Below are 135,287 nucleotides of genomic sequence, written 5' to 3' on the forward strand. Positions count from 1 at the left end.
TCCCACCTTCCCTCCGCTGTTCCCGCCCTCCCGGGAATGCTCCCACCTTTCGGGGCTGCTCCCACCCCCCTCCCGACACTCCTCCCTCTCTCCCGGGTTCCCCCCCCTTCCCTCCCGGCCTCCTCCCACCTTCCCGGGCTGCTCCCACTTTCCTGGGCTGCTCCCGCCCTCTGTTTGGACCCCGCACAGTTACGGGACGAAAGTACTCTGTAAGTTAATCTCTTTATTTTGGAAGCTTATTAGGAAGGAAAACCATCGAACGAGGACTCGGCCCCCTCTGCCGGGCGAGAGGAGGATTTACCGGAGCCAGTGGCGGGACAGGCGGGTGTCCCTTTGGATTCGCTGTGTCCGGGACAGCAAATCCCAGAGCTGGTGAGAGCCGGGGCTGCGGGAACGCTGAGGAAATCCTGCCCCGGGAGTCGAGCTTTGGTCCCTACACTCCCCCCGCGTCCGACAGAGAACGGAGGTTTCCCTTCCCCACCTTTTGCTATTGATGTATTTATTAAAAACACTTTTTATTACCCTTTATGGAAGTGGCCAGATTAAGTTCTAATTGAGCTTCTGCATTTCTGATTTCCTTTCTGCGTGACCTAAGGACATCCTCAAACACTTCCTGAGGAGCAAACCAGCGGGCAGGGTCACAGAGGGGCAGCAGGAATAAAGAGGAATCTGTCACATCTGTCCCTTACCTCAGCTGAGCCTCCAGGTCGGGGCTGGGCAGCAGCTGGTGGGTGCAAGAAACTGTTTCTGTCATAAAAAGGATTCAGGGGACCTTTAAAAGTCCCTTCCAGCCCAAACCAGTGTGTGATTCCATGATTTTGAAGAGCAAACACCTGGTGGCAGTTCCACCACAAACGCCACAGGAACAATCCCCAAGGCATTTCAGGGGAGGGGAGGGAAAGAAAACAGCCATTCCGTGTGTCTTGTCCTGATTTATTGTGGTTGTTACATCGGTGACATTCATTTGTCAGATGCAATTTGCTCATTCCAACAGCCTTCGGACGTCGTGCAGCAAAACTGCCCCCTCAGAGCCCAGCTCAGCCCCTGGGACTGACCCCCCTGCCCCAAAGAGCTGCTCCTGCCCACGGCATTCACCCCCCTCAGCCCACCCACCGCCAGTGCTTCACGTTCTCTCCGTCTCCAAACTTAGTTCTCTGCACAGAGCTTTGCAATCATTTTTGTTCCCCACTGGGAGAAGTCCTGAGGAGTTCCCAGAGGGAGCAGACAGGTTATGAGGAGCCTGCGGAGACTCCGAGCCACGTCGGCTGTTCCTCTGCTGGAAGCGGAATAGAGCGTGTTCATCAGATACAAATCGCTGGCTGAGGAGCTAAAAGGGATTGATAAAGGCCACAAAGGCCCCCTCGGAGGAGGAGGGGGTGTAGGATTTGTTAGTGCACTGAGGTGGCATCGCCGGGCACGGGACGGACGGGCACCGCTTTACTGGGGGTAAAGCTCCACGATCATCGCGTGGCCCTGCAAGGGGAGAGAGGGAGAGAACGTCACAGGAGTGACTGATGATGGGAGAAAAGGCTCATCATTCCAGACACGGCCCAGGACTCCCAGCCACGGCACTGGGAAGGTGAGTCGCAGGCTGGACATGATCCCAGCTGTGCCCAGGGGGGCAGGAGGCCAATGGCCCCGGGGCTGTGCCAGCACTGCTGGGGCAGCAGGGCCAGGGCAGTGCCCTCCCTGTGCTGGCAGTGCTGGGGCACCTCCAGTGCTGGGGCAGCTCTGTGACCTCAGACAGGAGACACAGGGAGGGGCTGGAGCGTGGGCAGGGAAGGGAAGGGAGCTGGGAAGGGGCTGGAGCAGCAGGAGGGGCTGAGGGAGCTGGGGGGGCTCAGCCTGGAGCAAAGGAGGCTCAGGGGGGACCTTCTGGCTCTGCAACCCCCTGACAGAAGGGAGGAGCCGGGGGGGGTCGGGCTCTGCTGCCAGGGAACAAGGGACAGCCCTGAGTGGTGACAGGGGGCACCCAGACATACCCAGGGAGTTGTGACCACCCCGTGCCCACCGCTGGTGTCACCGGAGAGGATTCCACAGCCCCGGATTCCACAGCCCCGGATTCCACAGCCCCGGCAGGACCAGCCCCGCAATCCCACCCCTCTCCCGCGGGATCAGTGCCCCAGCACAGCACCATTACCTGTCCCCCCACCATTACCTGTCCCCCCACCATTACCTGTCCCCCCCACCATTACCTGTCCCCCCACCATTACCTGTCCCCCCGCAGCACAGGCGGCCACCAGGCCGAACTGTCCCCCCTCCTTCTTCAGCCTGTGGGCAGCAGTGATGACCAGGCGGCAGCCGGTGGCCCCGAAGGGGTGTCCCAGCGACAGGGACCCCCCCCAGGTATTGAACTTGTCCAGGGGAGGGGCTCCCACCTGCGGGGACACAGAGGGACACTCGTCACCGGGCTGGGAGGGGATCCCTCGACCTCGTCCCAGAGAAACTGCTCACGTTGGGATTTGCTAACCCAGAGCTCAGGGAATGTCACTGCTCCTCGCAGGACAGGGCAGTGGGAGGGATTCCAGTCATCCCACAGTTAAACTGGAGAGAAAAGTGGGTCCTCAGGAGGCCGCGGAGATGCTGCCAGGGCTGGAGCCCCTCTGCTCTGGAGCCAGGCTGGGAGAGCTGGGGGGGCTCCCATGGGGAACAGAAGGATCCAGGGAGACCTTGGAGCCCCTTCCAGAGCCTAAAGGGGCTCCAGGAGAGCTGGAGAGGGACTGGGGACAAGGCCTGGAGGGACAGGACCCAGGGAATGGCTTCCCAGTGCCAGAGGGCAGGGAGAAGTGGGATATTGGGAAGGAATTCCTGGCTGTGAGGGTGGGGAGGCCCTGGCACAGGTTGCTCAGAGAAGCTGTGTCTGCCCCTGGATCCCTGGAAGTGTCCAAGGCCAGGCTGGACAGGCCTTGGCCCAAACCATTCTGGGACTGTGACAATGTCCTGACTGAGCCTTACCTTCGACTTCCTGCCCATGTAGTTCTGTGCAAACCAGTCTGAATCCATGGCCTTCAGGTTAGCCAGGATCTGGCCCTGCAAGGGAAGGGAGAGTGATGTTAACAAGGACAATGTCAGACTTTGGGGGCAGCCTACAGCCAGTGGCAGCACAGCCAGCTAAAAATACTTTACAGGATCAGCCCTGCTAATAAATATCAGCTCAAGAGTCACTGGGAACAGAGCCTGGCCAATTAACAAGCCAATTAACAAATATGGCAACACAATGGCCAGAGGGGGCCACCAAGGTGGTCAGGGGGATGGAGCCCCTCTGCAGTGAGGAAAGGTGAGAGAACTGGGACTGTCTGGCCTGGAGAAGAGAAGGCTCTTGGGAGACTTAACTGTGGCCTTCCAGTGCCTGAAGGAGCCGACAGGAAAGATGGAGAGGGACTGTTCACCAGAGCCTGGAGTGACAGAACACAAGGGAAGGGCTTCACACTGACAGAGAGCAGGGACAGAGGGGATATTGGGAAGGAATTCTTCCCTGGGAGGGCAAGGAGGCCCTGGCACAGGCTGCCCAGAGAAGCTGTGGCTGCCCCTGGATCCCTGGAAGTGTCCAAGGCCAGGTTGGACAGGGCTTGGAGCAACCTGGGATAGTGAGAGATGTCCCTGCCCATGGCAGGGGGTGGGAACTGTGTGAGCTTTAAGGTCCCTCCCCACTCAAACCTTTCCATGATTCTGTATCCCAGCCCAGTCAGTAGATGATGTGCAGAAGTGGGTTTTTTTCCCCCAAAGGTCTTGGGAAAGTAAAATGACTTTTTTTACAGGTTGTTTTAGAAGGATCTGCATTCCTTTGGTGGCTTCAAGCAACACAAGCCACTCTTAACACGGGCTGTGTCCATATAAAAATGTTCCAGAGTTAAAACACACACAATGCTTCTGTTAGACAGACATGTGGGATCGCTCCTGGTGACATTTGAGTGAGGTCTCAACCAGAGCTTTCCCCCCCTGCCAGCAGGTGTCCACAGGATGGAACTGCAGACTCAGAGCACTTACAGCAAAGGCCTCGTGGAACTCGAACACGTCGATGTCGCTCAGGGTGAGCCCGGCCTTCTCCAGCACTTTGGGGGTGGCATATGTTGGGCTGCAGGACAGGGAGCACACACAAGCCTTGCCTGAATGTCTCCTCATGGCACTGCCCCCCTGTCACAGCCACAGTGACATCCCCTCTCTGCAGGGTCCAGCTCTGCCCCCCCATCACAGCCACAGTGACATCCCTTCTCTGCAGGGTCCATGGCACAGCTCTGCCCATCCCATCACAGCCACAGTGACATCCCCTCTCTGCAGGGTCCATGGCACAGCTCTGCCCATCCCACTCCCACTGGGACACAACCCCTGTCACTCCCGGGGTGCCGAGGTGCCCCCTCCAACCCTGGGTGGGGGTTCCTGCCCCAGCTGCTCCCCCTCCTCCCCTCCTGCTCACACCCCAGCAGGGTGGGAAGGCCTGAGGGGATGCAGTGTCTGATGGGACACTTCCCAATGGTCCCCAGCACCACCTACCCCAGCAGCAGCTGGTCCTTGGGATCCTGGGACACGTACACGAAGTCCCTGCGTGGGAAAAAGGCTGTCAGGGACAGGGAGAGGGGCAGGGAGCCAGGGCAGGGAGCCAGGGCAGGCTGCAGAGGCCACGTGGAGCAGCCCCTCTTACCTCAGGTAGGCCTTGGGTTTGTACCCCATGGCCAGGGCCTTCTCCTCGGACATGAGCAGGATCGCCGACGCGCCGTCCGTCTGGAACAGGGGGAGAAGCCGGGTCAGGGCTGAGGGAGCAGCACCCCCTGCACACAGTGGGCCCAGCAGGACACAGGGAATGGCTTCCCATTCATGAGAGAGGTGGGAGATTGGGAAGGAATCCTTCCCTGGGAGGGTGGGCCCAGGCTGCCCAGAGAAGCTGTGGCTGCCCCTGGATCCCTGGAAGTGTCCCAGGCCAGGTTGGACGGGGCTTGGAGCAACCTGGGATAGTGGGAGGGGACGGGACTGGATGATCTCTCATGCCCCTCCCAACCCAAACCATTCTGGGCTCCCATGAAGTTCAGACTGAAGCTGCTGCCCTCTAGAATTATCACATCATCAATCCCATCCCGGGACAGAATTCCTGCGTGTGCCTGAGAAGGACAAACCCTCACGAGGCAGCTACAGGAGAGCAAACAGGTTGAGAGAACCCCAAGCTTCAGGGGTTCAGTTACTGATTTCAGAACGAAACAATCCAGTCCCCAGGCCCACCAGATTATAACCGAGCTCCGAGTCGTGCTTGGCAAATCTGGAAGCAGGGACATTAAAAGGGGAATGCTCCTTCCCAGGTTTTACCAGCTTGAGCTACCTGCCTATGGGAGGATGGAGTGCACAGTGTTGCCCTCTGGCTGGCAGTGGTGGGAACAGGAATTATTACCAGGAAGGAGGAGTTGGCTGCTGTCACAGTTCCATAGGGCTTGACAAACGCCGGCTTCAGCTTCCCCATCTGCTCCATGGAGGAGGGCCGGATCCCGTTGTCCTTGGTGACCGTGTCTTTGCCTGCCGAGGGCAAAAAGCACTTTAAAATATCAGAATCTTGAAATATACATGAATTTTCACATCAGGATTCCCAAGGAGGGGAAAAAAAAATAATCAGAAAATCGTGATTTTTATGACAAGCAGGAAGAGGAAAAAAGGGAAAACCCGTTTGTGGCATCAGGATATTTAACATGGCCAAAACCAGCACTGTAAAGTTGAAGGTAGCTCACTTTTTCTCTGAAGACAGCAAAAACAAAGTGCTGAAATTATTTACTGCAAGGAAGAACTACCACAGTTGATAAAAGAACTTAAATTTAGGTTAAAAAAGCCTAAATGGAGAACTGGGCCTAAATCAGTTCACATTTACGTGCTGAGTTTTGAGGAGTTAAGAGCTCTGGGAAGAACCAAACATATCCATCTTTGACTATGCCAACTGCTAAATAAACCTGTTAACAAAAAGGACCAATTTTACAATGAAGAGCACACGGAACTGTGGATCTACATGGAAAATCTTCCAGGATATTAACTGTACTGCACCACAGTGTGCCCACATGGGCTGGGGATGAGGGAGACACCAGGAAAGGCCATGGAAAGGACAGTTTAAATACTCTCTCCAGACTGTTTCACCTCCCAGCAGTGAGTGTGAGGCCTGGTGAGCTGGAGCCTGCCACACTCCAGCCCTTCCTACCCAGCCCCTGAGTTACCAGACCAGGATTTTCTAAGGCTTTCTGCCTGTTGTTAATATTCAATATTAACACATTAATTCTCTGGGGAGTGAAGGTGGGCTCTCTTGCCTGGCTGGAGGAGCAGGGGGGATTCCTGGCCCAACCAACCTGCCTTTCCTTGCTCTGTCACAACGTCAGCTCGGGTATGGGGTGGGCAAGACAAAAGTTAGGTATGTAAAAATATGACAGGGGGCAGGGTTGGATGGGATGTTGGGAAGAAATTCCTCCCTGGGAGGGTGGGGAGGCCCTGGCACAGGTTGCCCAGAGAAGCTGTGGCTGCCCCTGGATCCCTGGAAGTGTCCAAGGCCAGGTTGGACGGGGCTTGGAGCAACCTGGGCTGGTGGGAGGTGTCCCTGCCCATGGCAGGGGGTGGCACTGGATGGGCTTTAAGGTCCCTTCCCACCCAAACCAGCCTGGGATCCTGTGCTTCCATACCCAGACACTCCTGTTCCCAAACCCGCCGCTCCGCCCGCGGCTTTCCGGGGACAGTCATAAATAAAATAAATCCACCCCAGAGCTCCGTGGGTGTGCCCCCCTGGCACTGGAACACGTGCACTCTTACCTGGCACTTTGAAGGGCACCACGTCCAGCAGCAGCCCCTCGTCCTGGGCCTTCTTGGCCAGCGTGTGGGAGCGCAGGGCGTACTCGTCCTGCTCCAGGCGGGACACGCCGAAGGCGGCGGCCAGGCGGTCGGCAGAGTGCCCCATGGTCTCACTGGTGGAGAACTCGGCCACAGCCGGGAGCTGCAGCCGGGGGGGCAAGGTCAGCACGGCCAAAACCAGCCCTGGGCAGCACCCAGAGCTCAGGAGTGGCTTGACTTTTTCCCTGTTGGTTCAGAGCTACACAAGGAACGCACGACAACCAGACCGGGTCAGACGCGTCAGAGGAACCAGCACTTTCCAAGGTTTTAGGGGAAAAAATGAGGTCCAGGCTGCTGCTCACTGCTCACTGTGCAGCAGCTGGACAAGCAGAGGGCACGGCTCAACAGGGAATCCACGACAAAAGGGGAGCAGACCTGCTGAAACAACACACCCTGGGACCTTAAAACTCCTCGTGAGGCACCTCCTCATCCCAAACCAGAGCCAAGAGGGTTTAGTTTTTTAGTTTCAGCTCTTCCAGCAGCACACAGGAAATCCCTACGTGCCTTTAAGAATGTGATTTTCCTATCTTGGGTGGATTTGGGATCTCGCATTCATACACTGAGGATATTCCCCTCCAATATTAAGGCAGTTACTTCCGTTGTCTAGGAAAATTCTTCTGACCCCAAAATTCTTCTGATGCTTTAGGACCCTTAAATAAGCTTTATGGAAAAAAACCTTCTCTTTCTGTCATCTTCAGCACAGTTTGTCCAGGAGTTGCAGAAGGAGAGGGAGGTTTTTACACTAAGTTGGGTTTTCTGAAGCTGAACGTGTGAGAAGAAAAAGCAGAGTCCCAAATGCTGTGAGATGCATTAATCAATTTAACCCAAAGCAGGGGACAGAGAAGGATCACAGTGACCCCCAGACACCTCACCCTTCTTAAATCCTCTCCACTGAGGCTAAAAAAACTGCCTGAGCCACACCTTGGTTCACACCTTCCCCTAAAACAGCTCAGCTAAATATCTAAACGCCCGAAAAAAAGACAAAAACAAAAAAAAAAAAAAAGAAGAAATAAAAAATACCTCGGGAGCGAAGTAGTCAGGGCGAATTTTGGAAATCAGGGAGAGCTTCTGGCCCAAGGTCTTGGCCCTGTTCAGGGTCAGCATGGTCTTCCTCATCTTCCTGCTGTGCCGGATGGGAACGTCGGACATGAGCTCCACCCCTCCGGCCACCACCACGTCGCACTGCCCGGCCGCGATCAGCCCCACGCCTGTGGGGTGAGAGGGGTTCCTGGGGGAGCTGCAGGGAGCAGGGACCCTCACCCCCAGAGCCTCGGGCACCACTGCACCCCAGTCCCTCCCCCGGCCCCGGCTCTGGCCGGGGTGTGCAGCACGTGCTGAGCAGAGACTTTGTGATCCCACCAGCCCTGCAGCTCGGCCTGCCCTGCTCCCTGTCACACCCAGCAGTGGGGGAGAACAATTCACACTGTACTTTAACAGAATCCCAGGATCACTGGGATTGGAAAAGGTCCCCAAGGCCAGGGAGTTCCCCCCTGTGCCCCATGCCCACCTTGTCCCCCAGCCCAGAGCACTGAGTGCCACGGCCAGGCCTTCCTGGGACACCTCCAGGGCTGGGCACTCCAAACCTCCCTGGGCAGCCCCTGCCAGTGCCTGACCACCTTTTCCAGGTAGAAATTCCTCCTCATGTCCAACCTGCCCCTCCTCTGGCACAGCTGGAGGCCGTTTCCCCTCATCCTGTCCCTTGTTCCCTGGGAGCAGAGCCCGACCCCCCCCCAGCTCCCCCCTCCTGTCAGGGACTTGCAGAAGGTCCCTCTGAGCCTCCTTTGCTCCAAGCTAAACAGCCCCATCTTTCCCTCCCTTCCAGCAGTTTTTATATTCAAAAGCAGTGCAAGTCAGAGCTTGGGAAAGAAATTCCTCTGCAGCCTCTTTCTCCACCCCACAGCTCGTTCCCCCAGCCCACGTACCCGTGGTCATCGCCTGGTTGGAGGAAATGCAGGCCATGGTGACGGTGTGGGCCGGAGTTTTGTCGGAGAAACCCGCTCCCAAGGCAGCCTGAGACAGCAAAGGGTGTCTGTTAAATCCACAGCTTCTGCTCCACGGGCCAGAGCTGCCTCCTGCCCAGCAGCACACCTTGCCAGGGGAAGCTGAAAACAGCCCCATCGAGTTTTCATTCATTACTGCAGCAGCTCATCCCTTCCCCAGGCTGGAACAGGAGCAGAGGCAGTGCCAGGGCTCAGCTGCACTGTGAGAACAGCCACTGCCCCTCCACATTTTTTTAATAAAGGGACAAGCTAACCACACGCCTCACATTTAAAAAAAAAACCCAAACACATTAAAAGAGCCTCCAACTACTGGACATCACCTCTGCTTCACCTCACTGGCAAAGGCAACACGTGGAAGGGCTGATTTAGACGGCTCAGCACGAGGTGCTGTGGCTTCACAGGGAGCAGAAAACCACAGTGCACAGAGCAGTGACTCATCTGACCAGCCCACAGCTGCTCCCAGACACCTTCCCTACTTGGGGCACGGCCAACTGGTTGAAAGTTCAGCGGTTGTTCAGCTAAAATTACCCTCCAGCCCCATCTGACTGGCGGGCGACCAAAGCCGGGATTTGCATTCACGAGGCCGAAGCTGCCTCGGCACCTCCCGAGCCCTTCCAGCCCAGGCTCCATCCTGGGCTCATCCAGGAGCACAGAACAGCAGCAGAGGCTCCAGGTGAGCACAGACCACTGTGCTGCCTCTGGCACAGGCCCTCGGGGATCAGCTGCTCCGTGGGTAACACGGGAACAAAGGGCAGCGAGGCCGCTCCAGTTCCACTCACCCCAACCCTGTGTCTGATCTGCCAACTGAAAGAACAAACACCACAACAAAGCAAACTCTCACAGCACACTCTGAGGACTTTGGGCAAGGCAGCATTCGAGTCACGCTGGTGCTTAAGAGCTGAGTGATCAGCAGTTCTTAACAAATGCTTCCCTTGCCGGGGAGAATCGAGCAGAGGCCTCACAGCGTTAAAATGAACTATGGAAAATATGATAAAAAAACTACAATAAAGGAAAACTATGGCAGATTTGGGCAGGAGGCAGAGTCAGAGAATCACAGAATAATTTTCCTTATAATCCCATGCAGTTGTTTAACAGACAATACTGCACAACTACTTCAGACTGAAATCACCTTTAAATGAACCGTAATGCAAAGAATTTAATTTTTAGCAAGTATTTGTCATCTTCAGACTAGTTGCAGAATCGGACTGGCAGGGAAATGCTGCACATAACCCACCTCTCTGGCAACATTACTGGTTTTCACCTCCTGGATAACTGTGCCATAAACAATGTAATCCACAACATCCTTTGGGACGCTGGTGCGGGTCAGCAGGCCCCTGAGGAGAGCATCAAAACAAAGGGAATTTGCATCACATCACTTAGTAACCTCTCAAACATCCTCTTCCTGCCAGCTTGGCTGGAGAACGAGGCAAGGACAGAGCCACATCTTCTGCCCCCAGCTCAGAACAAACCCCCTTTTGAGAGTGTGACTGAGTGTGGGCTGCAAACAATCTCAGTGACAATATCACTACAAATCATGACATAAGATCATGAAGGCAACTACTTTACAGCCCAAACACCCTCCTCCTTCCCCGAAATGGTTCATGGAATCATCAAATCCCAGACTGGTCTGGGTGGGAAGGGACCTTAAACTCATCCAGTCCCACCCCCTTCCGTGGGCAGGGACACCTCCCACCAGCCCAGGTTGCTCCAAGCCCTGTCCAACCTGGCCTTGGACACTTCCAGGGATCCAGGGGCAGCCACAGCACTTTGCTCTGACTCTCAACAAAACAAACCCAGTGCTAATGACCTTCAGCTTTTGTCAAACCCCTGCAGAACGAGAGGGACAGGCAGGGTGACAGAATCAGCTCAGTGTCCTTGTTGCTACTGAGTTTCCTCTCCGTAGCCCAGACTGTTTCTCCCAGCACTTGTAAGCACACCCCAAGAGCAGCTCTGATCTCTGTGTTTGGAAAACTGCAGTTAGGAACCAAATTCACTAAAATTTCTCAACACCACCACCTCTTTGCACCAAGACAAGCCCGTTGCAAAACCCTGTGCTTAAGCCATCTGCTACTGTGGGGGTGGCACAGGAAAGGTGAAGTCATTCAGACAAGACCAGAGCCTTGGCTTTCCAGCACTGCAACCCCAGCAGTGGAACAAGTTTTCTGAGCCCTTCCAGTGTTCACAATTCACTTACTGCAGTGCTGCCCTTGCCAGGTCGTGGGGCATCAGATCCGCATACCTGGGAGGGGAAGGAGAGGCACAAACTTAGAGGTGTCAGAGACCAACCCAGAGTCCTGCTGTGAGCCCAGCCCAGCAGCAGAGAGCTGGGCAGGCACCAGAAATGCTCCCCTGCCTTTCTGATCAAACATTTCACAGACTCATTTAGGTGGGAAGGGACCTTAAAGCTCATCCTGTTCCACCCCTGCCATGGGCAGGGACACCTCCCACCAGCCCAGGTTGCTCCAAGCCCCGTCCAACCTGGCCTTGGACACTCCCAGGGATCCAGGGGCAGCCACAGCTTCTCTGCCCAACCTGGGCCAGGGCCTCCCCACCCTCCTAGCCAGGAATTCCTTCCCAATATCCCATCTCTCCCTGCCCTCTGGCACTGGGAAGCCATTCCCCCTTGTCCTGTCCCTCCATCCCTTGTCCCCAGTCCCTCTCCAGCTCTCCTGGAGCCCCTTTAGGCTCTGGAAGGGGCTCCAAGGTCTCCCTGGATCCTTCCCTTCCCCATGGGAGCCCCCCCAGCTCTCCCAGCCTGGCTCCAGAGCAGAGGGGCTCCAGCCCTGGCAGCATCTCCGCGGCCTCCTCTGGACTCTCTGCAGCAGCTCCACGTCCTTGTGCTGCTGTTGCCCAGGGCTGGAGGCAGCTCTGCAGGGGGGTCTCAGCTGAGAGGGCAGAGGGGCAGGATCCCCCCCTCCACGCTGTGGGATCAGCCCAGGGCACGGGGGGTTCTGGGGCCAGAGCACACGGATGGGTCCTGTCCAACCTCTCGTCCACCAACACCCCCAAGTCCTTCTCCCCAGCACTGCTCCCAATCCATTCTCTGCCCAGGCTGTGTTTGTGCTGGGATTGTCCTGACTCACCCCCCAGGCTGTGCAGACTCTCTGTGTCCAGCTCAGCACACAATCCCTGCACTAAACCCACTAAAAAAGGAGCAGTGACCGGATAAATCCCTTCTCCATCCTGACCAAGGGTCAGGCCCAGTCTTGGTTCAGCTGCGAATTTGGTGGTGTAACAACCCAGTGAGAAGAGTCTACAGCACATTCTTGGCACCTGCCCTGCTAGTCTGGTGAAACTTGTTGCTTTATCTGCTACAGATTCACCACCAGGTTCCTCTGGACACTCTGCCTAAATCCTTGTTCTTCCCAGAATTCATATACAAGGACAACCCTCTCCAAGCCCCGTTTTTGCATCAGAGGAGCTGCAGTAACTGCAGCAGCCTCAGCCACCACCACTTCAGAGCCTTTAGGCCTAAGAATAACCACACTAAAAAGAACAGGCAGCCCGATTTTCCACAGAAAGGGGGTGTTTTACGTCCTCTCCTCCCATTTGCTACTCACGAGGTGCCGGACTGCAGGAACGGGATGCGGACGCCCTCCACCACCACCACATTCTTCACTCCACTCTTGCCCAAGGTCTTCTTAGTCTTGGGCTGGGCTGCAAGGAGAGGAGGGATGTTGACAAGTAGATCAGCAGGTTTAATGAAGAGCCTGTAAAAACTACTAGAAAACTCGGGAACTTGTCCCCTTCTGGTGCGTAAGTGAAAGGCAGGGAAGGAAGGACACCTGAGCTGGGATCTTAAAATCATGGAAGGGTTTGTGTGGGGAGGGACCTTAAAGCCCATCCAGTCCCACCCCTGCCATGGGCAGGGACACCTCCCACTAGCCCAGGTTGCTCTAAGCCCCGTCCAGCCTGGCCTGGGACACTTCCAGGGATCCAGGGGCAGCCACAGCTTCACTGGGGCAACCTGTGCCAGGGCCTCCCCACCCTCACAGGGAGGAATTCCTTCCTAATGGGAAGAAAATCTCTCCCTAACAGGAGAGGTTCAAGACAAGGTATGCCATGATCCAGCATCATTCAGTGCAGACTGGGAATGGCTGCTGGGAGCCAGAGGCAGGCCAGGAAAGGCTGCTGTGAGCCAGGAGCACTCAGAGGATGAGAGGGCTGTAAACAGGGATGTGCCTCAAGTTTTCCTTGTTCGTAGCTTTTTAGGAGCAGTTGTACTAAGGCACTCTGCACCATTTCCAAGATTTAAGTGAAAACAAGACTCTGGAAAAGGGAGGCAGCTTCCAAAACAGCCCTGTCTAGCACAGACCCTCTGGGATTCCTGGTGTTTTCCCTTTACCTGTGGCTTGGAGCTGTGAGGAGCAGCTGAGCGACCGAGCAACTGGAAAACAAGGAAGGAGAAAACGGCAAAAAAAAAAAAGTGTCAGAAACGTTTCTGGTTCCCACAGGAAGGGTTAAAAAAACCAAATCAACCAAACCCTGTCACTGTAAGACAGTGGGGTGTCCTACACATTGTAACCAACTACAACCAATACCTGTGGGGTACTGGCTGGTTTACACTGGTCAGAAACTGGACACGGTTCATTGGATCTGTTAACAGGAGATTTCTCCCGCAGGTGGTGTGGAAGGGACAGACACAGCAACAATATAATCGGGTATTTAGGAAAAAAAACCCCACTGTCGGCTTTTTTAAGGTGAGAACAGAACAGAGGTTCAGGCCCAAGCCTCTGTTCCAAAGCCAACACTAAACCTGGAGCTTTGGGACCCCCCAGCCCCAGGATACTCACAGGCCCCGGCAGCCCAGGCTGAGGACACGGGTAGGCTCCGGATGGCCGAGGTCAGCATGGAACTCATCCTGGGCTCTGCAGAAAGGCTGCTCTCAGTCCAACCTGGCCTGCCTGGAGCAGTTCCAAGGGAAGCGACCTGCCTGCCTCACAACGAGCCAGAAAAGTGGGGAGAAGACACTCCAAGGGCAGCAGCAGCAGCAGCAGCAGAGGAATCGCTTCCCACCGCGCTCCGCGAGCGGAATCCGAGCAGGAGGAGCCTGGCTTGTGACTGGGGCTGCAAATGTGCCTGTGAATAAATACTGCCCAGTGAATAAATACTGCCCAGTGAATAAATACTGCCCAGTGAGCTTCTCAGTTCCCCTCCCAGCCGGAAAATTGTCTCGGTGCCCAGCCGGCCCCGCCGCCAGCACGGCCCTCCTGACGCACTGCCCTTGGCACCACGTCACACCCCTGCCCCTCATGGCACTGCCCTTGGCACCACGTCACACCCCTGCCCCTCGTGGCACTGCCCTTGGCACCAGGTCACCCTCGTGGCAGCCCCCGATGCCAACCTCAGAGTATCTGCTGCGTATCCCCACGGAGAACAAAACAAGCCAACACCCTCCACCCCCAAAATTCCACCACGGCCTTCCCAAAGTTCATTCCAAACTCAGGTTTCCCCCTAAACGAACCCTCCTCTGTGTATTTCATTGCCCAGGGCACAAAATGCTCATCGCAGCTCCAGTTCTTTGCCTTCTCCATGGCAACGTTCACCTCCCTCAGTCCCGTTTTTGGGGTTCAAATCCCAGCACTCCCTCCCACAAACACACAGGTTTTCCACGGGGGGGGGGCACAGGAACACCTGTATTCCCAAACTCAGCCCACTGCAGGTCTCCACAGCTCCTCAGAACTCAGCACAAGCTGACAGTCCACACCTGGAATGTGCCACGCAGCATTCCTCACTTCCCAGCCCACAAACCAAACCCAGGCTCCTCCTGTCAATAAAGGTCCTGCAAATTGACCTTTTTGTGGCAGCCTGCTCTTCCTCCATCTGTGCAGAGCTCCCTCACCTCATTGAGGTTTTTCCCTAAATCTGCCCTGCCCAGCTGACACAAGTTCCTGCCCATTACCCAAACCTGCCCACGCTGCACAGCTGCCTCTTCCCAACGTACCCACTGTCTCTGCCCCCCAAAATGTGCCCACCCTCCCACTTTTGGCAGCCAGTGTTCCTCTGGCACCCCCGGCTGAGCCCTGCACACAAATCCCTCCAGGCAAAGCTCCTTCCAGAGCCTGCAGGATCTGCCCCACTCCCGCAGCAGGAGCTGGACTCCATGATCCTGTGGGTCCCTTCCAGCTCGGGATATTCCACAATTCTGTGAACAGCCCGTCCTCCCTTCCCTCTCTCCACGCAAGCCTGACCCTGCACACGCCGCAGCACCTTCACACCCCACCACCACACCCCCACCACCCCGGGACTCACAGCACACCCCTACAGCCCCCAAAACACACCCCCTGCTACAGCCCCCCAAAATACACACCTATTTCTCTCACCCCCCTGTCCATTCGGGACGAACTCCCCGACCACCCCGTCCATCCCGGACTGACCTCCCCAAACCCTCTCACCCTTCTTCTATCCATTCGGGACCGACCCCTCGATCCCTTCGTCCACCCTGGACCGACCCCAGACCATCCCGTCCATCCAGGATCGACCCCTCGACCCCTTCGTCCACCCGGGACCGAAGCCCCGACCCCCCTGTCCATCCACGACCGACCGACCCCTCGACTCCTTCGTCCATCCGGAACGGACCCCCCGACTCCCCAGCCCATCCCGGACCGACCCCCTTCACCCTTATCCTGCCACCGCATCCACCCGGCACCGATCCCCCGACTCCACCCTTGTCCCGCATCCCCCGACCCTCCCGTCCAACGGGGACCGATTCCCCGACTTTTCTCTCCCTTCCCCGGCCATCTGGGACCGATTCCCCGACTTTTCTCTCCCTTCCCCGGCCATCTGGGACCGACTCCCAGACGCTCCTCACCTTTTCCCCGACCCTCTCGTCCACCCGGGACCGACCCCCTGACTCCCCCCTTCACTCCTGTCCCGCATCCCCCGCCCCTTCCGTCCATCCGGGACGGATCCTCCGACTTCTCTCTCCCTTCCCCGGTCATCTGGGACCGACCACCCATCTGATCCTCTCCTACATCCGGGATGAACCCCTGACACTCCTCAACTTCCCCCGAACCCCCCCTGGTCCGTGCGGGACCGACCTCCTTCCCCCTTCCCCCGACCCCTTCGTCCACCCAGGACCGACCTCCTTCCGCCTTCCCCTGATCCCCCGGTCCATCCCGCCCGGCCGGGACCGCCCCCCTGGCTCTCCCTCGCCCTTCCCGCGTCCCCCTTCACCCACCCCGGGCCGCCCCTCCGTCCCCCGCTCCCCCCAGGACGGACCCCACTTTCTCTCCCCGCTCACCTCCGCCCTGCGCCCGCACCGCCCGCCCGCTCCTCCCGCGCCGCCGCTCAGGGCGGGGTCCTCGCGAAGCCCCGCCCCCCGGGGCTGCCCGCTGCGCTGCCTGTCCCGCGCCCCCCGCCACCCGCGCTCCCGCGTCCCACTCGCGCCCGCCGCCGCCGCCCCTCGCCCCCCGCGCCGTTCCCGGCGGGATCCCGCCGGGAACGGCGCGGGGGGCGAGGGGCGGCGGCGGCGGGCGCGGGGCGGCGGAGCAGGCAGCGCGAAGGGCACCCGCAGGGCGGGGCGGGGCGCGGGGGCGGGGCGTGCGAGGACCCCTTCCCTCCCGGCGGCCTCTCCCTCATTCGACCTCGGCGAAGATGGCGGCGGCGGTGAGAGCTATCGGCAGCCTCGGCCGCCTCCCGGCACACGCCAGGGCCGGCCCGGCCCGCCGGACGCCGCCCCGCGGTGAGCGCAGGGAGAGAGGGAGGCTCCCGGGGAGTGCGGTGTGGCCGCGGGAGAGGGAAGCGAGTGAGGGATGCGGGGGGCGCTGGGGCGGGAGGGACGGGGGGCGCTGGGGGGCGAGGGGTACAGAGGGGCTGGAGGAGCACTGAGGGGCGGGGGACGAAGGGTAAGGGGCGCTGAGGGGGACAGGGGTGGGGGGCGAGGGGTGGGGGGCAGTGGAAGGATTGAAAGGGCGAGCGGGGCACTGAGGAGCGAGGAGTGGGGGGCACTGAGCGGCGGGGGCTGTGGGGCACGAGGGGACAGCGAGGGGGAGAGGGGACAGTGAGAGGAGAGGGGACAGCGAGGGGCGAGGGGACGGTGAGAGGAGAGGGGACAGCGAGAGGAGAGGGGACAGTGAAAGGAGAGGGGACAGTGAGAGGAGAGGGGACGGTGAGAGGAGAGGGGACAGCGAGGGGACAGCGAGGGGCGAGGGGACAGCGAGGGGCGAGGGGACAGGGAGGGGCGAGGGGACAATGAGAGGAGAGGGGACAATGAGAGGAGAGGGGACAGCGAGGGGCGGGGGGACAGTGAGAGGAGAGGGCACAGTGAGGGGGCGAGGGGATAGTGAGTGGCAGGGGGGCACTGACAGGGCACTGAGGGGTCGGGGGACCGGTGAGGAGTGAGAGGAGCAGGGGGACACTGAGGGGGCGAGGACCAGGGGGGCGCAGAGGGGCAAGGAGGGCACTGGGAGGCAGGGGCAGCACTGAGGGATGGGGGTACCCTGAGGGGGCAAGAGGGGGGCGGTTGGGGGGCCACTGAGGGATGAGGGGCAGGGGGGCACTGAGGGGGCGAGGACCAGGGGGACGCAGAGGGGCAGGGAGGGCACTGGGAGGCAGGGGCAGCACTGAGGGACGAGGGATGGGGGTACCCTGAGGGGGCGAGAGGGGGGCGGTTGGGGGGGCAGTGAAGGGGAAGGGGGGCCACTGAGGGATGAGGGGCAGGGGGGCACTGAGGGGCTGTCTTGGTGCTCTGGCAGGGGGTGTTGAGGGGGTCTCAGAGCGTCAGGAGTGGGACGTGTGGTGGAGGGGGTTTCTGGGCACTGTGGCCGCGGGGGCAGGGGACTGTTGGGGTGTCACCGGGGGGGTCTGCTGGCGGTGTGACCACGGGGGCTGTGAGGAACGGATGTCCCAGGGGAGCGGGGAGCTCTGGGGTGGGAGGGGGCCCCTCGGGGGTGTCCCCGCGTGTGTCTGTGCTCTGTGCAAGGGGTTTGTCTCCACAGCCTGTGAGTCACACAGGGGGATCCCTGGCATGTCCCCAAACCCCCCCCAAGGTTTTCCCAGGGCAGGTCTGTCCCTCTGTGTCCTGGGGTCCCTGAGGGGGGCTGTGCCCCCACAAGGGACATGCTGCTGTGCCAGTCCCCAGAGCAGGCTGGCCCCCTTGTGCCCAGCCACCTTCCCTGTGTCCTGGCACATGGACTCACTTTGGGAATCCGTGTGCAGCTCAGGACAGTCCCTGTGTCCCTGCATTGAGGGAGGGCAGGATTGTCCTGGCACGTGAGCTGATGCAGGGGGAGAGTGTCCCTGTGCCCTCCATGTGTGCCTGTCCCAGTGCCCCCTGTGCCTGCCTGGAAGGGAGAGAGTGTCCCCATGTCCTTGGGTGTCTGTGGCTGCCCTCCAGGCACGCAGGTGTATCCCTGGGAAGGGAGCATCCCTGTGTCCCTGCAGGATGGGCAGGGTGTGCCCAGGCCTGTCAGTGCATCCAGGTGCTCCACAGTCTCTCGGCTGAGAAAACTGGGATTGTTCAGCCTGGAGAAGAGAAGGCTCCAGGGAGACCTAATTGTGGCCCTCCAGTGCCTGAAGGGAGCTGGAAACAAGGCTGGAGAGGGACTATTTAGAAGGGCCTGGAGTGACAGGACAAGGAGGAATGGCTTCCCATTGCCAGAGGGCAGGGATAGATGGGATATTGGGAAGGAATTCCTGGCTGTGAGGGTGGTGAGGCCCTGGCACAGGTTTCCCAGAGAAGCTGTGGCTGCCCCTGGATCCCTGGGAGTGTCCAAGGCCAGGTTGGACAGGGCTTGGAGCAACCTGGGCTGGTGGGAGGTGTCCCTGCCCATGGCAGGAGTGGGACTGGACGGGCTCTAAAGTTCCTCCCACCCAAACCAGTCTGGGATTCCATGATTTTGCCATCAGGCAGCTCCCTTGTGATCTGCTGGCCTGGGCAGGGCTTTGGGACCCTCCTGCCTGTTCACAGTGCTGGGTTGGTGCTTCCTGGCATTGCTACCAAGGCAGGGAGCCCCCAGGAGCCCTGGGAAAGCTGAAGGACCTGCCTGGGAGGCACTGGAAACCAGCTGTGTGTGTGCTTTGAGGGGCCCAGGGTTTGCCATCCGTGGTGACCCAAAATCCAGCAGCTTTTCATTTAACCCCAGGCCTGGACTCAGCAGTGCTGGGTTAAGGGCTGGGCTCAGTGCTCTGAAAGGTCTTTTCCAGCCTAAACAATCCCAAGGTTCTGTGACCATCCCTGTGTTACGTGCAGGGTAGGAGCAAGTTCCTACGTGACAGGGCACTGCTGTCCCTAATGAGGAGACCTGTGGCAACTCCAGGGAGTTCCCAGGCTCTTGCTGGTTGGAATTCTTGTTCCTGGTGAAACTCTTCATCACAAACAGCCCCGGGGCTGCTCTGAGCCCTCGTTCTGCCTAACAAAGTGTTCGGGGAGGGCTGCAAAGCAGGCAGGGAGCAGGCAGGAGCCGGGGGGAGCTCCGGGGCTGGCTGTACCTGCTGAGCCACATCCGTGTGCCGGCGGGTTCCCGGAGCGGGGGAAGCTCAGTCCGTCGGGAGCTCCCCAGCTCACGGGTCTCAGCTCCGTGCTCAGCTCGCAGGGACAGCCTGGCCGGGTGTCCTGAGCTCCATCCCACTCGTCCTGCTGGGCCTGGGGTGCTCCAGGGCTGGAAAAAGGCTTTTCCCCTGAGCCATCGCCCATGGATGCCGTTCCCAGTTCCAGTGGTGTGCCACGGCCGGGTGAGTGGAAGGGCAGGAAGGGGAAGTGCTGGGCAGGGAGCTGCTTGAGGAAGTAACAGGGAAGAGGGAAAGTGGGAAGGAGCAGGTCCTGGCTGGGCCCTGGGACGGGGTGTTGGCTGTTCTCTGCTGCATCCAAGCCCTTGGGAAAGTCCTGAGAGGAGTGGAAGTGTTGGTGTCCCGGGGTTTGGATGGTCTCTGGGTTGGGGTGAGTGCAGGAGAGAGACTGGAATCGACCTGCAAGGCTTTAATTCTGGAGTGAGTGGTGGGACATGGTGGCAGCACTCCTCTGGGCTGCTGCCTCCTGAAGCCTTTTGGAGGAGGGTTTTTCTGGCTCCGGTCTTGGCACGTTCCCGTCGTGGTGCTGAACGGATCAGCTCCTAAAGCAGATGTGCAGTGACTGGGACCGAGAGCTGCTTTAGTTTCAGAGGTGAAGGATGTCTCCCACAAATATTCTGGGCTTTCAAATAAACCACTGTCAGGCTAAAGAAACCTCACTCAAATTCAGGAGCTGTTCCTCTGCTGACAGACCATTTCCCAAAAGAGTTTAGGTTCAAATGGAGTGAGATTTGTCCGGTTGTTCCCTTGAATTGATTTTTTTTCCTACTTCATATCTTCTGTTTTGCTAGAACTGGGAGGCAAACGGGAATTCAGGGTTGAAGGTTTTCATGGGTGGAATCTGTTTGGAAACTGATACGAAAAAGGAAAGCCCTAGGAAGAGGAAAAAACTTAGAGAATCCCAGCCTGGTTTGAGTTGGGAGGGACCTTAAAGCTCATCTCATTCCGCCCCCCTGCCATGGGCAGGGACAGGTTCCACTGGACCAGGTTGCTCCAGGGATTGAGTGAATGGCTTCAGGGAGGTAGTTCAGCCCTTCCTTTCCTTTTAAAGAGGCCGTGTGGCTGTTACTGGGTTAAAATACTGCTGTTGAAAGCACATCATGTCCTGCTGAGCAGCAGCTCTCAGCTGAGAAAGTGTCAGGCCACGCTTGGTTTTGTGGGAATTAAATGTTGGTGCTTGTTTTCCAGAGTACCTGACTCCAGCCTGCAGAAGGTTTAGGGAAATTAGTGTTGGAGGCAGCAGTCACAGGGTGGGTATCAAATACTCCCCAGTGGCTTTGGAGTGGAAATCAGCTCCCTCTTTGTTTATAAAGTGCTCTGTGGGCACATGACACTCACACACGCACCCCAGACCTGTCTGCCGGGCCAGCCTGACGCTGAATTTCCATCCCCACGGCATCACAGCGCGTATCCCGGGCTCTGGAATGAGAGCAAAGGTCAGTCCCTGCTGCCAGCACCCCGGACAAGGTGGAAAGGAGGCCAAAGTGCAGCAGGGCCCCGGCCCTGAGCCCGTGTCACGGGGCTGTGGAGGGGGCAGCACCTGTTGGGATGAGGTTTGCAGCTCATTCCCCCTGCACCGGATTTTCCTCCCTTCCTGCTGCCGGGAATGGGAATGTTCCATCCCTAAGGGTTTTGTCAGAACCCTCCCCTGGCTGTCTGGCTGTGTGCCAGCCTCTGGATGTGTGGGGGGGGCTTTGGAATATCCCTTTTACTGGACTGCAGGCTGAAAGCAGCTTTGGCAGGGGCTCAGCCTGGATCTGCATTCAGGGATCCTCGGGGTGAAGTGCAAGGCTGCTGGGGTGGGACTGGGGTTCATTCATGTGCTGAGAGATCATGGGACTGGGGTTCATTCATGTGCTGAGAGATCATCAGGCCAAACACAATTCCTGAGCAGAGAGAGGAGATTTATGAGCCAGCAGCCTGTGGGCAGAACTTGTCCATCCCGTGCTCCGAGTGTTCCAAGGGCTCTGGAACAGGACACCTTTGGGTGCCCCTGGGTGTGGATCAGCTACAGGCCCTATGAGTGTCACACCACTGCCTGACAAGTTCGTGGAGCAAATCCTCCTGGAAACTGTGCTGAGGCACATGGAAACAGGGAGGTGATTGGTGACACTTCACTGAGGGAAAATCATGCCTGACACATTTAGTGTCCTGCGACGGGGTGACGGTGTTGGTGGGTGAGGGAGGAGGGACTGAGCCAGGCACCAGGGCTTGGGCAAAGCATTCCCACTGTCCCACACAACATCCTTGTCTCTGAGCTGGGGAGGCAGGGGTTTGAAGGGTGGATGACTCGATGGGTGAGGAACAGGCTGGATGGTCACACTCAGAGCTGAGATCAACGCCTTGGTGTCCAAGTGGACATCAGTGACAGGGAGCATTCCCTGGGTTGGGATCAGGACCAACATCTTTGTCAGGGACATGGACAGTGGGATCCAGTGCAGCCTCAGGGAGGTGCTGCCCCTGGGTCAGGGCAATCCCAGGCACAAACACAGGCTGGGCAGAGAATGGATTTAGGGCAGCCCTGGAGAGAAGGACTTGGGGATGCTGATGGGTGAGAGGCTGGGGAAGAAATTCCTGGCTGTGAGGGTGGGGAGGCCCTGGCACAGGTTACCCAGAGAAGCTGTGGCTGCCCCTGGATCCCTGGAAGTGTCCAAGGCCAGGCTGGACGGGGCTTGGAGCAACCTGGGCTGGTGGGAGGTGTCCCTGCCCATGGCAGGGGGTGGGACTGGATTCATTTAAGGTCCCTTCCCACCCAACCCAACCTGGGATTCTGATTATTTTGGTGATAGGTGGAGGCAGGAATAAATATTTTGTTGGCTTTTTGTGACCTGCCAGTTGTACCCCCTGAGATCTGTGAGGTAATTCTTGGCCTGGCCCCGTGTGCTGGCACCAGAGTGTGTTTTTACAGAAATACCCCAGAAGAGCTGTCTGTGTGTGCTCTGCAGGGAATTTAACGTGCCTGAAACTCCCCAAAGTGCAGGAAGGGCCCTGGTTTGGCACGTGAAGAAGTGCTGGAATGAGCATCCTAAAGGCAAAGCTCCCCTGTGCCACCTGCTCCTTCTCCTGTCAGTTCTTCAGGAAGAAGCCTTTGATTTTTTCCTACTCTTGTCCCGGCATTGCTGGGAGCTGCAGGGTGGGATCTGTGCTGGGAAGGTCACTGCAGTGCTGTGGGATCTGCTGGGCTGGCTCTGGCACAGGTCAGGCCCTAAGGGAAGGGACTGGCCCACGCTCAGGGTTTTCCAGATGCTGCCCTTGGCAGGCAAGGGGAGCTGGGAGAGAGTTGAGCTCAGAGTGCCGAGGATTCCTTTAACATCTGCGGCATCTCTCCCTCAGGTTATGCCTGCCGGAACATCTCCGCCTCCGCCGCCCTGCAGGGTGAGTGTGCAGCTTTTCAGTTTGTCCCTGATGAAATTTAATTCCTAAAAAAAAACGTTCATTTTGGTTCCTAAAGCCCCCCCGAGCCCGAGCTGACGGCAGGTGTGTGTTTGTCTGCAGCCAGGACCCACGTGAGCTGTGACATCAAAGGGGACGTGGCCGTCGTGCGCTTCAACACACCCAATTCCAAGGTACTGAGAATTCCCACTGTGGGCTGAGAACTTCCCTGACCTGCAGCCTGGCAAAGCTGGGAGCGAAGGAGAAACAGGAAAAGGAGGTTTTGGGTGCTTGAAACATCTGCAGATGCCTCGTGGAATTCTCTGTGTGTGCCAAGCTGACTTATCTCCGTCCCAGGCACAAGGTCTTAGGAAGTCCTAAATCATAAAGAAATCTTAAAAAAATTCTAAATCTTACTAAGCTCTGGGATTCAAGGCAGTTAAAAAGCGTGTCCATACTTCAGTATTTTGGAATCCATAAAGGCTTTTGATTCTTTTATCATCAGCACAATACAAATAGAACTAATTTTCTTTTTTTGGATCAATACAGCTGCAGTTGGTGTTGGAGGGCAGGAACCTCTGTAAATGACATTTAAGGAGTCCGTCTAAAAATGCACGTTGGAGTCCTGTGAACCAGTAATGAGTTTCAGATGTCATCTCACAGATGGAAATGCTCTGTTATGAAGCAGCTGCAGAGCTTTTGATAAGAAAGTGGTTTTTAAAGCTAAACAGCTGAGCTACTCTGGTACTACACAAGAGATAAAGATTTAACTGCTCCTGCTATGAAAGATCTTGTATTAATTGTAGCAGGCTTGAACTTTTTTTTTTTTTTAATATACACTTTCCTTCTGAGGAGCAACAACAATCCCAGCTTTGAAACATCCTGTTTTATGAGAGGATTTTGGTGGGGTGTGAAGAACCCAGGCTGGGTTTGTTCTGCTGGTTGCAGCCTTTCAGTGAGGCTGGGGAGATGCTCAGCCTGGTCTGCTGGGAGGTGTCTCTGCTCACTGCAGGGGCTTGGATGAGATGACCCTTAAAGGTCCCACCCAACCCAACCCATTATACAGAAAAAAAACAAAACCAAAAAAAAAACAGTTTATGAGCTCATAAAATCAGTGTTTGAGGTCACAAACTCACTGTTGGGGAGGTTAAAAATGAGCTTCCTGATCAAAGATGACCTGCTGCAGGGCTGTGGGGGGGGTGGTTTTCCTCCCTGTGTTCCAGCATGGGCTGGACCAACCCACAGCAGAGCTGGGCTCTGTCTGAGCTCCCTGCTGAGGGTGCTTTGCTCCTCACCTGTCAGAGCTCTCCACTGAGGGTGCTTTGCTCCTCACCCGTCAGAGCTCCCTGCTCAGGGTGCTTTGCTCCTCACCCGTCTGAGCTCCGTGCTCAGGGTGCTTTGCTCCTCACCCGTCTGAGCTCCGTGCTCAGGGTGCTTTGCTCCTCACCCGTCTGAGCTCCCTGCTCAGGGTGCTTTGCTCCTCACCTGTCAGAGCTCCCTGCTCAGGGTGCTTTGCTCCTCACCTCTCTGAGCTCCCCACTGAGGGTGCTTTGCTCCTCACCTGTCTGAGCTCCCTGCTCAGGGTGCTTTGCTCCTCACCTGTCTGAGCTCCCTGCTCAGGGTGCTTTGCTCCTCACCTCTCTGAGCTCCCTGCTGAAGGTGCTTTGCTCCTCACCTGTCTGAGCTCCCTGCTCAGGGTGCTTTGCTCCTCATCCCTTTGAGCTCTCTGCTCAGGGTGCTTTGCTCCTCACCCGTCTGAGCTCCCCGCTCAGGGTGCTTTGCTCCTCACCTGTCTGAGCTCCCTGCTCAGGGTGCTTTGCTCCTCACCTGTCTGAGCTCCCTGCTCAGGGTGCTTTGCTCCTCACCCATTTGAGCTCCCTGCTCAGGGTGCTTTGCTCCTCACCTGTCTGAGCTCCCTGCTGAGGGTACTTTGCTCCTCACCTGTCTGAGCTCCCTGCTCAGGATGCTTTTCTCCCCCCAGGTGAACACCCTGTCCCAGCAGCTGAGTGCTGAGTTCACGGAGGTCATGAACGAGATCTGGGCCAACGAGGCCGTGAGGAGCGCCGTGCTCATCTCCTCCAAACCGGGCTGCTTCATTGCTGGGGCAGATCTCAAGTAAGCACAGGGGTGGAGGGGGCTGAGGGAGCTCTCCCTGAACCCCAGCAGCCAGGGCCTGGAGTGCAGGGCAGTTTGTCCCTGCAGTCCAGCAGTTTGTCCCTGACGTCCCCCCGGGGTGAGGCAGAGGCTGGGAGGGACATCCACGTGCCCGGGATGCCAGAGGTGCTCACGTGGAGTGAAACCTGGACAAGGAGGGACATGGGGAGTCGTTCAGCCCCCTCGGGATGTGACACTTGGTCACTCCTTCCTCGTGCTGGGGTGCAGCCAAGGAACCCCATCCTGGCTCTGGGGTGGGCACTGTCCTTCCCTGTGGGACACAGCGAGCAGATCATTTACATGCAGGACTCGTTCTGGCTGGGTTGGAGTGCCTGGCAGCCCTCCAGCCTGGCCCCTCTGCTGGGCAGGGTTTGGAGCTCTGCCCTGTGCTCAGCAGCCTCCCTGGGCAGCTTTTCCAGGGTGTGGGGTCATCCTGTGGGTGCCCACTGTGACCTGGAGCACTGTTGGCTCCTGGCACTGACCCTGGGCAGGGCAGAACAGTTGCTCAAAGACATTGGAAGCCAGAAAGCTCTGAGGAAAGAAGGTGAATTACCAATAGGCCCCCCAAAACCTCGTTCCCTTTTGGGCTGCCCTTGTCCCTGTGCAGGTGGGAAGGAGGGGGTAGGTAGAGCTGGTGAGCAAAGCAGAGGCCAGGCTGTGGTTAAGAGGTGCCTGCTGGCCCCAGCACCTCCAGCCTCCCAGATTGCTCCTGCCTGGCAAACGTTGCTGGTCTCCGGGAGGATAATTGGCACGGGGAGCCTCTAATTGATGGAGTGTGGCATCAGAGCACTGGCCATCTGCTGCTCTAAAAAGTGATCCTGGGCTGTCCCCTTCCTGGCAAGCACTTCAAGGCTTCCTCTGACCCTTCCTCCCCTCCCAAAGGCTTTCAGAGCCCTGGCAAAGGGATCCCATTCAGTACCACAGGCACAGCCCTTGTCAGTGAGCAGGGCCTTACCCTGCTGAGCTTAACTTCCCCGTGTTGTCTGATCCAAAACTGGGGCCTAAATAGCTCTTACCTGCCTGTCAGGCACTGGAGACTGTGGGAAAAGAGGCACAAAGTGGCTGAGCCCCCCCATTTTCCTGCTGTGGCCCAGTGCCTGTCCCGTTCTGACCCCTCTCTCCTCCCCCAGCATGCTCGAAGCCTGCAAGACCGCTCAGGAAGTGACTCAGCTCTCTCAGGACGGACAGAAGATGCTGGAAAAAATCGAGCATTCTCCAAAGCCTGTCGTTGCTGCCATCAGTGGCAGCTGCCTGGGAGGAGGCCTGGAGGTACTGGGCAGTCCTGGCCCTCCCAGCAGGAGTGGGAGCTGGCAGTGCAGTTCTGGGACTGTCCAAGGGATCCCGGCAGGAGTAGCGCTGGGAGAGGGGTGTGGGGCCCCAGGAGGGCTCGTTGCTTCATGCAAAGGAGTCTGTGGCAAGGGAATGGCTTGGCTGTGCCTCGGGGCTCTGCTGCTGCTGTGGAGAGAGAGCAGATCAAATAGGAACCTGGGCCAGGCTGGTGTTGGGATGAGAGTCCCAGGGAAAACCGGCTGTTTCCAGCAGGCGTTGGATCTGCATCAATGCTGCTGGCAGAGCCCAGGCTGGAAATTGCTGCTGTTCAGATGGAGTGAGTCCTGTATCCCAGCAACTCCCATTCTCCACAAGGCTGTTGTGAGAGGGATGAGTGTGGGGGCCCAGCCAGGCTCCTCCCTGCCTGCACACCCCATTCCTGCCTGCCCCTTCAGCTGGATCCAGTGTTTGCCTGGGAATCTCCACCTAGGATTTCTGTAAATTGAAGGACTGTGGTGATTCCTGGAGCAGAGTGGTTACTGAAGGAGAATAACCTTGGAATGGAGTCTCCCTGGTTTGTATGGATTTCTCAAGCAGTCGCAGCTTTCTGCACACACTGGGGTGACACACGTGGATTTATCCAGGGATAAACCAGGAATCATGGCTGATCAGTAGATGGGACCATGCTGTCAGTGTAGTGAATTAATGAAGCCCTTGATGGTCTAGGTGAGATTTAAAACCAGTGTGGCTCAGTTTGGTGGTTTTGTGCTCATCTCCTACCTGTGTGCTGTCGTATCCCAGAAGGAGCCATCAGTGAGCACAGGGGGAATTTGGGCAGTTGGATTAGGGAATTGGGGTCGGGAGGGAGGCTGAGGCAGAGTGCAGGAGAGAGCTGTGTGATGGATACCCAGTCCTCTGTGGTCTTTTCCAAGGAAACCTTTCCTTGTCTCTCCCTTTTTCAAGGTCGCCATCGCCTGTCACTACAGAGTGGCAACAAAGGACAAGAAAACAGTCTTGGCCACTCCTGAGGTGCTGCTGGGCCTGCTGCCCGGAGCAGGGGGCACTCAGAGGCTGCCAAAGATGGTGAGTGAGAGAAAAGCTTTGCTCCCCAGCCCCTGTATGTGGCCTGCTCCCACTCTGCCATCCCCTTCCTGCCCTTGCAGGTGGGACTCCCCGCTGCCTTCGACATGATGCTGACCGGCAGGAACATCCGCGCCGACAGAGCCAAGAAGATGGGGCTGGTGGACCAGGTGGTGGAACCCCTAGGTCAGACACGGGGATGCCTCTGGCTTTCGGGGTGTGCTGCCTGCCAGGGGAGCTCTGCCCTCACCAAAATGGGGGGGAAAAGCTGTCAGTGCAGCGGGTGGGGGCAGAGGGATCCCTGCTCCCCCCTCGGGAGCACGGGGACCTCGAGGACCTTGAGCTGCTGCTGCAGCCCAGCCAGCAGGGAGAGGAACAGGGAGAGGTCAGCAGGGAGGGCAGGCTGCTGGCTGTCTTGCTTAAGCTAATTGTACAGATAAGGGCCCACATTCCTCGTTTATCACGGCAGAGGACAGATTGCAGCCCCTAATGGAAGGACAATGGATGAGGGATGTCTGCCTTTCTGCAGCCTGCAGACGGTAATCTGGGAGGAGATCTGGAGAAGGCAGCCCCCAGTGGCTCAGGCCTCTGAACTGCCAGCTGGCTGTCAGCTGGGCAGAGGAATTCCTTGCAAACTGCAGGTGCTGAGCAGGCTAGGGAATAATTCTGCTGTTCCTTCACTAGGGCAGCTTTCTTGGCAGGTGACTAAATGGGGGAGTTTGTGAGGACTAAACCCTGCAGAGCCTCCTGTGAAAGGTGTGAGCAGCTCCCCCCAGGAGTTGGGATGAAAGCCACTGCTCCAGCTGGGGCTGCCCTGGAGCTGCAGGGTGCCTGAAGGGGGAGAAAGTAAATAGAAAGAAGAGGTGCTGTTGCCTTCCCTAAGCAATGCCAGGGAAGCCCTCAGGTGTGGTCTGTCCCATGTGCCAGAGCTCAGCTGGATCATGGAATCCAAAGTGACCTGGGTAAGGCTCGTCCTGTCCCACCCCTGCCGTGGGCAGGGACACCTTCCACCAGCCCAGGGTGCTCCAAGCCCTGTCCAACCTGGCCTTGAACACTCCCAGGGATCCAGGGGCAGCCACAGCTTCTCTGAGCAACCTGTGCCAGGGCCTCCCCACCCTCACAGGGAAGAATTCCTTCCCAGTCTCCCATCTCTCCCTGCCCTCCAGCACTGGGCAGCCATTCCCTGTGTCCTGTCCCTCCAGGCCTTGTCCCCAGTCCCTCTCCAGCTCTCCTGGAGCCCCTTTAGGCTCTGCAAGGGGCTCCAAGGTCTCCCTGGATCCTTCCCTTCCCCATGGGAGCCCCCCCAGCTCTCCCAGCCTGGCTCCAGAGCAGAGGGGCTCCAGCCCTGGCAGCATCTCTGGGGCCTCCTCTGGACTCTCTGCAGCAGCTCCACGTCCTTGTGCTGCTGTTGCCCAGGGCTGGAGGCAGCTCTGCAGGGGGGTCTCAGCTGAGGGGGCAGAGGGGCAGATCCCCCCTGCCCTGCTGCCCACCATCCCTGTGGGATCAGCCCAGGATACACAGATATCCTTTGCTGTATTCATGCTCATAAAACAGATTAATGGCTCTGAGGCTGGAGTTAAAATTGCCTGGATACACCTTCCCACTTTATACCTGCCTGGATGTGAATTGGCTTTTAAGAGCCAGCAGATGTGGCTTTTTATACCCACAATTACCCTGTCTTGCTGGAAGGGAAAGTGAGCTTTCTGAGGAGCTGTTGGGAATCCTGGCTCGGCCCACATTAAGCACACAGGAGGAACACAAAAATACAAATTACATGCAAACATTGGAGGCATTCCTTGTTCATCCAAAGAGCTGCCAGTGCCAGGAGGTTCCTGCCAGGGGCTCCTGTTCTCTCTGTGCCTGGGGAAAAGCAGCTTTACCTGGGGTGATGCTGTAGCTGATTATAGAAAGGTTTGAAGGAGACAGACAACATCAATCAGGAGGCAGTTCCACGGGGTGCAACCAGTTCTCCTTCAGCAGGGAACTCTGCAGCATTCCCTGGATCCCATTCTGGGTTGTGCCATTTACAAAGGAACCAGGTGGGAATGGAGAGCTTGGAGCTCCCGGGTTAGGGCACGACAGCACGCTGGGAGGTGATTGCAAGTAAAGTAAACCCCTGTGTGGGGGATCAGCTGCCTTCTCTGAGTGGTTCTCACAGCTTAGACTGAAAAATGAGCAGCCCTTTTCTTCAGCTGGGCTGTCAAAATGCAGCACTTGTTGGTGTGGAGCAGCCAGGGCGATGGAAAGGGGAAAACAGGCACTGGCACTGTGTGGCACATCAGGTCACCAAAGCTGGAGGTCCCAGCCTTGAACGGTGAGATGAGGGTTTGGGAGCTGGTGAGGTCTGAGCTCTGAACTCCCAAACGCTCTCAGATTTCCAGTAAATTCTCTGGAATCCCCTGGGCATTGCTGAAATGTGGATTATGCAGCAGCTCCGGGCTGTGTTTGCTGTGCCGCCCGTAAAATGAAATGTGTTGTTTTGTTTGGCCTGTTCTGCCCTGGGCTGGCTCTGACGTTCTGCCAGAGCAGGAGACTTCCCCTGGGAGCTTTCCTGAGCTACCACAGGGCTCCTGCTGCTTCATTTGCTTCTTGCTGAGAGACCCCCCAGCAGGAGCAGCTTCTGGGCTCTGCTGGGTGCACGTGCAGGTTGTTCTGCAAAGAGAGGGGACACCTGGAGGGAGAGGAGGCCCCTGGAGATGCTGCCAGGGCTGGAGCCCCTCTGCTCTGGAGCCAGGCTGGGAGAGCTGGGGATACTCACCTGGAGAAGAGAAGGATCCAGGGAGACCTTGGAGCCCCTTCCAGAGCCTCAAGGGGCTCCAGGAGAGCTGGAGAGGGACTGGGGACAAGGCATGGAGGGACAGGACAAGGGGGAATGGCTTCCCACTGCCAGAGGATGGGATATTAGGAAGGGATTCCTGGCTGTGAGGGTGGTGAGGGGCTGGGCTTGAATTCCCAGAGAAGCTGTGGCTGCCCCTGGATCCCTGGGAGTGTCCAAGGCCAGGCTGGACGGGGCTTGGAGCACCCTGGGCTAGTGGAGGGTGTCCCTGCCCATGGAACAAGACAACCATGAAGGTCCCTTCCCACCCAAACCATTCTGGGCTTCCATGATCAAAACCTTAAATTTGAAGACCTCGCCTTTTGTTGAGGGGAAGAGTAGTGGGACATAAAAGAGGAAGGGGGTTTGTTTTGCCTTTTTTTTCCCGTTTTGCTTTTGTTTTTCCCCACCTCCTGTGTCAGGAGGTGTCTGGGGGGGGTTTCCTTGGCTCTGAGGTCTCTCTGCAGCAGCTGAGCATGTTCAGAGCTGTTTGTGTGAGGGTGAATGAGGTTGCCCAGCACCAGGATACGGGGTTGTCACCTCACCAGGTTTGTTCAGCGAGTTCAGGGGCAGCCCAAGGCTGCACCTTTGCCTGCAGGGTCTTCTTGGTGGCCCTGTGCAGCCTCCCTGGGCACTGCCCTGTCATTCATGGCTCGGTGTTTGCCTCTGGCAGCTCCTCACAGCTGCCTGTTCAGCCCTGTGCTGGATCCTGCCCTGATGATACAGCTGTCTGGAAATGAGGGGGATTCCCATGGTTGGGAATTGTGCAACCCACCCTCAGAGGTTGCTAAAGCTGGTTTGGTGGTGACTTGCCTCGTTGTGGGAGAGCTTTAAGTTGGGCCAGGAGTTCCTGTGTGTTGCAGCAGCTAAAGCAGATGAGAGATTTCCTGCACCAGGGTTCAAAGGTTGGGGTTTGTTGGACATTGGCTCCCGTCCAGGGAATTTTCAGGGACACAGCACTTCCTAAATGCTGCCTGCCTGTTGGTGCAGTGTTTGTGCCCCAGAAGAAAGGAGAGGTGCCACAAGGGAGGGGAGGCAGAACCCCCCAGTTCCCCTGGGATACCGGGTGCCTGCAGTTATGCCAAGTGAAAGGTTTGAGGAGCAAAGGGCACAAGTGGCACAAAGATGCTCAGGAGCTGAAGCGGGTCCAAAGAGGTCATGGAACCTCCATCCTTGGAGGTGTTCAGAGACTGGCAGAAGGTGTTCCTGAGCAACCTGGTCTAATTCCAGAGCTGGATGTGCCTTTGAACAGCTGGGAGCTGACATTCCAGCATTATTCCAGCATTCCAGATTATTGCTGTGTATACAAACCCCCTGGGGCCTTCACATCGTCCCTGCTGGGCCTTCCCACCCTTGTTCATAACCAGGAAAGGTCCAACAGGAGGGGGGAGTGGGGTGGTAGCAGTTCAAAGGCCCGTGATGTTGCTGTCTGGTCCTGGCTGCTCCTCATCCCCATCCCTCAGGGGTAACTCCTGCTGTGTCCTCTGTGCTTCCCAGGGCCGGGTGTGAAGACTCCGGAGGTGCGGACGATGGAGTACCTGGAGGAGGTGGCCATTGGCTTTGCCAGGGGCCTGGCCAACAAGACTGTGTCTGCCAAAAGGTCCAGGGGGCTGATGCAGAGTAAGTGTGTGGGCAGCAGGGCCAAATCCCAGGGGACTGTGGTGAATCCAGCTTGGCTTCTCTGGGCTCTGCTCACGCTCCTACTTATTTCCGTTTCCAAGACAAGGTGGTTCCATGTTGGAATCACCTCTTGAACCGGGTGGGTTGGTAGGGAAAACATTGCTCTGCACATCTGGGCTCTGGCAGAGCTGGACTTGGTGGCTCCTGAGGTTGCTGGAAGGGAGCCAGGCCTCAGGGAGAGAGGGAGCAGCTGCCCCCAGGGGACTCTGCATCTTCAGAGCTTCGGTGGCAAGTTCTGTGCCAGGCTTGTGCAGTCAGGTGGGAAGAGGCCCGTGGGTCTGCTCCACGCTGCTCCCTGTTAGCAGAGCCCAGAAATGGGGCCATCCCCGGGGGAGTCCTGCTCCCCAGGGCTCAGCCTGTCACCACTGTGTGGGGAGGATGAGCCTTGCCCCTGGGACAGGCCGTGGAGAGCAGCCCCTGCTGCCCGTGGCTGCTTTCAGGGCCACGTTTCCACTGCGGGTTTGCAGCATTCCCCTTTGTAGTGCTTGGCTCTGCAGTGAGTCCTGAAGGGCTGACTGTGCACAGAGCCCTGTGCTGACTCTGCTCTGTCCCTCCTTGCAGAGCTCACAGACTATGCCATGGCCCTGCCCTTCGTCAGGCAGCAGGTTTACAAGACGGTGGAGAGCAAAGTTCAGAAGCAAACCAAAGGGCTCTACCCCGCTCCCCTGAAGATCATCGAGGTAACACAGTGAGGTGGGAGGACCCACGGGGCAGGGGGAGCTGGGGGATGATGTGGCACAGGCAGAGGGAAGGTGGTTCCCTCCCCTCAGTCCACCCAACACGCTGCTCCTCACACGGATCAGTCCTGAGGAGTGCTGGCTGGGTGCTGTGCTGAGCAAGGGTGGCAGAATTCAGAGGCACTGCCCAAAATATGATCACCAGTCTATGTGGGACTGGTCCCAGTGAGGGGCAGAGCAGGAATCCCAGTTAAGGGGAGTCTTAGCTGGAATGTTTTGTCCATGAAACTTTCAGCTGCAGTTTTTCCAGGTTTCCTGTGCAGTCTCTAAAGAATTCAGGGAGCCTGTTTGAAGCCAGAAAAATAGAAATTGTTGTAATGTTCATAACACTGACCACACAATACTTTAAAAGTTAATCCTCTGGGTTACACAAGCATTGTGGGACTTACAGGCACACTCCAGGGTTGAATCCTTATTTTAAGATGACTTTTCACTATTTAAGTTGTTGCCAAGACTTCTCTAAAACCCGTGAATGACTCTGAGAGCGGTGACATGACAGGAGCACAGCTCCTGAAACCACCAGGGATGGCTCCAGAGGAAAACTCCTGATGCAAAACTCCTCACCTGTCCTGTGCTGGAAGGACAGGGCGACTCCCAGCTCTGCCTTGAGCAGCAGGAGCAGGACCCAGGGAGTCTGAAACGGTGCCTGGAATATTGGGGAGGGGTCCCGGGGCCAGCAGGTAACCCTGCTCAGGTGCAGGTGTTTGCAGGCAGGACTGAGCTGTCTCTCTGTTGCTCCTGGCCCAGGTTGTGAAGACGGGTCTGGATCAGGGCCGTGACGCCGGATACCTCCTGGAATCCCAGGTGAGGAGATGGGTCCTGGCAGGAATCAGTTCACTCTGTGCCCTGGGATCTGTGTCTAACCACACACAGGGGGTTCCTCACAGCCTGCTCCAAGTGCTGCCTGGCTCCCTGCCCCCCCTGTGGCACTGGGGCTGGGACAGAGGCCTGTCTGCAGCCACAGGACTGTGTGTCAGGGGTCTGGGACACCACTTGGGGCCTTTTCTCCCTCCTCTCTCTGTTATCTTTGGGTGGGGAATAACCAGAACACCCCAGCTTTGGCACAGCAGCACGTGGGTTCTCTGTGTGTAACTAAAGGTCTGGAGAGTCTGGCACATGAGGAGAGGCTGGGAGAGCTGGGAAGGGAGAAGAGAAAGCTGGGAGAGGTGGGACTGGAGAAGGCTGTGTGTGTTTATTGCACACACACAGTTTTTGATCCCTCCCTTTCTCTGCCCTTGTCTCTGCCTTAAAAACCCACCTACCCCACATTAGTTTTTCCCTGCTGGTCCCAGTTTTGCTGCAATTGTGCTCAAATGTGTGATTCCTGGGGCCAAAGGGGTAACTCTGGCTGTGCCCAGTGTCACTGGTGGGTTACCTTGATGGTTCTGCAAGACCTGAGCCCCCCACAGAGCCACGTTTTCACCTGATTATCTCAGCATTTGGGTCGCCTCTCCTGTCCCTGCCCCTTAAATGCCAGTGAACTCCATCTCCCACTTCCCTGCCGTGCTTTGTAGCTCCTTTTGTTCCCTGTGGTGCCAAGGCCTGCTCTGAGCTGGAGCTGGAGCTCCCTCCCTACCTCACCAGTGCCCATCCGTGCTGGTTGTGCATTCCACCCACGTTTGGTCTGGTGCTGAACAAAAGCCTGGGGATACTCTGTTCCTTACAGCAGAGAATGGATGGTTCTTTCCCCACAACAGCAGCAGGATGGAGATCTTCCCAGAACCTCTGAAGAATAATAAGTGTCAGTGTCATGTCTTTTTTTTTTTTTTTTTTTTACTGCCTCCCTCTGTCCCCCAGGACAGGAGTTGCAGATTCTCTTCCAGGCTTTGTTTTGGATGTTTTCACGAGGCTCTGACTCTCAGGGCAGTGGTGAAGGAAGGTGCAGCCTGCTCCAGACTGCATTCTGTGCTTTTCCAGGGCTAACTTGGCTCGGGAAACATTCAGTTCTGTGTCTCCCTGTGCTTGTCTTTTGTCTTGCTGAGAAACTTCCATGCTGAGTGCTGGGAGGTTTTGCAGGATTAGATTTTGTTGCCTCTCTGTGATCGTGCAGAATCAGCAGATCAGCTGCTGCTGTCACAGAGGACTGACCTGTTTGTAAGGGTTTTTCCTGAAGCCTGAGGACGGGGCTCTTCCACCTGGATCCCTGGGGGCAGTGACCCCAACTAGTGCAGGATGCACGTGGGGAGGAAGGGTCCTGTGTCAGGGAAATCCAGTCCTGCCACTGAGGAAGCAGGATTGTGGAATTGCAGAATGGTTTGGGTGGGAAGGGACTTTAAATCTCATCCCATTCCACCCCCTGCCATGGGCAGGGACACCTCCCACTAGCCCAGGTTGCTCCAAGTCCCTCTCCAGCTCTCCTGGAGCCCCTTTAGGCTCTGGAAGGGGCTCCAAGGTCTCCCTGGATCCTTCCCTTCCCCAGCTGAGCCCCCCCAGCTCTCCCAGCCTGGCTCCAGAGCAGAGGGGCTCCAGCCCTGGCAGCATCTCCGCGGCCTCCTCTGGACTCTCTCCAGCAGCTCCACGTCCTTGTGCTGCTGAGGAGAAGGTGGTGGGTGGTTGGGCAGGGTGGACAGTGCTTGGACCAGAAGGTTCCTCTCCCCAGAGGTCACCTGTGCCCCTGTCCCATTGCTGAGCAGGTCACATGGGGTGCCTGTGTCTCCCCTTGCCATGGTTTTGACATGCTGGCAGTGAGACAGCTGTTAACTCCCAGCTTCCCCCTTTCCCTTTCTTCCAGCACTTTGGCCAACTTGCACTGACCAAGGAATCCAAGGCACTGATGGGGCTCTACCACGGGCAGGTGCACTGCAAGAAGAACAAGTTCGGGGCCCCTCAGCGAGAGGTCAAGTAAGTGCAAGTGTGGGGTGCCTGAAGGAGCAGTGCCAGGCTCTTGGAAGTGACTGGCCTGGAGTCCTGGAGAGCTGTGTGGCAGAGCAGAGAATTCCAGCCTCCAGGAGGCTGATCTGCTGCGGTTCAGAGCCTTCACTTGTGGGTGAAACTTCTCACGTGACCTCTGTGAAAGTGGTGCCTGGGTGGGTGGGATCTGTGTGAGTGTGACAGGAAGGATGGAAATTCAGCCATTTCCAGCTCTGAGTGTGTCCCCTTGGTCCTTCCCCGTGCAGGACCCTGGCTGTGCTGGGAGCAGGGCTCATGGGGGCCGGCATCGCCCAGGTCTCCGTGGATAAGGGCATGAAGACCATTCTGAAGGACACGACACAGAAGGGCCTGGACAGGGGCCAGCAGCAGGTCTACAAGGGGTATGTGAGTCCAGAGGGATTGGCTTGGGGTGGGATAGGGCTGCCTTTAGTCACAGCATTCCTCTGCTGTCAGGAGCTCCTCACACCTCTGTTCTGCTGGAAGGAGCCGTCTGATGTCACAGGAAGGCTTTATCTTAAGGTTGTCCTGTGCAGTGTGCTGGGATATGGCTGCAGAACAGGCCCAGTGCAGTCAGCCTGAGGGAGGTGGAGATCTAACAGGGGGTTGCTTTTGCTTTTAGATTTAGCAGTAACTTCTAGAGCCAAGGCCCATGTCAGGGGAGGCATCCCAGCTCAGAGCTCTGGAAAGCTGGTTTTCCTTCCCTGCCCTCCTGGCTCAGCAGCAGTAGTGCTGAGCTCTGGGGTGTCAGCTCTGACCCTCAACTGAGCTGTGTGAGCAGGGCTCTCCTGCTTCCACGTGGAAAGAGGGGCCAGGACACATGCAGGGTGCCAGTCCTGTGGGATTGGAGCTGGAGTTTCGGGTGCCAGCTCTGGGGGCAGGGCAGGAGGGGTGCCCGTGGTGCTGTGGTGCACCCCCAGCAGCCGTGACAGAGCTGTCCCTCCCCAGGCTCAACAGCAAGGTCAAGAAGAAGAGCCTGACATCGTTTGAGAGGGACTCCATCCTCAGCAACCTGCTGGGCCAGCTGGACTACAAGGGCTTTGAGAAGGCAGACATGGTCATCGAGGCCGTGTTCGAGGACATCAACGTCAAGCACAAAGTGCTGAAGGAGGTGGAGGCCGTGAGTATCGGTCCTGAGCTCCTGCTGCACGTGGGCCCTGGGGGCTGAGGGGTCCTGGGCTGTGCTGCTGGGTCTGTCCCACCCTCTTTGTGCTGCAGTTTGGTTCTTGGTCACAATTAGCTGTGTCAGGACGTGGGTGAGCATCAAGGGCGGCTGTTCTGTTCACTGAGGACAATTCCTGCTCAATAAGGAGTTTTTAGCTGAATGAATGGGGCAGTTCTGACGTTCCCTGACTCCTGGGAACTGCTTCCAAAAGAGCTGAGGACATTTGTCTGAGGACACTGATACAACAGTGATGTCCTTGGGCATGTCCACACCTCGCAGTCCTTCTCCTGCTGTCCCTGCCCTGCTGCCACTGCTCTGTTCTGTTCAAGGGGGGAAAGAAGCTGTATGGCAAAGGGGCTGGTGTGGGCCCCTCCTGCAGTGTCTTGTGGGGTTGCAGTGCTCTGGCAGAAACATGGGAGCTCTGGGACTGATTCTGCACCCCTGGGGAGGTTCAGGGGAGGTCAGGGCTGGCTGACTTAAGCTGCTGCTTTAGAACTAGTTTCTAATGAGAAAACCCAGTATGCCTTGTTTGCCAGGGCTCCCGGGGGCTGGTGCTGCTCTCCCAGGGCTCTGGATCCCCCTCTGGAGCCTGAGCTCTGACAGTGCCTCCCACCCCTCCACAGGTGATCCCTCCTCACTGCATCTTCGCCAGCAACACCTCTGCCCTGCCCATCAGCCAGATTGCTGCTGCCAGCAAGAGGCCTGAGAAGGTGAGTCCCCAGGGCCACGTGCCCTGCACAGAGCTGCCTGTCCCTGGGGAGGTGGCTTTGCTTTGGGGACCTCCTGCTGCCTCCTTGGGATGTGACACAGCTCGTCCTCTGCCCCCAGTGCCCCCAGAGCTCCTGGTCTTCGGGCAGGTGGGAGGGGGGTCAGGGTACACTCACCCCAGGGGTGATGTTGGTGAGGCAGGGCAGTGCATGTGGGGGCACAGAGGCTGTGGAAGGGGGGAGCTGGGGGGGGTCGGGCTCTGCTCCCAGGGAACAAGGGACAGGAGGAGAGGGAACGGCCTCCAGCTGTGCCAGGGGAGGCTCAGCTTGGACATCAGGAGGAATTTCCTGCTGGAAAGGGTGGTCAGGCACTGGCAGGGGCTGCCCAGGGAGGTTTGGAGTGCCCAGCCCTGGGGGTGTCCCAGGAAGGCCTGGCCGTGGCACTCAGTGCTCTGGGCTGGGGACAAGGTGGGGATGGGGCACAGGGGGATCCATGGGCTGGGAGGGCTTTTCCAGCCTCAGTGAGTCTGTGACTTGGGCTGAGAGAATTCCAGCCAAGAAGACTTCAGTCATTTTAATAAACTGAGTAGACGTAGGAGGGACTTGCCCTAATGGGGAAAGTGCTTTCTCCTTCCTGGAGCAAAAAGAAGTCAGTGGCTGGAAGCTGAACTCAGAGGTGCTGGGACTGAAGCCGTGGTCAGCCCTGGGATCAGCTCCTGAGGGGGTGGTGAGGGCTTCTCTCAAACTCCAAATGATTCATGTGAACAGGGTGCCAAGAGCAAGGTAGCAGAGGTTTGGAGCACAGGACAACTTCATCCCTTTGCTTGAAGTCCAAACAGCACATAAAGTATCTGCATCCTCCCCCCTTAGCCCAGGTGAGCACAGCTGAGCAGGAGCACTGTTCCTACATCCCTGAGGCAGGAGTGCAGGACCCTGCCAGGGGTACCCGGGGTACCTGTGAGCTGTCAGAGGTTCCTGCCACCCTCCTGAACCTCTTCCTAGTTTGCTGTCAAACCTTTGTTTCATCAGAAATGCCAACTGAGTCTCGTTTGTTCGTCCTTGCAGATAACATCCTCTTGCTGTAGAAATTGCCTGTGCAATGGCTCTTTATGTGGAAACTCATAGGAAGTCAGTTAATTAATTAGTGCATTTTCTTTAATTAGTGTTGCAGTTTGCAGCTCTGCAAGGTGCCTCTGGCTTACACAGCCCTTGGGGCCAAGGGCAGCTGCCAGGAGGCACGAAGGTGACACGCTGATGGCACAGTCACATTCCCAAAGTGAGGCACACAGCCAGATAATCTGCACCTACCTGCTGCTCCCAGGGGGAGGCTGCACTTCCCTCTCTAATTAGTGTCTGGACAGGTGCCATCTCATCCCTAAATTCACTCCACCACCAGAAGCATTCACAGGCAGGACACAGGGACTGTGCTCGATGTCCCTGAGTGCTGCTCCAGTCTGAGCCCAGCAGCAGCAGCAGGTGGGGCTGCCCTGCCAGCTCAGGATCCCTGTGCCCTGCCAGCTCAGGATCCCTGTGCCCTGCAGGTCACACTGTGCCTGTCCTTTGCATGGGGACAGGTCAGCTGGGACTCACAGACAGCATTTGCTGCCAGACTGTAAAGTACAGAGAGAGCTGGGCAGCTCTTGGTGCTGTGAAGATCACACCTTGATCCTGAGACAGGATTGTGGGGCGTGTGCTGTGTCCTTGGGAAAGCCGAGGAGAGAAGGGAGTTGGGGAGCATTCCTGCCACAGAGGGAGGGAGTGGGGTGTGGTGGGGGGCCCTGCAACCCCTGCTGGCCTTCCCTCTGCACTTGACTCGCCCAGTTCTTCAGGGGACCAAAATCCACATTAACCCCGAGCTCTTCCTCCTGCCCAGGTCATTGGGATGCACTACTTCTCCCCAGTGGATAAGATGCAGCTGCTGGAAATCATCACCACAGACAAAACCTCCCAGGACACGGCGGCTTCCGCCGTTGCTGTCGGCCTCAAACAGGGCAAGGTCGTCATCGTGGTGAAGGTGAGGGGACAGGGCACGAAACAGGAGCTGGGCCAATAAACTCAAGGGCCTGTGCACTGACAGGAGGGTGAAAAGTGGCTCTGGACACGCTGGGAACAGCTGCTCCTGCTGGGAAGTGAAAAGGGAGGTCAGAAGGGGGCAGGTGCCCACATGATCCTCACGTGTCCTCGGGAACAGCCGTGGAAGGGCTCGAAACAGGGCACGGGTGCAGGGCCAGCAGGAGGAGCTGCCAGTCCTGCCCCACACAGGGACAGGGGCTGCCCTGGCATCCCACACATCTGGGTGTGTCTGCACAGGGCTGCCAGCACCCCCGGGTCCTGGCAGGGTGTGAGGGCAGTGAGCAGCAACCCTGCTCTTCCTGGGCTAAATCTTGGGTGGGAGGGGTGGGAGTACAGGAACAGAGGATTTAGATGGGATACTGGGGAAGGAATTCTTCCCTGTGAGGGTGGGGAGGCCCTGGCAGCTGGCAGAGAAGCTGTGGCTGCCCCATCCCTGGAAGTGTCCCAGGCCAGGCTGGACAGGGCTTGGAGCAACCTGGACTAATGGAAGGTGTCCCTGTCTTTCCCTCATGCCTGAGGTTGCAGCAGTGCTGAGCAGGTTGTTCCTGTGCTGCCAGGAAAACTGGCTTGTCAAGAAGTGCTCTGGGCATCTCTGAAGGCCAGTGGGGATACAGTGCTGCTTCCCTGAGCCTCATCCCCACCCCAGCTGCCTCTCTGAAGGGCAGTTTGCAGCTCCTCTATTGCTTCCTGGCTTTGTGGGGAGTATCAGAGGTGAAACAACTGGTTTTTGCTGGTTTCCCTTGTGCTGAGCACCCTTTCCATCATCAGCCTGTTGGGCTTGCTGAAGCAGCAGCCTGCCTGGGACCTCCAGGCACTAGTTCAAATAAAAACACAGTGATGGGAACTTCCAGGGAGTAAGTTTGTGGAAGTGTTCAAACACTGCTGAACCCTACAGGGAAAAAATACCCTATTCTAGCAGTCGGAAACATAGTGTTAGAGATGGGGTTTGGGGTGTCTGAGCTGCAGCCTGGGCTGTGAAACACAGCTCTGGTGCTGCCAGGAGGCCATGCTCCTGCAGCTGGGACTCACCTGGCTCCCTGCTGTGCTCCTCTTGCCTAGGATGGGCCTGGATTCTACACCACCAGGTGCCTGGGGCCGATGCTGTCGGAGGTGGTCCGAGTCCTCCAGGTGAGTGTCCACCAAATAGTCGTGGAAACTCTGCTTCTTCCCTGGCCAGGGCTGGGCCCAGCCTGGCTGTGGGCAGGAGGGGAGGTGGGTGACCAGCCCTGGGGTCGTGGTTGTCCCCAGCCTGCCCCTGGCTCCTGTTGCAGTCCCACAGCCTGTGGGGCCGCTCGCAGCGCGTGGCCCCAGAGCGGTGAGAGCTCTCTGCCCCACGCTGGCTGTCCAGGACCTCACCCCTACATCCCATCGCTCCCCTTCTATCCTGCAGGAGGGCATTGACCCAAAGAAGGTAGATGCCATCTCCACAGCCTTCGGGTTCCCGGTGGGAGCTGCCACGCTGATCGACGAGGTGGGCGTGGACGTGGCCACGCACGTGGCCGAGGACCTGGGCAAGGCCTTCGGGGAGCGCTTCGGGGGAGGCAGCATCGACCTCTTCAAGCTCATGGTGCAGAAGGGCTTCTTAGGTGAGGGGCTGAGCTGTTTCCACCTGAAGGGTTCCCCCCTTTGCCCCAGAGAAAGCACCAGCATCCATCAGCCTCTCCTGCCTCGGGAGAGCAGCCCTGGGAATGGGTCGGGAGTCCCTCCCACAGAAATGGTGGTGTTTGTCTTCTGGACCTAGAGAAGGCATTTAGGGCCTGGCACAGTGGCAGCATCTTGCCAAGGGGTCAGGTGGAGGTGGGTCCCTTCCCTCTGGCCGCGCTCTGCAGTGCAGGGTGCTGGAGGATGTGCCGTGGGAGCACAGGAAGGGAGCTGCAGGGAGATCAGAGGCGAAGGTGTCAGGAGGGAACGGGACACATGGCAGGATGTGACTGGGCTCCTTTCATCCCCGGCAGGTCGAAAGGCAGGGAAAGGCTTTTATGTTTACCAGGAGGGAGTGAAGAACAGGAGTGTGAATTCCGGCATGGATGAGATCTTGGCACAGTTCAAGGTGCCGGCGAATCCTGATGTGTGAGTACTGGGAGAGACTGAGGGGGGGGTCAGAGCCTGCCCAGCTCAGAGCCTGCCCAGCTCCCGGAGCCCCTCTGCTCTGAAGCCAGGCTGGGAGAGCTGGGGGTACTCAGCTGGAGAAGAGAAGGATCCAGGGAGACCTTGAAGCCCCTTCCAGGGCCTAAAGGAGCTCCAGGAGAGCTGGAGAGGGACTTGGGACAAGGGCTGGAGGGACAGGACAAGGGGGAATGGCTTCCCACTGCCAGAGGGCAGGGAGAGATGGGAGATTGGGAAGGGATTCTTGGCTGTGAGGGTGGGGAGGCCCTGGCACAGGTGTGGCTGCCCCTGGATCCCTGGAAGTGTCCAAGGCCAGGTTGGAGGGGGCTTGGAGCACCCTGGGCTAGTGGAAGGTGTCCCTGCCCATGGCAGGGGGTAGCACTGGATGGGTTTTAAGGTCCCTTCCAATCCAAACCACTCTGGCATTCTGTGACATTGCCCAACATGGAGCCTGATCAAGCCTTTGCCTTAATTCCAAATCCATCTCCACACAGTCCTGAGTGGTGTGCTCCAGGGGGCCCTGCCTGATCAGGGGGCTTGAACCGGACAAGCTCCAGTGGCCCCTCCCACCTCGAACCATTCCATGGTTCTGACCTACCCGCTTCAGGACACGTCCCAGCAGTTACTCCTGCCCCTCCTGAGGACAGGGACACTCCCAGGGAGACCATTCCCCCCCCTGTGCCAACCTGGGGTGCTCTGCCCCCGCCGCTGCCCCCCTGGCCAGCCCTGACAGGCTCTGTCCCCGCAGCTGCTCGGACGAGGACATCCAGCTGCGCCTGGTGACGCGCTTCGTGAACGAGGCGGCCCTGTGCCTGCAGGAGGGCATCCTCAGCAACCCCATCGAGGGCGACATCGGCGCCGTCTTCGGCCTGGGCTTCCCGCCCTGCCTGGGAGGTGAGTGCCCTGCCCTTGGCTCCAGAGCTTCACCCTGGGCTGGGCCCTGCCCTTGGCTCCAGAGCTTCACCCTGGGCTGGGCCCTGCCCTTGGCTCCAGAGCTTTCACCCTGGGCTGTGGCCGCGTGGCAGGGCAGGAGTTAAGGCCGGGTTTGAGCTGCAGCCTTAAGGAAACGGCCTCAAGTTGTTCAGGTTGGATATTAGGGGAAATGTCTCCCTGGAAAGGGCTGTCCAGCCCTGGCACAGCTGCCCAGGGCAGGGGTGGAGTCCCCGTCCCTGGAGGGATTTAAAAGCCCTGTGGATGTGGCACCTGGGGACATGGGTCAGTGGTGGCCTTGGCAGTGCTGGGGGATGGTTGGACTCAATGCCTTGGAGGGTTTTTCCAACCTAAATAATTCTTTGACTCTGTCTCCTGCCACTGCCACTTGCCTGGGCGGGCAGGGGTTGTGTTGGAGCCCAAGGACCCACCTTTACCTGCTGCCCTCACTGATACAGCAGAGCTGGTATCCTCAACCGTGCTTTTCCAGCCAAGGGACTTGCTGGGCCCAGCCAGGGCCACGGACCAAGTTCCCTGGGCCCCAGCTGTGACCTGGCTGGGTGGCCATGGCTGTGGCCTGGGCCGTGGATGAGGCACGAGCTGGGGGTTGGGTCACAGCTGGAGGCCACCACGGGCTCTTGGGCACGAGGTGGTGCTTCTGCCACAGGCCTGGTGCTTTCCCTCCTTGAGCCAAGCTCAGGCTGTGGGAGCAGCCCCAAGGGACTTCCTACAAGAGCAGGGAGTGGCAGGACAAGGGGAAGTGGGTTCAGACTTTCAGAGGGCAGGGTTAGATGGGATATTGGGAAGGAATTGTTGGCTGGGAGGGTGGGGAGGCCCTGGCCCAGTTGCCCAGAGCTGTGGCTGCCCCTGGATCCCTGGAAGTGTCCAAGGCCAGGTTGGACAGGCTTAGTGGAAGGTGTCCCTGCCCATGGAATGAGAGGAGCTCTAAGGTCCCTTTCCAGAACCATCCCACGATTCTGTGATTATCCACGTCCCAGCTTGTGGGGTCAGTCAGCCTCTGCCCAGTGCCAGTGGGCAGCGAGCAGGGCCCTGGCTTACCCTGCCAAGAGACTTGGGGGTCTGTCACCCCCTTGGTGCCTGTCCCTCCCGTGCCAGCGCCGCGTCCCTGTGCCCGCAGGTCCCTTCAGGTTCGCCGACTCCTATGGAGCCCGGCAGCTGGTGGACAAGCTGCGCAAGTACGAGGCCGTCTACGGCAGCCAGTTCACGCCGTGCCAGCTGCTGCTGGACCACGCCAACAACCCCGGCAAGAAATTCCACCAGTGAGGGACCCGGTGACGCGCCCACAGCTCCCCGGGGCCGCCCCAGCGCTCCCGACACCCCGTTGTCCATAGGTTAATCTCCAAAGCCCCGGGGGAGGAAGGGGAGGAGGGAGGGGGGCACCAGGCTGCCTCATGGCTTGTAGTCATTTCAAGTGCCTTATCAGCCACTGTGTGTTGGGCACCTCCGTCCCGTGCCAGCCTGGGCCAGCCTCTCCGTGCTGGAGAGGGGATTTCTGCTGCCTTCGCCTCCATGCTGCGGCCTCCAGAGCTCCCAGTCTGGCCAGTAGCATCCAGCACGTGGCTGGAGCCGAGGCCTTGCCTTTCCATAGACATCTACCAAAATAAAGCCCCGTCTCCTGGGTTTGGACTCCATGCCTGCTTCTCCTCCCGTGTCCCTGGGCAGCACCGAGGGAGAAGAGTCGGGAATAAAAGCATCCAGGCACTGCCCTGGGATCCCCTCCCACGGAGGGGCTGCAGGGCTCACAGAGGGGCTGTCGGAGGGGCAGGTTGGCAGCAGAGCAGGGTGGCAGCTCTGTCACCTCTTCCATCACTCGGGGGCTGTGAGGAGCCTCTGGCTCTGTCTGGCCCTGAGTGCTGCCATGGGCGATCCCGGCGGGTGATCCCGGCAGATGGACCCGCCTGTAATTGCAGATCGAGCAGCCAAAGGCCAGAAGGGTCCCCCGTGGGGAGAGCTCAAGTTAAACTAAAAGGTTTTAAATCTCCGGGCACCTGTCACTGGCCCACCCCCCCCTTCCATCCCTGGCTTCCTTTCCAGCTTCCAGCCGTTCTCCTGCGCCATGGCAGGGCTTGGCTGGGAGGTGCTGCTCTGCCTGTTGCCTCTCTGCTTGTTTCTCAAAGCCCCAGAGCAAAACAGCTCCACCAGTAACATCTTCCCTTGAAGGGGCACGAGTCCCTTCACAGGTGGGAAGGGTCTGCAAGGATGGGAGAGACCCCCAGAGCCTCCCTCCCCACCTGTGCCCCCTTTCCCTCTTCCCCAAGCAAGGGCCTTCTCCAGCAGCTCGTTACTCCCGTACGTTTATTGTGCTAATCCACAAGGATTAAGTTAAACCAGTCAACGCAAAATCCAGTGTTTTCCAGCCCGTTGGGGCCAAAATTACTGTCCAGTGTTAAAATGGGAAGGGGGGAGGGCTGGGCAATGGGGCCGAGCTTCTGGGGGAGGAGAACCCCCCGCGCTGCCCCATCGGAGCAGGGACGGGAACGGGGTGAGGTCCAGGCGCCTCGGGGACCTCCCGGGGCAGGGGGTCCCCAGCGCGGGGTTAGATCTTGGGGCGCCAGCCCTTGATGAACTGCATGATCTTCTTCACCTGGAGCTTGGTGAGGCGGAAGTCGTCGGCCAGGATCTCCTCGCTGAGCTGCACGAAGATGCTGCCGTCGATGCGCTCGCGGGCGAAGAAGCTCACGACGTCCTCGGAGAGGCCGATGAAGCGCAGGCACTTGGACACCTCCTCCAGCGACAGGGCCGACAGGTCGGCGGGGGGCAGCCAGGCCGGGCCGTCCCCGCCGGGCCGGGGGGCGACCGCCGAGGCCCCCCCGTCCCCCCGCGCCGCCGGCGGCACCTCGATGACGCCCTGGGCCAGGTACAGGCGGGCCACGCCCTCGGCCCCGCGCAGGACGGCGGGGGACAGCGGGGACGCCCCCCGGATGACGATGCCGTCCCCGTCCAAACCCTTGGGGGGCCGGGGAGGGGCCGCCGGCTCCTCGAGGGGGGCGAAGGGCTCCGGCGAGGAGGAGGAGGGGGGGGCGGCCGGGGCCGAAGGTGCTTTGGACCACTCGGGGCTCTCCGGCCACTCGGCCGGGCCGGCGAAGGGGTTGAGGGCCCCGAAGGGGGCAAAGCGCTTTTGGGGGTGCGGGGGCTTGAGGCGGGGGCAGCTGCGGAAGGGCTTCAGGGGCGGGTCGGCCCCCGGCAGCGGCGTGGAGCAGGCGCTGCCCGCCCCGGCGCCCGGCTCGGCGTATGCCCAGGGCTCGGACCAGGAGCCGGGCGGCGGCTGGGCCGCGGCGGGGGGCAGCGGGCGCCCGGGGGGCTCCCCGGCCTTGCAGTCGCCCCAAGTGCAGGGGTAGCAGTACAGGGAGTAGGCGTCGGGAGAGGGCGAACCGCTGCCGCTCCGCGGGGCCGACCTGCCGGGGAAGGGGAGCGTCACCATCGCCCCGTCCCCACCGGGGACCCCCCGCCCCCGGCTGTCAACCCGCCAGCCCACCCCCGCCCCGGCACCGCCACGTCCCCGGAGCCACTCACCCATCGTGGAGCCCCGAAGAGTAGTAGGAGAGGCTGGGGCTGGGCGAGGGCGCGGGCGCTGCCAGCTTCGGGCAGCGCAGCGGGGCCGGGGGGCTGCAGGGGCCCGGGGCGCGGCTGCCCCGGGGCGGCACGGGGGGCGCGTTCAGCAGCCGGCACTCCTCCTTCACCTGCGAACGGGGGCGAGCGCCGTCAGACCCCCGGGCACCGCGACTGCAGGGTGATGGGGGGCTCGGGGGCAGCCGGCCCTGGGGGAGCCGTGAAGCTCTGGGTGCCAGCGGGCAGATCTGGGACCCGTGCGCTGCCCGGCGAGGGAAGCCCCCAAAAATGTGGGTGCTCCGTGGTGAAGGGGAGCCTGAAATTTTGGGTACTGTGTTTTCAGGGAAGACCAGAGGATTCGGGTGCCCGGCGGTGCTGGGAAGCCCAAGAGCTTCAGGTCCCCCCATGGTGCAGAGCCCTGGGGAGTGGGGACCCCGCGGCACAAGGGTGTCCCTGAGGATTCGGGTGCCCCGTGGCGATGGAGAGCCCTGGGGAACCGGGGACCGAAGAGGATTTGGGTGACCAAGCAGAGCTGGGGAGGGACCCCCCAGACCAGGGGACAGGGCTCGGAGCCCAGAGCCCGGGCGGGGGGTCGGGCTGGCCCTGCCGTGGGACTGGTTGTGCCATGGGGGTCCCCGAGCCGCGAGCTGGCCGAGGGACTCCCAGGGCTGTCATTCCCCACCCCTGGGGACAGGGCCGCGGCTCTTACCGCCTCCGATTTGGGTGGCACCGGGGGCGGGGTGTCCCCGCGGGGCTCGTCCCCGGGGCGGTGCGCGGAGCCCAGCGCGGGGACGGCCCCGAAGGACACCAGGTCCGGCCGGCCGCCGGTGCCGCCCAGCTCGCAGCAGCCCTCCGGGCCGGGATTGCTCCAGAGCTCCTCGTAGGGAATCTCCAGCGGCTCCTGAGTCCTGAACTCGGGCTCGGCCCAGTCGGGCGTCATGTACTCGCGGTCGGGGTCGGGGAAGTCGGGCAGCGGCGGGCGGGGGGCGGCCCCGCCGAGGCCCCGCGGTCCGTGGCAGCGGGCGAGGGGCTCCCGGGGGGGCTCCCGGGAGCCGCAGGCACAGAGGGAGAGGCGCTGGAGGGGCTGGCTGAGCTCGTCGCGGGCGCAGGCGGGCAGGCAGAGCCGCAGGCGCCGCGGGCTGGCACATTCCTCCAGCAAGTCCGGCTTGGCCTCCCGCACGGCCCGCGAGTACTCGTCGGGGTTGAAGCGGTCCTGGCAGTACGCGGCGCTGTCCCGCAGCAGCTTCTCCAGCTGCGGGTCCCCGGCCAGCAGCCCCTCGGGCAGCTGGAAGCGGGGCATGTCGGTCAGCAGCAGGAAGTGGAAGGGCACCAGCTCGTCGCGGCGCAGGATGCAGCACAGCACCACCGTCTTGGAGATGATGCTGACCAGCTTGTAGCAGTGCCCCTCGCGGATGGCGTGCAGGTCGTAGGGGTTGCGGGCGGGCCGGCTCGGCACGGCCACGTTCACGGGCAGCCGCACCTTCTCGATGATGCTGCGGATGGTGTGCTCGCCCTCCTGCAGCCGCAGCTCCAGCGGGCTGCGCGTGCTGAAGCGGCCCTTGCACTGGAAGGGCAGGCTCAGGCTCTCGTTGGTGCGGTGGTTCATGCAGATCAGACACGGCATCTTGCCCTTCACCTGCCGCGCCCCCGCCGCCGGCGCCGCCTTGCCCAGCTTGCGCAGGAGGGTGTTGAAGCGCGACTTCTCCTTCACGGTCTTGGCGCAGAGGATCTCCGCCTGCCCCATCAGCGTCAGCTCGTCCCCCGCGTTCAGCGTGAAGTTGTAAACCTCGCTGTCCTCGCTGAACTCCCCCGACACCACCTGCCCGGGGCAGCCCGACGTGAGAGACACTCCTGCTCTGCCAGGGCCCTCGGCATCCCACCACCACCCCCGACGTCCCACCACTGCCCTGTAATGTCCCACCACTGCCCTGTAATGTCCCACCACCACCCCCGATGTCCCACCACTGCCCTGTAATGTCCCACCACCACCCCCGATGTCCCACCACTACCCTGTAATGTCCCACCACCACCCCTGATGTCCCACCACTACCCTGTAATGTCCCACCACCACCCCTGATGTCCCACCACTGCCCTGTAATGTCCCACCACCACCCCTGATGTCCCACCACTACCCTGTAATGTCCCACCACCATCCCTGGCATCCCACCACTACCCTGTAATGTCCCACCACCACCCTGATGTCCCACCACTGCCCTGTAATGTCCCACCACTATCCTGTAATGTCCCACCACCACCCTGATGTCCCACCACTGCCCTGTAATGTCCCACCACCACCCTGATGTCCCACCACTATCCTGTAATGTCCCACCACCACCCTGATATGTCCCACCACTACGCTGTAATGTCCCACCACCATCCCTGTTGTCCTGCAACCTACCCCTGACATCCCACAATTACCCTGTAATGTACCCTGCTGTCCTATTGTTCTCTCCTGACACCCCATCAGTGACCCACAGAGTCCCACCACACCTCCTGACACCCCACCACCATCCCCTGATGTCCCACCACCATCCCCTGATGTTCCACCACCATCCCCTGCCGTCCCACCATCCTCTCTTGATGTTCCACCACTGAGCTCTTCTTTCTCCCACACTCCTCTTATTTCCACCACCCTGCCCTGATGTCCCACCACTGCCCCCACCGTCCCACAACCTACTCCTGATGTCCCACTGCCACCTCTTGATGTCCCACCACGAGCCCATCATGACCCACCACCACTCCCTGCCGTCCCACTGCTCTCTCCTGACAACCCACCAGTGACACACAAAGTCCCACCACGTGCCCTGACGTCCCACCACCATTCCCTGCTGTCCCACCGTCCTCTCCTGATGTCCCACTATCATCTCCTGATGTCCCACCACCGACCCCTGCTGCCTCACCCCCCTCCCAACACTCCCCTCCTGTCCCACCACTGTCCCCAGTGTCCCCTGAGTTCCCACCACCACTCCCTGCTGCCCCTGCAGTGTCCCCTGCTGCCCCAGCCCCGTGCCCCGCTGTCCCCACGGACCTTGACGCTGAAGGTGATGGCCTCCATGACGAAGATGCGGTCTGGGAAGGTGCTGGCCACCTCCTCCACGCTGTTGAAGTACTGCACGGGCTCACGGATGTCCCGGTCCTGGTCCAGCAGCTTGAACTTCCCTGCGGGGGATCCCCAATCCCACGGAGGTGAGAGGAGCCCGGCTCCAGCACTTGTCCCGGGGACCTGCAGTCACCCCCCTCGGGCCAGCACAGCCCCTCTCAGGGCAGCAGCCACCCCCGAGGACAGCCTGGGGTCCCCACCACACCTCTGGGGACATTTCCGTGGGCTTCACCAGTGTCCAGGTGCTGCAGGGGGACCCCAGAGCACCCCCAGTCCCTGCAACCCCCACAACAGCACCCGGGGGGGGGCACATGGAGTGTCTTGGCACTGCCACTCATCACCCCCCCGAGAGCTGCAGGGCCCCCCCGAAAGCGTCCCTGTGAATGGAGGGACTCACACGGAGCAGCCAAAAGTGAAAAGGGTGCCCATTACCCCCGAAAAACCCCCAAACCAGGCTCCAGCCGCGCCAGGGCACGGAGCCCCCTCTCTGCCCCACGCCTCGAGTGGGAGAGCCCCGGGGAGGGGACCCGGGGGGGGGCCCGGGGGCTCGGAGCGGGAGGGAGAGGCAGGAGCGGGCGCGGGGGGAGCTGCGGCCGCGGCGAAAGTGCCGCCGGCGGCATCGGCTGGCGGGGACGGACCTGAGGGGAATATTAATCCCCCCCTGCCCGCGCCAGGCGCGGCCGCAGCCCCTCGCCGGGGGGAGCCGGGCACGGCGGCCCCTCGCCCGCCCCGGGGGCACCCGCGGGCGCCGGGGCTGGAGCGGGGGCAGCCCCTCGTGCCGGGGCCTCGGCCGAGCCCCCGAAGGTTGTTAACACAGCCCCGGCCCTCCCCTGCTCATCCCCCGGGCCCGGTGATCACCCCCTCCCCCGCTCCACTGCCCATCATTTATTTATCAGCAGCACTCATTACCGCCGGCCACCACTTAGAGGGCTCGTTAAGGCTCTGGCTGCGGCGGCCGCCGGCAGCTCAGCACCTCCGTCTGCACTGCCGGCCCCGGCCCCTTCCCATCCTCGCCCCGGCCCCTTCCCATCCCCGCCCCAGCCCCTTCACATCCTCATCCCAGCCAATTCCCATCCTCATCCCAGCCAATTCCCATCCTCATCCCAGCCCCTTCCCATCCTCATCCCAGACCCTTCCCATCCTCATCCCAGACCCTTCCCATCCTCATCCCAGACCCTTCCCATCCTCATCCCAGCCCGTCTGCGTCCTCATCCTGGCCCCATCCTCCTCCGCACCACCGTCCTCATCCTCCTCCCAGTCCCAGCTCCTCTTCAGCCCATCCCATCCCACCCCATCCCATCTTCATCACCGTCCCTGTTCCCATCCATTCCCCATCCCAGCTCGTCCCTGCCTCCTGTCCCATCCCATCCTCACTCCTCTCCCGTTCCCAACTCTATCCCATCCTACCCCATCCCTGTCCCTGCCTGCATCCCATCCCATCCCATCCCATCCCATCCCATCCCATCCCATCCCACCCCACCCTTGTCCCTGTCCCTGCCAGCCCCCTGTGCAGCCCCGGCGGGGCAGGGTGGGGGGTTTGCAGCCCCCCAAACCAGCGCAGCTCCTGGAGCAGCCCCAGCTCAGCGGCCGCGGGCGGAGGGGCCGGGCCCGGCCCCGCTGCCCCGGGACACCGTTCCCGCCGTGGCCCCACCTGGGTACTGGAGCGGGATGTCGATTTTGGGGCCGATGACGTAGTGTCCCTCCTCCAGGCTGTGCGCCGTCACCGTGGTCCACTGCCGGCACGAGTGGACCAGCAGCACGTCCTGGGCCGTCACCCCCTCCACGCGCTCCCCTGCGGGGGGACAGGGCTGTCACCACCCCCGGGACCCCCCCTGCCCCCCCGGGCGCCGCCGGACGGAGGGGACGGAGCGCGGGATGAGCAGGTGCCGCTGCCAAGAGCCGCCAGTTGCCCGGGAAACTATTTCTTTGTCCCCCCTGAAAAGCTGCAGCCGCCGCAAACAAGAAGTTTATTGAGCCGGAGCCGGCGCGGGCCCCCCCTCCCCTGCACCCCCGTCGCGGCACCCCGACACCCCCCCAGGGCCCCCGGCACCCCCCTGTGCCCGGGTGGGCCCCGCTCCCGAGGGGACACTGCCACTGCCACGGACACTGCCACGGACACGGACACGGACACGGACACTGCCCCTGCGCCCCCCGCTCCCCGAACCCCACACCACCACCCCCCGCCCGGGCAGGGGGCACAGCCGGGACCCCCCCCCAGCCAGGCCGTGTCCCGCGGAGGGTGGGGAGGGGACACGGTGGGTGCCAGCCCGTGCCAGCAGCTCCAGAGTGTCACCGGGGAAGGGTGACAAGGGGGACCAGCGCTGGGCTCATGGGGGGTGAGAGGGGCTGCCCCACACTCCCCCCCCTCTCACCCCCACCGGGCAGGAGCGCGGGGACCCCCGTGAGGGGCAGCCCCCGGCCTCAGCCCCCCCCGGCCCAGGGGGATCCGACCAGCCCTGGACCCGGGACAGCAGCTTGGGCACATCTCACCTGCCCCCCCGGCCTTCCTCCCTCCCTCCTCCTCCTCACATCGGACTCCCTTCCTTCTCCTGGTCCCTCCAGTCTTCCTCCTTTCTCATCCTCCAACCTCCTTCCAGCTTTCCCCTCTCCTTCCTCCTCATCCTTCCAGCTTTCCTCCCTCCTCTTCCTCATCCCTCTAGCCTCCATCTACCCTTTCTCTCTCCATTCCTCTAGCCTTCCTCCCTCCTCTTCCTCACCTCTCCAGTCTTCATTCCTCCTCCTCACCTCTCCATCTTTCCTATCTTCCCCCTTGTCCCTCCACCCTCCATCTCCCCCTCCAAGCCTTCCTTCCTCCTCCTCCTCATTCTCAAGCCTTCCTCCCTCCTCCCCATCCCTCTGCCCTCCACTCCTCCTTCCTCATCATCACTCCAGTCTCCCTCTCTCCTCTTCGTCCCTCCAGCCTCCCTCCCTCCCTCCTCCTGGTCCCTCCATCCTTCGTCTCTCCCTCTTCCCCATCACTCCAGCCTCGCTCCCTCCCTCCTCCTCCTCACTCTCCAGCCTTCCTCCCTCCCTCCTCCCCATCCCTCCGCCTTCCACCCCTCCCTCCTCCTCATCACTCCAGCCTCCCTCTCTCTGTCCCTCCATCCTCCCTCTCTCCCTCCTCCCGGTCCCTCCGTAGCCTTCCTCCCACCCCCCTTCTCCTCCCCACCACTCCAACCTCCCTCCCTCCCTCCCTCCTCCTCCTCCTCCTCCTCGTCCCTGCAGCCTTCATCCCCCCGGCGCGCTCCCCCGCCCGGCTCACCCTGCCCGAGGCAGACGAGGGTGGGCAGGCGGCACTGGCTCACGATGGCGTCGAGGGGCAGCGCCGCGGGGCTCCAGCGGAGCCGGGCCAGCCCCGCCGCCAGCTTCTCCATCGCATCGCGGCTCAGGCCGGCCCCGGGCCGGGCTCCATCGCCGCCGCCGCCGGGCCGGGGCCGGGGCCGGGGGCGGGGGGCGGCGGGAGCGGGGCAGGAGGAGCCGCCCCCCGCCCGCCCCCGGCCCCTCCTGCCCGCCCGCCCCGGCAGGCGGGACCCCCCCGGCGGGGGCGGGGGGAGGCGGCGGCGGGCGGGGACCCCCGGCGGGACCCCCCCGGGCCGGGCATCCCCCTCCGGGCCGGGCATCCCCCCCAGACCGGGCATCCCCCACCCCCGGGCCGGGCATCCCCCGGCGGGGCCGCTCCGGGGGTCCCCCGGGGGGGACGCGCTGCCCTGGGGGGAGGCTCCGCCCGCGTCCCGGGGGGCTCAGCCCCGGCTCCCTCCGGGGTCCCGGGGGTCCGGCTCCCTCTGACGCCGAGGGAAGGGGGCGAGGGGCGCCCCGGCCCCCCCCGATGCCGCCCCGTCCCGCTGCCGGCGGAGCGGAGCCGCCGGGAGCTGCCGGGGGAGATCCAAGGGGGGGCTGCGGGCCCGGGGGGCACAGAGGGACCAGAGGGGGACAGGCGGGGGACCCCGATGCCGCCCCACAGCCCGACCTCCCGTCCAGGACCCCCGACTCAGCGCTCACACACAGAGAATGACACCGGCACGGGGAGAGGGGGGACCCCGGCAGGGACACCTCGGTCAGGGGGACCCCCGACAGGGGCATCGCCGTCACGGGAACCCCCCGGCAGGGACAGCTCCGGCACAGGGACCCCCGGCAGGGACAGCTCCGGCACAGGGACCTCCGGCAGGGACGTCACACCGAGCAGGGACCCTGCAGGTGGGGACTCGCGGCCACCCCGAGCTGGGGACACCCGAGCCGGGGGGTCCCCGCGCCCCCCGCGCTGGGGCCGCGCTCACTCCCAGCCGGGGGGGGCTGAGAAGCCCCGGCCGAGCTCTGTGGTGTCGTGGTGTCGTGTCCCCCCCCCCTTTGCCGGCTGTATCCCCACAGCCCCGCGCGGCTGGAGACCGGGATGAGGAGGATGAAGGAGGGGAGGAAGCAGAAAGTGCCCGCGGGGCCAGTGCCCATCCCTGGGGACACGTCACCGTGTGCTGTCCCCTGACACCCCACGGACTCCCCCCAGGCACCCCCAGGCCAAGCACGGGTGGGGCAGGGATTGGATGGAACAGGGATGGAACAGCGACAGGGATGAAGCAGGAACAGAGAAGGGGCAGGAACGGGGATGGAGCAGGGATGGGGAAGGGGCGGGGAAGGGGACGGAGCAGCTACAGGGAAGGAGCAGGGACGGGGAGGGAACAGGGGCAGGGATGGAGCAGGGAGGATACAGCAGCAGGAGGATAATGGGGAAAGCTCAAGGCTCACTGGCAGGGATGACAAGGACAAGCAGGACAGTGGGAGCCCGTGGGGGGCTCGCTGGGTCCCCCCTTCCCGAGCCCCCCTGGGAGCCCCTCACACAGAATCCCCCCGTTCACAGCGATGGCTCCGCAGGGCTCTCACCCCTGAGCCGGAGGGACTCCCCTTCCCACCCCCGGGATCGAGGGGGATTTGGGATCGCGGAGCTGCTCCCCACGGCCCCGTCCCCCCCGCGAGAGGGCCCTGGGGCTGCCGGGGCCGTGACACACTCGCAGCTTTATTCCCACCAGCAGCACAAAACCGGCCTCTCCCGGATACCGGCACCATGGGAACAGGGACACCATGGCAGCGGGAACACTGGGGCAGCCTGGGCACCGTGGCAGCGGGAACACTGGGGCAGCACAGATACCATGGCAGCGGGGACACCGTGGTTTATGGGACACCGTGGAAGAGGGGACACCGAGGGAACAGGGACACTGAGGGAACAGGGACACTGAGGGAACAGGGACACCGTGGCAGCAGAAGGGCAGCAGCAGAAACGTTTCTGCCACCACAAGGGCGGGCCCTTGCTGGGTTTTGCAGGGCAGTGACACCCCCGGCCCCCCAAAGGCTGCAGGAGACCCGGGGACTCCCCCAGTCCCGGGGGCTGTGGGAGAGGGGACGGTAAGGACAGGGAGGGAGGGACATGGGCTGGGCTGTGAGTGCCGGAATGGCACTGGGGGATCTTGGAGAGCCCACCTGTGCTTCCCACCTGTGGCACCAACGGGGGTGGAACAGCTGGAACAGCTGCTTTCCCTGGAAATGTTGGCAAAGGTCCTGTCCCTCTGGAGACCCAATGGAGGCCTCACAGCCCCGAGAGCCGGGTGTCCCCCACCCACGGGGGCTCCACGTGGGGATGCAGCGGTGTCGGACACACCACTGCACTTCCCACCATCCTGCCCTCGGGAAACACCCCCTGCAGCTCTGGGAAAGGCAGGAGGAGCAGCTCTACCTCCAGCCAGACCACTCCAGAAGGCTCGGGAGGGGGGAGGAATCATCCCACCTCCTCCAGGGGCAGCCGGGGGAATTTAAAGGGGGCCCAGGAAGTCACCACTGCAAGTTTATAAAAGCTTTTATTTGCTCTTGGTACGACCAAGAATGGGACAGTGATCTTTTATACAATTTGATACAGTAAGTGGTACAAAAGAATGTGTTTTAAATAAAAAGCCAGAGTGGAGTAGCAAAAATATTAAAAGATTAAGTAAAAAATTGTCGCATGGGAGTTAATCCAAGACCTTGATGCTGTTTTTATTATTCCACCGTCCGAGGGCCCGAGGCGCCGCGGTGAGCACGGCCCCCACGGCCCGTGACACTCGTGGGACAGAGCCCAGCTCAGGTTTGGTTTGTCGGGCCCGATTGAGTCGTTTTGACAGGTTTTTGTGGCAGGAAGGCAGCGCCGAGCCCCCCGTGGGCAGGGCCAGGAGCCCAGCAGGGCCTTCCCAGGCAGGCTGGGCCCAGCAGGGAGTTCAGACACCAGCACAAATCAAATTACCGCAAATTAATTCCTCCAACATCGTTATTTTTGGGGGGGGGGTGTTTTATCTGTTTTCAGCACCGGCACCGACTCGTGCTGCTCGAGCCCACGCCCGCGGGTACAGCTCGTGGTTGGACAGGAACAGAAAATAGACCAAATAGAAAGATTTCAGTTTATTAACCGGGCAGGGGGAGGGGACCGGGGGCGGGACCAGCGAGTGGCCTGGGCTCCACCTGGGGCTCGCACTGGGCACGGCAGCGTCTGCAGAGGGGTCACACGGAGGGAGCCGAGCCCCTGGAAGCAGGTAAGAAGCTCACGTTTAAAACAAGGATTATACAAAAAAAACCCTTGATGTATATTCGCCATTTTTTTTTCCCTTTTTGATCACGTCAGAAAGTGCAGATTTAACCAAAAGCGGCCGGGCTCTGCCCAACGCTGAGCGCCCGGCCCGGCCCCGCCAGCCACTCGCCTGGGAAGGGTTAACACACACGGGGACAAAATGCCAGCTACAGAGGGACGGGGAGACACCTCGGTGAGTTACTACGGGGGGAGGAGACGCCTCGGTGGGTCGCTCCGGGGAAGCCGCTCCGAACAAACGAGGAGTTCCACTGAAACACCGTCATTTCGTCATTAAAATTCACTCAGCGTTACCCAAAAGTGCCGCGAGGGCCGACCGGACAGTCCCGGCCCCGCGGGCACCAGGAGGCACAGGCTTGTCCCGGGAGGAGCAGGCGGGGCTGGGGAGGCAGCAGCTGGGGGGGCAGCAGCGTGTCCACCCTCGGCGTGTCCGTGGCCAGAGCTCCGGCTCCAGGTGGGATCGAACACGGATCGAACACGGATCGAACACGGACTGGGACCGGCAGAACTGAGCCCTCCTTCAGCCAGGACGGAGCCCCCCCGGCCACGGGCGACAGCAGCACAGGAAGGCAAGCTGGAACAGCCAGTCCATGCCGGGATCAGCTCCCAGAGCGTCGGGATCCAGGGCAGGGCTGGCCCGGCCAACGCTGCGGAGTGGAACGTTCGCAGGGAGGTAATAAATGAAACTGCCGACCGGCTGGTTTGGGTTTTCTCCTCTCTTTCTTTCTCTTTCTGATCCGGTTCCGCTCGGCCCTTCGCTCGGCTCCCGAACCCCTCGGAGCGGCTGACGGGGAGAGACCCTCGGAGCTCGTGTCAATTAATTAATTAATTAACTGCTGTCAGTCTGGGAGTCGCATGTTATATTCATACACAGAAAGTAGACAACCACATCACCCTCCAGAGAAACTAGTGCATGCAAATAACTCTTCCATGGGGGGGGCTGTGCGGGAGGGGGTCGCTATGACGGACACGCCTAGAGGGGTTAGTTAGTCGGGATCTCCACATCGTTACCTCGGAGCTAAATCAGTGCTTTGCATTTAAGTTTTTTTGGCAAACACTCCGCGTTGCCATCCTTTTCATTAACACATCACACCATGAAGAAATGCAAATCTTGAAGCAGCATGCAGGCAAAAAAAAAAAAAAAAAAACAACAAAACAACGGAAAACCAAAAAACCAAAAAAAAAAATAAAATAAAAATAAAACAACCAAAAAAAGGAAAGAGCGGCAAAGTGAGAAAAGAAAATGGCAGCGGGAAGAGTTGGGAGCGGCGGGATCGCCAAGAGGAGACACAGCAGGTTACAGGGATTCTGCTTTTTGTTTTGCACCACCCTTTGTCCTCGATGCATGACACCAACGGGTACAGAAAGCAATCACTACAGAGGTCGGGACTCAATGGCACGGGGGGATGGGATGTCTCCTGCACATGCTTCCACCAGAAAAAAAAAGAAAAGAAAGTGAAAATAAAAGTTCCTTTTTCCACATAAGGCACAGGACAAAGAAACCCCACTCATGGACTGAAGGCGAAAATGAGTGTTTTCCTGGCTCTTGCTGATGCGTCTAGAGAACATGGGGACTCAAGCACATGATCCATGACAGAAAATTCCACTGTTGTACAAAATCAATTGTTAATTCTAACTTTTATTCTTATACAATTTGCAGAAGAGTTGAGTATGATTGCTCTGGGGTTTAATGGCAGGAGGGACGGGGCCATCGTACAACCCAAACGTGGTGGTGAGTTGAGCAGGAACACGGAAAGATGAAGTCACGGAGATGGATTTCCTATACATGTGGTTGAGAAAACTGGAGTAGGCAAAGCTGTCCTAGCCGGAAAACCAGGGGGAGAGGCAGGAGCTCGTTAAGATGAGGAACAAAACATCGGTTTAAGGTTAAAAAACGGGCAGAGTGGTTTGTTTTGCAGCGAGAAAAAAGGGGCGGTGGATGGCGATTGGTGAGAGAGGAGAAGGTTCAGCAGCACTTGCTCTTCCAGCCCGTCACCCCACCGCCACTGCTGATATCTACATTTTCACTGTTGGGCTCTTTTACAGGGGTCTGCAAGGAAACAAGTGAGAACAGTTAGAGGGCTCAGGAGATTCTGGGAGCTGGAGAGCCGGCGGGGACTGACAGGGGACTGACAGGGGACTGACATCAGCGGGGAAGGAACCGCGCACAAAGAGCTCCACAGAAAGGCAGGGGATCCTCCCCCCGCTCCAGCACAGGCATGGAAAACCAATCTAAGGGTGGTTTTTTGTTGTTGTTGGGTTTGTTTTAAATAAACAGCTGGGAAAAAAACCCCCAGTGTTTGAACTTGGACCACCCCAAAGTCGACTGGAACTATTTTAGTTCCTGTGCTCGGAGCTGGCGCTGGACTCGGCGGAGTAAATAAATCCCAGCCTGCAACCCACACGAGCTGAACTCAAATTATGTGAACTAATGACCTTCAAAACCCACAGTTTTTATGGATAAAGAGGGGCTGTTCCAAGCTCTGCTTCCTGCTCCTCAGGACAGCAGCTCCCGAGGCAGAGGACACGCGGATTCCTCCACATCACAGGACGGAACCCAGAGGGACCAGAGCAAAAACCCCTCGAGTGGGCTTGATCCCACACCAACATCTGCTTCCAGCTGCTTGGAAACGAACCTCAACTGAACTCCACATACACTTGAGTCTCTCTATTCCTTTTTTAACTCTCTGTCACAGCCTTGCAAAAGAACCCCCCAGATGTTCAGACAACTACAGAGGCCAGAAATGAAGATTCAAGGTCCAAAGGGTCGGTGTGATTTGTAGCCCAACCTCCTGTTTACCAAAGGCCAGGGATTTTCCCCCAGTCCCTCACACAGAGCTTGTCAAAAACTGATTAGGAAACGACTGAGAGCTGCAGTGACAAGGGGGTGACACTGCCAGCAGCATTCCCGTGGGAGGGAGGAGGGAGACAGGGATGAGGCTTGGGATGGGGTTCACTCGAGCAGGAGCAGGAGCACAAATGCCAGTGTTGGCCAATCCACAGAGTTTCCACGTGGGTCAGTGGTGGCCTTGGCAGTGCTGAGGCATGGCTGGACTCGGTGCTCTCAGGAGGCTTTTCCAACCTCAAAGATTCCATGGTTCTGTGGGACACTGCCCACTCCAGGAAGGGAAACCAACCCCCAGGTGAACTGGAGCAACAGAACCTCCAGGGAAAGGCAGGAGCTGATCCCTGGGAACAACACTGGGAGTGACAGAGCTCATCCCTCTGCTCCCCCCACACCTGAACCCTTCCCAAGAGGCCCTCAGCAGTTCTGGGACAATGCTGTGCATTGACAGCTGACAGAGATGGTGGCAGGGCAAGGACAGTTCTCACCTCGCCAGGGGGAATGTTTGAACTGCAAGGACAAGGACGACACAACCACCACGAGTTTAAGGGCCAGACAAGGAGGAATCTCAGTTCCTGGGCTCTTTGATGTGGATTATCCCCTGCAGGTACCACCCCCACAACAGCAAAACATCAAACAGGCTTCAGAATGCCAACACTGCTCCTTCAGGGACCCGTTTGCCTCAGCACACCAAGGGCAGACGCTGCAACTGGCTCAGGTGAACATCAAAAGCAAGGGGAGGTGAGATTTGGGGATGCTGTTCCAAAGGAATGCTGTGAGCACCTACCTTTCGAAGAATGTCTTCTGCTAACGTGAGGAATGCCTTCTCAATGTTTATATTTGCTTTTGCACTAGTTTCGAAAAACCTAATACCGTGCTCCCTGGCAATCTGGGCAGAGAGAGAAGGAGGAGAGTGAGCTGAGACATTCCAGAGGTGCTGCCACTGCCTCGGGATCAGCAGCACTGATAAAGCAGGAATACTGAGCAGGAACCTGATCCCAGTGGCCCTGGGGCTGTGGCAGCACTGCTGGGGCAGCAGGGCCAGGGCAGTGCCCTCCCTGTGCTGGCACTGCTGGGGCACCTCCAGTGCTGGGGCAGCTCTGGGACCTCAGACAGGAGACACAGGGAGGGGCTGGAGCGTGGGCAGGGAAGGGAAGGGAGCTGGGAAGGGGCTGGAGCAGCAGGAGGGGCTGAGGGAGCTGGGGGGGCTCAGCCTGGAGAAAAGGAGGCTCAGGGGGGACCTTCTGGCTCTGCAAGTCCCTGACAGGAGGGGGGAGCCGGGGGGGAGTCGGGCTCTGCTCCCAGGGAACAAGGGACAGGAGGAGAGGGAACGGCCTCCAGCTGTGCCAGGGGAGGCTCAGGTTGGACAGGAGGAGGAATTTCCTGCTGGAAAGGGTGGTCAGGCACTGGCAGGGGCTGCCCAGGGAGGTTTGGAGTGCCCAGCCCTGGAGGTGTCCCAGGAAGGCCTGGCCGTGGCACTCAGTGCTCTGGGCTGGGGACAAGGTGGGGATGGGGCACAGGGGGGATCCATGGGCTGGGAAGGCTTTTCCAACCTCAGGGATTCTGGGATTCTGTGACTCTCCCAGCCCCACCAGCACCAGGTGGCTCAGAAGAAGTTTCAGAACCTCCTGGTTCAGTAACAGCAGTTCCAGTGTATCCAGTAATCCCAGTTTGGGGGTGAGAGGACGGACAGCACACACTGTCACATGGTGAGGAACCCAAAGGATGTCTGGGAATTCGAAAGAAGCTGAACTCATCCCATTCATGGCAGCTCCAAGGAAACATTCCCAGGACTCACAACCCACTGGCAAATCCAGGTCCTGTGTTTGTTCCCTGTCACATCCCACGGGGTGTCCCAAGCCCTGGAGCTGGTGGGGAGCCCTGGCAGTGCTTTGCTGACTCAGATAAGGAAGTTTTAGTGTGACACTCACCTGTTCACCTTTTGCTTTAGGGACAACTCTTTTATCTTCCATGTCGCACTTGTTTCCTAACAGCATCCTCTCCACGTCCTCGTTGGCGTGCTGCAAGGACAGGGGACAGGGTCAAGGACATGGGGACAGGGTCAAGGACACAGGGACAGGGTCAAGGACACGGGGACAGGGTCACACCTCCCCCAGCCAGCACCAAACACCTGCCCCACTCTGCTGTGGCCAGGCCAACACCCACAGCTCGGGTTTGGTGACATCTACAGCTGCCAAAATTGAGCTCTGTGCACTGGTGAGAAGCTGTAACTAAAACCCAGCCTCCTAATTACCTCCTAGAGCTGGTTAAGTGTTTTCTCCTCCCCATTTTGCTGCTCCACAGTGAGAAGGGTGAGCCAGGGGAGGAAGAGGGACTGGGGAGGAAAACAGGGAGGCAGGACCCAGAGAGAAATGTGGGAGAGAAGGAGAACAGGTTTGGAAAGCCAGAGAGTGGATGAGGGGTCAGCAAAGGGAACCAGGGAGGTGAGGGGTCGGTGTTTCCTGAACAGTGTCAGGGCAGGAGGACACAGGGTCGGCCTGGGCAGGGATGAGGAATCCAGGATTCAGCCCCTGGCAGGGGGATATGGATCATTTCTCACCAGACCTGGATAACCAGGGTGGTCCCACACACCTGGAGGTGCCAGTGTGAGGCCCATCTCCAGGAAGGGCTGGAAGGAGGATCCAGGGAACTCCAGGCCTGTCACCCTGCTCATCCTGAGTGTGATCACACAGCACACATGGGACAAACAGGGGGTCAGGCCCAGCCAGCCTGGCTTTGTGACAGGTCCTGCCTGACCAGCCTGATCTCCTCCTATGGATCAGGGAAAGGCTGTGGATGCAGCTGCCAGGACCTCAAAGAAGGCCCTGACACCATTTCCCATGGCATTCTCCTGGAGAAACTGGCTGTTCATGGCCTGGACAGGTGTGCTCTCACCAGGATAAACCTGGCTGATGGCCCAGGGAATGGAGTCCCATCCAGCTGGGAATGGGCTCCAGTGGGTTACACAGGGGTTACACAGGGTTACTTCCTGCTGGAGGGCAGGAAGGGCCTGCAGAGGGATCTGGCCAGGCTGGATCCATGGGCTGAGGTCAGTGGTGTGAGGGACAACCAGGCCAAGTGCCAGGTCCTGCCCCTGGGTCACCACAACCCCATGGAATGCTCCAGCCTGGGGACAGAGGAGCTGGAAAAGGACCTGGGAATAATTTCTTCCCAGAAAGGGCTGTGCAGCCCTGGCACAGCTGCCCAGGGCAGGGGTGGAGTCCCCATCCCTGCAGGGATTTGAAAGCCCTGTGGATGTGGCACTTGGGGACAGGGGTCAGGGGTGGCCTGGGCAGGGCTGGGTTGGACTCAGTGGTCTCAGAGCTTTTCCAACCCAAACAACTCCGTGGTTTCTGCAGACACACTCCAGCACTGAGATTCTCCCACAATAAAAGAAAGCTTCCTGAGGTGTCAAACCTCCCTTTTAAAGCCACAGTCACTGAGCAGCCCCCCCAGTGCCCCTGAAATCAGCTGCCCAGGTTTGTGTGACACAGACTGAAAACATGAGGGCACCAAAAGCACTTCTCAGCCCCCAGGGGGTGAATGGGGCCCATCACTCACCTGGACACCAGCAAGTTTTTAACAAAGCCACTGCAGAAGCTCAAGGCCTCAGTTCCAAGCTTACATTCAACTTGTTGCTGAGTCTCTTCCTGTGCTGCCTTATCTCCCCTCCTGTTCCTATCACGCTGCAACTTTCCACAAACAGGATGGTTCCCCATTTTTCACGCTGGGAAATCCAAATCCCAACATCCCATGTTTGCTCTGCTGCCTTCCCCAGCCCCAGTGCTGCCCTGGGCAGTGCCTGCCAGCCCAGATCTGCCGTGCCCAGTTCTGCAGGGCCACCCCCATGCCTCCCAGGAAAACCCAAACACCTATTCCATTTGGGAGCAGCATCACAAAAGCAAGAACCACCAGTTGTGCCGCCCTCTTAAACGCCTCAGAGCTCCTGGAGGATGAACTCTTGGGCACCCAGGCACTTTGTGCTCCCCCAGCAGCTTCTTCTGCTTCACTTGACCTTGCCTGAAACTTCCCAGCCTCCCTGTCCTGGTTCTCCTGTGCCAAGGGCAATAATCAGCTCCACAAACGTTCCCAGTAGAAGGTGCCACGGCACCTGCAGCAGCCAGGGGGAACTCCCAAATACCTCACAACATGGTTTTTGGGGAGTGGAGGTTATATATATACACAATACTTAGAGGATTTACACAGTGACACTCAGAAAACAGTTACTCTGAGTGCTGACACACTGTGCAGCTCCTCTCCAGCTCGGGGCTTTGGTGCTGGCAGCTGCTACCAAACCTGCTGCTCCCAGTTCCAGGTGAGCTCCTCCCCTCCCTCCATTCCCCAGCACAGACACAGAGTCTGCCCACGTGCAAAGCTGGTATTTTGGGACACCCCTGGCCCCTGTGCAGAGTCCCAGCCCCTCCTGGCAGTGCTGAAGGGGCAGCTGGAGGGCACACAGGACACCTGAAGCCCAGCACCAAGCCCTGGGTGAGTGTTCACCCTCTGCCAGGGCGCCAAGCTCTGGGGGACCCCTCCCATGCCCAGTGCTCACCACACCCCCCAGTCTGGGGTCTCAGCCCTGTCACCCACCTCATCTATGTTCCTGAGCCACTTGCTGATGTTCTCGAAGCTCTTGGCGTTGGTGATGTCGTACACCAGCATGATGCCCATGGCTCCTCTGTAGTAGGAGGTGGTGATGGTGTGGAACCGCTCCTGCCCCGCCGTGTCCCTGGGGAAAACGGGCACAGCCACGTCAGGGAAGCAGCCCAGGGCATCCCTCAGTGTGTGTGCTCTGCTGCACCATCCCCAGGGGATGCACCAGGGTCTCCAGGAGCCTGGAACTGCAACCCACAATGACCCGACCCAACTGTCCCATGATGGCCCAGCAGCTGCTGAGACAGTCACAGGCATTTCCTGACCCTCAGACTCAACACTGAGAGGAATTTGGGCTTGGATCAGTTTTATAAAGATTCTGCTTGATCTTACAGACATATTTTCCTGAAGTGTTCAGTCCAAGTGTAGGACACCTAAACAGAGAAGTGCTGCAATGTTAAGTGTTGATGTCTGTAAGCTGAAGATTGATCCTGCAGCATTATTGACAGCCTGGACTGTCCCATCTCATCCTGGGATCTTTGACAGCATGGATGAGGTTTGGTTAAACAAACCTGCACGTCAGTAAATGGAGAACCAGGAGTTAAACTCGTGTTCCACAGTGTCTTTCAGAGGACACGACCCCAGCAGATCCAGGTTTAGGGGCAGTTCTCAGTGACACCGTTCAGACATGGAGCTGCCAATTCAATTTGTTCACAAACTGGATTTCTGGCCAAGGATCAGCTGGAACTGGGGAGTAGATGGAAAGCCTCGAGATGCACAGATGCCACGGAGGAGAGCTCCTGAGGTGCAGGAAATGCTCTCTGAGTTCTCTGCTCAGTGAGTGTTACGGCTCCGGTCTGGCTCCGACCCCGGAGGCAGTTCCAGCACACAGGCAGCTGATCCCTTATCTGCTCCAGGAACTGCCAACACCGAGGGAAGGGCAATGAGCAGAGGAGGAAGACCAGGGGCAGGTCCCAACTGGAGCACTCCCTGCTCAGGGATGTCCTAACAGGCCGTGCCATGCCGAGGCCTGGATCGCTGGCTGTGGCCTCGGGAGGCAAATCCAGTCCATCCCCAGCTCCACAGAACATCCAGGGACACCCACACTACTCCCAAAAGATGCTGCTGGAGACCTTTCCCAGCCCTCACTCAGTGGCCAAAGGCCTCAGGTGGCCTCCCCTGCCCCTCCCTGTGGGCTCCTCCAGCCTGGCCCTGTCCCAGCACGTCCAGGGCGCTGCTCCAGCCCCACACAGGGATATTCTCCAGACAGGCCTCTTCCCTCATCCCACTCCCTGCCCCGAGGAGGAGGCAGACTGCTCTGCCATGTGAGGACTGGTGGCACAAACTGAGCTCTGACTCTGCCTTTGGCTGCTCTGAATTCCACAGGACTTTTCCAGTGACATTCCTGCAGTCAGCCAGAAGCAATGGAAACCATAACCCACTCCTTGATGTGACTTACACCTCACAGCTTCACCTTTCCTGGCTTATCCCAAACCCAAGAACCGCAACCCATCCCCTTCTCCCAGCTGTGAACTCTCCCCTGGGAGGGTGGGGAGGCCCTGGCACAGGTTGCCCAGAGAAGCTGTGGCTGCCCCTGGATCCCTGGGACTGTCCAAGGCTGGGTTGGATGGGGTTTGGGGCAACCTGGGCTGGTGGGAGGTGTCCCTGCCCATGGCAGGGGGTGGAATGGGATGATCTTTCATGTCCCTTCCAACACAAACCATTCTGATTCCATGACTCCAGAAAACACTGCCTGTCACCACACTCAGGACAAACTCCTGCAAATCATCTCCACGGATCTCCCCTCACATCTCATTTCTTTTCTCTGTGACTTCTGTACCCACTTGCCAGCACCTTCCCTCAAGTCACTCCCTCTCACTGGTTCCTATCATGCAGGACAGCATTGGAAAAGCCTTCCCAAGCCCACCAAATGTTTGGGATCTGTGATTCCCCCCTCCTGGAGGATCCAGCAGCCGTCACGGGAACAATTCTCAGTGGGTTTGACACAACTTGGCATTGGCAACAGGGAGCTGCTACTCCCTGCTTGTCACATCCTACAACCACCTCGCTGGGTTAACTCCTCCAGTGCTTTTCCTGGCAACTGGAGCTCAGCTGATGGAAGAAAAAAGCTGGGGAGGGAAAAAAGCAAAGAACCCGGAGGAGTGTCTCCCTTTCTTTCTTTTTAAATAAATCCTCCAGCTGCCCTTTCCCCTCCTTAATGGATTCTCCATTCATTATTCAGAGATAACTCCTAATGGATGGGAGATTAGGGCCGGGCTGAGGCAAACAGAGGAAGTGAGTTATGGCTCTCCCAGTGCCCAGGAGTGCTGGATCCACCCTGAGCAAACGGCAGGAGACAGTCAGAGCCCGCGGCCGTGTTTGCTGCCCGGGCTCCCCATCCCTTTGTTCAAACCTCAGGGAGGGGGGAACAGAGCTCTGGGGGTGCAATAAATGCTGGATGTGGGCACAGGCACGGGCACAAACTCCAGGCTCACATAAAGGTGGGCAGGGATCACGGAGACAGCCAAGGAAAATGAAGAGGGAGCTCGGATGGTTGGGCTGCAAAGTGAGCACAAAGGAGGTCCCCTGTGGGACTGGGGAGAGGAGGGGCACGAGGAAAGTGAAAAATCTATTTGAATTACTCTCGTGCCAACATTAAAATATGCATAGGCTGTATCATATTAGAGGTTTAACCCACAGAGAAAGGAATTTCTGGGCCAGCTTTCCGGCTGACCTGGCAGAGACTAAAGAAACCCTGAAGTGCACTATGATTTATTGATGAAGGGTTTACACGGCTGCAGCACGAGGAGATCAGATCTGGGCATCTGTGAACATCCTCCCAGCTCATGTTGCTCAAAATGAAGGTCTCCCACGTACTGAACCAAGCAATTCCTGGCAAAATGATCCCGAGAATTTTACTGCTGTCCCACTGCTTCTTCCTGCTGTGTTTGCCAAAGTGTGCAGCAGAACATGGCAGTGGAGACCTGTCCTGCTGACCCAGAACTCGGGCAGCTGCAGTGACCAGGCTGAGGACTTTCCCCCCAAAGGAAAAGTGCCCCTGTCCAGCCCATGGCTTGGATAGAGTGTTCCTGGCTGGGATAAACCTGGGCCCAGGGAGAGGTGGGGAATGGAGTCCCATCCAGCTGGGAATGGGCTCCAGTGGGGTTACACGGGGGTCAGAGCTGGGACCAGGCCTGTTTAACACCTTTGTTGATGATCTGGATGAGGGGATTGAGGGCACCTCAGTCAGGTGTGGATGACACCAGGGTGGGTGGGATGTGGGTCTGCTGGAGGGCAGGAAGGGCCTGCAGAGGGATCTGGCCAGGCTGGATCCATGGGTACCCTCAGACAGGAGACACAGGGAGGGGCTGGAGCGTGGGCAGGGAAGGGAAGGGAGCTGGGAAGGGGCTGGAGCAGCAGGAATATCTGAGGGAGCTGGGGGGGCTCAGCCTGGAGAAAAGGAGGCTCAGGGGGGACCTTCTGGCTCTGCAACCCCCTGACAGGAGGGGGGAGCCGGGGGGGGTCGGGCTCTGCTCCCAGGGAACAAGGGACAGGAGGAGAGGGAACGGCCTCCAGCTGTGCCAGGGGAGGCTCAGGTTGGACAGGAGGAGGAATTTCCTGCTGGAAAGGGTGGTCAGGCACTGGCAGGGGCTGCCCAGGGAGGTTTGGAGTGCCCAGCCCTGGAGGTGTCCCAGGAAGGCCTGGCCGTGGCACTCAGTGCTCTGGGCTGGGGACAAGGTGGGGATGGGGCACAGGGGGGATCCATGGGCTGGGAGGGCTTTTCCAACCTAATAATTCTGAGATTCTGTAGGATACAGAGATTTCAGCTTTTCTGAGAAATATTCAGACAGGAAAAAGTTTAAAAAATCTCTAAGCAGAGAAGAATCTGACTTGCCAAAGGAGCATCTTCCCCCTCGATCTCCGTGTGCACTGAACGGCCTCCAGAGCCCTCAGCACAGAGAATTAACTGGGAGGTGTTCCTGGGGCAGCTGCAGAATCCCTGGGGCTGATGGCACTGGGGCAGTGGAGCTGTGAGCAGCTCTGCCTGTTCACCACCACGCTCCCCTTGCACATCACAGGGAATTTCCACGCCTGGAATGGTCTGGGAGAGCTGCTCCATACTGTGCTCCCCTGCACTGCTGACCCAGGGCAGGGGGTTATTCCTGCAACGAGCTCACTGCTGAATAAAACAACACTGTGAGGACTCTTTTCTGGCCATGCAAATGTGCTGCCAGCAGAGATGCACTGAGAGAGAAATGTTACTTCGTGGCCTTCCACACAGCTAAGAGCTGCATTCTAAAAATGCAGAGCTCCTCCTAAAATTTGGAATCAGTCAGCAGGACTGCAGGAAAACAGGCTGACACACAAATGCTACCAAAGACAGGAGAGTCAGAGGAGCAGCTAAGTAGGAAAAAAGGAAAGAATTAGAGTTTGAGGTGACAGTGGTACTCCTCCAGCCTGTGCTTCACAGGGGTGACAAACCCAGCTCTGCTTTCTGTGCCTCCTCACAAGCACCTCAGAGCTGGACCTGGGCAGGCCAGAGGTTTTCCAGCTTCCATTTCCCTGTGGTTTTCAAGGAGTTCTGGAGCCAGAGATGCCCTCTGTGGATTCAAGTGTCCAAACCAGACTGCTCCTCTGGGAAATGCCCTGTGAGCCCATCTGTGTGCCCCCACAGCCCCCACAACATCCTGGCAGGGGTTTCCCAGCACAGCTTCATCTCCTGGTGTTCCCCACGTCCCACCTCACACCAGAACTGATGTTCTGGTGCTGGAAAAGGCAACGGGTTCTACCAGACCCTCCCTACCCCTTCAGTGTCCTCGTGGATTTAAAAGTGTGCTCTGAGGTCCTGGGGAATCCTCAGCCTTCCTAAAGCAGTGCCTTTCCTCCCAGGCAGTTCTGATCAGACCCATGTGTCACACTCTCTTCCTGCCCTCTGGAAAGGGCATCAGGAAAATCACATTTCATTTCTCAATGGCTCCATTATGTTGATGAGTTCAGGGAATTACACTGTGCCTGAGCCTTTTGGTTTCCATTTCAAAGCAACTCTGCCCGAGTTCCTGAAGTGTGTGATACTACACTCAATTTTTAGCTCCACTGCTCTGCTCTTCTGAGGCCCTTCAGTGCTTTCCCAAAGCCAGCATCACCTCTTCCTGGAGCACTGATCTCTCCTTCTGCTCCTTTATTCTCCCTCCCCTCTCTGCACTATGAGCTTTACTGTATTAATATTTTTCAAGACATTCATCTGTGTCAACCCCTCCAGGTCCCACCCTTTGCTGGGATTCTCTCAAAGCCTGGACTAAGCCCATCCTGAGTGACTGTCACAGCAACAGTTCTCCCAAACTCAGCAGTGGTACAACAATAACCCCACCAGGAACATCCTCAGCTTCCATAGGTGCTTTCACACAGGATTTGACACACCAGTGGTTCTGTCCTGGGCAAGCTCATTCCCCTGGAAGGCCAGACCCAAGAGAAGTGTCCATCCTTCTCCTCACACCCTGGGACTGCTCCAAAGCTCCCTGACCCAGCCTGGCACTGCCCCAGCCCCACCTGCCACCCAGTTCTCCACGGCCTCTTATCCCAACTTGGTTTGCAGCAGGCACATTTCCATTTGGAGCACTGGGAAAACACCCTAATCCCAGCTTGATCCTTACTGAGCAACAACCCCAAATTTAACAGCCATGGAGTATCAAATTGCTTCTGCCCCCTGGCAGGGTTTAACTGAGCCTGACCTTGGGGTTCTTGCTTTACTCCTCAACAGGCATTTCAGAGGCCATGGCACAGCTGAGGGCTCACCTTCCACAGCCAGGAGGAGAGGGAAGGAGCTGTCCTGCCCTGCAGGGAAGGGAATGGTGGTGCAGGGACACACCTGAAGGATGGGGCTGTCCAGAGGGGCCTGGACAAGCAGGAGGAGAGGCCCTGGGGAATGTCAGGAGGTTTAACAAGACCGAGAGCTGGTGCTGCACGACCCACACTCTGGAGCAAGAAGAGCTCCCAGAACAGCCTCAACAACACTCCAGTCACTGAACTGCTGCCTGGGGGTGAAGCATCACTGTGTCAGCACCAAACACAGCTCCCACACGTGTGGGGTGAGTTCAAACCCAGGGAGCAGGGGGGGAAATACATGGCCTGCACAAAACTCCTTCCCAGGCCTCTGCTGCTCCAGGCACCGAGGCACTGCGGGGCAAAACTGGGGCAGGAGAAGCTGGAAACTACAATGCTGAGATTTAATTTAATTTATTTATTTTTTTTTTTGGCAGTAGGAGCTTTGTTTTCTGCTTTCCAAGTCTCATTTCAAAGGTGCAGTTTGAACCTGGCAGGAATGAGCAGCAGAACTGGGCCACGACTTCCCGATTTTGGGACATTTAAAAGGTGCCATTGTACAAATCTCAGCTGCCCCAGCCCCTCTTCACTCCTCCAAGGCACTGAACCCCACGGTGTGTAGGGCTCCACTACAGCTTGTTCTTACCTGTACATGCATTAAACAGCCTCATTTTTCCGTATTTTCAGTTTTTACATTTCATGGTGGCTTTTCTTAAGTTTAATCACTGATTCCCAGGGTGGTTTGGGTGGGAAGGGACCTTAAAGCCCATCCAGTTCCACCCCCTGCCATGGGCAGGGACAACTTACACTAGCCCACGTTGCTCCAAGCCCTGTCCAACGTGGCCTTGGACACTCCCAGGGATCCAGGGGCAGCCACAGCTTCTCTGGAAAACCTGTGCCAGGGCCTGCCCACCCTCACAGGAAGGATTTTTTCCCATTATCCAATCTAAACCTGCTCTCTTTCAGTTCTAACTGAACCCCCTCAGGGTGCTGGTGACAAGGATGACTCCAGATGCCTTGGTTAGGAAGGATAATGCTCAGCAGGTCCCACAGCACTGGAACAAGAGCCCACTCAGGGGGAAAGCAGTGCCTCCCCCTAACTGGGAGCCACCCACCTGCACCTGCAGACATCAGCCTGACAAAGCCATGCAGACTGTTATCAGTGGGGGACAAAAAGGGCACATTCAGGCTCTGAACCAGTTCAGGCTCTGTGCTCCCAGTACAGCTGGAGAAGGCACTGGGTGAGGAGGGGGCCCACCCAAGCCCAGGAACAGCCCCCAGCTCTCCTGCCCTGAGCTGTTGGAGGGTGAAAGATCTCCAGCTCAGTGCAGAGCGAGCTCGAGGGAAGGAGCTCAGGTTGTGCCTCGTGTCAGACATTCCCACAGAGCACAGCCCCGTTTCCAGGCACTGCAGGACTGTCCCCAGCTGAGCATGGAAAATTACAGGCCAAGGGGAGCTGTGGGCTGCACTTTCCTGCTGACACAAAGAAGGGCTGCAAGTCAATTTATAGCCACGGATCGGAGGCAACTCCTAATTTAAAAAATTCCAGTTTTAAACCACTTCCCACCAAATCACAGCCTCTCCTCCCAGAGCCCAGGCAGGGCTTTGCCAAGGGCCTGGAGGGAGCAGCAGTACCTGTGGTTACAGCACTGCTGCAGAGCTGGAGCCCCGAGTGCACTCCCAGCAGCAGCAAACCCTCCTCAGGAGGACCTGCTGCTGCTGCAGGAGGCCACCCCTGCAGGTTCTGGGGGGGGTGTCACTCACCAGATCTGTAGCTTGATCTTCTTTCCTTGTAATTCAACAGTTTTAATCTTGAAGTCTATCCCTAAAATAAACAAACACATAAATAAGTAATTAGTGTTTAATAAAAGGAAAAAATAAAAGCGATTCTGCATCAACTGCAAACGGCTGAGACAGAACAGCAGCTTTTTGCTTCTTCTTTTACAGAATCTTCAGGTAAACCAGGGATGTCCAGGCCCTCTGGAATGGGAGAGGAGCACAGAGACCAACAGAGCCAGGGCTTCAAAGGGCCTGCACTCGAGCACTGGGCACCTCCAGGGATCACAGGTAAGATCAGGGAACATCCTGAGCTGGGAGGAACCCACAAGGGCCACTCTGGCCCTGCACAGACACCCCAACAATCCCCCCAGTCCCTCAGGGCAGTGCCCAAACACTCCCTGAGCTCTGGCAGCCTTGGGGCCGTGCCCATTCCCTGGGGAGCCTGTTCCAGAGGATCCCTGGCCCCCCTGCCTCAGCCCAGCACACACAGGTTACAGGGTCACCCCGAGCTCCCCCATGGAGGCAGGAGGTTCAAGGCACACAAAGCTTTCACCAGCAATGAAAGGTGAGTTCTCAGAGCTGGTTCAAGCCACACAAAGCTTTCACCAGCAATGAAAGGTGAGTTCTCAGAGCTGAGTCTCCTCACAGGGTCCATCCCTGCTCCATCTGGGATGTGGAAGAGCTGAAGGCAGGACTTGGCAGGAGTGTGTAACCAGGACTCTGAGAGCTCAGCAAAGCACAGACCATCCTGACAGAGCACAGACAAGGTTTGTACTTCTCACACCAACTAATAAAGAAGAACCCCAAGCACCACATCCACAGGGCTTTTAATCCCTGCAGGGACAGTGACTCCAAACCTCCCTGGGCAGCCCCTGCCAGTGCCTGACCACCCTTTCCAGCAGGAAATTCCTCCTCCTGTCCCACCTGAGCCTCCCCTGGCACAGCTGGAGGCCGTTCCCTCTCCTCCTGTCCCTTGTTCCCTGGGAGCAGAGCCCGACCCCCCCCCAGCTCCCCCCTCCTGTCAGGGGGTTGCAGAGCCAGAAGGTCCCCCCTGAGCCTCCTTTTCTCCAGGCTGAGCCCCCCCAGCTCCCTCAGATATTCCTGCTGCTCCAGCCCCTTCCCAGCTCCCTTCCCTTCCCTGCCCACGCTCCAGCCCCTCCCTGTGTCTCCTGTGAGGGGCCCAGAGCTGCCTCCAGGATTTGAGCTTCTCTTCCCGAAGCTGCCTACAAGAATTACCAGCAGAGGCTACACCAGAGGAGCAGGAACACTCCAATTCATCCTCTCAAACTGTTCTGACAGTAATTAGATGCCACAGTTCTGACTTTCAATTCCAATCAGAACAACTCCACTGATCACTTCTCATGTCTTCCAAAAACCTGTTTATATTTAGACTTTTAAAAAGGCAGCAGCTGCAATCCCAAACTTCCCTCCTAAATCTACAAGGTCATTTTATACCAAGTAAGATTAAATAGAATTTATGAAACACACTATTACATAAGAAGTTTGCATGGGAACTGAGCTTTGAACTGCTTTTACCCCAACACCCTGCACACAGCGTGGCAGGGAGGAGAGGCTGGAACAGCCCAAACCCCCCGTGCCCTGGGCTGATCCCACAGGGATGGTGGGCAGTGAGAGAGGGGATCTGCCCCTCTGCCCCCTCAGCTGAGACCCCCCTGCAGAGCTGCCTCCAGCCCTGGGCAACAGCAGCACAAGGACGTGGAGCTGCTGGAGAGAGTCCAGAGGAGGCCCCAGAGATGCTGCCAGGGCTGGAGCCCCTCTGCTCTGGAGCCAGGCTGGGAGAGCTGGGGGGGCTCCCATGGGGAAGAGAAGGATCCAGGGAGACCTTGGAGCCCCTTCCAGGGCCTAAAGGGGCTCCAGGAGAGCTGGAGAGGGACTGGGGACAAGGCCTGGAGGGACAGGACCAGGACGAATGGCTTCCCACTGCCAGAGGGTAGGACCAGATGGGATATTGGGCAGAAATTATTCCCTGTGAGGGTGGGGAGGGGCTGGCACAGGTTGCCCAGAGAAGCTGTGGCTGCCCCTGGATCCCTGGAAGTGTCCAAGGCCAGGTTGGAGGGGGCTTGGAGCAACCTGGGCTAGTGGGAGGTGTCCCTGCCCATGGCACAAGAACAGCTTTGAACTCAAGGCCAACCCAAACCATTCTTTCATTTCTATGATTTTACCACTGAAACATTAAATCCCAAAGTCCTTTCCCACAGAACTCAGGAATGCAGAGCCTCTCTGGGACAGGCTTCACCACATGAGATGGGGGGAAGAGGATCCCCCTTCCCTCAGGTCTCTGTTGGGCAGGGGTGGCTCCTGCTGGAGGGTCACCTGCAGTCAAGGAGGTGACCTCACCAAGGGTCAAAATTCCCTATTCTAAGGATTTCAGGAGGAATTTCCTGCTGGAAAGGGTGGTCAGGCACTGGCAGGGGCTGCCCAGGGAGGTTTGGAGTGCCCAGCCCTGGAGGTGTCCCAGGAAGGCCTGGCCGTGGCACTCAGTGCTCTGGGCTGGGGACAAGGTGGGGATGGGGCACAGGGGGATCCATGGGCTGGGAGGGCTTTTCCAACCTCAGGGATTCTGGGATTCTCTCCTTTAAAGCAGTGCAGTGACCAAAGGCCAAGGTCTGCACTAATCCCAGGATGTCAGCCTGGGACCCCCAGCCCTCAGCCTCAGGCCACTGCTCCATGTTTTCCCAGCAATGCTTCAATCCCTCCCACTACATCAAATTTCTCAATCAACACAGGAACCATCCTGTGTGGTTTGAAATGCAAACTGTCCCAAATCCTCCCGAGCCCACAGGGAGCCCACAGGTCACGGGGCCCTTTGCTGCGACGCGGGGCTCGTTCCCCAGCAACGCCACCGAACACACCAACACAGCACTCACCAGAAGATCATAAATCAAATATCCCTCACTGTGACAGTCACTTCCAGGCCCTGCCCAGCTCCAGCAGGATGTCTGACAGCCACCTTTTGGGTGTTAGGAGAAAGCAAGGCACTAACCCAGCCCAGGAAGTTAACTCTTCTCTGCACTGCAGGGATTTAGGCAGCTCCAGTGTTCGGGGATAAACAAATCCCTAATCCCACGTTATAGCAGCTCCCATTCCAATAGAATACTGGTTCAGCCTCTGGAACACAAAGGCTGCTATAAATAGCAACGACTCTTTCCCTCAGAACACTTCCAGAGGAGCTTTAACAGACTGGTCAAGGGGCTCCCACTGGTGCCCAGCCAGCCCCAGGCCCCTCCAAGGGACTCACTGGTGACATCAAACCACCAAAACTCAAGGGCTGTCTATGGGACAGGGGCAGTTTCCAGGAAAAATACGTTCAGGAAAGGGTTGGAGAGGGTAATGGGTATAAAAAGTGACTGGAATGCAGAAGGGAGACATCACCCTCACAGGAGACATCACCCTCACAGGAGACATCATACCCACAGGAGACATCACCCTCACAGGAGGAGAACAGGGATGAATTAAAGATGAGCACGGAATTAGTGCCTCATTAGTTGTCGATAACACATTTATCAGCCTCAGCAGGGCAAACTGGAATTCACTGGAAGACCTGGAAGGACACTGCCAGGTTTATAAAAAACCTCATGGGTTCCATATATTCAGATGAAGATTTGGAAATGTTCGTTACCCTTCAGTGCATCTCACACCAGCAGCTGTGAGGAGGCTCCTCACAGGCAGATCCTCCCACAGTCACTTCTGGGTTCCAATTTCAATCCTCTAAATGTTGCTTGGAGCAACACAGGGAGGGACTGGGGGGTGAGAGGCTGGACATGGCCCAGCTCAGAACCCCCCGTGCCCTGGGCTGATCCCACAGGGATGGTGGGCAGTGAGAGAGGGGATCTGCCCCTCTGCCCCCTCAGCTGAGACCCCCCTGCAGAGCTGCCTCCAGCCCTGGGCAACAGCAGCACAAGGACGTGGAGCTGCTGCAGAGAGTCCAGAGGAGGCCCCAGAGATGCTGCCAGGGCTGGAGCCCCTCTGCTCTGGAGCCAGGCTGGGAGAGCTGGGGGGGCTCCCACGGGGAAGAGAAGGATCCAGGGAGACCTTGGAGCCCCTTCCAGAGCCTCAAGGGGCTCCAGGAGAGCTGGAGAGGGACTGGGGACAAGGGATGGAGGGACAGGACACAGGGAATGGCTTCCCAGTGCCAGAGGGCAGGGACAGATGGGAGACTGGGAAGGAATTCTTCCCTGTGAGGGTGGGGAGGCCCTGGCACAGGCTGCCCAGAGAAGCTGTGGCTGCCCCTGGATCCCTGGAAGTGTCCAAGGCCAGGTTGGAGGGGGCTTGGAGCAACCTGGGCTGGTGGAAGGTGTCCCTGCCCATGGCAGGGGGTGAAACAAGAGGAGCTTTAAGGTCCCTTCCCACCCAAACCATTCCAGGATTCAATGATCCCACTGCCCCAGGTCTGACCAAACCTGAACTCACAGCTTTGGAAAAGACAGGAGCCATTTATGGATTTTTCAGGTTCCTGCCTGGGGGTGGCAAAGCTTAGGCAGGAGCAGCAGTGGCTCACAGTGACTCTCTCTCTTCCATCCTGCATCCACAGAGGAGGCTGCCCGTGACTCCCACGGAGCACCCCACCATTCCCTGGGCAGGTTTAGGCCCCTGACTGCCTTGGGGGACACACAACCACCACTCAGTGCTCAGGGGGTTTGTCTGCAGTGCTCTTGGATGGAAGATGTTCATGAAGGCCCAGGACCTGCCCCAGCAGAACAGTTTTAAACCCATAATCCCTTCCAGACCACTTCACACCTTGCCAAGCCCCCCCAAGGTCCCGCAGAGATTCCCTCCTGTGCTGCTGGATCACAGACTGGCTGTTCCCCACATGTAACAGAGCCAAGGCCACTGGTCCCAGAGGGAGGGAGAAAAAGTTCTTTTCCAGTCCATTGCAGAGCTGCAAATGATGAGCTGGGCCTTTTCACACAGCCCCAAGTTTGTTTGCATTCCTCCCAAACAAAGCCCCCATTGAGCTGGGGAGGGGAGGACGCTGGGCAGGAGGAAGGGAATGTAGGGCAGGAGGAGGGAAAGGCTGCGGGGCTGGAGCCTGACAGGAACCCTCTGAACTGCACATCCCATCACAGCACATCCCATCACAGCACATCCCATCACAGCACATCCCATCACAGCACATCCCATCAGAGCACATCCCATCAGAGCACATCCCATCACAGCACATCCCATCCAACCAGCACACCCCATCACAGCACATCCCATCCCACTGCACATCCCATCACAGCACATCCCATCCAACCAGCACACCCCATCACAGCACATCCCATCCCACTGCACATCCCATCCAACCAGCACATCCCATCCCAGCACATCCCATCCCAGCACATCCCATCCACTGCACATCCCATCCCAGCACATCCCATCCCAGCACATCCCATCCCAGCACATCCCATCCCAGCACATCCCATCCACTGCACATCCCATCCCAGCACATCCCATCCCAGCACATCCCATCCCAGCACATCCCATCCACTGCACATCCCATCCACTGCACATCCCATCACAGCACATCCCATCCAACCAGCACATCCCATCCACAGCACATCCCATCCACTGCACATCCCATCACAGCACATCCCATCCACTGCACATCCCATCACAGCACATCCCATCCAACCAGCACATCCCATCCACAGCACATCCCATCCACTGCACATCCCATCACAGCACATCCCATCACAGCACATCCCATCCAACCAGCACATCCCATCACAGCACATCCCATCCAACCAGCACATCCCATGCAGCACTGAGCATCCCATCCACTGCACATCCCATTCAACCAGCACATCCCATCCCAGCACATCCCATCCACTGCACATCCCATCCCAGCACATCCCATCCAACCAGCACATCCCATCCACTGCACATCCCATCCAACCAGCACATCCCATCCACTGCACATCCCATCCACTGCACATCCCATCACAGCACATCCCATCCAACCAGCACATCCCATCCACTGCACATCCCATCCACTGCATATCCCATCCAACCAGGCACATTCCATTCAACCTGGCACATCCCATCCCACACTGCCCACCCCATCCCACCCAGACTGACAGGAGCAGAGTCACAACTGCACTGTGGATGTAATTAGTTAGTGATTGCAGTGCAGACACCCTGAACCAGCACTGCCCACCCTCAGCTCAGGAAGAAAAGCCAGTGTGCACAAATTCATCCCTGGATTCACCAGGGAGCGGAGCTGGGAAGGGGCTGGAGCAGCAGGTGGGGCTGAGGGAGCTGGGGGGGCTCAGCCTGGAGAAAAGGAGGCTCAGGGGGGACCTTCTGGCTCTGCAACCCCCTGACAGGAGGGGGGAGCTGGGGGGGGTCGGGCTCTGCTCCCAGGGAACAAGGGACAGGAGGAGAGGGAATGGCCTCAAGTTGCCTCAGGAGAGGTTTAGATGGGATATTGGGACAATTCCTTCCTGGAAGGGGCTGTCCAGCCCTGGCACAGCTGCCCAGGGCAGGGGGGGAGTCCCCATTGCTGGAGGGATTTAAAAGCCCTGTGGATGTGGCACTTGGGGTCAGGGGTGGCCTTGGCACCGGGGGAACGGCTGGACTCGATCTCTGAGGGCTTTTCCAGCCCAAATGGCTCCATATTTCAAGTCTCACGTGTCCACCCTGCCCACCTTTGTGCCACAGGCTCTGGCAACAGCAAGGATTGTTCTCAGGTGTGTGTTCAAGCAACAGCCCTTGACACCCAAATTGCCATGGTAAGCTCTGGGGAACGTTCCCATCCCTGAGGAGCACCGGGAGCTGCCTGGATGGCACCTCAGCTGTCCCCTCCTGGGCTCAGTCCTCCTGAGGAAGGTGAAGTTCTCAGCCAGAGCCACAGCACCTTCTCCCAGAGTTTGATGGTGCACCTGACTGTGAACTCATGGAATGGTTTGGGTGGGAAGGGAACTTAAATCTCATCCCATTCCACTCCCTGCCATGGGCAGGGACACCTCCCACCAGCCCAGGTTGCTCCAAGCCCTGTCCAACCTGGCCTTGGACACTTCCAGGGATCCAGGGGCAGCCACAGCTTCTCTGGGCAACCTGTGCCAGGGCCTGCCTGCCCTCCCAGGGAGGAATCCCTTCCCAATCTCCCATCTCTCCCTGCCCTCTGGCAGTGGGAAGCCATTCCCTGTGTCCTGGCACTCCATGCCCTGCTAAAACATTTGAGGCCGTGTTTCTTACAGGCCCCTTTTAGGCACAGAAAGGCCACACTGAGGTGTTTCCTGAGGAACAGTAATGGAGATTATTACTGGATAATCCAATCTGTAACTCTGTCAGCTACACATGAAGGCCCTGCAGAACCAAAGCAGAGTTCAACTCAAGTTTTACTGAGAAGCAATCTTGGGGTTTGTTGGGCCTTAGGTTTCTTTTTAATAAGATGAGGAGACAATGTCCTTTGTAACAGGTGTGTAAATGTGTGTGTGAGCTGTGGGTACTTCCACAGGTATCCACACAGCTGCAATCAGGTGGGGCTGGTGTTCCAGGCACAAATGATCCCCTGGCCTGGGGGATCCAAAATAAACTCTCCTCTCTGAGCTCATGTTTCCAACACCTTCCACCCCAAGTGCAAAGTGCTGTCTCAGCACAGTCCCAGCTCCCAGGACTGGGATCAACACCCAGAAAACCCAACCCTGAGCCCTCGCTCTGTGCTGGAGGGGGAAAATCACTGACAGGAAAAGTCGTGTTGGCACTTGAAATGCTGAGTGTGTTGGGGATGTTGTGCATCCACACTGTGCAGGTACAAACCCCTTGTAGAAGAAATGTTTTTAAACACCTAAGTAGCAGCTGAGATCATTAAGAGCTTAATTAAAACCAGAACTCCCAGCTCTTGCCCGACGGCCTCGTGCTGGGCTTTCCCTGGAAAGAGAAAGTAGATTTACAGATGGAGCTTTCTTACGAAATAATTAATAACTGTCTGAACTGCTCCATTGATAACAAAGGTTAAGGTCTGCTGAATCCTAGGAAAGGACACCCTGGAGCATGAAATAAGGGTTCTGAGGGAGTTTGTAATTCTGGACAGGATAGCTTTGGAAAGTTTGTTACCAGGAGGATTGGAGGAATCAGCTGTATGCTCCAGACACCAACACACTTTGTAAAGCAGTGTTGGGCTTTGGAGTTGGTTTTAGACATCAACTCCTTGTTCACCTGGAGAAAAGGAGGCTCAGGGGGGACCTTCTGGCTCTGCAACCCCCTGACAGGAGGGGGGAGCCGGGGGGGGTCGGGCTCTGCTCCCAGGGAACAAGGGACAGGAGGAGAGGGAACGGCCTCCAGCTGTGCCAGGGGAGGCTCAGGTTGGACAGGAGGAGGAATTTCCTGCTGGAAAGGGTGGTCAGGCACTGGCAGGGGCTGCCCAGGGAGGTTTGGAGTGCCCAGCCCTGGAGGTGTCCCAGGAAGGCCTGGCCATGGCACTCGGTGCTCTGGGCTGGGGACAAGGTGGGGATGGGGCACAGGGTGGGCTCTGTGTGATCCTGGAGGGCTTTTCCAACCCCAGTGAGTCTGTGACTGCACTGAGGTGTTTACACACCTCCCTCGAGACCCAGGATCCAGGAGCTCTGTGTAAGGACACTGGACAACGGTCTCTGCCCCAGAGTTACTCTGGTAACTTTAAAATGTTTGGTTATTGCTGGGTTTTCCTGCTGTTTCCTCAGTTTTCTTTTACTGTTTTTTCGGTTTTGTAAGGAAAAGCACTTGGGGGCTGTTCAGTGGCCCTGTGTGAGCTGTAAGCACGCCTGGAGGACACCAGCCTGCCCTCCCCCTGCCTGCAGGACACCAGCCTGCCCTCCCCCTGCCTGCAGGCACAGCCTGTGCCCCGGGGCTGCTGTGCCCCAAGCCCTGAGGCCACATTCCCTGAACATGAGAGCTGGTAACTCAAGGCAGGGACAGCAGAGAGGTTTCCTTCTGCTGCTCAGGCTCTGCCTCTGCTTACCACTGAAATTTCTAGAAAGTGAGGCAGTAAAGACAAGGTTTATACCCCTCTGGGGCTATTAAAGCTCTTGCAACAGCTCCACCTTAGCTTGAGCTGGATTGGTGTGGGGAAGTGTTCCAGGCCAGGCTGGAAAGGCTTGGAGCAACCTGGGCTGGTGGGAGGTGTCCCTGCCCACGGCACAGAGATGGGCTTTGAGGTCCCTTCCAACCCAAAGCATTCCATGATCCACCCTCTGATTTCACTGCAGCTCCCTGGGGTGTCTCCCTTCCCCTGCCCACCAGAGATAAGAAAGGACCAGGCCTCCACCACTAAGTGCCACTTGTAAGGCTCAGAACCCTCTGATAAGAGAGTTTGGGAAAGAGAAACTCAAACTGTTCCCGGTCTCATCCTTTGGCAAAGGCTTGAGCAAAAGCCAAAGTTCTATCAGGGAGAGCCACATGCAGCTGACGTGGGAAGGAGTGGGAAGCTCTGGGCCAGCTGGGACAGGCCTTGGCACTCGTGGCAGCTCCTCCTGCAATCGGGATTTGCCACCTTTGGCATCCAACTGCAGAGCAGAGGAACCTCTGGCAACGGGGCTCCAAAGGGAGTGGAACCCAGAGTGTCCTCCCCCATTGCCTGGGGTCACATCTCCCACCAGCCTCTCCAGCTGATGGATCCCTGTGACTACCAATGCTTTGGGAATTCTTCTTTCTCAGGAGGAGACTGCAACAAAACAGTAGGAGGAGTCACCAGACAGAGCCTGAAAATGTTACTCACTGAAAATGAGATTATTAGAGAGACCACAAGGAGGAAACCCAGTAACTTGGGACTACTTGGCTTCTTTTAAACTGTACCAAGAACTTGTGGATCCAGGTTAGGAATCCACACTTCAGCTGATGGCTGCTTTTCCTAACAAAACATCTATCCATCAGGAGTGAGGGATTACACTGCATTTGGAGTTTTCCTTGTCTTTAGCCTTGGTCACGTGGAGCACGGTCAGGTATGTGGGAAGGACAGAGTGGGAGGAGGGAAAGGCAGTGTGAGTGTGACCAGCACCCAAAAATGAGTGATGGAATCAAAGCAAGGAGCCTGTGGGTGCTCTGCAGTCTGACAAGATGCAAACACACGGTGCCCCTGGTTTAAACCCAGCAGGCAGCAGGAATTCTGCCCAGGCTCCACACCCCTGGGATGTACAGCCCTGCCCAGCCTCCTCTGCAGTGCCCAAATCCATTGGCTCTCCCAGTAAACAAGAGAGTGACTGTAAACAGGGCAGCTGGTCCTCCTGCTGCAGGAGAGCCCACCCCACAGCAGCTCTGCTGCTGGATCTGGGGTGTGCAGCCCCAGCACACACAGCTCCAGCCTCCCACACAGCCCTGGATGAGCATCCCCCCTGTGGGCATCCTTCCTACACTTGCTGTGGCCAGGAATTCTCTGAGAGAGAGCAAAACCAGTGTTTACAGAGTCCCAGAATGGTTTGGGTGGGAAGGGACCTTCAAAGTCACCTAATTCCACCCCCTGCCAAGAGCAGGGACACCTTCCACCATCCCAGGTTGCTCCAAGACCCGTCCAGCCTGGCCTGGGACACTTCCAGGGATCCAGGGGCAGCCACAGCTTCTCTGGGCAACCTGGGCCAGGGCCTCCCCACCCTGACAGGAAGGACTCCTTCCCAATCTCCCACCTGTCCCTGCCTTCTGGCAGTGGGAAGCCATCCCCTCGTCCTGGCACTGTCTGTGTGTGTAACCCAACAGCCCAGCCAGCCGTGGATGGAGAACAGAGCACCAACCTCCCCACCTGAGCAGCTGGAGCCAGACAGGCCCAATGCTGCTGCTGGCCCAGGATAACCCCCCCCAGAGACTGCAGACCAAGTTATTTATCCCATGGGGCACCCACTGCACAGGCCCACAGCACTCTGCTGGGCCAGTAGCTCATCCCCATCCTTTTTAACCCCAGGCTGCTCCCACACTGCCCACACCCAAAATGAACCCTCACCAAAGGGACTCCAGTCCCTCACCATCCAGCCTGACAGGGGAGTTTCCTCCCAGCCTCCACAGTCCCCGTGAGTCAGGACTCCTACCCCAGGGCAGCACAGGGAGTTCCTGCTCGGCTTGTTGAGACAGCCCAGGGGCTGGAGCGGGAGCTGAGCTGGCACCGGGAGCTGAAGGGCCCCAGAACACGAGCTGAGGCAGCACAGCCCCCCCAGAGAGCCATCCAGGCTCCCCCAGCTACAGGGAGAGCCAGGAGCAGCCCCCAGGAACACCAGGGAGAGTATCAGTGCCACAGGGACACTGAAGTGGCCTCTTGGCTGCCTTTGCTCTCCTCTTCCACCAGCTGAATTCCACCAGTTTTTGACACTCAGCGACCAGGAGCACCACAAATTACTCCAGGTCTGAGCAAAGTGAGGATTTCTGTGCTAGCAGGGCAGCAGTGCAGAGGATTCCTGTGTCCCACCCTCCGTGCAGGCAGCTGTTCCAGGGCAGAGCCTGCACTGGGAGCAGCAGCAGGAACTCACCTTTCCTGCTCTGCAGGGTTTCAAGTCGTGACAACTCAGCACTGACAGAGCACCTGGAGCTGCATCTAAATAAAGTTAACACACACCTTACGTGAGCTAAAGTAACACACACCCCGCCTGAAACCTCAGGAAATGCACATTTACAGGACAGAATAGTGGAATCGTTCAGGTTGGAGAAGACCTCTAAGATCATCGAGTCTGATCATTCCAGTATCCCAGGAAAGTTCCACAGCTGAGTAAGAGAAAGCTCCCCAAAGGTAAAGGTCCTTCCTGGGAGCCTGGTTTGGATGGAGCTGGGCAGGGCAGGACAATGGTAACAGAATGAAGGGATTTAATTCCTTTAATCCCAGCAGCCACAGATGATGACGTGATCAGCGTTCACATTTTATTCCCACGCATCCAGTGCCAATCCTCCCCTTCTCATTCCAGCTCCAGCACCCAAAGGCCTCTCTCTCCTTCCCCAAATGCTCCACTCACCAAACCACCCCTTGCACCCTTTGCTTTACCCCCCTGAACCATCAGCTGGGTGAACCTTCCCTGCTCTATCCCGAGGTCCTCAGCCTCCACCCACACCGTGACAGCAACAGCCACACACAACTGATTTCCTTGGGAACATCCACAGGAACAGGCAGAGGAACTGCCCTGGGAACAGGTGTATCCTGGGGATCCACAGCACCTGCACTATCCTAAAAACTGGTAGTTTTGTGGAGCAGGTCTGAAGCACAGGAATTATGGGCAGGTCCCTCTCTGTAAGGGTAAGTTAAAGACTCTAACCCGGTGACATTTGCTGGTGTGACCACACGTGTCTTTACAAACCTCTCATTTAATTCCAGCAGCTATTTTTAGGAATGCAGTAGGTTCCCCAAATCCAAAGGATGCACTTAACCTTCAGCTTCTCACACAGGATTTGCTCCATTAGAGACCACCAGGAACAAGTGCAGCTCCTTCCCACCAGACTGCTCAGCTCCACCAGCCCCTCCTGGGGACCCCCCGGTCCTGTCCTGAATCCCCCCCTTTTCCAGCACTTTACAAAACTGTCCTTCCAGGCCAGTTTCACCAATCCTGTACCAACAGAGACATTCCAGAGCCGCTGATGTAAGGCAGGACACGGGACAGAGCAGCAGCACTGGTGCCAGATCGTCTCCTCCCAATTAATCTATTCTTAACGAAGCAGATGACAGTCCTGCGAGACAGCAGCTCCTGGGGTGACCTACATTCCCCCTCCTGGATGTGTTTGTTGTGCCTCAAACGCTGCCACACATCCCCAGCAGGGCTCAGCCTGCAGGGAGATGGGATTTATGCAAACCAGCCCTGACTAAGGATGGGGGGACTCCGCTGAATATTCATTTTGGTGACAAATCCAGCACTCTGGCTCATATCCCCCCAAACACCAGGCTTAATCCCCCCAGACAATAGGAGCCCGCTGTCATCCAGCCTGACCTGGTGCCTGGGAAAAGCCACATGTTGTGAATCCATCCACATTCTGGCTGCTGGAAGGATCTGGGATCCTCACTCCATGCCAGAGCTTCCCAAGGAGCCCGGCTCGGATCCCACCCGCAGCACCAGCCAGCCCAGAGAGGAACCACCCCCCAAACTCCAGCATCCAGAGCTCCAGGAGTGAAGGACACCTCCCCAACTTGAGATTCTTTCTGAAGTGCTCCCGCTCCCCTCCAAAGCAGCAGTGGAGCTGTGAGCACACGAGCTCCTCTGGGCCCATCCAAGGATGCACAGCAAATGTAGGGCAAGGCCAAAGCCTTCCAGGGCCCCAAACGAGTCTCAGCTGAAACCTCCTCCACCACTGTTCCTCTCAGATTTGTATTAAAAAAACCACTGGTTAATTCTGAAGGAAATCATGACAATAGTCAGCATTCCCAGCAGAAATTCTTTAAGAGCACTCTGGGGCAGTGCTAAAAAGACATCCCAAATAAGCAGTAATGAAGGAGACAGGGGAGGTGTGAGCTGTGTGCTCCCCACACGCCAGGCTGCTGACCCTCCACAGCACCAGTGGCCTTCCCCCCTGCACAGCTCCTGTCACCCACTGTTCAAATATGAATCACCTTCAGGAACAAACCTTGAGAGCCCTTCTGTTCCCCCTCCAGCTGGGAGAAGTCCATTACCTTGCTACTCCCCCCTGGACACCCACAGATGTGAATCCTTTTATGGCCTGAGCACAAGCAGCAAGACTTCCTCCTTCTAAACAGCACAGACTGTACCCACCCATTTGGGTCTGGGAAGCCACAGGGCTGCAGGGAAGAGAAGAGGATCAATCCCTCAGGAATTCCATGGAGCTGCTGCTCCTCAGGCAGCGTTGTCCACACGTCTGACAGATGGGTTACAACGTGAAGTGCTGCTCAGCCCCGACCTGGATTAGAATCCCAGCAACTGGGAGCTGGGAAAGGCCACTGAGCACACACGTGGCTGAGGCCCCACCACAGGGACCTGCCTGGGAGGTGTTTCCAAGGGTCTCTTCCTCATTCAGTGATGCCAAGTAGGGACTTAACCAAGAGCTCTACATCTGCCTGGAGTTCCAGCTCCCTCACTCCACCCACTGCAGATGTTCAAACACTGAGCTGGACACAGACTGCCAGTAATGGAGTTTATTTGCAAAGATCAGCACAAAAGACAGCTTTTCTGTGAAGGTGACAGCTCCTCCAAGGGAGGAACTCAGGTGCATGAGCTGAAAACCATTGGTTAGAGGTGCCTGACTGGGGGGCTGGAGGGAAAGGGGTCTCGAGGGACTAAAGTTAAACCCACAACAGCTCCAACCAACCTGTTGCTACCAACCTTTCCTTGGGAGACACCACCTCCTCTGTGTTGGGAGGGATAACAGCACAAGTGTCCAGGCCTCAGCCACTCAACCACAATTTTCACGGGATCAGCTGGGCTGGAAAAGCCCTCCCAGCCCATGGATCCCCCCTGTGCCCCATCCCCACCTTGTCCCCAGCCCAGAGCACTGAGTGCCACGGCCAGGCCTTCCTGGGACACCTCCAGGGCTGGGCACTCCAAACCTCCCTTCCAATGGCAATTTTGGAGGATTAACACACACAGCACTGCTGATTTTGATCAGGGGAGAGGCTGAGGCAGCACAAAGGAACAAGGTGGGTCTCCACCTCTGGCAAAGAGCAGGGCAGGGGCCTTGGGCGAGCTCTGGCTGCCACAGCTGTGCCCCTGAACCCCCCAGGGAATGCTGAGCAGCCCCACGTCCCACAGCAGGTCACCCCACAGCAGGGCAGCCCAGGGCCAGAGCTCAGCCAGCAGGCCAAGGCTTCGTGGCACAGTTTGGATCTGGTGATTTCCATACCAGCGCCTCCATATCGGGGCCTGGGCAAAGTTCGGGAGATAACCAGGGCCAGGGGCATTTCCCACTGAAATGGAGGCAGGAGCTGGATCCTGGACAGCCACAGCCATTCCCAGGGCTCCCAACCTGCCCTGTTTAACCTCAGCCCTGCTCAGGAGAGGTGTGCCAGGCACGGCCCTGAGTGGGGATACCTGGAACCCCAGCCAAGCACACTGAGAGCCCACACCACCACAGAGGGTCAGAGACAGTCCCAGGAGAGCTGGGCTTGGAAGGGCCCTCTGGAGACCATCCTGTCCAACCCCCTGCCCAGGCAGGGTCACCTGGAGCAGGTGGGGTTGGAATGTCTCCAGAAGGGGGGACTCCACACCCTCCCTGGGCAGCTGTTCCAGGCTCTGCCCCCTCCGTGGAAAGAAGTTCTGCCTCATGGTGAGGTGGAACTTGCTGTGGTTCAGTGTATGGCCATTGCTCCTGTTGCTGGGCACCACTGAAGGGTCTGGCACCATCCTCTTGGCACCCCTGGGAAGTATCTGTGTGTATAATGACTTTGGGGCAGTCACCTGTCACGTGCAACAGGGACAGGAGCCATTTCTCAGGCCAGGACCAGTTATGAAACCTCCTCATCCTGCCCTTCCCAGCTGCCTTCAGCTCACTCACAGACACTGCTGCAGCTCCTGTCCCGTGAGGTGTGACCCCAGGCAGCCATCCCTCACCTACCCACACCCTCCCAGGGAAGGGCTTTCGGAAGTCATATCAAAGTACAGTTCAAATTTACATGTTAAAAAAACCCCCTCAGCTCAGAAAGAAGCCTCCAGCTTCCTGCTGACACCACCTACACTGTCCCTGAGCTCCCTGGGACCACGTTCAGCTCCTGCACAAGTACAGCTCCTGCACAAGCCGTTACTTCTTCCAGCAAAAAGAAACTTGATCGTTTTGTTATTCCAGCAGCTAAACCTTACACAAGGCTCCCACAAACAAAACAAAAGAAAACGAACAAAGGAACTATTTTAGTGATGTTTTATGCATACCAAGAGACAAGGGAGACAATAAGGTTTTTATTCCTAAGGTACTAAGGGGGGAAAAAAAGGAAATGAGGCTCTAGCAAGAAACAGAACTTAGTTCAGGGCTGTTCCCATGCAGCAACAATCTCTGCTCAGTGTCAGTTAACTCCAGGTTTGAGGGCTGATTTAATTCCCTGCCATTACATCTTTCATTTTCCACGAGACTCAATTAGCTCTGGCCAGGCAGCAGAGCTCTGCAGCCACCTTTGCCAGCACCTATTTTTAGGGAGGGATGGCACAGAGCAGCTGTGCCTCCCTGTGCACCCCGTTGGCAGGAGCCTGTCAGGCCCCCACACCTGAAACCACGGCAGGGAAAGGTCTGGACTCCAGACAGCCCCCAGCCCACAACTGGGATTCCACTCTGAACCACCACAGATGCCAATTAACTGTGCTCGAGTTCAATCACAGCCAATTAAATCAGTTCCCATGCATGTCTCACCCTGCCTAAGCTATATTTGTCAGCCAGAAAACAAACAGGGAAGGCGAATCTGCTTTCACATAAACTGCTATTTGTGAAACACGAAATTTGTCACCACTTGCTGTAATGGTAATTCTGTCCTCAAATTACACAAAAATAAAACTCGAGTCAGCGCTCACCCTGGTTAATTTACACTGAGCAGATGGACAAGGCGAGTTAACACACAACTGAAGGGAAGTGGATTCATTCAGGAAGAGCATCAGCTTCACCAAAGAGGCAGGTGCTGTGCCCTGGGGGCCATTTAAAAGGATCCATCACTCAGTTCACTCCCATGGAATCATCAAAGACTCCCAGAACAGTTGTGTCCAGTGTCCATGCAGGAGGTTCCCTCTGAGCTCCACTGCTCCCACCACCAGCACGACCCAAGAGGTGTTACCTGAACAGCTGCCACCTGATTTGGGATGTCCCCAGCCACTGAATATCAACTTACACACCAAAACCACCCTTCAGCAGCCAGAAACACAGGCATTCCCAAGAGCCCAGCCACAGCACCAAGTCCCAGGAACCCCTAAGGCCATTCCCACATCCCTGGCTAAGGGCAACAGTGTGACCCTGAGAGCTCCTCCACTCCCTGCTCTTGGAGGGCATCAAGTATTGTAGCACCAGACGTTCCCACCCAGCCCCTGAGAAAGGGAAGGCAGAACTGTCAAGTGAATCAGGAGGGAAAAAGCCTGAATTTAAAAAAGGCCTATTGTTACAATATTGCCCTGGAGCACCTCATTTATCAGTCAGTTTTATCAACTTCTCAGCTGTTACTGATACTGTGACATTCAAAGGGAATGCTCACAAAGAGCCTGAGAAACAGGAATTATGTACTTTTGAACAGGTGGGAAGAACTGAAGAATGTCCCACGACAGGCCCAGAACCAGAAGTGATGGATCCCCCAAAGCTCTGGCCTGTCCTGAGGCAGTGCTGGAGCCCTCAAGGCTTCTCTGGATTCTTTATTTGCTGTGCTCTGTGAGGAGGGCAGGGCAGGCACAGCTCCCCTGCAGGAAACACCATCACGGGATGGTTTGGGTGGGAAGGGACCTCAAACCTCACCCAGTGCCACCCCCTGCCATGGGCAGGGACACCTCCCACCAGCCCAGGTTGCTCCAAGCCACATCCAACCTGGCCTTGGACACTCCCAGGGATCCAGGGGCAGCCACAGCTTCTCTGGGCAACCTGTGCCAGGGCCTCCCCATCCTCACAGCCAAGAATTCCTTCCCAGTATCCCATCTGATCCTGATCTCTGGCAGTAGGAAGCCATTCCCTGTGTCCTGTCCCTCCAGGTCCTTGTCCAAATTCTCTCTCCAGCTCTCCTGGAGCCCCTTTAGGCCCTGGAAGAGGTTCTTCCAAGCCAGGACGTTGCCAGCTCTCCCTCCAGTGCTAAGGCACTTCAGGATGACGAGAAAGATGCTCACCTGTAAGCAGTTATGGGGACTCAGTTTCAAATCTCATGGGATAAATCCATGTCCCTTTTGCACTGAAGGGAGTCAGGAGTGGTCACAGAATCCCAGAATCCCTGAATCCCTGAGGCTGGAAAAGCCCTCCCAGCCCATGGATCCCCCCTGTGCCCCATCCCCACCTTGTCCCCAGCCCAGAGCACTGAGTGCCACGGCCAGGCCTTCCTGGGACACCTCCAGGGCTGGGCACTCCAAACCTCCCTGGGCAGCCCCTGCCAGTGCCTGACCACCCTTTCCAGGGAGAAATTCCTCCTGATGTCCTGATCCTGCCTCAGCAAAGGACCTGCTCCAGCTCCCTGTACGTGTTCCAAAACAAAGCATCCAACCAGGACACTGGAATGGGCTGTGCCAGGAAATGACATCAGGATTCACACGGAAAGAACTGAGGTCACAGCAGAGCTCTGCCAGCAGCTGGAGCAGCAGCAGCAGCCCCGTGAGCGAGTTACAGGGTGAGAAACCACAACCATGGCCACGGCAGTGCCCGCTCCGAAGGGAGCTCGGGAGGAAGAGCAGCTGCTGCTCCAGGCAGGACATCAGAGCCCAGCTCTGCCAGCTGCTCCTCCTGCCTCTCACTCAACCCCTGGGTTAGGAGCTCTTTGCAAAGCCAGTGGCCATTACCAAAGACCAAAAGGAGATTTTGCCCAGCAGGAACCTCTCCAGACTGCAGAGCTTTCGATGGGATCCAGAGCAGCTCTGACACACACCAGGAAATGGGATCCCCAGCTCAGGTGCTGTCCTGGCACCCTGGACCAACCCTGGCACTCTGGACCAACCCTGGCACTCTGGACCAACCCTGGACTGAGGCAGGCTCTGGAGCACAGGCTTTGTGCTTCCAACACCCCACGGGACGGCCCCGTTACTTTGGGGTGCCAGGGGTCTCCCCTTGCCCCAAGGACAGCATTCCAGCATTCCTGCACTGCTGTTCCAGTCACACACCACCTGCAGCACAGTTTTTCCCCAACACCGAGGTCAAGTTCCCCTTTTGTGACCTGTGAGCTTTAGGGCCCCTTTTAACCCCAACCATTCTGTCATTCCATGGCCCAAACACAGGCAGTTACATCCTCCTGGTTCTGCGGCTGGGTCAAAGCCTCGAGCACACTGGGACACATCCCTGGGGCTGGGACACATCCCCGGGGCTGGGACACGTCCCTGGGGCAGGGATACATCCCTGGGGATGGGGGACATCCCTGGGACACATCCCTGCCACCCAGACTGAGCAGACACCCCCAGTCCAACACTGTTGCAGCCTGAGCCCCCTTCCACTCAGCCCAGCAGCACTTCTGCTCACCAAAGCAGGAATGAGATGCACCAGACTCTCCAGAGAACTCACAGTCCTGGTCCATGCTGTCCCAGACACACCAACACCAGGTACAGACCCCAAGGAACTACACAGCAGTTACCCTTGCTTTCACCAGAAACCCGAGTAGCTAAAATAACCAAATAACTGACTTTGTTGTGCACTGGCAAGATCAAAAAGCTCTGCAGAGATGAAAGGCCTTCACTCAAGGAATAGGGAGCAGGGGTGGCCCTGCACCAGCCCCACACAGCTGGATGAGCTGCACTCTGCACCCAACCCCACACAGCTGGATGAGCTGCACTCTGCACCAGCCCCACACAGCTGGATGAGCTGCACTCTGCACCCAGCCCCACACAGCTGGATGAGCTGCACAGGCACTCTGCACCAGCCCCACACAGCTGGATGAGCTGCACAGGCTCTCTGCACCAGCCCCACACAGCTGGATGAGCTGCACAGGCTCTCTGCACCAGCCCCACACAGCTGGATGAGCTGCACTGGCACTCTGCACCAGCCCCACACAGCTGGATGAGCTGCACTGGCACTCTGCACCAGCCCCACACAGCTGGATGAGCTGCACAGTTCAGTTCCCTCCCCAGTGACAGAGGCACAGGCACAGAAGCTGGGGGGACAGCTCAGTTACTCCCCAGCAATCCCACTGCACAGCTGGAGGGCAGAGGATGGATGAGACACAGCCTGCAGCCAGCCTGGGAAGGTGTGAAATCAGGGCTGCTGCCCAAGGACCTGGAGACAGCCAGGTACTGCTACCAGCATTTTAATGACCCCAGCTCAGACATTTATTACAGATCTGCCACAGCAGAAGAGTTGAAGAAGAGCAGTCGAGGGAGTGACCTCAGGGAAGGCTCCTGCCAGGGAGGTTGGGTGGTGAGGAAGAGCAGGTACCATGCCCATGGTTAGAAGGGCAGGAGAGGACACCTGGCACATGAACAGGTCAGACACCAACGGGTGAATGAATTCCTGTGTCCAGGTGCCTGAAGTCAATAACTGAGCACCTGAAGTGAAATGTAGAACCACCTTCACTCCACGAGGCTGAAATGCTGGGGAGACCAAGTTAAGACACAGCCATCTCTCAGGGACAGAATAACTTCTTTGGCACCAGGTACAACCTGTTCAGGGCATGTTGTCACAGAACAGAGACAAGAGTTCGATCTCATAAGCCACAGATGAGACAGCATGACCAGCCCAGCTCTCCTGAACCTTCCAACAGCCTGCAGTGGGTGGCACCGTGCCCTGACCCAACCCGGGTCAGCCACCCTGGGAGAACACCTGAACTTATCCCAGCAGGAAGTTATTCCATCCTTGGAACCACGGCTTTCAGGGCTTCTGCAGCTCAGATCCTGGGCCAGGACAGCCTCCCCCAAGGATGACAGTGGTCCTGGCCCCACCAGGAACTGCCAGTGCACACAGCACACCAGAGCCATTGGGAAGAGACCACTTCCAGCACTCCTCCCAGTCCAACGACTGCTCCAGTGCATCCAAACACGAGCAGGGCAGTTTGAGAAGCACCCCTGAGGAGAGAGCTGTGCAGGGGAGGGTGTCAGTGCAGGTACTGCCCACCCAGCAGCACTCATGAGAGCAGGCCTCTCCCTGGGAGAATCAAGTCAGATTTTGGAAGTGCAAGACACAAACCAGCACTTCTCCAGGTTACTCAGCATGGAACAAGTCACAATCCCAGTGGGAGAGAAAGCCTGGAGTTGTTTTAGCTGCAAAAACGAACCAAAACATGCAGAGACTTCAGTTAAACCCACACAAGAGTCGTAGTCAGACCCACGTAGGAAGGGAAACCCACACAGTGAAGTTGCACCGAAGCACCAGACATTCAAGACAACTGGCAGCAGCAGCTCTGGTCTCTTCCCTGTTTTCCCAGGGCCAGACAGGGAATTCCCACAGCACCAGGAATTTGACAAGCTGGTTTTTCACAAAGCATTTCTGAAGTACCTTCCCCCCCCTCCTCACTGGGGTTCCACAAACCCAAGCCCAGCTGAAACCCTCCTCCGTGTGCCCTCAGGTCATGGAGCAGAGCAGGCCCTGGCTGCCACTGCCTGGAGGATCTGTGCAGGCTGTTCCCACCCCATGTCCTTCCCAGGCATTCCTCAGCCCCAGGTGGGATGCAGTTTCCTGGCAGAGCAGCCTGATCCCAGCCACCATCCTTCCCGGGATCCTCCAGCTCTCCAGCCAACAGGCAAGGACAGCTGCCCGTGCCCAGCTCCAGGAGGGAGGAGCAGGGAGCAGGGTGGGCACCCAGGGCTGCCAGGGCAGGGACAGCAGAGGGGCCTGCCAAGGCAAAGCCCCTCACAGGCAGCACCGCTGGACCAGAGGCACCAACATCTGCCCCAAACCCCTGCAGGGTGGGATTGTTTCCTTTCTATCCCCTGATGAGCATTTTATCAATAGACTCTCCATTGATCCTCTAATTAAACATCAGTATTGACTTCAAGGGTGGAGAAGATCAAGTGTTTCCTCAGGATAAAGAGAACCATCAAATCCCAGAGTGGTCTGGGTGGGAAGGGACCTTTCAAAGCTCATCCAGTCTCACCCCCTGCCATGGGCAGGGACACCTCCCACTAGCCCAGGTTGCTCCAAGGCCTGTCCAGCCTGGCCTTGGACACTTCCAGGGATCCAGGGGCAGCCACAGCTTCTCTGGGCAACCTGGGCCAGGGCTTCACCCCCCTCAAAGGGAGGAATTTATTCTGTAAGAGAGTAAGAGATTTTCTTTCAAAAGAGGAAAACCAAGAAGTCGAGAGGAAATCACTTCTCTGCACCCCCCAGCTGGGCTTGTCACTCAGCAAGGCACCAAAAACTAATCCTAGGCTGTTTAAAACAGAGGCTGTGTCCCTGCTTAAAACAGAGGCTGTGTCCCTGCTTAGCAGCTCCTGAGTGAGATTCTACCAACACCAGCAGGCACTTTGTGTGGCCTCCTAAAACTCACGAGCAGCCCACGGATCACACAGCCTGCCACAAGCAGCTCCAGGCCCGTGCTCGGGATCTGCAAACGTTTTACTCCAGAAAACACCAGGGCCTGCCCCACTCTTCAGCCCTGCCACTGCTGCAGTGCCAGCTCGGTGTGCCCCGGGCAGAGCACGGGTCTGAGCCGTGCTCGCTCCTGCCCGGGTGTCCCCACGGCTCCCTGTCACACCGAGCACTGTGGGGAGCAGCTGGGAGGGGTTCCAGGCACAGGGAACAGCAAAGGGTGTGCAAGGGCAGTGTGAGGGGCAGCAGGGCTGCCAGGGCACAGGGCTGTGCTGCCAGGGCACAGGGCTCTGCAGCCTCCCCGGCTCTGCCCCGGGGCTGCCCCAGCAGCAGGAAGGAGCCAGCCCAGTGTGGGGCTGGTTGCACACTGGGGGCAGGGAGGAGGGAGGGCCAGGCACTGGAACTGCTGCCAAGGGCTTTGTCAGTGTGGAACTGCAGCCACACAGTGAATTGTCAGGGGGAACCTCTGAGGCCCAGGGCAGTGCCCTCCCTGTGCTGGCACTGCTGGGGCACCTCCAGTGCTGGGGCAGCTCTGGGACCTCACACAGGAGACACAGGGAGGGGCTGGAGCGTGGGCAGGGAAGGGAAGGGAGCTGGGAAGGGGCTGGAGCAGCAGGAATATCTGAGGGAGCTGGGGGGGCTCAGCCTGGAGAAAAGGAGGCTCAGGGGGGACCTTCTGGCTCTGCAACCCCCTGACAGGAGGGGGGAGCCGGGGGGGGGGTCGGGCTCTGCTCCCAGGGAACAAGGGACAGGAGGCGAGGGAACGGCCTCCAGCTGTGCCAGGGGAGGCTCAGGTGGGACAGGAGGAGGAATTTCCTGCTGGAAAGGGTGATCAGGCACTGGCAGGGGCTGCCCAGGGAGGTTTGGAGTGCCCAGCCCTGGGGGTGTCCCAGGAAGGCCTGGCCGTGGCACTCAGTGCTCTGGGCTGGGGACAAGGTGGGGATGGGGCACAGGGGGATCCATGGGCTGGGAGGGCTTTTCCAACCCAAATGAACCTGTTATTTTGAGTACAAGTACCACCCACTCCAGTGTTTCCACATCCCCTGCTGCCCTACAACTCCACCAGTCCAGATTTGGAGGGTAACATGAGGAGCCCGATCAGGGAACTGATCCAGCTCAGCTGAAAAAACAGCCACGTTACACAGAGAAGTTTCCAGCCAGCTCAGCTCCTCAGCACAGCCTTCCCCAGCTCCTCATCAGCACTGCCAGGAGTGCACGAGCAAAAATATTGCTCATTATTCAGGGCCCCGGCCGAAAAAAATCCCCAAACCCCTCCAATAAAAACCCCAAACCCAACCCACCCTCCATGTACAGAATCACACCTGAAGTCCAGGCTGCTCTGGAACCCTTCTCCTGCAGGTCCCTGCAGCCAGTGGTGAGGAGAACCCTCTCTCCAGGCCAAACAATACTTGTCCCACCTCCAGCAGCCAAGAGTTGAGGGGGATTCCTGAGCTCCAGCTGTATCCACAGCACCAACGGATCCACTTCCATCTTCCGCTTTCATTCTGATGCCACGGAGCTTTTCCCCTCCAAAGGTCCCCTGGCAGCCAGTTGTGCAGCTCAGTCACCCACAGGCAGACATGGCCTGGGCATCTCCTGCTGCCTGGTGTGTCTCTGGACCCCACAGCATGGAAATGGCCAAGCAGGAGCTGGGATGGGGGTTTGTGGGATGGGGGGCTGTGGGATGGGGGGCTGTGGGATGGGGGGCTGTGGGATGGGGGGTTGTTGAGTTTTTTTTTGTTTCCAATTCATCTGCTCCGTGCCAGGAGTGAGAAAAAGACTGAACCCACAGCCTGGGCACAACAGGAACAGAACTCACAGCTCCTACTGCTCCTACCAGGAATACTTTGGGTTGGAAGGGACCTTAAAGTTCATCCAGTTCCACCTCCCACCAGCCCAGGTTGCTCCAAGCCCTGTCCAACCTGGCCTTGGACACTTCCAGGGATCCAGGGGCAGCCACAGCTTCTGGGAAGAAGGAAATCAGCACTTCCAACTGCTGTAGTAATCCTCTTCTTGGACCCAAGAAACTACTCGTTTTTCAACCTTCATTGCAGCCACCACTCAGCTAAAAGCACTTTCACCACTCAAACCATTATTTGCACCAAGTTTGCTTTCCCACAATCTGCCAAGTCCTTCCCCATTCTCTATCTGGGACTCCTCCCTTCCCAATATTTAATATATCACAGTCCTGGGTGAACAAATCCTCCCAGGATGCACAAAGGAACTTGTTATATTTATTATCTCGGGACTGATTTTAAAAAACTTCACTGCTTAAATGTGCCAGCATGAAATGATTCCAAAGCAAGTGCTTCCAACTCAAAACCACTTCTAGGAAATGGCAGAGAAATAATTAAGAAATAATCAGAAGGTAGTTTTCCTGCACTCTCACATTTAACATAACAGTTTTGCACAGTTTTGGCTGCGTTCACAACAAAACACAGGTGATCAAACCTCAAAATCACTGCTTTTTCTCCTGGGATTTGTAGGGTTGCAGTGTGGTGAGCAAAGCCCAGGAACACAGAGCACTGCTGCACCTCCAGCAGGGGTTAAGATCCAGGGAAGCTTTACCTCCATCACTGGGAGGGATCTCCCAAAGCTTACACACCCTTTGTTCTCCTGAGCTGTTACCAGTCAGATTTCATGGGAAAACATTTTTTTTGTGACTCATCTTAATTTGCATTTGACTTAGTCAGACAACAGTGATTATATGGTGGGGCTCGGTTTTGACATTCAAATTTTGGAGCCTCCCTCCCTCCCTGTCCCCAGGTACCAAAGGCTGGAGCTCCAGAGTGTGCACAGAGCTCCCACAGCTCCCCTTCCCTGGCTCGCTTCAAACCGTCCTGACACGCTGAACGCCAGCAAAGATCACTAAAAAAATCCAGATCTCAAGGACACACCGGCAGGAAGTTACTTTTAGTAACACTTTTAACTTCGAAAATGAAGAAAATCTGCTGGTAGCAGGGGTGGCAGCAGGGAAAGCACTGAAGCTCTCAGCTACACCAACACCCGGCCCAGCGTGGAGCGTCCCCAGAGCACGGCTGAGAAGCCACAGCAATTCCCAAAAACAAACACCACAAAAACCAGCCCTGCACCAGAAAATCGCTGCAGTTCTCACAACTGAAAATGGCTGAGGGTAGGCCAAGTCTGCCGTGATTTGTCCCCTTTCCACCTGCAAACAGCCAGGCAGCAGTGGAGGCCCAGCCCCTGCCTCCCCCCGGGGAGGTGACGATGACTCTGGGATTTCTTGCAGAAATGCCACTGGAATATTTATAGTGCCTGAGACAGGGCAATGAAACCGCTGGCACAGGCACCTCAGCACCTCCAAAAGCTGAACTGCTGCTCTGGCAGGAAATGTTAGATTGGAGTGACTCAGAGTCAAAGTCAGAGTGTGTCAAATCACACGGACGGTAAGTTATATCCCAACGGCCATCGTGGATTAATCAATGTGAGATGAGATGTGACATGAAGAGAAGTCACTAATGTGAGGCAGAAATGCTTTATTATTTTATCTTCCCCTACACAGCACACAGGCCTTTGGTTTTAGAGAATTGAATCCCTCCTCACTCGTCCTCCACAGACACGGACTGGTTTCAATATTCCTTGAGATCCCTCTTTTCCTTACAGACTAAAGACTGAACCTTCCAGTAGCTGAAGCAGCGCCCAGGAGAGCTGGAGAGGGACTGGGGACAAGGTATGGAGGGACAGGACAACAGGGAATGGCTTCCCACTGCCAGGAGGCAGGGATAGGTGGGAGATGGGGAAGGAATTGTTGGCTGTGAGGGTGGGGAGGCCCTGGCACAGGTTGGGCAGAGAAGCTGTGGCTGCCCCTGGATCCCTGGGAGTGTCCAAGGCCAGGCTGGAGTAACCTGGGCTAGTGGAAGGTGTCCCTGCCCATGGCAAGGGGTGGCACTGGACAAGCTTTAAGGTGCCTTCCCCCCCAAACCATTCCAGGATTCCATGAGAAGTCCCTGCTACAGCCCCCCCCAAACCCTGCACACATTTTACAGGCTGGACCATGCCAGGTTCCTGGTGGAGCTCCAGGCAAACAGAGCCCTGGGTCAGAGCTGCCACGCCACCGAGCTGTTTGCTGGGTGTCTCCAAACACAAGGAGAGGCTCAGCCCAGGGCTGGTCCCCTCCAGTGTCACCCTCTGTGTACACAAGTGCTCTGGGGACGGCGCTTCCTTGTGCCTACAGCTCAGAGACTCCACTGGAGGCTTTCCCTGGAACTCTCCTCTCCCACCTGCAGAGCCAGCCCAAGTGGCTGCTGTGCTGGGATTTCCCACAGCAGGGACCACCAGGGAAAGCACCTCCCCAGGCCTCTGGATTGGCACTGCTGCAGTGGGGGAGAACCTGGGGCAGTCTGAGGGCTGCAGCTACCAGTGGGAACCTGCAATCATGTTTTCAGCCAGATTATCCCATCACTTTGCAGTAATGTGGACAGCAATGCACTGGACAGGTGTTTTATTCCAGGTTTTTCCATCATGGATAGGCTGCTTTTCCCAAGGTGCTAATGTGGAGTCTCCCTTTCAACCAACACTGCCAGCACGGGACACTTTCCCCCAAGTTCCCTCATTAACTCCCTGAAAAACCATGGAAACAACACATTTAAGGCATCTTTGGGCACTTGAAGCATCAAACAGAAAATCTATTTGTACCCCTAAAACTACCAAATGCCACCGTGAGGACACACTGACACACCAAGGGATGTTCACACACACCATCCCCAGACATCCAGGCCAGAATCCAGGGAATAAAACACCCCTGCCTTCCAGTTTATGCACTCCAGAGATAAACACCCCCTGGCCAGAATTGGTCTGACTGGTGGGAAACACTTCCAAACTCTGCACATCCTAAACTTGGTGGTGCTGCTCTTGAAGGCCCCAAACCCGCAGTCAGACCAACAACCACCACCAATTACTCAATTCTGATTGCTCAAGGATCACCAAAAGCACAGGGACCGGGGAGCAGGAGCCTCCATGTGCCCGCTGACTCCTCAGCTATGACGTTGCCTATTTTTAACTTTGGGAATTGAAATAAACCTCGGGAGCGGGGTGGGAGGGCGAGGAACGCCATGTGATCCCAGCCAGGACCTGCCAACAGCGCTGGAATACACCAGGGCAGCAAATCCCTGCAGCCCCCAGAGCCAAGGGAGCCCTGGGAAGGGGCAGTGTTAACCCACTGTCACACACACACACACAAAAAGGGAGCAAAACCTCGAGCTGAGGCCCTAAAAGCTTTTGGGCAACAACATTCCTGACACTTCGTTGTCCCAAACATACTCTTTTCCCCCACTTTGAATTACCCAAGGCTTGCTTAAGACAGTCTTTTGATGTGCTGTAGTCCAAGCTGCAATTTTTGGGTGGCATTTCCCCACGGATGAGGAAGTCCTTACACCCAGCACTAAGATTTACTCTGACACTCCACGCTCTCCTGCCCTCAGTGAGCAGCTGCACTGCCCATCACTTCAGGGATTTACAGCAAGCACAAAAGCCAGGTCCAACTCAAGCCCCCCAAAATCATTTTCTTTTTCACCCAGATGTGGGCAGACACATGTTACACCACTGGGGGCTGCAAGAAAACGCAGAGACGGGAATTCTCCTAAATTTCCAGAGCCAGTCACCAAGAAGGTGAGAAGCTGCTGACCTGAACTGTTCATCTGCAAGACAAGGTGTTCAGGGCAGGCAAACAAAACGCTGGGCTATACCTGGAGGGATGTTAGGGCCCAGGCCTGTCCCACGGCACAGATCACACGGAAAAAGGAAAGCCAGGGAAAAGACACATCCCTCCTTGGCGATGTCAGGGCAGCTCTACCTTGGTCAGGAGCTGCACAAGCGAGGAAGGGCCGGAGCCAGCCCGGCCAAGGTGTGGGGGGGAAGCACAGCTTTGTTGGGCGAGAAAACAGACCCCACCCACGAGCGCGATCGCTCCTGAGCCACATCGCCGGCGGTGGAAAGGCAGGCCCGGGGATCCCACCGCCCTCCTCTGCCCGCGGGGAGCGGGATTAGCGCTGATGGAAGGGGCCAGGTGGGCTCTGGCGGCTGGCACAGGGCGCGGGGGACGGCGAGGGTCGCTCGGGGTCACCCTGGGCGAGGAACCGCGGGCAGGGAGGGAGGGAGGGAGGGAGGGAGGGAGGCACGGAACCCACCCTGCCCTGCAGCGGGGGCGAGCCGGCGTCGGGCGGCACCGGGGCGGCTCTGCCGGGGCTTTGGGGGGGGGACACACACAGGAGTGGGGCTGGAAGGGACACAGAGGGTTCTTGCGGGGGTGACACAAGAGCGGGGCTGGAGAGGGGGGTCCCTGAGGGGACACAGGAAGGGGCCCTGTGGGCTGACACAATGGGGGTCTAGGAGGAGTGGGGACTGGGGGGGACACGGGAATGACAGAGAAGGTCCCTGGTAGGGACACAGGAGCGGGACAGAAAGGGGGGGGACACAGGGGGTCCCTGGAGATGACATGAGGTAAGAGGGGGGATACAGGAGCGGGACTGGTGGGGGACACGCAGGGGGTTCCTGGGAGGGGACGCAGGAGCGGGGCTGCGGGGGGACACAGGGGATCCCCGGAGAGTGACACAGGAGAGGGCTCGGGGGACACGGCGGGCCCTGGGAGGGACACTGGAGGTCCCCGGGGAGCGGGGGGACACACGAGCATCGGGCGGGGGCGAGGGGGCCGCGGGAGCAAAGGAACTGACCGATGGTGGAGATGAAGGTGGTGTTGAAGGCATCGTCGGAGAAGCGGAAGAGGACGCAGGTCTTGCCGACCCCCGAGTCCCCGATGAGCAGCAGCTTGAAGAGCAGGTCGTAGGTTTTCTTCGCCATGGGGGAGGGCGCGGCGGCCGCCGCCGCCCCTCCTCGCCGCCTCCTTCACCGGGCCCGGCCGCTCCCGAGGGCGGCGGCGACGGCGCAGGACGAGGAGGAGGAGGAAGAGGACGAGGGCGAGGAGGAGGAGAAGGAGGAGGAGGAGGAGGAGGAGGAGGGGGCCCACAAAATGGCTTCCTGTGGCGGGGCGGCCTCGCGCGCTCCCCGCGCCCGCGGCTCCTCACGGGGCGGCGGCGGCGGCGGCGGCGCCCGCCCTCATACCCCCGCGGCGCTGGCGGTGCGGCGCGGGTGCCCCGGCGGTGCCGCGGCCGTCCCGGCTCTGTCGGTCCCGGCTCTGTCCGTCTGTCCCCGGTTCCCCGCCGGGCTCGCGGCGGCTCCTCGGAGGCGCTGCCGAGGCTGCGCGCGCCGCCTGCCCCCCCCCCCCCGGCCCCCCCGCGGCCCCAACGCCCCGCACCGCGCAGGCCCGGCGGGGGCGCGCGCGCGCCGCCCGTGACGTCACCGCGCGGCCCCGGAGTGCGGCCGTTCCGGGGGGGGGGTTGAGGGGTTTTGGTGATTTCTTTTTTTTGTTGTTGGGTTTTTTTGTTTGTTTGCCTTTTTTTTTTTTTTTAATTCCCGAGGGAAGGGACGGGGATGCAGCGGTGGGGCTCCTTGGGAACGTCGTGGGGTTTAGCGAGGCCAAGGGAAGGTGCTGCGCTGGGGTATGAACGACCCCCGGGATCGATCCAGGCTGGGGATGAACAGACCGAGAGCGGCCCTGGAGAGAAGGACATGGAGGGGCTGGTGGGGGAGAGGCTGGACATGGCCCAGCTCAGAAACCCCCCGTGCCCTGGGCTGATCCCACAGGGATGGTGGGCAGCAGGGCAGGGGGGATCTGCCCCTCTGCCCCCTCAGCTGAGACCCCCCTGCAGAGCTGCCTCCAGCCCTGGGCAACAGCAGCACAAGGACGTGGAGCTGCTGCAGAGAGTCCAGAGGAGGCCCCAGAGATGCTGCCAGGGCTGGAGCCCCTCTGCTCTGGAGCCAGGCTGGGAGAGCTGGGGGGGCTCCCATGGGGAAGGGAAGGATCCAGGGAGACCTTGGAGCCCCTTCCAGAGCCTAAAGGGGCTCCAGGAGAGCTGGAGAGGGACTGGGGACAAGGGGGAATTGGCCAGAGGAAAGGGTCAGATGGGATTTTGGGGAGGAATCCCGGGACATCCCGCCCTGAACCTCTCTCAGGTGGGACTGGCCCCGCAGAGCCCCCCCCGTGATGACGTCACCGGCGGCCGCGCGGCCCCGGCGGCCCCGCCCCTGCGCCGCCGTAAGTCCCGCCTCTTCGCCGCGCTTCCCGCGCTCCCATTGGCTGCGCCCGCCTGCCAGTCAAACCTCCGCCCCCAGAAGGGGGGTGACGTCATCGCGGAGAGGTCCGTGCGCGAGCGCGGCCCCGGGCGGGCGGTGGGGGCGGGAGGCGCCCCCTGGCGGCGGCGCGTGAGGGGGCAACGAGCCCTGCCGGGGATCCCGCCCTGCGCCGCCGGGAAAACAGAGATTCCTGGGATCATGGAGCGGTTTGGGATCAACGAACCTTGGAGATCATCCTGTCCCACCCCCTGCCATGGGCAGGGACACCTTCCACTAGCCCAGGTCACTCCAAGCCCCGTCCAACCTGGCCTTGGACGCTTCCAGGGATCCAGGGGCAGACACAGCTTCTCTGGGCAACCTGTCCCGCAGTGCGACCCAGCGCACTGCCAGCTGCAATTTGCTTTCATAACTGAGTATCCTGCCATCAGTCATTTCCCACTGTTTGCAGCGTGAGTTATCTCAAACTCATCTGGGGACAGGGTGGCTGGAAAGCTGGAAAAGGCCCTGGGGGTGTTGGTGGCAGCGGCTGGACACGATCCCAGCTGTGCCAGGGGAGGCTCAGGTGGGACAGGAGGAGGAATTTCCTGCTGGAAAGGGTGGTCAGGCACTGGCAGGGGCTGCCCAGGGAGGTTTGGAGTGCCCAGCCCTGGAGGTGTCCCAGGAAGGCCTGGCCGTGGCACTCAGTGACAAGGGGGGGATCAGGCACAGGGGGGACTTGATTATCTTGAAGGGCTTTTCCAACCTCATTGATTCTGTGAAAAGGTTTCATGAAAGTTGTGTCCCTCCCAGGGTAGGGCTCCGAAGACAGACGCTGGGGTTTATTTAGTGGTTTGGTCTCTCAGCTGCCCTCACTCTTAGTGGGGTCCCAGCTCTGTCTCCAGATCCCCGGCCTCCAGCAGTGTCTCCTTTCCAGGAGCTGACACAGCAGACACGCAGGAGTTTGCGGCTTCACAGGGAAGGTTTATTTTTAGCACTTTGCTGGATCAGTGTAAGGGCACTGTACAAACGCTTCCTCTCTGTCACTGAGCAGACAGGGGGAAGCTCCAGTGTCCATGGAGAGCTCCGTGGCACAGGCACTGCCATGGATCCCAGCTGGGGACCCACGGGCCGGTGGCTCCCAGTCACTCCCGAAAGGTTTATGAGCAGTAGATGTTTGCATTGATGTTACAGCAGCCTTTTGTCCTAGAGAGCTTGTCCATGGCCTCCAACACTTCAAAGAAGTTCATCTTTAGGGTCCTGGAGAGGAAGTGGTACCACACAGAATCACAGAGTCACTGAGGTGGGAAAAGCCCTCCCAGCCCAGGGAGTCCCCCCTGTGCCCAATCCCCACCTTGTCACCCAGCCCAGAGCACTGAGTGCCACGGCCAGTCCTTCCTTGGACACCTCCAGGGATGGGGACTTCAGTGCCTGACCACTTTTTCCGTAAAGAAATTCTCCCTGAGATCCTCACTTATCCCTCTGCAAACAAGATGGAGTATTTTCTGTCTGTTGTCTAAGGCTGGCCCTGATTTTAAATTGTTAAATGTTATTCCCTGAGGGAAATGATCCCGCAGGAGACACCCCCCCAAGGACGAGGACACCTTTGCTCTTGGTTGCTCCCTCAGGAGACCATCCTTGCACTGCTGGTATGTTTGGGAGTCCTGGGAGAGGTGGAACAGCTCTCACATTTCTCCACACCACACCCTCCCCAGGGCCTTCTGTCTGATCCCAGTGGGGCACTGATGTGCTGTGACTGGGGGAAATTACCCAGTTAGGAGGAATGGGGTGGAAGGGGAGAGCCAGCAGGATCCAGCAGGACCCAGCAGGCTCTTCCCTCTTCCTGGGCTTGCCAGGGAGAGCTGAGCACTGGGAGTTGCAACACCCAGGGCTGGAGACGTGTGTCCTGTGTGTGCCCTCTGGATCTGCCCTGGGGACAGGAACGGTGAATCACTGCGAGTTGTGCAACAGGGTTTGGGTTGGGGAGGTTCACTGGGGAGAGCTGTTACTCACACTGGGCTTGCTGGTTACTCAAACCCTCTCAGAGCAGGGCCCAGCCTGGGGATGGAAGAGCCTTTGTCACCCTGGAGCCGCCCTGAACAATCCACTTTGTGTTCTCCAGCTCCTCCCCCAGCCAAGGCAGGGCCAGGGGCTCTGCTGTGGGCCCAGGCACAGGTCAGGCCGTGTGAGGAGGTTCTGGGCCCACTGTTCCTGGTTGCTCACCTTGAGGGACGAGCCCCCACGGAGCACAGGCTGTCCCAGCCCTTGGACACCTCCAGCTCACACCACTTCGGGAATGGGTGGGACCCCAAACTTGTGTAGGGACAAGAGCCCCAATGGAGCTGTTAAACGGCCCCAGGTGCTCAGGGAGTTGTGTGAGGAGGAATAGAAAAGGGGTTGGATTTGCTCCACCTGCTGCCACAGGACGTTGTCCTCTTAGCAGGGGTCTCACAGCATGGTCTGAGCTCTGGGCAGGAGCAGGAGCTCTGAACTCCAGCCACAGGCACGGGCAGGGCCCAGCTGCCTGTTTTATTTCACTCTTGTCATCCTGGAGGCAGGAGAACTCAAATACACAGAATCACAGAGTCATCCAAGTGGGAAAAGCCCTCCCAGCCCATGGATCCCCCCTGTGCCCCATCCCCACCTTGTCCCCAGCCCAGAGCACTGAGTGCCACAGCCAGGCCTTCCTGGGACACCTCCAGGGCTGGGCACTCCAAACCTCCCTGGGCAGCCCCTGCCAGTGCCTGACCACCCTTTCCAGCAGGAAATTCCTCCTCCTGTCCCACCTGAGCCTCCCCTGGCACAGCTGGAGGCCGTTCCCTCTCCTCCTGTCCCTTGTTCCCTGGCAGCAGAGCCCGACCCCCCCAGCTCCCCCCTCCTGTCAGGGGGTTGCAGAGCCAGAAGGCCCCCCCTGAGCCTCCTTTTCTCCAGGCTGAGCCCCACCAGCTCTGGTAAATTTTTTGAGACACCTTAGAAAACCCAATGTAAGAAAGAAGCTTTGCCAGAAAGTTGAATTCCTGAGGAGGGGAAGTGACAGCGACGCAAAGAGGGGTCCCCCACACTGCTCTTCTCTTTTCCAGATGTGATGTTGGTTCTCACCAGGCTTCCAGGCCACATCCTGCCTCCAGCTGATCCTCACAGCCCCAGGGAGCAGTTCCTGATAAGGCCATGTGGGTGTGGCAGGAGAGGATGGTGTTTGGAGCAGCTCCAGCCGCCGCTGCCAGCAGGATCCAGCTCTCACCACCTCGGATCTCACCTCCCTGCCTCTCCCAGGCAGGTGGGCAGACAGAGCACGAGAGGAACGAGAAAGGCAGCTCCCTGTCCCTGGAATGGGGATCCCCACTCCCATTTCTGTTCCAGCCACTCCGCCGGGAGCAAAGGACTCGGTCAGTGCTTCAGGGGACAGGGAGGACACAGAGGGCCTGCAGAGCCTTTGGCAGGTGGCTCTATGTGCTGGATGTGGCTCTTATTTCTGCACAGTCACCTCGGCCTGGCTTCTGATGTGGCAGTGCCTGGATCCATCCCGGGAGCCTCCTGCCCTCGCCGCTGCCCGGTGCACCAGGACAGACCTCGGCCCTGAGCTTGCAGGGGCTCCTTCCCCAGCTGGAATCCCTGCAGACCTCGGTGTTCCCGTGCCTCTGCCCCATCCAGGACAGCCAACCCCTGCAAGAGCTTCAGCCCCTCTGTCTGCTGCCAAAAATTCCTGCCCTCCAGCCGTGGCACCGCCTGCTCGTGCTGGGTCAGGATCCCGTGCTGCTGAGGGGGGAAGAAGCCCGGCATTGTTGTCAGTGCTTTGCAGAGCCAGTCACAGCCTCGTTTCCTGCGCTTGGCAATCGGGGAGCGGAGCCACGGTGGAACAAGGGGCTCAGAAGTGGTGACTGCCAACTCCCCACCGCTGCTGGGTGAGGCTCTGACCTCTGGCAAGGGCAGCTCCTCTCCCCTGGCAGCCGGGGACTCCCACCTGGAATGAGGGAATCGCAGAACCAAGAACCACTGGCATTAGAAAAGCCCTCTGAGACCATCGAGTCCAACAGTTCCCCCAGCACTGCCGAGGCCACCTCTCACCCACATCTCCAAGTGCAGCATCCCCACGTACCTGGCAAGGAGGCAGTGCCAGTTCCAACTCCTGATTCCTTCTGGAGCAGCCCCCGCTGACTGAGGGGCTCCCTGGCAGGTTGTTAATGACAAATCAATAGTTACCCGCGAAGGAAGATGAGGTGTTAGTCCCTGGATCCACGGAGAGCAGGGCCTGCCCCACACACACTGGGCATTCATTCTGCTTGCCAGAGGGTTTGGAGGGACCTCGGGAGCGTGGGAATGTCCCTGGGCAGCAGTGGAGTGTGGAGTGCAGTCCAGGCAGACTCTGCCTTTTCCAATCCCATCTTGCCAGCAGGTTGTTAAACCCTTTAATCCGGGAGCGGCGATGCTGAGCTGCTGCCTTACAGGCGCTGCTCACTCCACATCTGTTGGAAACCACGGCCCGAGATAAAAGCCTGGAGCCTCCCACGTGGTTGCCAGCCATCCCTTCTCCCTCCCCTCTCAGCCCCCGTGGGACGTGGGCAGAGGTGGGAAGAGGGATGGTGGGGCACAGCCCGGGGCTGCGGGACCTTGGCAGGAGGCCGCGGAGTTCCCGAGGTCCCACAGGAGCTGGGACACGGCTCGGGAGCCACAGACAAGGAGCACTGGGCACGTGGGGGCTCCCAGCCTGCAGCTCCCAAACCAGGCAGGGCTGCAGCTCCTTCCAGCCTCCTGGTAGTGGGGATGGTGGTGAGTGAAGTGGGACAAGACACTGCCAAGCCATCCAGCCCCACATCCCAACAGGATTCCTCCTCTGGAGCCGCGTCTGCTCCTCGGAGCAGCCCCAAGGGCCTGCAGGAGAGGCAGCACTTTGCAGTGGGTTTTATTCCTCATGTCCTGTTCATCAGGAGACACAGCTCACCCCTCCCCTGGCTGTTTGGAGCATCCAGGGGTCATGTGGAGCGACCTGGCTGTGGAGGGGAAGACGCTGGAGCTCTGCACCCTGCGCTGGCTCCCGTTCCCCCGCTGCTGTCTAATTATAGAGGAGTCAGCTGCTGGCAACTGAGCCCTCCTAAATCCAGGCTTATTACGAGCTGTGCTGGCCCCTCTGACTGCCCCCCTTTGAATCTCGCACCAGATCCCCTTCCTGCCTTCCCAGCTGGCTGGGGGGGCTCCCCTTTCCCACCCTCCTGTGCCGTGCCCGGGCAGTCCCTGCTCAGTTCACTGCCTGAGAAGCCAGAAATCCTCTGATCTCAGCCCAAGGGCTGGAGCCCGAGGCCCTGCTGCTTCCCAGGGATCTGGCACGTGGAAGTGGGGACGGCAGGAGGGACGCCGGGAGCGTGGGGTGGATGAGGAGTGCCACAGGCAGCTGGGCACATGGCTGAGCTGAACCACAGAACTGCCCTGGAGGGGGGAAATGGAAACAAATCCAGTGGATCTCTGGGAATGCTGGCAAGGTGGTTTGGGGGAAAGCAGCCAAATGCCTGCCAGACCCCCAGAAACCCTTTTCCCCTGAACAAGCCAAGAGGGTGAGAGGGAGAAGGGCCATCGGTGGGGGACAGTGAGAGGATCCACCTTCTGAGCCCGAGCCAGGAACACCATCCCACCAGGACGTGTCCTTTTCCAGTCAGGGAACACAGGCTTTTTTCCAGGACTGCTCCAGCCAACACCAGTACCAGGTGGTCAAACCCCAAGGGAAAGCTGAAGGAATGTCAACCCGGTGACTCAGCACAGAGGCTGCTGTCCCTGCTCCCTGTGCACTTCCCTGTGTCCCTGCAGCAGCACTGCAGAGGGATGAGGTCCCCCCTGGGGACACTTGTGAGCCCCAGCCCGTTTTGCTGGTGACAGCAGAGGTAGGATTTTGGCAGCTCCTGCTGCAGCTTTGGTTTAAGCACCACAGGGCTGGGCAGTGGCAGCAAGCTGGGAATGGCACTGGGACCAGGGAATGAGACTGAGAGGGAGGAGGGGAGGCCAAGCTCCATCCTGCATCCTGCCCTGGGCTGGGGCTCCGGTCAGAGCAGATCCGAGGCACCCTCGGAGCAGGGTTTGGGATCAGGGTTTGGGATCATGGTTTGGGAGCAGGGTTTGGGATCATGGTTTGGGAGCAGGGTTTGGGATCAGGGAGCTGCTCTCCAGTCCCACAGCAGGTGCAGCCGGGGCAGAATGGAGCTGTTGGTGGCTCAGGGGAGCTGCTGCTCCAGGGTACGTGGGGCAGGTCCTGCCGTGTCCCTGGCACCCTTTCCCTTGGGCACGGCCCTGGCAGAGCACCCAGCACGCCACAGGGACCGTGGTGCTGAGGGAGACAGGATGGGTCCCACGGGCAGTGGAGCGTCCCCGCCAGCCCCGGCTCTGGGTGTCCCTTCCCTCCCACGGCTGTCCCTTCCCTCCCACGGCTGTCCTTTCCCTCCCACGGCTGTCCCTTCCCTCCCACGGCTGTCCCTTCCCTCCCACACTGTCCAGCTCCGGCTGCAGCCGCTGCCCGGGCCAGGCAGCCAGGGAATGCTGAGAGACCCGTGGGAAGGGCATCCCAAGGTCTCATGGCAGCCCTGCTGCCAGCCGAGGGTGTCGAGTGTCCCAGTGGCAGGGGGTACATGGGGCCACAGCCCCCCCGGCTCCCCCCAGCTCCCCCCGCCTGCAAGAGCTGAGAGTTGGCTCGTTTGGCATTTTCCAACATTTTTTTTTATCATGTGGATCATCTCTCTGGAGCAGAGCTCAGCTGTTTCCACAGGAGCATGGGAAGGGGGCTCAGGTGGCTGTAGCCCCTTTCCATCCCATCCCATCCCATCCTACACACCATAACTCCCCCATACACACCATAACTCCCCCATAGGCACTATATCCCCCCCAACACCATATCCCCCCCATACACACCATATCCCCCATACACACCAGTTCCCCCATACACACCATATCCCCCCCCAACACCATGTCCCCCCTATACACACCAGTTGCCCCATACACACCAGTTGCCCCATACACACCAGTTCCCCCATACACACCGTACCCCACCATGGAGCAAAGGGTGGGGGCAGAGGGGGCTCAGGGCTCTGCCCTGGCTGGTTTGGGAGCTGCTGTGGGGCACCCCAGGGCTGGCCCAGGAGGGGCACAAGGAAGGTTCAGTGTCCCCTCAGCCCCAGCACCCCGGGACAGCCCCAAGGGACAGCCCTAAGGGTCACCCCAGGCCACCAGCCATCAGCAGAACACTCTGGTCCCGTGGTGACACCTGCGGGCGAGGGACCATCCTCGTGTGTCACCCTGCCCAACCTGGCACCCTGCCCTACCTGGCACTGTGCCCCCACATGTCACTCTGCCCCTACCTGTCACCTCACCCTCCCTGTGTCAGCGTGTCCCTACAGGTCACCTGTGACATGTCACGCTGTCCCTGCCTGTCACCCCCTCCCTACATGTCCCTGCCCCTGCCGTGTCACCCTGTCCCTCTGTTGCTTTGTCCTTATCTCATGCCCTGCCTAAATATCCCCCGATCCCTGCATGGCACCCGCCTGCCCGTCCCTGCAGCCTCTGGGACGTGGGCACCACGGCTGGGGCAGCAGGGCTGTGGTGCCCTCAAACCTTTGGGACATGGGCACCACGGCTGGGGCGGCAGGGCTGTGGTGCCCTCAGACCTTTGGGACATGGGCACCACGGCTGGGGCAGCAGGGCTGTGGTGCCCTCAGACCTTTGGGACATGGGCACCACGGCTGGGGCAGCAGGGCTGTGGTGCCCTCAGACCTTTGGGACATGGGCACCACGGCTGGGGCAGCAGGGCTGTGGTGCCCTCAGACCTTTGGGACATGGGCACCACGGCTGGGGCAGCAGGGCTGTGGTGCCCTCAAACCTTTGGGACGTGGGCACCACGGCTGGGGCGGCAGGGCTGTGGTGCCCTCGAACCCACCCTCGGGGACACGGGGACAGTGCCACAGGCAGAGCCAGGCACTGGTGTCCCTGCCCACCAGATTTGGTGTCCCTGCCCCAGGGCACAGGGATCTGGGAGGGAGCCAGGACGAGGGGGCTGCAGCAGGGACGGGATGATCAGGCCCGTGCTGGCCCGTGGGGGGCTGTCCATGATGGCTGTGCCTGCAGTGGGGGGCAACTGCAGGGCCCTGCGGATGGATCCTTCCCTGGGAAAGGGCAGGAGAGGGAAGGTGGCCCCAGCAGTGGCTCCTCCATAGCCCCCATCATGTCCCCACCCCATTCTCTGCCTCCTCCATCTCCCCATCACCCCCTCCATCCCTCCTCCATCCCCTCTCCACAGTATCTCCATCCCCTCCATTGCCCCTCCATCCCTCCACTGCCATCCCTTCCCCCAACTCCTCCAACCCCCATGACCCCCTCCATCCCTCCTCCATCCCCCTTTATTGCCTCCTCCTTTTCCTGCCACCCTTTCCATCACCTCCATCTCCCTCCATCCCTGCTGCATCATCCCTCTCATCCCCCTTCCACCCCCCTCCATCCCTCCTTCCATCACTGCTGCATCCCCCCTCCCACCCCTCTCCAACATGCTGAAGCCTCCCCTGAAGCTTTCATCCCCTTCCATCCCCCCCATCCCTCCTCTATCCCTCCTCCATCCCCCTCCATCTCCCTCCACCCTCCCCATCCTCCTCTCCATCCCCCACATCTCCCCTCCATTGTCCCCCTCCATCCCACTTCCATCTCCCCTCCATCCCTGCTGCCTCCCCCTCCCACCCCCCTCCTTCACGCCCTCCTTTGTCCCCTGGTCCCCCCTCCATCACCGGGGCTGTGCCTTTGGGGAGGGGACTGTCCCCCCCTGGAAGCTCCTCCTGGAGCCAGAGGACTTGGAGAGGGCCAGGCAGGCCTGCATATGGCAGCAAACACCCTAATTAATTAATTATGGGATAATCTCTGGTTCCGGGGAAGGAACGGGTGGCTGCTCAGACTCGATTAACCACAAGAATGTTTAATCTCCCCCCACAGCCCCATAAGGAACCGGGATTATTCCCACTGGGCTGTGCAGGGATGCACCAGCCTGTGAAGGACACAGAGCCTGGGGCAGCCCAGGGACCCCCAAACACTGAAGGGCTGCCAAGTGACCCTGCCTGGCTCCGCAGGGATGGGATGGGATGGGATAGAGTGGGATGGATGGGGAGTTATCCCTGTGCCTGCTGCCAGGCCCAAGGAAAGGGCTTTGTCCCTGCTCGAGTGCTGGGGCTGGGCACCCTCTGCCTCTCCAGTCCCTCCTGCCCTCCCTCCTGCACCCTGCATCCCAATCCCACAGCCCCCATCATGGACCCTGCACCCTGCATCCCAATCCCACAGCCCCATCATGAACCTTGCATCCCAATCCCACAGCCCCCATCATGGACCCTGCACCCTGCATCCCAATCCCACAGCCCCCATCATGGACCCTGCATCCCAATCCCACAAAAGTATTCTACATCCTGCATACAAACCCTGCATCCTTCATTCTGCAACCCACATCCTGCCTTCCAGTGCAGCATCCCAGCCCTGCATTCCAATCCTTCATCCCACATCCCAACCCTGCTTTCTTCATCCCACATCCTGCACACTGCGTCCCACATCCCAGTCCTGCATCCCAATCCTGCGTTTTTTACCCCACATTCCAGTGCTGCATTCTCTGCCCTGCATCCCAATCCCGTGCTCTGCATCCTTCATCCCAGTCCTGCATCCTTCATCCCACGTCCCAGCCCTGCATCCCAGCCCTTTATCCTTCATTGCACGTCTCAATCCCGCATCCTAACACTGCATTCCAGCGCAGCATCCCAGTCCTGCACCTTTCATCCCTCATCCTGCCTCCTTCATCCCCCGTCCCAGCCCCGCATCCTTCACCCCCCGTCCCAGCCCCGCATCCCCACCGCGCAGCACAAAGGCCGCACTACAGCTCCCGGCGTGCCCGGGGGGAGCCGGGGGGGGGGGGTCGCAGCGCTCCGGGGTGCGGGGGCGGGTGCGGGGCGCGCTCGGGGGCGCGCTCGGGGGCGCGGGTTGCGGCGCGCGCTCGGGGGGGGCGCGTGCGGGCGCGCGGGTGCGTTGCGGGGCGCGCACCAATCGCCGCCCGGCCGCGCCCCGCCCCGGCCCGCCCCGCCCGCCCCATCCCCGCACCGGGCGGGGCGCAGCGGCCGCGCTGCCATGAGCGAGCGCCCGGCGGGGCCGCCCCGCCGCGCCCCGGCCCCCCGCGCCCCCCGCGCCCGCTCGGCCCCGGCCCCGGCCCCGGGGATGCCGCGGGGGCGGCGCGGCTGAGCCCCCCAGCCCCGCTGCGCCGCCGGCCCCGCCCGCCGCCGCCATGGCCGGTAAGCCCCGCAGCGGCTGCGAGGCGCTCCGGGTGGTGGCCCGGTGCCGGCCCATGAGCCGGCGGGAGGAGGCGGCGGGATACGAGCGCGTCCTGGAGCTGGACGTGAAGCTGGGCCAGGTGAGCATCCGCAACCCCCGCGCCGCCCCCGGCGAGCTGCCCAAGACCTTCACCTTCGACGCCGTGTACGACGCCAGCTCCAAGCAGGCCGATCTGTACGATGAGACGGTGCGGCCGCTCATCGACTCGGTGCTGCAGGGCTTCAACGGCACCGTCTTCGCCTACGGCCAGACCGGCACCGGCAAGACCTACACCATGCAGGGCGCCTGGGCCGAGCCCGAGAAGCGCGGCATCATCCCCAGCGCCTTCGAGCACATCTTCACGCACATCTCCCGCTCCCAGAACCAGCAGTACCTGGTGAGGGCCTCGTACCTGGAGATCTACCAGGAGGAGATCAGGGACCTCCTCGCCAAGGACCAGAGCAAGAAGCTGGAGCTGAAGGAGAACCCCGAGACGGGGGTGTACATCAAGGACCTCTCCTCCTTCGTGACCAAGAACGTCAAGGAGATCGAGCACGTGATGAACCTGGGCAGCCAGACGCGCTCCGTGGGCAGCACCAACATGAACGAGCACAGCTCCCGCTCCCACGCCATCTTCCTCATCACCATCGAGTGCAGCGAGACGGGGCCGGACGGCGAGGAGCACATCCGCGTGGGCAAGCTCAACCTGGTGGACCTGGCCGGCAGCGAGCGCCAGAGCAAAATGGGGGCCCACGGGGAGCGCCCCAAGGAAGCCTCCAAGATCAACCTCTCCCTCTCCGCCCTGGGCAACGTCATCTCCGCGCTCGTGGACGGCAGGAGCACACACATCCCCTACCGGGACTCCAAGCTGACCCGCCTGCTGCAGGACTCCCTCGGGGGCAACGCCAAGACAATCATGGTGGCCACCTTGGGCCCGGCCTCCCACAGCTACGACGAGAGCCTCTCCACCCTCAGGTTCGCCAACAGGGCCAAGAACATCAAGAACAAGCCCCGGGTGAACGAGGACCCCAAGGACACCCTGCTGCGGGAGTTCCAGGAGGAGATCGTGCGGCTGAAAGCCCAGCTGGAGAAACGCGGGATGCTGGGGAAGAAGAGGAGAAGGAGCAGCCGGAGGAAGAAAGCGCCGGAGGGAGAAGGCACCGCGGAGAACGAAGGGGAGGACGACAACGAGGAGGGCCTGGAGAAGAACATGGAGAACTACTTGAAGGAGCAGAAGGAGAGGCTGGAAGAGGAGAAAGCCGCTATCCAGGATGACCACAGCCTGGTGAGCGAGGAGAAGCAGAAGCTGCTCCAGGAGAAGGAGAAGATGATCGAGGACCTGCGGAAGGAGCAGGAGGCCACGGAGCTGCTGGCCATCAAGTACAAGGTACGTGTCACCACGCGCCGGCACCGGCGAGGCCGGGGGAAAGACCTGCTGTGCCCCCAACCCCTCCCGGCGTGTGGGAATGGGCCCCGAGCAGGGAGCCTGTGCCAGGAGCCCACCGGGGTGCCCAGGCAAGGGGGGCTCTCAGCAAGGTGCCCCCAAGAGCCCCTGACCCGGGCTGATGTGTGGGGCTGGGCCGGGGTTGCCCTCAGACACGGGCGTGCGTGGGAACCCTGTGTGGAGCTGCGGGGAGGCGGCTGGGAAGGGCTCTGGGGGAGTGGGTCACTGGTGGCACGAGTTTGCTGTGCTCAGCTCCGGTCCCCCTCGGCACAACAAAGCAGCTCTTGGCAGGGAGGGGGAGCGACGGGAGTGATGCTGCAGATTCGTCCCCGTGGCACCGGGAGCGTGCCCAGGGCTGGGGCTGGGGACACCGTGCACCTGCCCCTGCCAGCCCCCCGGTTCTGCTGGGCTGGGCAGGGCTGGGAGCCCCTGGCACGGCCTGGCAGCTCTGCAGGGACCCCTGCCCCCCTCCCAGCCCCAAATCCTTCCTGGCACCCTGAGCTGGAGCGGGGTGGGTGGGGGCACGTAACTGGCACCACCACCGGCTCAGGGATGCTCAGGGATGTGGGGCTGAGGGTGAGAGGGGCCATGGCATTCCCAGCCGTGCCAGGGGGCTGGGGCTGCACCTCTGCCCCCACCCCAGCCCTGTTCCTGTCCCCAGTGAGGCTGGGGGGTCCTGACCCACCCCACATGCCCTTGGCAGCTGTGAGGCCGGGACCACAGTGAGGGCGGTGGGGAGAGAGCCCAGCCCCCTGACCCAGGGGGGGGACAGAGCCCCAGCCCCCTGATTCAGGGGGGGGACACAGAGCCCCAGCCCCTGATCCAGAGGGGGACAGAGCCCCAGCCCCCTGACCCGGGGGGGGACAGAGCCCCAGCCCCCTGATCCGGGGGGGACAGAGCCCCAGCCCCCTGACCCAGGGTGGGGACAGAGCCCCAGCCCCCTGACCCAGGGGGGGACAGAGCCCCAGCCCCCTGACCCGGGGGGGGACAGAGCCCCAGCCCCCTGACCCGGGGGGGTTACAGAGCCCCAGCCCCCTGATCCAGGGGGGGACAGAGCCCCAGCCCCCTGATCCAGGGGGGGACAGAGCCCCAGCCCCCTGACCCGGGGGGGACAGAGCCCCAGCCCCCTGATCCAGGGGGGGACAGAGCCCCAGCCCCCTAACCCGGGGGGGTTACAGAGCCCCAGCCCCCTGACCCGGGGGGGTTACAGAGCCCCAGCCCCCTGGCCCCCCACATCATGCTCCGACACAGCCCCTCTGGCCCTCGGTGGCCCAGCTGCAGTGACAGGGCTGGAGCACAAGCAGGGACCCCTCAGGGGGGACACGCTCAGGGTGTCAGGGCCGAGCAGGGGGGGTCCAGACCCTCCTCCAGGGGCAGGGCTGTGTTTGTTGCAGCCCCGGGGACGCAGGGCCGTGCCCAGGGACACATGGCCGTGCCCAGGGATGCGTGATCATGCCCAGGGATGCGTGGCCGTGCCCGGATGCCTGCACAGAGACCCGTGGGAACCCGCTGGGACGTGCCACTGGGGCAGAGCCGTGGGGGGGACACTGCTCCCTGGCTGGCACGGCGGGTGTCCCGTGGCACTTGTCCTGGCAGAGCAGGATGCCCAGCCCGGTCCCCACAGCCACGGTGGGGTGTGGGTTGTGGGGTGCAGGCTGTGGGGTGCAGGCTGTGGCTGGCAGCCGTCCAGCACGGTCTCCTCATCTGGCACAGCACAGCAGGGCTGGCCCGGGGCCACCCCGTGTCCTGGAACTGCTGAGTAACAAGGCAGGGCCCGAGGTGAGGTGACACCACGTCCCCTTCAGGGGCCTTCGGAGCCACTCTGTACATGGGGACCCTCTGGCCGTGGGGGTACAGCACAGTCAGACAGTCAGGCACAGTCAGGCACAGTCACACCAGTGAGGTGTCACCTCAGGGAGCAGAAACCCCCGTGTCAGCCCAGTCTGGGGGGCACTGCAGGGGACACTGGGGGGCACTGCAGGGGACACTGGGTGGCCTCCCGGTGCCCACGGGCAGCTCTGGCACACAGCAGGGCCAGGCAAGGAGCCACTGGCTCTGCAGTGGCCGTGGTAAAGGCAGCCAAGGTGACGGGGGGGATATGGGGGGCCGCCCACGCCCAGGGGGGACACACTCTGCACCCCGTGTGTCATCACACTGCTGGATGTGGGCTCTGCCTCTGCCACCCCGCTGGGTTAGTGGGCACCAGGGAGCTCAAAGAGGTGGGGGCCAGCCTGCCCAGCTGTGCTCCTGGGCTCCCAGCTGTGCTCCTGGGCTCCCAGATGTGCTCCTGGGCTCCCAGATGTGCCCAGGGGGAGGGGCAGTGCCATGGACAAGCCGGGTGCTGTGGGCCCTGACAGCTCTGCCGGGGCTGAGGCCGAGGGCAGCGGGAGGGAAAGTGCTGGGAAGTTATTTGGGTGCCGGAAATAAGTTCCCGGGAGAGGCTTAGTGCTAAAGGAGATTGGGAGCCTCCTGGTTAGAGGGAATGAGGGCTCTGCAGGGAGGGAACAGCGGCACCGAGAAACCCCTTAATCCGGCGGGGAGGGGAGGCAGCAGGAACATCATCCCTGCACCCAGCCGGCCCCCTCCCTGCACCCCAGCGGGGGTAGGGGACACTCAGCATCCCAGGGAGCAATTAGGGCCAAGAACTGGGTTTGGAGGAGAAGGGTGAGGGGCCTGGAGCACCCCAGTGATCCCAGCCCGGCCGCTCCGGGAGCCCTGGCAGGGGATGGCACGGGATCGAGTCGGGGGGCTGCCCTTGGGGGTCTCACCCCGAGCAGAACACCCGGCCAGGAACCCCCATCTGAAGGTGTTGGGGACAGGAGGAGGAGGGATCCCGGGGGTCGGGGTCAGGGGTGGATGGGGCACCCCTGGGGGGCTCTGCCCCCGCAGTGCTGAGCGGCTGCAGGGCTCTCGTGGGGTGGGGGAAGGTGGGAGCTGGTACTACAGTTGTGGGGTGTCCCGTGGGTGTTGAGGGCCTGCCTGCAACACCCCAGAACCCCACAATGTGCCCCCCTGCAGCCAGGAAGGGGAAAACTGGGGGGGGAAACAGGGGAAATAGAGTCTGGTCCCACATGGCTGCTGGTGGGAATGGGGCTCACTGGTTTGCTGGTGCTGGGGTCCAGCCAGGGGACATGGCTTGGGACCCCCATGGAGACCCCTGCGTGGAGACATGTGACAGCAGCATAAATGCCTTCTGTGTCCCCCGAGTCCTGGCACCCCTTGGGCTGGGGTGGTGGCCCTGCTGCCCCTCAGGGCTGTGGCTGTGGCAGTGAGGGGTGTCCTGGGAGTCCAGGCACCATGAGGAGCAGGGACCCTTGACCTGGGGGTCCAGAAGGACCCTGTGGGCAGACACCAGTGGGTGAGAGAGGCCACTGCTGGTGACAGGAACACCCCGGGGATGGTGGCAGAGGGCACACCCCGGGGATGGTGGCAGAGGGCACACCCTGGGGATGGTGGCAGAGGGCACACCCTGGGGATGGTGGCTGTGCTGGCTCTGTGTCTGGCAGGTTGATTTTAAAGCTGTGTGGTGTCATGGGACATCGGGGTCTGTCCCTGCTGACACCCCGGAGCGCAGCCGTGGGGACCACGGGCACCCTGGCAGGGGAGCAGGGCTGGCACCCAGCTGCACACCCGGCTGGCACAAATGGGCACACACGGGGTGCTCCCCTCCTGCACGGCTCTGCCACACCCGGGGCTCCCACACGCACCGACACACGTGTGTGAGCGTGTTCACCCGGCACGGAGTGTGCACCCTGGGCTTGTGCACACGTGTGTGTGTGTGTGTGTCTGTGTGTGGCTGTGTGTGTGGGTCTGTGTGTGTGTCTCTGTCTGTGTGTGTGTCTGTGTTTGTGTGTGTCTCTGTGTGTCTCTGTGTGTCTGTATGTGTGTCTATGTGTGTCTGTGTGTCTGTGTGTATGCACAAGCTGTGTGTGTGTCTGTGTGTGTGTGTGTCTGTGTGTGTGTCTATGTGTGTCTGTCTGTCTGTGTCTCTGTGTCTCTGTGTCTCTGTGTGTGTCTCTGTGTGTGTGTGTCTCTGTGTGTGTGTGTCTCTGTGTGTGTGTGTCTCTGTGTGTGTGTGTGTCTGTGTGTGTGTCTGTGTGTCCATGTGTGTCTGTGTCTCTGTGTCTCTGTCTCTGTGTGTCTCTGTGTGTGTGTGTCTCTGTGTCTCTGTGTGTGTCTCTGTGTGTGTGTGTGTGTCTCTGTGTGTGTGTTTGTGTCTGTGTGTCTGTGTGTCGGGGTATGTATGTGTCTGTATGTGTGCACAAGCTGTCTCTGCGTGTGTCTCTGTGTGTTTGTGTGTGTGTCTGTGTGTCCGTGTGTGTCTGTGTATCTGTGTTTGTGTGTCTCTGTCTGTGTGTCCATGTGTGTGTCTGTGTGTCTATCTGTGTGTCTATCTGTGTCTGTCTGTGTGTCTGTGTGTCCCAGCTGGTGGAAGGAGGGGGCGGAGGCCAGGCCCCGCTGCCGGAGCTGCTGCCCATCCGTGGAATGCCGTGGGTTGGCAGCTGTGCGGAAGGAAGGGGGACTGGAGCGGGCCGGGCTGGGATCCTGGGGAGGGGGCACATCACCCACACCCCCCAGCCCCCCAGCCCCACCCATGGAGCTGAACCGGCCCCGGGCTGGTGGGTGTCCTTAGGATCATGGAATTATTTAGGTGGGAAAAGCCCTCTGAGACCACGGAGTCCAACCATCCCCAGCACGCCAAGGCCACCACTGACCCGAGTGCCACATCCCCACGCCCTTAAATCCCTCCAGGGGTGGGGACTCCCCCCTGCCCTGGGCAGCTGTGCCAGGGCTGGACAGCCCTTCCTGTGAAGGAATTGTTCCCAGTATCCAATCTAATCCTGCACAGCCCCCTCCCCATCAGCTGGGCACTGGAGCGTGTGCCACACGAAGACCTCCAGCCTTCCCCCAAAGCAGGGATGAGGACAGGGACCAGGGATGGGAGTGACCTCCCAGGGAGGGTGGCCGGAGGCAAACCCTGCGGGTTGGGGGGGTGACAACACGCTCTGCCCCCCCTCTGCCCCCTCCCCAGGCGATGGAGAGCAAGCTGCTCATCGGGGGCAGGACCATCGTGGACCACACCAATGAGCAGCAGAAGATGCTGGAGCTGCGGCGGCAGGAGATCGCGGAGCAGGTACCGGCCGGGGGGTGACAGGGGTCACTGGGGGGTGACAGGGGTCACTTGGGGGTGACAGGGTCACTGGGGGGTGATAGGGTCACTTGGGGGTGACAGGGGTCGCTTAGAGGTGACAGGGGTCACTCAGGGGTGACAGGGTCACTCGGGGGTGACAGGGGCCGGGGGGCCGTGTCCCCTCCTGGCTCCAACCGTGTCCCCTGCGCCGCAGAAACGCCGGGAGCGGGAGATGCAGCAGGAGGTGCTGCTGCGGGACGAGGAGACCATGGAGCTGCGGGAGACCTTCACCTCCCTGCAGCAGGAGGTGGAGATCAAAACCAAGAAGCTGAAGAAGGTGAGAGTGTGGCGGGCGGGGATGGGGACAAGGACGTCCCTCCCCAGGGCTCGCCGCGGCCCCCGGCGTGGGGCTGAGGGTGCTGAGGGTGCTGAGGGTGCTGTCCCCCCCAGCTCTATGCCAAGCTGCAGGCCGTGAAGGCCGAGATCCAGGACCAGCACGACGAGTACATCCGAGTGCGCCAGGACCTGGAGGAGGCCCAGAACGAGCAGACGAGGGAGCTGAAGCTCAAGTAGGTGGTTGTGGGGCACCTGGGCCCGGGGTGTGCCGGGCTGAAGTGGGGTGTGCTGGGCAGAATTGGGGTGTGCAGGACAGAGCTGGGGTGTGCAGGACAGAGCTGGGGTGTGCTGGGCAGAATCAGGGTGTGCTGGGCACAGTTGGGGTGTGCTGGGCAGAATTGGGGTGTGCAGGGAAGATCTGGGTGCACAAAGCAGAGTTGGGGGGCACAGGCCAGGCCTGGGGTGCTCAGAGCAGAGTTGGGATGCACAGAGCATAGCTGAGGTGTGCTGGGCAGAATTGGGGTGTGCCGGGCAGAAGTGGGGTGTGCAGGACAGAGCTGGGGTGTGCTGGGCAGAATCGGGGTGTGCTGGGCAGAATCGGGGTGTGCTGTGCAGAATTGGGGTGCTCAGGGCAGAGATGGGGTTTCCAGGTCAGAGTTGGGGTGCTCAGAGCTGGGCTGGGGTGCTCGGGGTGGGTGCAGAGCTGGAGGGAGCAGTCCCCCCATGCCAGGGACAGCTGAGCCCTTCCCACCTTTGCTGGCTGTGGCAGAAGGTGTTGGAACCCTGAGCGCCGGGCGAGCAGCACTCGGGGTGTCCAAAAGCTGCTGAGAAAGGGGAAAAGCAGAAAATATTCCAGCAGAAACGCCAGCACAGCAGCAGCACGGGCTGGGGGTGAACCCGGGGGTGGCAGTGGGGGCTGGGGGCATCTGGAGACCTGCTGTGCCCCAGTGCCATCCTCGGAGGGTGAGCGGCTCCGGGGGGACTCGGGGTGAGCCCTGTGGGAGCTCCGGGGCACAGCCAGGCAGCGTTTGCCTTCCGGGAGCCTCCCACAGCAGCAGCTGCTGCTCCTCCGCCCCCGGGGGTTTGTTCTCACTTCAAACACTCAGCTCTTTCAGTACTTTAACCCCCCCAGACATTTACAAGCACTTCAGCGTTTCCAGGGGAAAACAGTTTTACTGGAAACAGGATTCCATCTCCCATTTCCCCCTTTTCCCTCCCCACACGCGGCTGTGGAGAAGCTGCAGTTGGGAGAAGCAGCTCGTGGACTGGGAACAGTTTTTGGCAGCTGCTCGATTTGCCCCAAAAAACACGGGGAAAAAGATTTCCTTCGGGGTCCGTTTGGCATCCTTGAGCTTCCCTTGATTTTGGGGTCGGGCTGTCAGGGGAGCGGACGGGAGGAGAGGAGGGGGTGGTCCTGATCCTGCCTGGAGCCCCAGAGCTCCCAGGAGTCCTGGCTCCTCTCTGATGACTGTCGTCCCCCACCCTTCCCCTCCTGCCTCTCCCCTCTCCGTGGCTGCATCTATTCCTTCACCCTCTCCACTTCCATCCCATTTTCATCCTCTGGATGTTTCCTCTCCCTTCGCTGTCTCCCTCTCTTCCTGCCATCCCTTTCCTCTCCCTTTCCGGGCTGTTTTCTGTCTCCTGTCTCATTAACTCCTTCCTCTCCTGCTCCTTCCCCCATCACTCCCTCTCGGCCGCTCCCTGGCTCAGGTACTTGATCATCGAGAACTTCATCCCTCCCGAGGAGAAGAACAAGATCATGAACCGCCTCTACTTCGACGGCGACGAGGACCAGTGGAAGTTCCAGCCGCTGGTGCCCACCGGAGGGTACGTCCCGGCCCTGGCCCCGGTGCTGGTGGCCCGTGGGCACCCATGTCCCCGGGGCTGGGGGCCCAGGGACCTGCAGGTGCCCACGTGTGGAAATCCCCTCCCGGCCAAGCCCCAGGGGAAGGGCCAGGAGCCCCCTCGGTGCCCGCTGGGACACGGCTGCGGTCAGTCCGTGCTCCCTAACGCGGGTTCTCCCTCCGTCCCTGCTCCAGGAACAGCTCCCAGATGAAGAGGCGCCCGACCTCTGCCGTGGGCTACAAGAGACCCATCAGCCAGTACGCCCGCGTGGCCATGGCCATGAGATCCCACCCCCGCTTCCGGGTGCGTGACGGGCACTGGGGTGTGCCGGGGGGCACCGGGGTGGGCCAGGGGGCACCGGGGTGGGCCAGGGGGCACTGGGGTGTGTCGGGGGGCACTGGGGTGGGCCGGGGGGCACTGGGGTGTGCTGGGGGGCACCGGGGTGTGCCGGGGGGCACCGGGGTGGGCCAGGGGGCACCGGGGTGTGCCAGGGGGCACCGGGGTGGGCCAGGGGGCACTGGGGTGTGCCGGGGGGCACTGGGGTGGGCCAGGGGGCACGGGGTCCACGGGTAGATGGGATGGGTGGGTGGGTGGGTGGATGACTGGATAGATGAGTGGATGGATGGATGGGTGGGTGGGTGGATGGACTGAGGTGGGCTGATGGAAGGGTGGTTGGATAGATGGGTGGATAGATGGTTGGATGGAAGGATAAGTAGAGGTGGATGGATGGATGGATGGATATGGAGGTGGGTGGATGGATGCTTGGATAGATGGATGGATGGATGGATGGATGGATGGATGGATGGATGGATGGACAGACAAACACTGTGACAGAAGATGGAGTAAACAAGCTCACAGTGACCTGGGATATACCAACTCAAGCTCCCAGCTTTATCCCACCCCTCGGCAGATCCCTGCTCTCAGCCACTCCCAGAGCTGCTGGCCCTGGCTCCGGCAGCTCCTGCCCTTGGGAAGGACCCGCTGGGAGCTGGGCCAGGAGAGCCCTGGGACAGGCCAGGAGAGCCCTGGGACAGGCCAGGAGAGCCCTGGGATGGGCCAGGAGAGCCATGGGATAGGCCAGGAGAGCCCTGGGACAGGCCAGGAGAGCCCGAGCAGAGCCGTGGGCCCGTGTGGAGCTCTCCTGTGCCGCAGCGGCCGGAGCGGGGCTCGCCGGAGCCGGGGCCGGTTCTGCCGCGCGGTGACTCCTGTGCCGGTTCCCCCGTGCTGTGCAGGCCGAGAACATCATGTTCCTGGAGCTGGACCTCTCCCCCCCGGCCATCTTCGAGTTCGAGCGCAGCGGGGATGCGGCGGAGCAGGACCCGCGGGCGCTGCACCTGGAGCGGCTGATGCGCCTGGACAGCCTCCTGGAGCGGCCCGCGGCCGCCCGCCTGCGCAAGTCCCGCTCCTGGTGAGGGCCACGGGGGGCTGGGGCACGGCTGGGGTGCTCCCCGGGGACAAAGGGGGGGCTTGGGGCAGGCGGAGGAGTCGCAGAGGGGCTGCAAATCCCCTCTTCCTTTGGGGGCTGGAACCGGCCCCGAGTCGCTGGGTGGGATCGGAGTTTAGAATGTGGATCGTGTTGAGTTGTCATCGTGCTCAGCTCAGTGCAGGAGGGACGTGGAGCTGCTGGAGAGAGTCCAGAGGAGGCCCCAGAGATGCTGCCAGGGCTGGAGCCCCTCTGCTCTGGAGCCAGGCTGGGAGAGCTGGGGGGGCTCCCATGGGGAAGGGAAGGATCCAGGGAGACCTTGGAGCCCCTTCCAGAGCCTAAAGGGGCTCCAGGAAAGCTGGAGAGGGACTGGGGACAAGGCATGGAGGGACAGGACACAGGGAATGGCTTCCCACTGCCAGAGGGCAGGGACAGATGGGAGACTGGGGAGGGAATTGTTGGCTGTGAGGGTGGGGAGGCCCTGGCACAGGTTGCCCAGAGAAGCTGTGGCTGCCCCTGGATCCCTGGGAGTGTCCAAGGCCAGGTTGGACAGGGCTTGGAGCAACCTGGGCTGGTGGGAGGTGTCCCTGCCCATGGCAGGGGGTGGGACGAGATGAGCTCTGAGGTCCCTTCCCACCCAAACCATTCCAGGATTCCATGATACTCAGATATCCCCCCCCAAGGTGCTGCCCTGCCCAGCACAGGGCGCTGCCTGCAAATGACAGGGAAAACAGCTGGATTTTGGGGATTTTGGGGCCGGTGGGAGGCAGGGCAGGGGCAGCAGAGCAGGGCAGTGTGTCCATGTCTGTCCCCAGCAGGAGGCAGGGCAGGGGCAGCAGAGCCGAGCAGTGCCCCTCTCTGTCCCCCAGGTGCCAGACGCCGCGGTCGCTGCCCTCCTCCACCACCCACGTGTCCCTCACCTCCGGCGCCGCCTGTGCCGCCGCGATGCCAGCTCAGATGCCAGCTCAGATGCCAGCTCAGATGCCAGCTCAGGAGTGACGTCCCGGAGCCCCGGTCCGGACTGAGCCCCGCGGGGCCGAGGGAGGGCCCCGCTCGTCCTTGTCTGCAGCTGCTTTGTGTGCGTGTGTTTGTGAGACACGAACGGCCCGCGGGGGACCCGCCCCTTCCCTCCCTCCCTCCCTCCCCGTGCCCCTCCCCGTATGCCCCTCCCCGGCCCGGATCTGTCACTTTATTTATTTAACCTATTTATTTATGGAGTGGTTGGTGGCGGAGGCAGGAGACGCGCTCGGACTGTTGGACGTGCAGGGCTGGCCCTGGGCACTGTGCTGACCCCCGGGCACTGTGCTGACCCCCGGGTTTGCCCAGCTCCCAGCCCTGCCCACGCTGTCCAGCACAGGGCTGGGCACGGCCAGGACACGCTCACCAGCCAGGAGGGGCACGGGACCCTCTCCGGGGGCTTTGGCAGGAGCTGGTGCTGCCTTTGCTGTGCTGGATCCCTGGGAATTTGGAGATTCCTACCCGGGTTTGGAGACTCGGTGGTGGCAGCACCGTGTCAGAGTCCCCCAGTGGGACTCCCCAGCCTGTGCCAACGCCGGTGGCAGCAGGGACATCTCACGGACACGGGCACGGCTGTCACTCCAGGAGCACCAGCTCCATCCACAGGGATCAGGAGTCACCAAAGTCAACCAAAGCCAAGGGCTTTGTCCACCTGTGCCACGCTCTGGAGACACTCTGGAGGCAGCCCCGGCCCGTCGGGGTGCCTGACACCATCTCCCGTCCCTGGGCTGGGACTCCTGACAGCAGCAACAAGAGGTGGAGCTTTCCAGCCCCTTCCATCCGCCCATCCCAAAGGCAGGCAGCGTGGGGAGCGGCGCTGCCTGTGGAAAACAGAGCTGTGGGATGGCAGTGGCTCCATCCTGCAGCTGAAGGCAATGGAGGAACGTGGGACAAGGTGGTGACACCCGGGGGAGGGAGGTCATGCTCCCCTCCGGGCTGGGAAGTGCCACAGGGAGGTCACTTCTGAGCTGGGGGAGATTTCCAAGCGGGTGGGGGAGGGATGGGTGTGAAATGGGGGATGGGGAAGGGGATGGGGCTGTGAATCCCATCCCAGGTGTTCCTGTGGGATGCGGCTTCCGGAGGGAGGGAAGGTGGGACCTTGGTGAAGCCCCTTCCTGGCAGTGCCAGGCCAGCAGCTGTGCTTTCCCTGGCATGGGGGGGTGAGGAGATCTGTTTGTGTGACACGATTCTCATGGATAAGAGAGCGACCCCCGGCTCATCTGGGAGGGTGTGGATTGGCAAAGGGCCGGGCACAGGGAGTCCCCAGGCACAGGGAGTGTGTCTGTGTCTGTCCCCAGGCACAGGGAGTCCCCGGGCACAGGGAGTCCCCGGGAGGGCAGGTCAGAGAAGATTGCAGGGAGGGAATGTTTTCTGGAAACAAAGAGAATTCCTTCACGGGATGGTTGAGATTGGAAGGGACCCCTGGAGCTCATCCAGCCCCCTGGAGCACGTTACCCAGGATCGTGTCCAGCTTTGGAGTATCCCCAGGGAAGGAGACTCCAGAAGCTCCCTGGGCAGCCTGTTCTGTTCTCCCGCTGTCGGACTGGTCACTGCTCACCCCGATGGTCCTGCACACAGGGCGTGGTGAGGGAGCAAGGCACAGGCACAGGAGCAGGAGCAACAGGAGCAGGAGCAGCAGGAGCAGGAGCAGCAGGAGCAGGAGCAGCAGGAGCAGGAACAGCAGGAGTGGGAGAACCAGCTGTGCTGAGCTCAGAGCTGGGCAGGTCCCCCCAGCCGTGTCCTGTCGGTGCAGCCGGGCCGGGGGAATCCTCCTGCACTCCCCCCTGCTCTGGCACGGGGTGTCTTCTCCCTGTCCCCTCTAACATTGTCCTGCCTCAAGCTCTCGATCATTGCGCTCTGGCTCCACCTTCCCCTCCTCCATCTGCCCCCCATAACACCTTCTGCCCCTCCAAAACCTTCGTCCCTTCTCCCCCCTCCCAGCACCTGGCTGGGAATGGAGCTGGGAGCTGTAGGTGCTCCAGGACTGAGCTCCCTCCCTCCTGAGCTCAGCCTGGGGAGGAGGGTGCGGGGGAAGGTGTTTGAGGAGTGAGAGATGGGTCCCTTCCATGGTGTGGGGTGGGTCTGTGTGCACAGGGACCCCCAGCAGACAGGAGTGTCTGTGGGCATCCCCCACAGCAAGCTGGCCCCATGAAACCATCCCCATCCCTGCAAGTGTCCAAGGCCAGGTTGGACGGGGCTTGGGGCAACCTGGGCTAGTGGGAGGTGTCCCTGCCCATGGTAGGGGGTGGCTCTGGGTGAGCTTTAAGGTCCCTTCCCACCCAAACCAGTCTGGGATTCCATGATCCTGTAGAACACGGTGGATGGGAGAGATGAAGCTCTTTGTTTAGTTTCCAGGAAAGCATCTGGGAGTCGGGGTCAGGAAGCACAACCTCAGAACGGGGAGAAGCTGGGGGGGGGGGCTGTGGGAATAGATCTTTCTCCTTTCCTTGTTTTCCACTGGCCCCAGTTCACCTTGGGCGGATCAGCAGCTCGTGGAGCCCCGAGGGGTTGAACCAGTGACCGTCTCTGTGGCTCGGGTGTGGGACACAGCGCTGACGGTGCCCTCGCCCCCGGCCTGCCCCGGGCCAGGGAGCACCGCGGGCAGGGTGTGTGTGTGTGTGTGTCCTCTGGGCATCACGGCGAGGGACAGGCCCCGCTCCAGCTCCAGCAGGACTGTGGTCACGGTGGGATCCACGTGGGAGCCCCTCCAGCAGAGCACGGGACGGGTGCGGGAGCTCCCAGAGCAGGGGACGGGATGAGCCACTTCCAGCATCCAAGTGCCACTCGCACCGCGGGGTCCGGGAGCCTCCCGAGCGCTCCCTCCGGCCCTGCCGAGCCCCCCCGGCCAGCAGAGCCCGCGGAGGGGAGGGCCAGGAGGGCCGCTGGGGCCGAGCAGGTTCCCCGCGCCCCGGGGTGTGTTCGTAGCGTCCGTCGGTGTCCGTGTGTCCCACCGAGTGTGTGCCGCGTGTGGGGTGTTCCCGGGGTCTGGGGCCGTCGGTGTGAGGGGCCGCACGGGGAGAAACCCCCGGGGGGACGGGGCTGGGCTGGGGCTTCCTTCTGTTGTTGTTGAACTGTTCCTTTGGGTTCCAGGTTTGGAGGTTTTTCCGCGCGGGGGTGGGTGCGGGTCTGTTCCGGGTTCATGGACAAGGTGAGGGCCTCGATTAGGACCAAATTTTCGTGCCTGTTGCTCTGGTGATTTATTTAGAAATCAAAAGTTTCACTGTCTGGTGGCCCATCCTTGTCACTATACATAGGAATATACAGGACATATTATAAATATATATATATTATACATACTGTATGGAGAGAGGTGTCCGTGCCCCGCTCCGGCCGGGACGGACCCTCCTCCCTGTGCTGTAACGTAGCTTCGACCCCGCGCTGGGAGCGCCCCGGGAGCGCCCGCGCCCTCCAGAACGGCACCGGCACAATAAAGGAATGAGCATCATGGCCAGGCCGTGCACCGCCTCCTTCATCCCAGCGCCGGCCACGGAGCCACCGCGGCACCGCCTCGGCACAGCCCGGCACAGCCTCGGCACAGCCCGGCACAGCCCGGCACCCTCTGCCCTGCTCGGGGGGGTTTGGGATCCTCCTCAGGGTGAGGAGTTGGGATGAGGGCATGGACGCCCGTCTGCCGGGATTCCTCCACCTGCTTCTGGCTCGTGAGATGGAGGGTTTGTCCCAAACCAACTGATTCCAGCTCGGTGATGAGGACGCCGGGAACGGCCCCGGCACAGCCTGGTTTGTCACATGGACATGGACACGGGGGTGGCACGGGGGGCTGGCAGAGTGGGAATGGCAAAGGGGGGGTTGGCACAGGGGGGCTCACCAGGAGCCCTGCCCAGATCACAGTGTGAGGAGAGCAGAGGAAGGAGGGAAGAGCCTGGGGGCAGAAAATGAGGTTGAACAGGGACAGTGACAGCCCACGGAGAGAGTAAGGAAGGGTGGGCACAGGTGAATCCAGGCTGCTGCTGGAACAGGAGTTTGGGTGGCCTCGCTGTCTCAGGAGCGGCCCTTTGGGGTGGGGAAGAGCCTGCTCATATCCCAAGGGCTGCTGCTTTTTTCCCTTGCCATTGGAAATGGGGAAATTCCCATGGCTCGGGCATTAAAGCAGCTCTAACAAAAAAACCACTGCAAAGGCACGGAATTGGTTTGGGGGAAGGGACCTCAAAGCTCACCCAGTCCCACCCCCTGCCATGGGCAGGGACACCTCCCACCAGCCCAGGTTGCTCCAAGCCCCGTCCAACCTGGCCTTGGACACTCCCAGGGATCCAGGGGCAGCCACAGCTTCTCTGGGCAACCTGTGCCAGGGCCTCCCCACCCTCCCAGGGAAGGATTTCTGCCCAATCTCCCATCTCTCCCTGCCCTCTGGCAGCTGAACTCCCAGCTCCTCTGTTGTCCGTGGCAGAGGGATTTAAAAGCCCCGTGGATGTGGCCCCTGGGGACGTGGGTGAGTGGTGGCCTTGGCAGTGCTGGGGGAACAGTTGGACTCGGAGGTCTCCGAGGGTTTTTCCAGCCCAGCCGACTCCGTGTCTCTGTGATTCCAAGTGTCTCTGTGATTCCAAGTGTCTCTGTGATTCCAAGTGTCTCTGTGATTCCAGGTGTCTCTGTGATTCCAAGTGTCTCTGTGATTCCAGGTGTCTCTGTGATTCCAAGCACGCAGAGATTTGTTTTGCCTCAGTCCTCCTGGGAAAGGTCAGCTGTGATCAGGTGAGTAACAACAAAGGCCAGTGACAGGGGGCTGAGGCTGAAATAACAAAATGGAGTGTTAAAGGTCTCTCATGGACGCTGGATGTTCCCAAATCAGCCAGGTCGGATTCAACTCACATAAAGGGAATTTGGTAAAGCAACCCTGGAGCTGCCATGAGGTGTTTTGGGATCTTGTAGAGAAGAGGCCGAGTGTCCGAACAGGAACAGGACAAACACAAGGAATATCCTTAAAACGGGGAAAGGGGGACTCAGGGGGTTTAACTTCAGCTCCTGAAAGGATCGAGTGGATCAATAAAATCTGTGAGTCCTGATGGGAACACGGAGAAGGGAACGGCCAGCACGGGTCAGTCCAAAGCAGATCCCACCAAAGGCAGCAGGAAACAGTGAGATGGAATTGGGGCTGGCTGTGGTGAGCCCCAGGGACAGCACAGCTCGCCCAGGAGCCACACAGGGCTGTCTCCAGGGAGAGCAGGTGGCACTGACCCAGCCAAGGACCGGTAGTGACGCCGGAGAGCAAAGGATAAACCCTGAGCATCCCTCCCAGTCCCGCTTTCCACGAGTCTGGGACTGGAAATTCCTGCAGGGCTCCAGTCTGGGTGCCCAGGAGGACAGCGGGACCCTGGGCAGAGCTGGGAGAGCTGGAGGGGGGGGGTAGGGGAGGGAGAATGTGGGGTTTGGTTTAATTGCACCCCACCACCCAGGGCAGGCTGTGAGCACGAGGTCCCTGAGGGACACTGGGGATAAAAGGGGGACAGAGACAGAGAGCAGAGATTGGGGGGACACAGAGCAGAGCTCAGGGGGACAGAGACAGAGCTTGGGGGGACAGAGACAGGGCAGAGCTCAGGGGGGACAGAGACAGGGCAGAGCTCAGGGGACAGTGACAGGGCAGAGCTCGGGGGGACAGAGACAGGGCAGAGATTGGGGGGACAGAGACAGGGCAGAGCTCAGCTGCCCACTGGGTTAATGGCTGGGGGGATCCTCTGCCTTTGTGTCCCCCCATCCCTCAGAGCCCAGGGCAGGAGTGCCTGCATGGCCTCAGGAGTGCTGGGATGGCCTCAGGAGTACTGAGATGGCCTCTGCTCCTGCAGCCATGAATATTGATGGCCCAGGTTCATAAAATTTGCAAGGCAGCAAATCCCCAGGGTGGTCTGGGCCTGTGGATGTGTTTGCTCCTTCTTTGGCTTCTCACAAATGGAACCTCTGCTGTGGTTCCACTGATGGGAACGTTCCCTGGATGCAACACCCAGGGGGGGTCTCATCTCAGATCCAAGGTTTCCCTGGGATTGCACAGAACCCCACTGTTTCTATGAGAATACTGAGGTTACAGAAATATGGTTTGAAGGGTCATGTCCCATCTACTGACAGCTCAAGAAAGATTATAATTTTCTACTGAAACCTAGAAAATTCAGGGTAAATTCACTGTAACAACTTTGGTTCCTTTCTTACTGCAATTCATAGGGCTTTTTCTGTCATAAACCTAAAATTTATGCTTGAGGCCCTGGCCCAGGTTGGCCAGAGAAGCTGTGGCTGCCCCTGGATCCCTGGAATTGCCAAGGCCAGGAGGGATGAGGCTTGGTTTAGGTGGGATCTCAGGACAGGGTTCCTCCCCAGAGGGTGGTTGGCACTGACCAGGGAATGGGCACGGCCCCAAGGCTGCCAGAGCTCAGGGAGGGTTTGGAGGGACAGGGGGGGATTGTTGGGGTGTCTGTGCAGGGCCGGGGGTTGGATGGATGATCCCTGGGGGTCCCTTCCAGCCCAGGATGTTCCCTGGCTCTATTGGTTCCATGGCTAAAGCAGCAGTAAAGCTCATTATCATCTTTGTGAAGTGTTTGGGGATTTATTTGTTATAAAAAGCTATAGCAGAGCCGAACATTTTCACTCCTGGGTAGAGTGTAAGTATTTCAGCACCGAGGGAAGCACAGCTACGGGAATTCCCCGGCTGCAGCTCCCGAGGCAGAAGCTCTGTGGGAAGCCTTTGGTGCAGAGAGGGTTTGGGGGCTTATTTTGGTTTTTTTGCTGTTCCCTGACACTCTGATGACACCCTGTGGGCTTCCCCCTCTACTACTGTAGCTTTTCCTCCCCAGTGCTTCTTCTGCTCCTTTCCCCACATTTTTCTCTGGTGATTTTTCCTTCAGGCTGTACTTCAGCCTTTAATGAGGAGGAGTCACTGATGTGGCTGCCCCTGGATCCCTGCAAGTGTCCCAGGCCAGGCTGGACGGGGCTTGGAGCACCCTGGGCTGGTGGGAGGTGTCCCTGCCCATGGCAGGGGTGGCACTGGGTGGGCTTTGAAGGTCCCTTCCCACTCAAACCATTCCATGATTTGATGATTCCATGCAAAGCACAGTCAACACTCTGCCAAGGTGAGATCCAGACTAAACCTCGGATGAACACGATGAAAACTCAGGATGAATTTTATCAGTAATGTTTGGATGAATTTTATCAGTAGTATTTGGATGAATTTTATCAGTAGTATTTTCCCAAATGGCAGCAGCAGCAGCAGAGTCATCCCAGAGATCTGCTCGCCCTCCAGCAGTGCCAGAGCAGACAGTCTGGTTTGGGGAGGATGAGGCAGTGGATAGTCAGTCACCTCTGCAGGAATATCAGCCTTGTAAGCGTGGGAAAAAGAGGGAATGCTCCTCCCAGGTACAGCTCCCAGAGGTTTCACCAGGGGCTGGGGAACATCTTGGAGTGCTCCAGGCCTGGCAATGCTTTAAAATGTTGGGTGGAATAAACTGAATGGAGGCCTCCAGGATGGATGTTTCTCAGGAAATCACAGACTCACAGAACCATGGAATGGTTTGGGTGGGAAGGGACCTTAAAATCCATCCCATTCCATCCCCTGCCAAGGGCAGGGACACCTTCCACCAGCTCAGGGTGCTCCAAGCCACATCCAGCCTGGCCTGGGACACTTCCAGGGATCCAGGGGCAGCCACAGCTTCTCTGGGAACTCAATCCCAGCCCCTGCCCACCCTCCCAGCCAACAATTCCCTCCTCATATCTGAATTGTTTATTATCTGATTAACATGTTGGGTGTCCACTGGAATGATTTCTGCTCGGAAGAGTCCGTGGCACCCTGCTGGGAGCTGTCAGGAGCTGGAGCTCAGCCAGCAGTGATGAGCCGAGCTGGGCAGCCACAAGCTCCCCCTGCAGCAGCAATTCCAGCCCATCCCAGACCCCAGGGATTAGTCACACTGTTCCCTGGGAAGAGCAGTCCATTGATTTGCCCTTCCCCCCTGGAATCCAGCACTGGAGGCTGCCCTTCCTCCCCCTGTGCACAGCGAGGGTGGGCAGGAAAGCTCCAGCTCCTGCAGACAGGTCCCAGAATCCAGAAATCCAGCTGTGGGGAATGACCCCTCTGCTGGAATGTCCCAGCTGGTGCTCAGTGCATCACTTCCCAGGGAAGGGGAAACGGAGGCTGCATCCTTCTGTGGGAACAGAGCAGAGTGATCTCACTGCTATCATGTCTGAGATCTCCTGTGCAGGAGAGGAAGGCCAGACCCCATCCCAGAGTGATCTCACTGCTATCATGTCTGAGATCTCCTGTGCAGGAGAGGAAGGCCAGACCCCATCCCAGAGTGATCTCACTGCTATCATGTCTGAGATCTCCTGTGCAGGAGAGGAAGGCCAGACCCCATCCCAGAGTGATCTCACTGCTATCATGTCTGAGATCTCCTGTGCAGGAGAGGAAGGCCAGCCCCTGTCCCAGAGTGATCTCACTGCTATCATGTCTGAGATCTCCTGTGCAGGAGAGGAAGGCCAGCCCCTGTCCCAGAGTGATTCACCTGGTGTGACTGGTGAGATCACCAGCCAGGGCTCCTGGCAATGACTCACACCTGAGTGCTGGAGCAGCATCCCACTGTCACCTGGATCCTGGCAGGCTCTGGAGTCACTCTGCTCCACATGGTGCTCTGGCCGTGCCCTCAGCAGAGGGGTGTGATGCTCTGGAGGAACATGTGGGTAATAAATGACAATGAGACAGTGATGCTGAAGTTGTGCAGGTCAGGTAAAATCTCCCACAAGAGATTCTTTAAGAAGGAATCCTTCCCTGTGAGGGTGGGCAGGCCCTGGCACAGGTTTCCCAGAGGATCTGTGGCTGCCCCTGGATCCCTGGAAGTGCCCAAGGCCAGGCTGGACGGGGCTTGGAGCAACCTGGGCTGGTGGGAGGTGTCCCTGCCCGTGGCAGGGGTGGGACAGGATGAGCTTTAAGGTCCCTTCCCACCCAAACTAGTCTATCATTCTATGATTTTCATGATACTCCCTCAGTCCTCTCTAAACTCATCATTTTTGTAGCTGTCAGTGTGGCAGGCAGTGCAGTGGCTGCAGCAGAAACTGCAGCTCATCAGGGATATTTTGGAGCGAGTGGCTCAGGCACCAGCTGCTCTCGGGGTCGTGCTCTCTGATCTAATTTTATCTCTCAGAGCTCTGCAGCAGGAAGTGAAGCACAGCTCGTTGTGAGGGGATCAGTCCATCCCTGATGGTAAAGGGAAGGGCTGACCTTATTGGAGCTGCACCAGCATTATCCCAGTAGGTAAAAACCAGCAGCAAGGTTGTCACAGTTTGCTTTAAGCTTGAATAATTCGTATTTGTTAAACAGGAGTTAATGCTAAAGCAGAATGGGTAATCACAGAGTCAGAATGACAGACTGGTTTGGGTGGGAAGGGACCTTAAAGCCCATTCAGTGCCACCCCTGCCATGGGCAGGGACACCTCCCACCAGCCCAGGTTGCTCCAAGCCCCCTCCAACCTGGCCTTGGACACTTCAGGGATCCAGGGGCAGCCACAGCTTCTCTGGGCAACCTGGGCCAGGGCCTCACCAACCTCACAGCCAAGAATTCCTTCCCAATATCCCATCTAATTCCTTCCCAATATCCCATCTAATTCCTTCCCAGGATCCCATCTAATTCCTTCCCAGTATCCCATCTAATTCCTTCCCAGTAACCCATCTAACCCTGCCCTCTGGCAGGGGCTTGGTGGTCTGGGGGAAACTGAGGCAGGGGCCGTGCAGGGGTTGATGTAAGGGGGGAATCGGCCGGCACAGGGCACTGGGGGACACTGGAGGTTTTAGGATTTTAGGAGCTCTCTAAACCAGACACAGAGCCTGGTTTATAAAGGAGACGTTGCTTGTTCTGCGCAGGGTGTAAGGTGGAGGTTTCCACAAATGAAGCGCCGCAAGGAGTAAAAAAGTCACATTTATACAGTAGTATTTTCATCAACCCACCTATGCAATATATAGCTGCCGCCTACCTGATGCACATTTATTTAGCCGGTGCGATCTTATGCAATCCTTGTTTCTGTGCCAGCACGGATTCACTCGGGGGGCTCAGGGGGTCGTTTGGGTTTGGAGAAGTGCCCCCTATTCAGTTTTAGGCAAAGTCCCTCAGAGGATTCCTTGGCAAGCAAGATGTGACCTGCTGCCCTGGGCCCCAGCTTCTGAACAACACTTAAAGCCACATTTACATCCTGTGGCCCAGCCAGCTGACAGGAGACACAGCTGGTGACAACTGTGCAACAACAGCCCAGGTGGCCCTTTGTGCCAGGTCCCTCCTTTGAGGCCAGGGCACCTCCTTCACTGACAGGCCAAGACCCTGTTTCACCCCCCCACACACTCTCTGTGAGTCTCTGGGCGAATTGTTTACAATTTCTGAGCCTTGAGATGTTGGCATTGGTGTCACTGGGGAGGTGGTGGGCACCGGGCGGCGAGGGGCGGCTGTGGCTCTGAGGGGCAGTTATGGCTCTGAGGGGGCAGTTGTGGCTCTGAGGGACAATTATGGCTCTGAGGGGGTAGTTGTGGCTCTGAGAGGCAGTTATGGCTGTGGCCGTGAGAGCACAGTTATGGCTGTGGCTGTTGAGTGGGCGACAGCAGCTCTGAGGGAGCCGGCGCCATCTTTGCCCCTCAGGCGCCGCGCGCGCGGCGGGCGCTGAGGGAACCGCCGGCGGCCGCGGAGGAGGGAGCGGAGGCTGCTGGTGGCACTTGGTGGCAGCGGGCGAGGGCAGGTGGTGGCGGCGACACCCGGACCGCTGCGGTGGGGCAGGACACGGAGCCACCACGGCGCGGAGAGCGATCCGCCCTCTGGGGAGCCCCCTCCGCCATCTTCGCTCCCCCTCAGGCGCCGCCGCCATCTTTGTTCCCCCCTCAGCGAGGCGCGAACGCGGCGGGGGAGGGGGGGGGGGGGAAGGGCGAGGCACCCGCGTGACGGGAGTGGGCGTGGCTTCTCCCCCCGCCCCCCGCGCGCTGTGGGCGGGGCCGGCGGGCGGGGTCACATGACCGCGGCCCGTGCGCAGCCCGAGCCAACATGGCGGCGCTGGCGGGCGCAGGGGCCGCGCTCGGCGCTCCCCGCGTTTGAGGGGCCGCCCCGGCCCCCGCCGCGCTCCCGCCGGCGGCAACGACCCCGCAGCGCCCCGAGCCCCGCCGCGTCCGACATGAGGGAGAAGGGCCGCAGGAAGAAGGGCAGGACCTGGGCAGAGGCCGCCCGGACGGTGCGCGGGGGGGCCGCGGGGCGGGTCGGAGGCCGCGGGGCGGGTCGGGGCGCTCCCGGCGGGGCTCGGGGGGAAGGGGCGGGTGGCGGGGCGGCCTCGGCCTCCGGGGCCACGGGGCCTGCCCCCGGGGCTCCGCTCGGCCGCCCGCGCTCGCACGGGCAGGGTTTTTTTATTTTGACCTGTTCTCCAGTTGCTTAATGCTTCCCGGCAGGAATTTCCCTGGGAAGCGCCGTGGGGGAGGGACTGCCGCCCGGGTTCGCGGTGGTGAGCGAGGGTTTAAGTCGCATCCGCCAACAAGTGACAGGCACAGGGGTGGGTTTTTTTCGGTGTTCGCAGCGTGTCGGTGGCTCTCGTGCCGTGGGAGCTGCGGAGTCGCCCCGGGTCAGGCGGAGTCGCAAACCCCGAAAGGAGAGTTTTTACCGCCCAGTTTGCCAGCCCGACGGTGGTTTTTTTTTGCCGTCCTGTCTCCAGTCTGGACTCGGGGTAGTCCCTGTGTGGGACAGGCACGTTACAGGGCGGGGAAGAGAAAAGGGAAGTTGAGGAGCGGGACAGGGACGAGAGAGGGAACCGCAGCAAGGCGACCTGCGGGAGCTGGGCCGGAGCGCCGGGCTGCGAACGCCCACCAGAGATCCCCGCGGGGGTAAAGCCCCCTCCTGGAGAGGGGGAGGAGCTGGAGCTCTGCGAACCTCTCTGGAAGAGGGATCTGTTCAAACAGGACTTGAAAAGTCTGGCTGGGAAGCAAATGTAAATAGAAACCCGCGGCTGAGACTTGCAAGGGATATTTTAATAAATAAACGCGTTTGGACCTCGTGTTTGCAGCTTGGGAGGCGTCAGAATAGCTGCTCTGCTTTCAGGAGGTGGGATGCAGTTGGAGATTTTGAGAAATAAGACACTGTCCCACAGGCAAACACTTTGGTGTTTTCTCTGTGTGCTTTTGGGTGTAATTTGTACCCGTTTGTTTTGGAAGAGCAGTGGAAGAACGTCCAGTGGAGGGTATAGGTGGGACCAGATCTTTTCCAGCCCCTGTGCTCTGCTGTCCATCCTCTGAGCTCTCCCAGAATCCACTTAAGGGCTCAAACAGGTCTTTAGCCAGAGGCTGCTCTGAGGCCTCAGAACTGCAGGTTCCACGTTGCCCAGTCAGGACAGGGGCAGACAAAAGCAGGAAGAGATGAGTAAACCCCTGCCAAAACCTCAGCCCTGGCAGATGTTCCTGTTGGTGTGCTCAGCAGGAATGTTAGACTGCTCTGGTCAAACTCCAGCTCCAATATTCCATAAGTTCCCCTGTGGTTTTTTGGGTTGGAATCGTGGCTTTTGGTTCTTGCCTTCGCCTGTGTGCCTGGGCTGGGCTCTCTGCTGCTGCCTGGGGTTTGTAGGGAAAGTTATAACATTTGTGGCAGCTTCCAGATCTCCCGTGCTTCTGCTTCTGGGAGGTGACATGGAACTGTCCTCGGGCCTGGGAAACCTCCCAGTTTGTGTCCAAGTGCCCCCCCTGTGTGGTGGCTGAGCTCTGAGCTGGCCCTGGGGTGGGGTGACCCCAGAAGGCTGCAGGGGAAGGGCCTGGGGCTCTGTGTTTTCCTGGAGCCCTGCTCCTCACAGGATCCTCCAGGTTGGAAAAGCCCCACCTTGTCACCCAGCCCAGAGCCCTGAGCAGCAGCCTCAGGCCGTCACAGCTGGATGTTCTGGTGCACTTCTGTCCCCCCTCCACCTCCTCCTGTGCTGTCACCTCCCCACTGGTGCTTGCAGGTGGTTAGTGCAGCCAAAACAGCAAAAAAAGAATTGTTTTTTATAATTAACTGTTGGTGCTGATCTGTTCTCGTGCCGGTTCAGTCTTCCCAGCCAGGAGCTTGGGGTGAGTGTCCTCCAGTGCTGGGGAGAT

General features: G+C 59.3%; 7 protein-coding genes and 2 long non-coding RNA genes across 27 annotated transcripts in view; 3 read left to right on the top strand and 6 right to left on the bottom strand.

Annotated features, from left to right (window-relative positions):
• Nucleotides 1–917: 917 nt before the first annotated feature.
• HADHB (hydroxyacyl-CoA dehydrogenase trifunctional multienzyme complex subunit beta) lies at nt 918–16,166 on the bottom strand. Of its 2 annotated transcripts, XM_051773823.1 has the most exons (16): nt 16,087–16,166; nt 13,637–13,922; nt 13,189–13,230; nt 12,404–12,500; nt 11,038–11,082; nt 10,078–10,177; nt 8,766–8,853; nt 7,864–8,051; nt 6,766–6,946; nt 5,378–5,499; nt 4,640–4,719; nt 4,492–4,539; nt 3,988–4,075; nt 2,956–3,030; nt 2,214–2,378; nt 918–1,473 (listed from the first exon to the last, which is right to left on the bottom strand). In XM_051773823.1, the coding sequence occupies exons 2-16, from the start codon at nt 13,701–13,703 to the stop codon at nt 1,438–1,440; spliced, it is 1,422 nt and encodes a 473-aa protein (XP_051629783.1). In that variant the 5' UTR covers nt 13,704–13,922; nt 16,087–16,166; the 3' UTR covers nt 918–1,437. The 2 variants fall into 2 exon arrangements, with proteins under 2 accessions (XP_051629783.1, XP_051629782.1); XM_051773822.1 differs by lacking the exon at nt 16,087–16,166 and having other exon boundaries at nt 13,637–13,935.
• A 205-nt stretch (nt 16,167–16,371) lies between these two features.
• On the top strand, nt 16,372–43,960 carry HADHA (hydroxyacyl-CoA dehydrogenase trifunctional multienzyme complex subunit alpha). The gene is made up of 20 exons (XM_051773816.1): nt 16,372–16,527; nt 22,686–22,727; nt 22,848–22,918; nt 24,706–24,839; nt 26,009–26,147; nt 27,111–27,230; nt 27,311–27,413; nt 31,540–31,662; nt 32,284–32,402; nt 33,207–33,263; nt 35,191–35,300; nt 35,576–35,710; nt 36,276–36,447; nt 37,116–37,202; nt 39,073–39,213; nt 40,332–40,400; nt 40,663–40,858; nt 41,228–41,342; nt 42,127–42,272; nt 43,447–43,960. Exons 1-20 carry the CDS (start codon nt 16,440–16,442, stop codon nt 43,590–43,592), a joined length of 2,313 nt encoding a protein of 770 aa, XP_051629776.1. The 5' UTR covers nt 16,372–16,439; the 3' UTR covers nt 43,593–43,960.
• Nucleotides 23,924–24,776, bottom strand: LOC127463872 (uncharacterized). The gene is made up of 5 exons (XR_007901048.1): nt 24,666–24,776; nt 24,514–24,627; nt 24,286–24,361; nt 24,172–24,247; nt 23,924–24,019 (listed from the first exon to the last, which is right to left on the bottom strand). It is a non-coding gene; the product is annotated as an uncharacterized LOC127463872 (long non-coding RNA).
• Nucleotides 43,961–44,516: 556 nt separating the features above from the next.
• GAREM2 (GRB2 associated regulator of MAPK1 subtype 2) lies at nt 44,517–52,468 on the bottom strand. The gene is made up of 6 exons (XM_051773887.1): nt 52,241–52,468; nt 50,630–50,770; nt 48,907–49,037; nt 46,588–47,697; nt 45,843–46,009; nt 44,517–45,724 (listed from the first exon to the last, which is right to left on the bottom strand). Exons 1-6 carry the CDS (start codon nt 52,350–52,352, stop codon nt 44,866–44,868), a joined length of 2,520 nt encoding a protein of 839 aa, XP_051629847.1. The 5' UTR covers nt 52,353–52,468; the 3' UTR covers nt 44,517–44,865.
• A 2,331-nt stretch (nt 52,469–54,799) lies between these two features.
• Nucleotides 54,800–99,572, bottom strand: RAB10 (RAB10, member RAS oncogene family). The gene is made up of 6 exons (XM_051773886.1): nt 99,299–99,572; nt 70,599–70,659; nt 63,012–63,150; nt 60,353–60,442; nt 59,209–59,310; nt 54,800–57,626 (listed from the first exon to the last, which is right to left on the bottom strand). Exons 1-6 carry the CDS (start codon nt 99,423–99,425, stop codon nt 57,543–57,545), a joined length of 603 nt encoding a protein of 200 aa, XP_051629846.1. The 5' UTR covers nt 99,426–99,572; the 3' UTR covers nt 54,800–57,542.
• LOC127463874 (uncharacterized) lies at nt 75,905–76,336 on the bottom strand. Its single transcript, XR_007901050.1, has 3 exons — nt 76,297–76,336; nt 76,201–76,215; nt 75,905–75,966 (listed from the first exon to the last, which is right to left on the bottom strand). It is a non-coding gene; the product is annotated as an uncharacterized LOC127463874 (long non-coding RNA).
• A 4,049-nt stretch (nt 99,573–103,621) lies between the features above and the next one.
• Nucleotides 103,622–105,810, bottom strand: LOC127463868 (uncharacterized). Its single transcript, XM_051773885.1, has 2 exons — nt 104,830–105,810; nt 103,622–104,694 (listed from the first exon to the last, which is right to left on the bottom strand). Exons 1-2 carry the CDS (start codon nt 105,006–105,008, stop codon nt 104,214–104,216), a joined length of 660 nt encoding a protein of 219 aa, XP_051629845.1. The 5' UTR covers nt 105,009–105,810; the 3' UTR covers nt 103,622–104,213.
• A 5,114-nt stretch (nt 105,811–110,924) lies between these two features.
• Nucleotides 110,925–123,233, top strand: KIF3C (kinesin family member 3C). The gene is made up of 8 exons (XM_051773817.1): nt 110,925–112,419; nt 117,509–117,610; nt 117,822–117,944; nt 118,058–118,176; nt 119,654–119,770; nt 119,983–120,091; nt 121,021–121,196; nt 122,081–123,233. The coding sequence occupies exons 1-8, from the start codon at nt 111,007–111,009 to the stop codon at nt 122,208–122,210; spliced, it is 2,289 nt and encodes a 762-aa protein (XP_051629777.1). The 5' UTR covers nt 110,925–111,006; the 3' UTR covers nt 122,211–123,233.
• Nucleotides 123,234–133,221: 9,988 nt separating this feature from the next.
• The window catches only part of ASXL2 (ASXL transcriptional regulator 2), a 70,231-nt gene continuing 68,165 nt past the window's right edge, over nt 133,222–135,287 (top strand). For 17 of the 18 annotated variants that reach the window (XM_051773798.1, XM_051773797.1, XM_051773802.1 and 14 more), the window contains exon 1: nt 133,222–133,411. In XM_051773798.1, coding sequence (XP_051629758.1) covers nt 133,355–133,411 — 57 coding nt within the window. In that variant the 5' untranslated portion in view covers nt 133,222–133,354. The remainder of the gene's footprint in view (nt 133,412–135,287) is intronic. The other variant, XM_051773815.1, reaches the window with a different exon arrangement.

This window comes from Manacus candei, unplaced genomic scaffold (genome assembly GCF_025592945.1).
Source record: "Manacus candei isolate 608988 ecotype Guabito, Panama unplaced genomic scaffold, ASM2559294v1 h1tg000177l, whole genome shotgun sequence".
Lineage (NCBI taxonomy): Eukaryota > Metazoa > Chordata > Aves > Passeriformes > Pipridae > Manacus > Manacus candei.

Excerpts from the sequence above, each read along its gene's own strand:
- LOC127463868 (XM_051773885.1), bottom strand. The coding sequence starts at position 105,008 with ATGAATGCCCAGTGTGTGTGGGGCAGGCCCTGCTCTCCGTGGATCCAG. Across the intron at positions 104,695-104,829 it reads TGGCACTGCCTCCTTGCCAG|GTGGGAGTCCCCGGCTGCCA; the intron begins GTACGTGGGGAT and ends CCCTCATTCCAG.
- GAREM2 (XM_051773887.1), bottom strand. The coding sequence starts at position 52,352 with ATGGAGAAGCTGGCGGCGGGGCTGGCCCGGCTCCGCTGGAGCCCCGCG. Across the intron at positions 49,038-50,629 it reads CATCCCGCTCCAGTACCCAG|GGAAGTTCAAGCTGCTGGAC; the intron begins GTGGGGCCACGG and ends GATCCCCCGCAG. Across the intron at positions 45,725-45,842 it reads TCTTCGGGGCTCCACGATGG|GTCGGCCCCGCGGAGCGGCA; the intron begins GTGAGTGGCTCC and ends CTTCCCCGGCAG.
- KIF3C (XM_051773817.1), top strand. The coding sequence starts at position 111,007 with ATGGCCGGTAAGCCCCGCAGCGGCTGCGAGGCGCTCCGGGTGGTGGCC. Across the intron at positions 117,945-118,057 it reads AAACCAAGAAGCTGAAGAAG|CTCTATGCCAAGCTGCAGGC; the intron begins GTGAGAGTGTGG and ends TGTCCCCCCCAG. Across the intron at positions 118,177-119,653 it reads ACGAGGGAGCTGAAGCTCAA|GTACTTGATCATCGAGAACT; the intron begins GTAGGTGGTTGT and ends TCCCTGGCTCAG.
- RAB10 (XM_051773886.1), bottom strand. The coding sequence starts at position 99,425 with ATGGCGAAGAAAACCTACGACCTGCTCTTCAAGCTGCTGCTCATCGGG. Across the intron at positions 70,660-99,298 it reads CACCTTCATCTCCACCATCG|GGATAGACTTCAAGATTAAA; the intron begins GTCAGTTCCTTT and ends TGTTTATTTTAG. Across the intron at positions 63,151-70,598 it reads AAGATCAAGCTACAGATCTG|GGACACGGCGGGGCAGGAGC; the intron begins GTGAGTGACACC and ends CGTTTTCCCCAG.
- HADHB (XM_051773823.1), bottom strand. The coding sequence starts at position 13,703 with ATGAGTTCCATGCTGACCTCGGCCATCCGGAGCCTACCCGTGTCCTCA. Across the intron at positions 4,540-4,639 it reads AAACCCAAGGCCTACCTGAG|GGACTTCGTGTACGTGTCCC; the intron begins GTAAGAGGGGCT and ends TTTCCCACGCAG. Across the intron at positions 2,379-2,955 it reads ACATGGGCAGGAAGTCGAAG|GTGGGAGCCCCTCCCCTGGA; the intron begins GTAAGGCTCAGT and ends GTGTCCCCGCAG.
- HADHA (XM_051773816.1), top strand. The coding sequence starts at position 16,440 with ATGGCGGCGGCGGTGAGAGCTATCGGCAGCCTCGGCCGCCTCCCGGCA. Across the intron at positions 22,728-22,847 it reads CGCCTCCGCCGCCCTGCAGG|CCAGGACCCACGTGAGCTGT; the intron begins GTGAGTGTGCAG and ends GTTTGTCTGCAG. Across the intron at positions 24,840-26,008 it reads ATTGCTGGGGCAGATCTCAA|CATGCTCGAAGCCTGCAAGA; the intron begins GTAAGCACAGGG and ends CTCCTCCCCCAG.